This window comes from Lissotriton vulgaris, chromosome 1_2 (assembly GCF_964263255.1).
Source record: "Lissotriton vulgaris chromosome 1_2, aLisVul1.2, whole genome shotgun sequence".
In the NCBI taxonomy this organism is placed as follows: domain Eukaryota; kingdom Metazoa; phylum Chordata; class Amphibia; order Caudata; family Salamandridae; genus Lissotriton; species Lissotriton vulgaris.
Window position 1 is genome coordinate 330,902,907 of NC_141686.1, and position 144,179 is coordinate 331,047,085.

The window sequence follows — 144,179 nt, forward strand, 5'->3', positions numbered from 1 at the left end:
CCACGCCAAGGTGTCAGGTCTAACACACACCATTAGTACCAATTTAACACTGTTGGACCTGGGCCTCTTGGCAGGGTCATCCCTAAACTTTTTGCCTTCCTCCAATACTCTCTCTGACCTATTTTGTTTGGTTTAATGACTCTGGGCACTTTACCACTGCTGACCAGTGCTAAAGTGCATATGCTCTCCCTACTGAAAAGTATACATGTGATTGATGTCCATGATTGGTTCATTGGATTTACTGTTAGGCCCCAGTAAAGTGCACCAGGAGTGCCAGGGCTTGTAAATGCCAATACTGCTAGTGGGCCTGCAGCGCTGGTTGCGCCACCCACAGAAGCAGCCGTAAAATGTGTCTGGGGTCTGCCACCGCAGAACCCGCGTGCAGTCTGGTACTGTCATGCTAGCTGGGCAAGTGCACCCACTTGCCAGCCCTTAAACCTTCCCTTAACTTCATATTAGTCACCCCTATGGTAGGCCCGAGGGCAGGGTGCAGTGTAAGTGTAAGGTCGGACAAGCCTGATGTGTGTGGCATGTCCTAGTAGTGAATTACAACCCAATTCGGTTTTCACTATTGCAAGGCTACCTGCTCCCCTTAGGCCAGAATGGGCTGCTGGAATTATTACACTCTATAATCCCAGCAGACTCAGGGAACATGGTAGAGAGTCAAGTTTAGTATGCCTGAACTCAGAATAATAAAATATTTCTTTTAGTAAAGTTTATTTTAATATCCTGGGTTTGCAAATGCTACTTTTAGAAAGTTAGCATTTGCTTGTCTAACCATTTCAGCCCGCCTCTGCTCTTGTGTGTATCTGACTGTCTGAGCGTGTGAGTGACAGGGCTGGGTGTCGACAGGTGGTGAATGGCAGGATGACACCTTAGTGGGTGGTGGGAGTTTCCCCTGAACGATGCATCAGGCTGTGCTCTGCCTCCACAATGCTGGCTCCACCCTCCTGGGGAGCGACTGATGACTCAGCCTGCACCTGGACCAGGAAGGACCGAAGCTTGTCAACAAAGTGCTCAAGCTACCCCTGTCTTCACAATGCCGGCTCCACCCTCCTGGGGAGCGGCTGATGTGCCTGCCCTCACACTGAATGCAGAAGCAGAAGTACCCACCACAAGTGCTCAGGGACTGAGAACAGTTATGCAAAGGCCCCCCTGGCCTGTAAGAACAAAAGAAACTGGATATAAAAGTAGGAGCCCTGCTCCTTGTAAATTAGATCCTGTTTGTGCTACAGAAGAAACTCTGCCCGAAGAGAAGGACCTGGAAGGACAAGGAGGAGTGCTGTCTCCGGCCTGTGTCTGGTGCCTTGCTGCAGAAGGAGAGGAAAAGAAGAGACCACAAGAGACTTTTGCTTTTATTGAACTTTGTGCCAAACTCTGCTGAAAGATCTCCAAGGGCTTGCTGCTGAACTTGCCCCCTGACCAGCGCCCCAGGACCAGTGGGCGCTACACCCTGAAGAAAGCTACTGTGTGTGCTGCTTATTGCTGCAGCGCTGACTGAGGAGTCTGAGAGCGCTGGGCATCCCTGCCACGCTCCCCGTAATCCAGAGCATCGATATCCCCCCAAGCACCGTGACCGGGGTCCCAAAGCAACAGCAAGAGCAACGTGAGGCCCAGCCGCCGTTGGCCCGAGCACCGTGACTGCCTCTGCACCGGGAGCCCCGAGAGCAACGTGAAGGAGGACCCGTCCGGTCCAAGCGCCGTCAATTCACCTGCAAAGATGGACTACCGCCCTGTGATAACCCCCCTCTGGTCGGCATCCTGCCCGACAGCTCAGCTGTGAGCGCACAGCTGCAACCGGCACTTTGGCTGGGTACGTCCCGCACTTGGGGACCGTACTGCCACTTGCCGTCACCACACAGCCGCCGCCTTCAGGGTCGGAGTGAACGCCAAAGGAAGGACCCTGCCGCCGCCAAGCACCGCCGCCCCGGGTGACCCGTGACCTGCCCGGCTGAGAGCCGCAGAGCGCATCGACCCCGGAAACGCAACGCGACGTGGGACAGCTCCCCTGGAAAGCCGCCCGCTCCACAAGAATTTGAAAGGTACTGTGCTCTTGTCCTCACGGTGCGAGCGTCCTGCAACCCGAACTCGCACCGCGCTATCTGCTCCCAACGCGAGCCGCCTCTGAAACCGAGGCTCGCACTGCTCCTGGTCCTCGAGGCCCACGCGGGAAGCGTGACCTTTGGCCGGCCGGGCCCGATCTCCTCTCTGAAGCGAGCGGAGACAGCGGAACGCGCATTGAGGCGCTACAAGACACTGAACCGTGTTGAACCTGGGCAGAAGGCCCAAAAGATTGCTTATTGCTAAGAAAGAACTGTGGCAACTTAAACTGGAACCTCGATTGAAAGTTTGACAACTGTATTTACAAGCCTGCTTGAAATTTATATAAAGATATATATTTTTACAAAATACAGTTTGGTGTCATTGTGTGGTGGGTTGGTTGTGATGGTGTAATATTGCAAATGTTTAACCCTATGTGCCCCAGAGATTAGCCTGAGACTGCTTAAGCCACACTACCTAGAGGGTAAGCAGAGGTTGTCTTGGAGGTAACCCTCAGCCCTGACGAGGAAGAGAGAGTCCCTGCTTGTCGCTAGTGCTGCACTGCGCCAACTAGAGACTCCCCCTTCCTACATTGGATGCAGCGGTGAGGATCGCAAATTTACATTTGCAGTGTTTTACCTTAGCTACTGACCATTGCATAGTGATTACAGTCCAGTAACCTAAGCCACAGACTTTTTTTGATTTATGTTTTGCTAGAAGAGATCTCCATGTGTTTTTGAAGTCATGCCTGTGTCAGTGAAAATGGAAAAGGCACCATCCATTTCTTCTATTGACTGTGATTGGGAGAAACTAGAAAACTATACCGGGAAACAGCTCAAGAGCTTCTGCAAAAATTTGAACATTTCCATGACCGGACTCTCCAGAAGGGAGCAGTTCCAAAAGGCGCTGAGGGTCTGGGTCAAGGCAAGGAATGCCCCTGGAAAGGATTTTGAATTTGAGGATGCAGAACAGCAGCTGGAGGGACCCCTGACTCCAGAGTGGAGGGGTGCAACCTCCCCATTGGGTAGCAGTGTTTCTGGCCGAGGTCTGTCACCAGAGGAGCTGGCGGACAGACAGGCCACCCGAGAACATGAAATGAAGTTGGCGGAGCTGAAATTGAATTGCCAACTGGAGCTAGAATCTAGGAAGTTAGCCCTGGAAGAAATGAAAATGGAGCTTGCGCATGACTTAAGAATGAGGAAACTTGACTTGGAGCTCGAGGGGCTTGAGGCCAGGCGGGCTTCAGCCCAGCAACAAGAAATATGTGTAGCTCAGAGATTGAGCTTTGCTGAGTTGGAGGTGGAGTCCAGCTCAGATGGTGGCAGCAACATTAAGGTATCTGTGAGAAGTTGGCCTGATATATAATGCTCACTAATTCTTAGTGATCACTTTGTATCATGCCAAGCAACCCTTATGATGATGGTTGTAATTCAACCTTGTAGACCAGTTATCCTAGTGGTAACGTGGACAAAGCAGTCTTAGGCTAAACTCTGAAAGGCATGTGAAGCCAGCTGTTATACCATACACAACCCCCTTGAATACCAAATGAAAGGGACACCACACAGATATATATTGAAAATATATATTGATTTATTAACTATTAAAATCCCCTGGACTCTTTATGAGCACAGAAGCACAAGCGTTAAATCACAAGACAGTTTAAAATACACCAAAGTTGCACAATATGGATGAGCCCTAGGGGCCACCTAAACCATATACTAAGAAAGTGGTATAAGAGATACCAGGAGGAAAGTGAAGAGGCCTAGGGCCTTGGGAATCGCTGGAGCTATTCGAGACTGGCAATGACTAAGTCGGGAAAGGCCCACGGGACTCGGGTGCAGTGTTCAAAGTGCACGCACTTTTCAATACAAAGTCTATGGTGCGTAAAAAGCACAAAGTTAGAAAGTTAGGAACCTTCCGAGTGACCTACGGAGTTGAAACTTAAAACACAGGCCCTTGGGATGTGTACCAGTGCAGGAGCACTGGCGGAGCTGAGTTACCTCACCCACAGGAAGCGGGTGCACAGGGTCGAAGTCGTGTCGGGTTTCGTCACGCTGGTCGATGGTGCTTGGAGCTGAAGATGCTGCAGGCGGCTCGATGAGAAGAGTTCCGGTGGATCCAAGGGTGGATCTGAAGATGTGAAGACCTGAAAGCAGAGGGGACAATGTTCAAAGTCACTAGCCAGTGACTACCGTGGAACCAGATTGGAACCAGGCGATGTCGGGTGCAAACAGGCGTTGTCGGGTAGCTTCTTTCTGCAGCCACGTGGATACCCGGGGTCGAGGACGTCCAGGAGACGGTCACGAGCTGTCCCACGTAGGCTTCTCGCTGTTGGCGGTATCGGCGACCTGATCGGAGCAAACAGGCCTTGGCAAATGCAAGCCACGCAGAAGTTGAAAGATGCTGTTCACTCGGACCAGCAAGGTCAGAGCGGGTGCTCCTCTTTAGAGGAGCTTGGGTAGGTCTGGAGCAACCAGACCTGCTGTGTAAATCTTCGGGTTCGTCGCCAAGATGGCCGCTGGCTGCGTGGCTAGTGGCCGGGATGGCGCGTCGAGTGGCACAATGCAAAAGGGCCCCACGCAGATCGTGGAGATGCTGGAGGGCTGATCTTCGGTGCAAGGGCTGCTCGGTGGTGGGGGTTCTCAATCCCCAAAGCACAACGTCGAGGATGCCTCAGAAGCTGCGCAGTCAGCTTTTCGAGTGTCTTTCAAGAGGTCCGGTCCCACGTCACTCGGTGCCTCCACGGGTCCCTTCTTCGCAGGGACCGTGGATCGGGCTCTGAGAGGTCTGGGAGTCTGGTTCTTGTTGGGCTCTGGGCTCGGTCTCCGGCGGGAGGCGGCGGCAAAGCAGACGTCGAGTTGCTGGTTGGTACCTGTGTTCACAGGGTAGCCACTCCTAGGCCACAAGGGAGATTCTCTTCAGTCTTCTGTGCAGCAGAATGTCGAAGTCCAGTCTTCTTCTTGTTTAAAGTTGATTTCAGGATGATCTGCTGTGCAATGGCACTGCTCCCTCTCTTATTCCCAATCTGAGGGGTGGATCACCTACTAGGTCCCTCCTCTGGGAGGAACCAGGAAGGGGGGCGGTTACACCCCCTTTCCTTTGTCCAGCTCCGCCCCAGGACTGGGGCTGGAAGGCCCCAGAACCGGTTTGGACTGGCCTATGCACGGGGACACCTTGTGTGCCCCGGGCATGTCTGATTCTATTCAGCCCTGTCCTACCCAATACACAAAATCCTGTCTGGGGTGGTGCTCGCACCTCCCAAGGCAGGAAACCCTTTGTCCAGGCCACCATCTGCCGAGTTTCGGTCAGCAGCAGGAGGCCAGACTTGTGTCTGTGGTGGCAGCGTCCATTTTGTGACGCTGAGGCTCTGTTTAACTTTAACCGGGGTTAAGGCTACACACATGTTGTGTCCCTCTAGAAGGGTGGAATGCTATCCCCGTTGCCAGAATTGGCGAGGGGATAGTATTCCAATTCGTATGACACCTTACTCGACATGTTTTGATAAAGCCAAACCAAAGATAGCATTTAACCGCGAGGATTATAATGCACTTAAGAGTATATGGTATGGCAATATCCCGGAACAGCTTAGGGAGTTGTTCCCGACAGCTGCAGACAGGCTCAGCTCATGCTAGAGCACCATCTCACATATTTCCAAGCACTCTGCCTCCAGGATTGATGAGGCCTTCCATAGGAGTGGCTGATAGGAACATATGTGTCCAGTTTAGGGTTAGGCACAGGCATACTGTACCTAAGTAAGAGGTGATTACACCAACTTACCCCAGCTGAGTGATCAGCCAGTTGTGTCAAATATGGAGGCCAGGCCAGGGGTGGCACAATACATGCTGCAGCCCCTGGCAGGCCTTGGCTACACCTATGCCCTGGGTACCTATGGTACACTGTTACAGGGGCCTATAAGGTGAACCAATTCCAATTGTGTTATGCACCTAAGGTACATGGAGTCCATTTTAAGGAGAGAGCAATCAGCCTGGGGCCCTGAATAGCAGGATCCCAGGCCAACTAAGTCAAAAACCAGCTAAACACCAGGCAAAAAGTTTGGGGGTAACCATAGTCAGATATCCACCTTCCTACATAACCCCCCCCCCCCAAACGAAAGGAGATAAGGCTATCCTTGACCAGGTAAGCCTATATTGCCTAAGTGGCCATATAAGGAAGTACCAGCTCTGGCTTGGTAACCCCCTGTCTCATGGTCCACTAAGCAATCCCTCACCCTAAGGGTATCTGAGGGTCTCCACCATAGGGAATCTCTACCTGTGGTGTGTCTTTGCAAAGTCAAAGGCTGGTGTTGAGATGGAGTACTGAAGTGAGTTTCCTCTGTAGGGCTCAGCTTCCTCCAATCACTCTCCACCATGTGTGCCTTTCTTTCTCTGACTGAGTTGCACTGTGCTCTCAGGGTCAACCTCTGGCTACCTAAAGCTGGAGGCTGGGTCCCTCTGTTTGGCTTACTGGAGGGACAGGTCAGGTTTGGGCCCTTAGGGTCCCAGGTTTGGCTGTGCCCAACAATATCCATCTGGGGGAGGTCCCTAACTACTTTTAAGGGGGATCCCTCAGGAGTTTTTGAAGCTTGCACCTCACTAGGGCTACTAGTTTCGGTGCCCCTAATCTGCTGATGGGGGTGCTTTATTTGACAGGGGGCCCTTTGGGTCTCACTGTCCTTCTTGTCCTCTGCAGCCCTGGGCTGAGTAAGGCAAGGTAGAGAGGGGCAGGTTACCTGCTCCAGACTGGGTCCCTCCTGAGAAGGGTCCACTGCCATCAGAGGCTCTGTCAGGCCAGGCCTAACAACCTCTAGGACAGTTCCTTCATCAGGGGTAAGATCAGTTCCCTGAGGAGGCTGATCCTTTCCTAAAGTCTGGTGGGAGGGAGATTTCTCTTCCTCCTCAATGCTCTCTGTTTGGGTGGAGTGATCCATCATTTCAGGCTTCACTACCCAGGTATCGGTTTGAGTTTGGGCTGTGGCCATCACAGCCCCACCAACCTTTTCAGGAGGAGACTCGGTTTGGGTATGGGCTGTTACTAGTACAGCCCTGCTACTCTTTCCAGGAGGGAAGTTATCTAAAGATGGGGCTGAGGTTTGCTCAGCCCTCCCAACCTTTTCAGGAAGGACATCTTGAATTGGGGCTGTAGCCATTACAGCCCCACTAACCTTTCCATGGAGATTTACCATTCTAGAATGGGTTTGCTGTTCAACCTCAGCCCAGGCTGAGATTTCCAAATCATTACCCAGTAGGCAATCTACAGGCAAGTTTGCTGACACTGCCACTCTCTTTGGGCCAGTGACACCTCCCCAGCTAAGATTGACTACTGCCATGGGATGATTGGATTCTATGCCATCAATGTTTGTCACCTGATATTTGGCATCAGGTAAAAGTTGCCTTGAGGGGACTAGACATTCAGCCACCATGGTGATGCTAGCCCCTGTGTCTCTGAAGGCCTCAACTTTCAAGCCATTGATGAGGGGCTCCTGTCTATACTTGCTCAAAGTGTTTGGGCAAGCTGTGAAATTGGCAAACCCCATGCCAGTCTCATAGACAAGAGTATCTGAGTTAGGGGACCTGGATAGGCCAGAGTCCACCTGTCCTCCAAAAGTAAACCCACCCAAATTCTTGGGGGTGCTCCCACCACCTGGGGGACCACTGCTAACAGTGACAGGAGGTGTTGGAGCCTTACCTGGAGGTATATTCTCCTTATTGCCATTCTTGGGACAACAGCTATCTGTTTTGTAATGCCCCACCTGTTTACAGGTATGACAATAAGGCTTTTTCTGGGATGTAGAAGTGTCTTGGGACCCACCCCCATTCTTGGAGTTTTGGGGCCCTGGGGAAGTCTTTTCCTTACTTTTATCCCCACCCTTCTCTTGAGGCTTGGTAGTCTCTTTCTTTTGGTCACCACCCTGGTTCTTAGGCCTGATCCTGGTTCTGACCCATTTGTCTGCCCTCCTACCCAATTCTTGTGGGGAGGTCAGATCAGAGTCAACCAGGTGCTGATGTAGAAGCTGATTTTGACAATTACTTAAGATTTGCTCTCTCATAATTAAATTATACAATCCTGTATAGTCAGTAACCTTACTTCCCAGCAACCAGCCCTCCAGAGCCTTAGTGGCACACTCAACAAATTCAGACCAGTCCTGAGTCTGTGTCTTCTGGGTATCTCTGAACATTAACCTGTACTGTTCAGTGGTTAAGCCTAACCCATCAATCAGAGCACTCTTCAGGACCATGTAGTTTCTAGAATCCTCATCACTAACTGTGAGGAGTCTGTCTCTGCCTCTACCTTCAAAGGAGAGCTACAAGATTGCTGCCCACTGCTCCTGAGGGATCTGCTGTACCATGCAGGCTCTCTCAAGTGCAGTCATCCATTTGTGGATATCATCCCCAGCTTTGTAGGGGGGCACAATCTTACTCAGGTTTCTTGTATCAAAGGTCCTGTCTTTATCCTTCTGGATATTGCTGCCACCAGTGGATCCTAATCCACTCTCTCTAGGCTGTCTTGCTCTAGCAAGTTTCTCTTGGGCCAGGGCAATCTCTAACTCTTGTCTCTGGACTCTCAATTCAGCCTCTCTAATTTGAGATTCTCTCAATTTGGTCTCATGTTCCCTTCTCTGAGGGCTAGTCATCCTCCTTCTGGAGTGACCATGAGAACCTCTAGAAGCATGGGAGTTGTCAGAGTCACCTGAGTGAGTCCTTCTCCTCCTAGGCTCCTGGTTAAGTCCACCTGGGGGTCTGAATGGGTTGTTACCTGATTCATTCCCAAGTTGACTTAAGTTAGCCTGGTTCAGTCTACTGACCAGCACCTGACTATCTCTGTCATCATCTGACTCACTGCTTTCCACCTCCTCCTCTTCCTCCTCTTCTTCTACATCTACCTGAGGAGCTCCAGTGGTGGAGGCTTCCTCATCTACCAGGATGATAGGGGCAGGGGTGTCTACAGTGTCATCCTCTAAAGGATGGCCTCCTTCAGCATCCCCTGTGGGGTTTGCCTTAGAGGGCTTTAGAGTCTCAGACTGGTCTAAGAGCTCTCTTAGGTGGTCTGTAGTAGGGGAAGGCCCTGTCTTCAGACCCCTTAAGACACAAAGCTGTCTTAATTCCTTAAAGGAAAAAATAGCAAATTTGGATGGTGCCCTTAGAGGGTCACTCTCAACAGGAGTAAGTCCACTGGACCCCTCTGCTCCAGACATTGCTGTAGTGTGGGTGGATGTGTTGCAATCTACCTACACTGGTGTTTACCTACTAAACCTATCTAGTAGTTGTAGCTAGGGTGTGCTACTCCCTTTGCTCTACAACAACTAAGTTCAGTAGAACTTAAGTATACTAGTCTTGTTTTATATGTACCGAGCAGGTACCTGTATGATCTTTCAAATGATAATCTCAAAGATTGTAATGGTAAAACAACAGCAAGCTCAGATCCCAATCCGCTGCTCACCAATGTGAGAAGTTGGCCTGATATATAATGCTCACTAATTCTTAGTGATCACTTTGTATCATGCCAAGCAACCCTTATGATGATGGTTGTAATTCAACCTTGTAGACCAGTTATCCTAGTGGTAACGTGGACAAAGCAGTCTTAGGCTAAACTCTGAAAGGCATGTGAAGCCAGCTGTTATACCATACACAACCCCCTTGAATACCAAATGAAAGGGACACCACACAGATATATATTGAAAATATATATTGATTTATTAACTATTAAAATCCCTTGGACTCTTTATGAGCACAGAAGCACAAGCGTTAAATCACAAGACAGTTTAAAATACACCAAAGTTGCACAATATGGATGAGCCCTAGGGGCCACCTAAACCATATACTAAGAAAGTGGTATAAGAGATACCAGGAGGAAAGTGAAGAGGCCTAGGGCCTTGGGAATCGCTGGAGCTATTCGAGACTGGCAATGACTAAGTCGGGAAAGGCCCACGGGACTCGGGTGCAGTGTTCAAAGTGCACGCACTTTTCAATACAAAGTCTATGGTGCGTAAAAAGCACAAAGTTAGAAAGTTAGGAACCTTCCGAGTGACCTACGGAGTTGAAACTTAAAACACAGACCCTTGGGATGTGTACCAGTGCAGGAGCACCGGCGGAGCTGAGTTACCTCACCCACAGGAAGCGGGTGCACAGGGTCGAAGTCGTGTCGGGTTTCGTCACGCTGGTCGATGGTGCTTGGAGCTGAAGATGCTGCAGGCGGCTCGATGAGAAGAGTTCCGGTGGATCCAAGGGTGGATCTGAAGATGTGAAGACCTGAAAGCAGAGGGGACAATGTTCAAAGTCACTAGCCAGTGACTACCGTGGAACCAGATTGGAACCAGGCGATGTCGGGTGCAAACAGGCGTTGTCGGGTAGCTTCTTTCTGCAGCCACGTGGATACCCGGGGTCGAGGACGTCCAGGAGTCGGTCACGAGCTGTCCCACGTAGGCTTCTCGCTGTTGGCGGTATCGGCGACCTGATCGGAGCAAACAGGCCTTGGCAAATGCAAGCCACGCAGAAGTTGAAAGATGCTGTTCACTCGGACCAGCAAGGTCAGAGCGGGTGCTCCTCTTTACAGGAGCTTGGGTAGGTCTGGAGCAACCAGACCTGCTGTGTAAATCTTCGGGTTCGTCGCCAAGATGGCCGCTGGCCGCGTGGCTAGTGGCCAGGATGGCGCGTCGAGTGGCACAATGCAAAAGGGCCCCACGCAGATCGTGGAGATGCTGGAGGGCTGATCTTCGGTGCAAGGGCTGCTCGGTGGTGGGGGTTCTCAATCCCCAAAGCACAACGTCGAGGATGCCTCAGAAGCTGCGCAGTCAGCTTTTCGAGTGTCTTTCAAGAGGTCCGGTCCCACGTCACTCGGTGCCTCCACGGGTCCCTTCTTCGCAGGGACCGTGGATCGGGCTCTGAGAGGTCTGGGAGTCTGGTTCTTGTCGGGCTCTGGGCTCGGTCTCCGGCGGGAGGCGGTGGCAAAGCAGACGTCAAGTTGCTGGTTGGTACCTGTGTTCACAGGGTGGCCACTCCTAGGCCACAAGGGAGATTCTCTTCAGTCTTCTGTGCAGCAGAATGTCGAAGTCCAGTCTTCTTCTTGTTTAAAGTTGATTTCAGGATGATCTGCTGTGCAATGGCACTGCTCCCTCTCTTATTCCCAATCTGAGGGGTGGATCACCTACTAGGTCCCTCCTCTGGGAGGAACCAGGAAGGGGGGCGGTTACACCCCCTTTCCTTTGTCCAGCTCCGCGCCAGGACTGGGGCTGGAAGGCCCCAGAACCGGTTTGGACTGGCCTATGCACGGGGACACCTTGTGTGCCCCGGGCATGTCTGATTCTATTCAGCCCTGTCCTACCCAATACACAAAATCCTGTCTGGGGTGGTGCTCGCACCTCCCAAGGCAGGAAACCCTTTGTCCAGGCCACCATCTGCCGAGTTTCGGTCAGCAGCAGGAGGCCAGACTTGTGTCTGTGGTGGCAGCGTCCATTTTGTGACGCTGAGGCTCTGTTTAACTTTAACCGGGGTTAAGGCTACACACATGTCGTGTCCCTCTAGAAGGGTGGAATGCTATCCCCGTCGCCAGAATTGGCGAGGGGATAGTATTCCAATTCGTATGACACCTTACTCGACATGTTTTGATAAAGCCAAACCAAAGATAGCATTTAACCGCGAGGATTATAATGCACTTAAGAGTATATGGTATGGCAATATCCCGGAACAGCTTAGGGAGTTGTTCCCGACAGCTGCAGACAGGCTCAGCTCATGCTAGAGCACCATCTCACATATTTCCAAGCACTCTGCCTCCAGGATTGATGAGGCCTTCCATAGGAGTGGCTGATAGGAACATATGTGTCCAGTTTAGGGTTAGGCACAGGCATACTGTACCTAAGTAAGAGGTGATTACACCAACTTACCCCAGCTGAGTGATCAGCCAGTTGTGTCAAATATGGAGGCCAGGCCAGGGGTGGCACAATACATGCTGCAGCCCCTGGCAGGCCTTGGCTACACCTATGCCCTGGGTACCTATGGTACACTGTTACAGGGGCCTATAAGGTGAACCAATTCCAATTGTGTTATGCACCTAAGGTACATGGAGTCCATTTTAAGGAGAGAGCAATCAGCCTGGGGCCCTGAATAGCAGGATCCCAGGCCAACTAAGTCAAAAACCAGCTAAACACCAGGCAAAAAGTTTGGGGGTAACCATAGTCAGATATCCACCTTCCTACATAACCCCCCCCCCAAACGAAAGGAGATAAGGCTATCCTTGACCAGGTAAGCCTATATTGCCTAAGTGGCCATATAAGGAAGTACCAGCTCTGGCTTGGTAACCCCCTGTCTCATGGTCCACTAAGCAATCCCTCACCCTAAGGGTATCTGAGGGTCTCCACCATAGGGAATCTCTACCTGTGGTGTGTCTTTGCAAAGTCAAAGGCTGGTGTTGAGATGGAGTACTGAAGTGAGTTTCCTCTGTAGGGCTCAGCTTCCTCCAATCACTCTCCACCATGTGTGCCTTTCTTTCTCTGACTGAGTTGCACTGTGCTCTCAGGGTCAACCTCTGGCTACCTAAAGCTGGAGGCTGGGTCCCTCTGTTTGGCTTACTGGAGGGACAGGTCAGGTTTGGGCCCTTAGGGTCCCAGGTTTGGCTGTGCCCAACAATATCCATCTGGGGGAGGCCCCTAACTACTTTTAAGGGGGATCCCTCAGGAGTTTTTGAAGCTTGCACCTCACTAGGGCTACTAGTTTCGGTGCCCCTAATCTGCTGATGGGGGTGCTTTATTTGACAGGGGGCCCTTTGGGTCTCACTGTCCTTCTTGTCCTCTGCAGCCCTGGGCTGAGTAAGGCAAGGTAGAGAGGGGAAGGTTACCTGCTCCAGACTGGGTCCCTCCTGAGAAGGGTCCACTGCCATCAGAGGCTCTGTCAGGCCAGGCCTAACAACCTCTGGGACAGTTCCTTCATCAGGGGTAAGATCAGTTCCCTGAGGAGGCTGATCCTTTCCTAAAGTCTGGTGGGAGGGAGATTTCTCTTCCTCCTCAATGCTCTCTGTTTGGGTGGAGTGATCCATCATTTCAGGCTTCACTACCCAGGTATCGGTTTGAGTTTGGGCTGTGGCCATCACAGCCCCACCAACCTTTTCAGGAGGAGACTCGGTTTGGGTATGGGCTGTTACTAGTACAGCCCTGCTACTCTTTCCAGGAGGGAAGTTATCTAAAGATGGGGCTGAGGTTTGCTCAGCCCTCCCAACCTTTTCAGGAAGGACATCTTGAATTGGGGCTGTAGCCATTACAGCCCCACTAACCTTTCCATGGAGATTTACCATTCTAGAATGGGTTTGCTGTTCAACCTCAGCCCAGGCTGAGATTTCCAAATCATTACCCAGTAGGCAATCTACAGGCAAGTTTGCTGACACTGCCACTCTCTTTGGGCCAGTGACACCTCCCCAGCTAAGATTGACTACTGCCATGGGATGATTGGATTCTATGCCATCAATGTTTGTCACCTGATATTTGGCATCAGGTAAAAGTTGCCTTGAGGGGACTAGACATTCAGCCACCATGGTGATGCTAGCCCCTGTGTCTCTGAAGGCCTCAACTTTCAAGCCATTGATGAGGGGCTCCGGTCTATACTTGCTCAAAGTGTTTGGGCAAGCTGTGAAATTGGCAAACCCCATGCCAGTCTCATAGACAAGAGTATCTGAGTTAGGGGACCTGGATAGGCCAGAGTCCACCTGTCCTCCAAAAGTAAACCCACCCAAATTCTTGGGGGTGCTCCCACCACCTGAGGGACCACTGCTAACAGTGACAGGAGGTGTTGGGGCCTTACCTGGAGGTATATTCTCCTTATTGCCATTCTTGGGACAACAGCTATCTGTTTTGTAATGCCCCACCTGTTTACAGGTATGACAATAAGGCTTTTTCTGGGATGTAGAAGTGTCTTGGGACCCACCCCCATTCTTGGAGTTTTGGGGCCCTGGGGAAGTCTTTTCCTTACTTTTATCCCCACCGTTCTCTTGAGGCTTGGTAGTCTCTTTCTTTTGGTCACCACCCTGGTTCTTAGGCCTGATCCTGGTTCTGACCCATTTGTCTGCCCTCCTACCCAATTCTTGTGGGGAGGTCAGATCAGAGTCAACCAGGTGCTGATGTAGAAGCTGATTTTGACAATTACTTAAGATTTGCTCTCTCATAATTAAATTATACAATCCTGTATAGTCAGTAACCTTACTTCCCAGCAACCAGCCCTCCAGAGCCTTAGTGGCACACTCAACAAATTCAGACCAGTCCTGAGTCTGTGTCTTCTGGGTATCTCTGAACATTAACCTGTACTGTTCAGTGGTTAAGCCTAACCCATCAATCAGAGCACTCTTCAGGACCATGTAGTTTCTAGAATCCTCATCACTAACTGTGAGGAGTCTGTCTCTGCCTCTACCTTCAAAGGAGAGCTACAAGATTGCTGCCCACTGCTCCTGAGGGATCTGCTGTACCATGCAGGCTCTCTCAAGTGCAGTCATCCATTTGTGGATATCATCCCCAGCTTTGTAGGGGGGCACAATCTTACTCAGGTTTCTTGTATCAAAGGTCCTGTCTTTATCCTTCTGGATATTGCTGCCACCAGTGGATCCTAATCCACTCTCTCTAGGCTGTCTTGCTCTAGCAAGTTTCTCTTGGGCCAGGGCAATCTCTAACTCTTGTCTCTGGACTCTCAATTCAGCCTCTCTAATTTGAGATTCTCTCAATTTGGTCTCATGTTCCCTTCTCTGAGGGCTAGTCATCCTCCTTCTGGAGTGACCATGAGAACCTCTAGAAGCATGGGAGTTGTCAGAGTCACCTGAGTGAGTCCTTCTCCTCCTAGGCTCCTGGTTAAGTCCACCTGGGGGTCTGAATGGGTTGTTACCTGATTCATTCCCAAGTTGACTTAAGTTAGCCTGGTTCAGTCTACTGACCAGCACCTGACTATCTCTGTCATCATCTGACTCACTGCTTTCCACCTCCTCCTCTTCCTCCTCTTCCTCTACATCTACCTGAGGAGCTCCAGTGGTGGAGGCTTCCTCATCTACCAGGATGATAGGGGCAGGGGTGTCTACAGTGTCATCCTCTAAAGGATGGCCTCCTTCAGCATCCCCTGTGGGGTTTGCCTTAGAGGGCTTTAGAGTCTCAGACTGGTCTAAGAGCTCTCTTAGGTGGTCTGTAGTAGGGGAAGGCCCTGTCTTCAGACCCCTTAAGACACAAAGCTGTCTTAATTCCTTAAAGGAAAAAATAGCAAATTTGGATGGTGCCCTTAGAGGGTCACTCTCAACAGGAGTAAGTCCACTGGACCCCTCTGCTCCAGACATTGCTGTAGTGTGGGTGGATGTGTTGCAATCTACCTACACTGGTGTTTACCTACTAAACCTATCTAGTAGTTGTAGCTAGGGTGTGCTACTCCCTTTGCTCTACAACAACTAAGTTCAGTAGAACTTAAGTATACTAGTCTTGTTTTATATGTACCTAGCAGGTACCTGTATGCTCTTTCAAATGATAATCTCAAAGATTGTAATGGTAAAACAACAGCAAGCTCAGATCCCAATCCGCTGCTCACCAATGTGAGAAGTTGGCCTGATATATAATGCTCACTAATTCTTAGTGATCACTTTGTATCATGCCAAGCAACCCTTATGATGATGGTTGTAATTCAACCTTGTAGACCAGTTATCCTAGTGGTAACGTGGACAAAGCAGTCTTAGGCTAAACTCTGAAAGGCATGTGAAGCCAGCTGTTATACCATACACAACCCCCTTGAATACCAAATGAAAGGGACACCACACAGATATATATTGAAAATATATATTGATTTATTAACTATTAAAATCCCTTGGACTCTTTATGAGCACAGAAGCACAAGCGTTAAATCACAAGACAGTTTAAAATACACCAAAGTTGCACAATATGGATGAGCCCTAGGGGCCACCTAAACCATATACTAAGAAAGTGGTATAAGAGATACCAGGAGGAAAGTGAAGAGGCCTAGGGCCTTGGGAATCGCTGGAGCTATTCGAGACTGGCAATGACTAAGTCGGGAAAGGCCCACGGGACTCGGGTGCAGTGTTCAAAGTGCACGCACTTTTCAATACAAAGTCTATGGTGCGTAAAAAGCACAAAGTTAGAAAGTTAGGAACCTTCCGAGTGACCTACGGAGTTGAAACTTAAAACACAGGCCCTTGGGATGTGTACCAGTGCAGGAGCACCGGCGGAGCTGAGTTACCTCACCCACAGGAAGCGGGTGCACAGGGTCGAAGTCGTGTCGGGTTTCGTCACGCTGGTCGATGGTGCTTGGAGCTGAAGATGCTGCAGGCGGCTCGATGAGAAGAGTTCCGGTGGATCCAAGGGTGGATCTGAAGATGTGAAGACCTGAAAGCAGAGGGGACAATGTTCAAAGTCACTAGCCAGTGACTACCGTGGAACCAGATTGGAACCAGGCGATGTCGGGTGCAAACAGGCGTTGTCGGGTAGCTTCTTTCTGCAGCCACGTGGATACCCGGGGTCGAGGACGTCCAGGAGTCGGTCACGAGCTGTCCCACGTAGGCTTCTCGCTGTTGGCGGTATCGGCGACCTGATCGGAGCAAACAGGCCTTGGCAAATGCAAGCCACGCAGAAGTTGAAAGATGCTGTTCACTCGGACCAGCAAGGTCAGAGCGGGTGCTCCTCTTTACAGGAGCTTGGGTAGGTCTGGAGCAACCAGACCTGCTGTGTAAATCTTCGGGTTCGTCGCCAAGATGGCCGCTGGCCGCGTGGCTAGTGGCCGGGATGGCGCGTCGAGTGGCACAATGCAAAAGGGCCCCACGCAGATCGTGGAGATGCTGGAGGGCTGATCTTCGGTGCAAGGGCTGCTCGGTGGTGGGGGTTCTCAATCCCCAAAGCACAACGTCGAGGATGCCTCAGAAGCTGCGCAGTCAGCTTTTCGAGTGTCTTTCAAGAGGTCCGGTCCCACGTCACTCGGTGCCTCCACGGGTCCCTTCTTCGCAGGGACCGTGGATCGGGCTCTGAGAGGTCTGGGAGTCTGGTTCTTGTCGGGCTCTGGGCTCGGTCTCCGGCGGGAGGCGGTGGCAAAGCAGATGTCGAGTTGCTGGTTGGTACCTGTGTTCACAGGGTGGCCACTCCTAGGCCACAAGGGAGATTCTCTTCAGTCTTCTGTGCAGCAGAATGTCGAAGTCCAGTCTTCTTCTTGTTTAAAGTTGATTTCAGGATGATCTGCTGTGCAATGGCACTGCTCCCTCTCTTATTCCCAATCTGAGGGGTGGATCACCTACTAGGTCCCTCCTCTGGGAGGAACCAGGGAGGGGGGCGGTTACACCCCCTTTCCTTTGTCCAGCTCCGCGCCAGGACTGGGGCTGGAAGGCCCCAGAACCGGTTTGGACTGGCCTATGCACGGGGACACCTTGTGTGCCCCGGGCATGTCTGATTCTATTTAGCCCTGTCCTACCCAATACACAAAATCCTGTCTGGGGTGGTGCTCGCACCTCCCAAGGCAGGAAACCCTTTGTCCAGGCCACCATCTGCCGAGTTTCGGTCAGCAGCAGGAGGCCAGACTTGTGTCTGTGGTGGCAGCGTCCATTTTGTGACGCTGAGGCTCTGTTTAACTTTAACCGGGGTTAAGGCTACACACATGTCGTGTCCCTCTAGAAGGGTGGAATGCTATCCCCGTCGCCAGAATTGGCGAGGGGATAGTATTCCAATTCGTATGACACCTTACTCGACATGTTTTGATAAAGCCAAACCAAAGATAGCATTTAACCGCGAGGATTATAATGCACTTAAGAGTATATGGTATGGCAATATCCCGGAACAGCTTAGGGAGTTGTTCCCGACAGCTGCAGACAGGCTCAGCTCATGCTAGAGCACCATCTCACATATTTCCAAGCACTCTGCCTCCAGGATTGATGAGGCCTTCCATAGGAGTGGCTGATAGGAACATATGTGTCCAGTTTAGGGTTAGGCACAGGCATACTGTACCTAAGTAAGAGGTGATTACACCAACTTACCCCAGCTGAGTGATCAGCCAGTTGTGTCAAATATGGAGGCCAGGCCAGGGGTGGCACAATACATGCTGCAGCCCCTGGCAGGCCTTGGCTACACCTATGCCCTGGGTACCTATGGTACACTGTTACAGGGGCCTATAAGGTGAACCAATTCCAATTGTGTTATGCACCTAAGGTACATGGAGTCCATTTTAAGGAGAGAGCAATCAGCCTGGGGCCCTGAATAGCAGGATCCCAGGCCAACTAAGTCAAAAACCAGCTAAACACCAGGCAAAAAGTTTGGGGGTAACCATAGTCAGATATCCACCTTCCTACAGTATCTAGTGCTGACAGCATAGTGCGCGCACCTAGAGATATGGCACCTGACTTGGAGGGGGTTAACTTACACCAGGAGGTTCAAGGGCATGAGGTAGCTCCAGTAGTGCGCAGCGACCCTGAAGGGAATAGGGTGACTGGTGTAGGAGTTCATGGTCCTAGTGGTGGGAGGGATTCCCCCATGGTTGAGGTCCTGGTGGGTGAGGGTAAGGACCACCCAGAAGAGTGTGGGTTGTGTGACAGAGACAGTCTGCTACTGTCTGGCCAGTCTCAGAAGGATGGTGTGGAGTATGTGTGTGAGGCGCTGGATGGAGAGGTGGAGGATAGTTTGGTTAACCCTACTAGGGGGCTGTGTAATCCAATTGTGGGAGAGCATACTTTAAGTCCCAGTTTTCCAGAGCTATGCCAACACCTGTTTGAGAGTGAGTTCTCTGACCCCAGGGAGCTCACATTGGAGGCAGACCTTGTGGTGGATTCCAGTGGGTCTGGAAAGGCATTGGGGTGTGATCCTGTGGGGAGTGGCTCAGGTATCTTCCAGCCCAGAGTGGTGGAAGTGGCGCAGAGTAGCCCAGCTAGGTCCTGTAGTAGTGAGAGGGGTGTAGGGCCTCACGTCCTGTCCTTGAGGGGAAGGAGTGAGAATGGGTTTTGTCCCGGTAGTGCCCAACCTCAGTCTCAGAGCCTGGATGGTCCTTTAAGGGAACACCAGGTGGGGAGCCTAGGCTGTCCGGATCAGTCACCCGCTGAGGGTGATCCCCCAGTGCCTAGAGAACGTGGAGGCTCTGTAAACAGAGCTCCAGTAGTTCTGGTGTCTGGCAGTACCACTCCAGTTGGGAGGGTGCAGAAGTCCTGAAGGAGGGGCGAGAGGGGGAAAGAGTCCCCAGTGGAAGAACCAGTGGGTCAGGGGCCAGCCAGCAGGGCTGCGTCCCCAGTGAATGACCATGGGGACACCACTTCTGTCCTGGGGGATCTTCCCGCACTGTCAGATGGACAGGGGTTGGGAGATCTGCGCCAGGCAGACTGTCGCACGGCACATGAGCTATGTGCCACCCTCAGGGGGGGGGATGCGTGCTCCCCAGGAAGTCCTGGTGCGCCAGGCAAGTGTTCAACTGCAGGGTTGGGTCCCTGAGGTGGAGAGCCAGGTTCAGGTGTTGTCTGACCTGGCGGGTGGGGCCACTGTAATCAGTGTCCTGACCCATGTCACTTCTAGGGGTACCACTCCAGTTGGGAGTGGGCAGTACTCTGGAAGGGGGTGCAGAGGGAGGAAGCCCTCGCCTCTGACCCCGGTTCAACTAGAGGGTCTAGACCCTAGGTTTAAGGGCCAGGTGCAGGGTGTCCCCCCTGACCTGGTGCCCCAGTTGCAGGATAGCACCCCTGAACTGGTGGGCGAATTGTGCAGGTCACCTGCCACAGGTGCCCTGACAATTCTGGAAGGGGGTACCACTCCAGGTGGGAGGGTACAGAGCCCCAAGGAGGAGGACCGGGAGTGGGAGAGCCCACCCCAGTGTTTGGTCCAGCCGCCAGGTAGAGGCCTGGAGCTGGTGGGTCAGTGCCAGGATAACATACCTGACCTGACAGCAGGGAGAGTGGACAAAGGGTGCCAAGCACCTGGGGCTACTGCCCCCCACTCTCTGAGGCCACAGAGGTTTGGGAGCCCTGAGAGGCATGAGGTCTGGGTCTCAGCCCTGACTACTGTCAGTGGCCACTGTGATTTGATGACTTTCTGTTGGGACACACCTGTGAGCGAGTTAAGGTTAGAGGCTGCACAGGTGGTGTCCACAGAGGAAGAGAAGGGTGCCCCATGGAGTAGCTGGGTGGACCCTGAGAGTATGTACAGAGGATTTAAAATAGGTTCTGATTGGCGTAGAACTGGAATGTGCCCCTGCTGTTGCGGGCCAGGTCCATGTTCTATCGCCCCAAGCAGGGAAGCCCATCACAGTGGTTATTGGTCTACCCTGCGTTTTGGCTGGAAGGGGGTTGTGTTGGACCTGGGCCTCTTGGCAGGGTCATCCCTAAACTTTTTGCCTTCCTCCAATACTCTCTCTGACCTATTTTGTTTGGTTTAATGACTCTGGGCACTTTACCACTGCTGACCAGTGCTAAAGTGCATATGCTCTCCCTACTGAAAAGTGTACATGTGATTGATGTCCATGATTGGTTCATTGGATTTACTGTTAGGCCCCAGTAAAGTGCACCAGGAGTGCCAGGGCTTGTAAATGCCAATACTGCTAGTGGGCCTGCAGCGCTGGTTGCGCCACCCACAGAAGCAGCCGTAAAATGTGTCTGGGGTCTGCCACCGCAGAACACGCGTGCAGTCTGGTACTGTCATGCTAGCTGGGCAAGTGCACCCACTTGCCAGCCCTTAAACCTTCCCTTAACTTCATATTAGTCACCCCTATGGTAGGCCTGAGGGCAGGGTGCAGTGTAAGTGTAAGGTAGGACAAGCCTGATGTGTGTGGCATGTCCTAGTAGTGAATTACAACCCAATTCGGTTTTCACTATTGCAAGGCTACCTGCTCCCCTTAGGCCAGAATGGGCTGCTGGAATTATTACACTCTATAATCCCAGCAGACTCAGGGAACATGGTAGAGAGTCATGTTTAGTATGCCTGAACTTAGAATAATAAAATACTTCTTTAAGTAAAGTTTATTTTAATATCCTGGGTTTGCAAATGCTACTTTTAGAAAGTTAGCATTTGCTTGTCTAACCATTTCAGCCCGCCTCTGCTCTTGTGTGTATCTGACTGTCTGAGCGTGTGAGTGACAGGGCTGGGTGTCGACAGGTGGTGAATGGCAAGATGACACCTTAGTGGGTGGTGGGAGTTTCCCCTGAACGATGCATCAGGCTGTGCTCTGCCTCCACAATGCTGGCTCCACCCTCCTGGGGAGCGACTGATGACTCAGCCTGCACCTGGACCAGGAAGGACCGAAGCTTGTCAACAAAGTGCTCAAGCTACCCCTGTCTTCACAATGCCGGCTCCACCCCCCTGGGGAGCGGCTGATGTGCCTGCCCTCACACTGAATGCAGAAGCAGAAGTACCCACCACAAGTGCTCAGGGACTGAGAACAGTTATGCAAAGGCCCCCCTGGCCTGTAAGAACAAAAGAAACTGGGTATAAAAGTAGGAGCCCTGCTCCTTGTAAATTAGATCCTGTTTGTGCTACAGAAGAAACTCTGCCCGAAGAGAAGGACCTGGAAGGACAAGGAGGAGTGCTGTCTCCGGCCTGTGTCTGGTGCCTTGCTGCAGAAGGAGAGGAAAAGAAGAGACCACAAGAGACTTTTGCTTTTATTGAACTTTGTGCCAAACTCTGCTGAAAGATCTCCAAGGGCTTGCTGCTGAACTTGCCCCCTGACCAGCACCCCAGGACCAGTGGGCGCTACACCCTGAAGAAAGCTACTGTGTGTGCTGCTTATCGCTGCAGCGCTGACTGAGGAGTCTGAGAGCGCTGGGCATCCCTGCCACGCTCCCCGTAATCCAGAGCATCGATATCCCCCCAAGCACCGTGACCGGGGTCCCAAAGCAACAGCAAGAGCAACGTGAGGCCCAGCCGCTGCTGGCCCGAGCACCGTGACTACCTCTGCACCGGGGGCCCCGAGAGCAACGTGAAGGAGGACCCGTCCGGTCCAAGCGCCGTCAATCCACCTGCAAAGATGGACTACCGCCCTGTGATAACCCCCCTCTGGTCGGCATCCTGCCCGACAGCTCAGCTGTGAGCGCACAGCTGCAACCGGCACTTTGGCTGGGTACGTCCCGCACTTGGGGACCGTACTGCCACTTGCCGTCACCACACAGCCGCCGCCTTCAGGGTCGGAGTGAACGCCAAAGGAAGGACCCTGCCGCCGCCAAGCACCGCCGCCCCGGGTGACCCGTGACCTGCCCGGCTGAGAGCCACAGAGCGCATCGACCCCGGAAACGCAACGCGACGTGGGACAGCTCCCCTGGAAAGCCGCCCGCTCCTCAAGAATTTGAAAGGTACTGTGCTCTTGTCCTCACGGTGCGAGCATCCTGCAACCCGAGCTCGCACCGCGCTATCTGCTCCCAACGCGAGCCGCCTCTGAAACCGAGGCTCGCACTGCTCCTGGTCCTCGAGGCCCACGCGGGAAGCGTGACCTTTGGCCGGCCGGGCCCGATCTCCTCTCTGAAGCGAGCGGAGACAGCGGAACGCGCATTGAGGCGCTACAAGACACTGAACCGTGTTGAACCTGGGCAGAAGGCCCAAAAGATTGCTTATTGCTAAGAAAGAACTGTGGCAACTTGAAACTAAGTAAACTGGAACCTCGATTGAAAGTTTGACAACTGTATTTACAAGCCTGCTTTAAATTTATATAAAGATATATATTTTTACAAAATACAGTTTGGTGTCATTGTGTGGTGGGTTGGTTGTGATGGTGTAATATTGCAAATGTTTAACCCTATGTGCCCCAGAGATTAGCCTGAGACTGCTTAAGCCACACTACCTAGAGGGTAAGCAGAGGTTGTCTTGGAGGTAACCCTCAGCCCTGACGAGGAAGAGAGAGTCCCTGCTTGTCGCTAGTGCTGCACTGCGCCAACTAGAGACTCTCCCTTCCTACAAACACCCACATTTATCAATAAGTAACAGGTGACCATTCTAGGATTGCAAATTACCTTTCACCCCGCTGTAACACTTGTTGCTGCATTTTTGGTAACGTTTGAGCTAGAAACAAGGCTTATTTTGTTCAAATTTGCAGATTAGGCAGCAGATGATGGATTATGTGGCTAATGCAGATAATGTATGATTGTGCCAAAGTCGGTGCAGCCAAACAGTCACATAATTCCAGTGGCCCTGCTCATACCTCTTACGAGGTCCCGAAGTGCTCCTCAGTGATTCTTTCTCTTTTTTTGTCTCATTGAGTTCATAATGTAGCTTCTATGGAAATGAGGAAGACTAAACCTGAGGTTACCACTCCACAACACAAACTACCGAACCACATAATTACTCTCCATAACACATAATCCCACTCTACATAGTTCCTATACACTAAATACCACATACTTTCTATCCACATAATTTCACTGCACAACATACCACATAATTCCACTACACACCAAGTACATCCATTCCACTCCAAAAAAGCTCTAACTCTTGCAAATGCGAAATCTATTACATTAAAAATGACAGGAGGCACCAGGAGGGCTTCTTAGCCCCCAAAGTCCCTCAGGAGTAAAGTGGACTTCATCCCCCAACCAGTACTGTGCCAGGAGGTGCGTTTGCAGAGTGGTGGAGAAAGGGGGTGTGTGGCCTCCGAAGACCTCATAGCAATCCCACTGTGTGGGACTTAGTGGAGGTAACAGGAGCAGTAGTTGGCCCCCAAGGACAACCTTGGGGGCCAGATACCTCTCCTATTACCTCCAGTAAGTCCCAAACAGCAGGATTGCTAAGTTCTCATAGCAGGCCAAGCCCCCTTTGCCCACCACTCTGCAAACGCACTGTCCCTGCTGCTTTTCCAGATACTACTCCTAGCACTCTCCTGACACTACCCTGACACCCTCCATGATACTCCACCCAACACCGACCTGTACCATTCCCTTGTCACTTTCTCTGACACTCCCATTAATACTCCACCCAACACTGGCTTTGCTGCTTTTACAGATACTACTCCTAACACTCTAATGACACTATCCTTGACAGTCCCTAGGATTAAACGGTCACAGTCGGGAGGTCGACGGTTCCCATACAACGCGGCCAAGCTTTGGAACCAACTTCAAGACTACATTCGTCTTGAATCTGACTATTTTAGGTTCAGGAAGCAGTTGAAGACTTTTTTCTTTCCATGATCAGTGGTGAATGATAAGGTGTCACAGGAAGCGTTGGGATGCCCTTGGGTAGCCATGCGCTATACATGTGTGTATTCATTAATTTATTCATTCATTCACCCTCCATGATACTCCACCCAACACTGCCCTGACACATATCCCTGACACCCTCCCTTATACTCCACCCAACATTCACCTGTTCCATTCCCATGTCACTATCCCTGTAACCCCTCCAGATACTCCAAGCAACGCTCGCCTGTTTCATTCCCTAGCCATGTTCTCTGACACTCCCCCTAATACTACACCCAACAATACCCTGTACCATTCCCTTGATACTTTCCCTGACACCCTCATGATACTTCACCCAGCAATCCCCTCTACCATTCCTGTACACTATCCATGACACCTTTCCTCCTTACTTCCAACCCTCTCCTTACATTTGTTCTGAGCACTTCGCCCTAAGGCTCCACCAACACTCTTCCTAATACACCACCTGTAAGAAATGGCGTTGTTAGTTGACTGGGTTGGGAGCCCTGGTCAGGCAGCAACCACAATTCTTGTCAGGATAAGGCACAAGCAAACCCCAAATGAAACAGTGTTTATCCCGCTATTAGCTTGGCACAAATCAGTCAAGCATATTTTAGAGGCTATGGGGAAAGTATTTGTGCAATATTTCAAATCAAACAGTAACATAGTAAAAACACACCACAAAAGGATCCCACATCAGGTTAGAAACTCAGAGCAATGTTCAATAAATGAAAAAATACCAAAACAAAAGAATTCAAATTAGTAGAACTCGAGATATGCAATTTTTTCAGATTGCAGAAAAATACTAAAAAAAAGCATCTGGTTGGGGTGGACCAGGACAAAGTCACAAGTTTAGGCAGACCACGATGTAGTATGGGCCAGCCACAGGGACCCAGTTAGGCCCGCTTAACAATGTACCTTAAATCCTGGTTTGTAAAGTGTTGCAAAGATCCGTGTCAAAGATGCGTTACACAGCTGAAGCAGTGAATCAGTTCAAGACTGCAATGCGAGGTCCTACATCATTATCAAGGACCCAGTTTAAGAGGGATTGCAATGCAAAGTCCAGCATCGAGGACACATCACTTCTAAGGAGCTGTGAGGCTACGATTAGGAGTCCGGTGTCATTATCGAGGCTGTTCATGAGGGATGCTAGGGCCTATGCTGAGGATGTGTTGTGCAGCAGCGTTTCTGATGTGGTTGCAAATGCGATGCGGATCTGATCAATGCAGCAGCAGTGATGCGTCAGTTCTGCTCGGGATGGAGCCACGTAGCAGATGAGATGCATTGGTTCTGCTCGGTCCACAGAGGCTGAGAAAGCACCTTAAGCCCCCTTCGAAGGGTCCAGAACAGGGATGGCTCAACTTGACAGGGTAGACTCATAGACAGCAGAGCTCATGTGCAGTTGCAGGATTGTTGGAAGCCTGTCATGTCCCTAAGACTTCAGAGCAGGAATCCGGCCAACAATCCCTTAGATTTACTTTGAGGTTCTAGGATCAAGGGATGAAGGTCCAGTCTTTCTTATCCAGGCAAGAAAGCAGCCGGCAGCAGGTCAGCATAGCAGGGCAGTAGTTCCTTCATGTGAGCAGTTCAGCAGAGTGGCAGCCCTTTCAGAAGCACAGCCGTCCTTCTACTTTGCAGGGTATCCAATGATGTAGAAGTGTACTGAAGGGTGGTGTCTTAGGTCCAATATTTATACCCAGCTCTGCCTTTGAAGTGGAACAGAAGCTTCTAGAGGCTTCCCTTTGAATTACAAAGGTGCCCTGCCTCCGCTGCTCTGGCTCCAGACTAACTACAGTGGTATTCAGTCTTTTGTGCAGAGGCAGTACACAACCTAGTTAAGTGAAGGTTAGGTCTGTGCTCAGCTCTGTCCTCCCATCCTACCAGTGATGGCCCAGCCAGTCATACTCAATCTCCCCATTGCATGTGGCTGACTAGGAGGAATACACATAGTTCAACTGTTAGCTGCACCCAGCTAAGCCACCCAGGGACAGGCACCAAATGGATAAGGAAGGAAAATGGAAAATTTATAGCAGTGGCATTTTCAAAATTGTGATTTAAAATCCCACTCTACCATTAGTTTGAATTTTTCATTAGAATTCCAAAGACACTAAACAAGAACGGGTTATTTACTCCCTTTTGGATATTACAGCTCATTAAATGTAATAACGTAACTCCAATGTTATCCCATGGGAGAGGAAGATCTTGCAGTAGTGATAAAACAAAATTAAGAGTTAACATTTAACATTCTCCTGATACTCCTCCCTGTACATTCGGACACTCTCCCTCATACACTCCCATATATGCCATATGACACACCTCCAGTATAGATACTCCCCTTAATACTCTGCCTGACACTCCCTGCGGACATGCCCCCTGATGCCAGTTTCCATGGACTCAGTGCTCTTCTGTTGATGCCCTTCCAGGTACTTTGCTTGTGCCACTAAAATTGAACCTCTTTATGATACCCCTCCTCTAATACCTCTCCCTGACACTCCCTCTGTTACCCCCTCTAATTAACATCTCCCAGTTTCTATCCATGACATCCTTCCCAGGTGCTTTTCCCCAACACACTCCCGGACTTTCTCCATGAAATCCCCTTTGATACTTGCCTAATACTGCCCCTGATACTCTCGCTGGTGTCTTCCCTTTGATGCTCCCTTGAAAATCTTCCTGATTCACTCTTTGGACCGTCTTCTGATACTCTCCCAAATACTCCCTGATACTCCTCAAATACTCCACTGTTGTCCTCCATGACACTTTCCCTAGGGCCCCAAGCAACATTTCCTCCACTCTCTCTGATACCTACATTACACCCCCTGATACACTCCCTGAGGCTCCAGCCGATACTCCCCTAACACTCCCCCACACTCTCCCCTGTGTCCTGCCTCTGAAACGGCCAGCACCTCCTCTAGTACTTTCCTTTATACATCATGCTGTGACCACAGCCAGGACATTATCAGACTGAAGACTAAGAAGCGTCGAAAAGGAAAAAGAGCAAGACAGCAGGCCTTTTCCGTCTCTGCCATTCGGATCTAGAACAACATCCCCATATCAATCAGGATTTTGTCACTGCTGCTCCAATTTAGGAAAGAGTTGAAGACTCACCTCTTTAAAGAAAACAACATCCCAGAGTATGAAATGTACAACTCAACTTCCTCTTCTATTAATCACTAACTTTTAGTTTGCCTTTGACCATGTACAGTGCTCTGCAACCTTTTGGATAGGGTTGTGCTATAGAATGCACCCAGATGTTTAACATCTTTATCATTGCAGGAGGAACTCATTGAGTTCAAACTCATCAATGAAACCGTACATCAGGATATTTCAACTATAGGTAGTGGGTGAAGATTTCCTTCCTGCCGGGGAGAGTCACTGTGGGTTCAAAGTTAAAGTGCCCAAACAGGGTCTCACTGTCACGTCAATCTTAGACCTAACAATAGATTGTTCCAGAGCACGAGGCTAGAGTGGAAAAATGCCTTTCCTCAAACAGATGGTCTTTTACGTGGAGGTTCCTGCAAGAATTGCATCAAAGAAGATCGCAGAGGGCGAGGAGTGGGGTGTAAAACCAAACTTTATTTTGATAAACTCTGGGAAATCACCATGGATGCACTTGTGAATATTTGTCCTTGCATTGTACGCCTGTTGTCAAGGTTAACCCTAGGATGTTTAACCTAGACTAGGTGAGAGAGGGTAAAAGAGGATGTGACCATTGGGCGTGGGTTTTAACAACAAGTAGGATTTCGGTCTTGTCAGATTTACAATTTTGGCAATTCTGATCTGTTCAGATGCTAACCCTGATCGAATAATCTATGGGTGGTGTAAGTGATGGAGTATTACCAGACGCTATCCCTGATCACGCACTCTTTGGGTGATGTAAGTGATGGAGTATTACCAGATGCTGACCCTGATCACATACTCTTTGGGTGGTATAAGAGTTAGAATATTACCAGAGTACACATTCTCTGGGTAACATCAGCTGAAGTTTAACCTTTTTTAGACCTAAAAGACAAAATCCGTTTCACCGCGGGCAGCAAGTAAATTTGAAAGGATTGGTCATTGTGGGACTCCACGGAAAGGCTTGAGGGAATCACTTGCAGGGACCTGTTGTGGGACCCCAGGGATTCTGGGGGCTGGGGGATGCACATGGTTTCAATATTCAATGTTGCAGGCACCCCGCCGTGCCTGACACGTTGTGCATTGAAATGCATGACGTGCATTTTTAGCATTGCGGCGGGCGGTGCTTAAAACACTGCCCGCCGCAATGTTAAAAATGCGGAATGCGCCCGTCACTGTGGCGGGTGCATTCTAATGGCCCCCAGGGGACCCCCGCCCTTATGACGGGCGGTCCCTTTTTGCGTCAGGATGGTCCTAATGTGCCCCTTAGTTTGAGCGATGCCATGAATAACGCATGACCCAAGTCTTGATATCCCTGTGCTCGGACCAGCCGGGTTAAGACCTCATTTCTGAACTCCAGGTCATCTCAAGTTTCTTGCACAACTTTGCTTCCTCTAATCCTGGCTCTTCTTTTGATGGCGCCACATTTACCATTATCTGCCTGCTGCAGACCACTGTATGCGATCAGGAAATTAAACTCCACATTCTCTTCATCCTTGGCTAACATATTTACACAATTGTTCTACTACTCTCTCCTTTTGAGTAAGAGGAGAAGGTAGGCTGTCTCAGGCCCTCCTACTTGTTACTGCCAAACCATCAACCAGAGAACCCAACCACCTCCGCTGCATCCTCCTCAACACCCGCTCCCCTCGCAAGCACGCGATCAAACTCTGGGACCTCCTAGACAGAACCACCCCGACGTCGCCTTCCTGACAGAGACCTGGCTGAACGCCACTTCAGCACCAGACATCCCTATAGCCATCCTAGAAGTCTAGAAGATCACCCGCAAGGACCGTGCCAATGGAGTGGGAGGAGGAATCATCATCATCCACAAGGACACCCTCAGAGTCTCGACCAGCACCGACGACACACTCACCACCGCCGAGCACATGCACTTCCAGATCCACACCGACTCTAACACCACCCTCAGAGGAACACTCGTCTACAGACCACCCGGACCCCGGCCACAGTTCAGCGACTCGATCGCCAACCTCATCAGCACCCACGCCCTCGCCTCCACGGACTACATCCTCCTCGGGGATTTGAACTTCTACCTCGAGAACAACAACGATGCCAACTCCACCACCCTGATCGACAACCTTACAAACCTCGGACTCAAACAGCTTGTAATGACACTCACCCACACCGCTGGACACACACTGGACCCCATCTTCTTCGCAAGTCCCCATGTCTCCTTCAACCAGACCACTGAACACCACTGGACAGACCACAAATGCGTACACTTCACCTTCAAGAAACCCACCACACACCCCGCACCCAACAGATGCCACGCCGATGCTGGGGCAAGGTCACCGAGGACCAACTTACCGCCACCCTTGCCCTGGGACCACCCACCGACCCCACCGACCCCGACACCGCTGCCATCAACCTCAAACAGTGGATCAATGACTGCGCCGGAGCCCTCGCCCCTCTCAAGACCTCCACCAACAATCACACCAACAAGAAAGCCGGATGGTTCACCGAAGAACTCCGGACCTCCAAGCGCACCTGTCGGAAGCTGGAGAAGAGCTGGCTCCGCAACCAAACACCAGACAGCCACACAGCCCTCAAGAAAGCCACCCGCAGACACCACCAACTCATCAGGACCGCCTTCAAGGACCGCCTAGACAGCAACGCACACATCAGCAAAGAGCTCTTCAACATCGTGAGAGAACTCTCCAACCCCAGCTCCAACACCAACAACATTCTACCATCACAAGACCCACTGCGACTCACTGGCCACCTTTTTTCACCGTAAGATCACCGACATTCATGACAGCTTCAACACCGCCACCCCCACATCCACCGCCGAGACCAGCACCCCCGCAGCCACCACCCGCACCAGCCGCCTGATCGCCTGGTCCAACATCAGCGACAAAGACACCGTCAAGACCATGAACTCCATCCACTCCGGATCTCTAAATGACCCATGCCCTCACCACGTTTTCAACAAAGCCAGCACAGCCATCTCGCCCCATCTAAGGAAAACAATCAACATCTCCTTTGAGACAGCAACCTTCCCAAAGAGTTGGAAGCACGCCGAGATTAACGCCTTACTGAAGAAACCCAAGGCACACCCTAACGACCTCAAGAACTTCCGGCTCATCTCCATGCTCCCTTTCCCTGAGAAAGTCACGGAGAAGTTCGTCAACAAACAGCTGATCCGCTACCTCGAAGACAACAAAATCCTGGACCCATTCCAGTTCGGCTTCCGCAGCAACCACAGCACCGAGACCGCCCTCATCGCCGCCACCGACGACATCATGATCCTTAATGACAAAGGAGAAACAACCGCCCTAATCCTTCTGGCCCTATCAGCAGCCTTCAACACTGTCTTCCACCGCACCCTAACAGCACGCCTCCATGACGCCAGAATCCAAGAGAAGGCCACGGCTTGGACCACGTCCTTCCTCTCCGGCAGAACCCAGAGCATCCGCCTCCCTCCCTTCCGCTCCAAGACCACCAAGATCATCTGGGGCGTTCCACAGGGATCATCCCTCAGCCCGACGCTGTTCAATATCTACATGGCACCTCTCGCCCACGTCGCACGACAACATAACCTCAACATCATCTCCTACACCGACGACACCCAGCTGATCATATCTCTCACCGAAGACCCCCACATCGCCAAAGCCAAACTTCACAGAGGAATGAAGGCAGCCGCCGAATGGATAAAGGACAGCAGGCTGAAGCTGAACTCAGACAAGACGGAGGTCCTCATCCTTGGCCCCACCTCCTCAGCCTGGGACGACTCCTGGTGTCCAACAGCACTAGGAACAGCCCCAGAACCAACCGACCACGCACGCAACCTAGGGGTCATACTCGACTCCACCCTCTCCATGACCAGGCAGGTCAATGCCGTCTCCGCCACCTGCTTCAACACCCTCCGAATGCTCCGCAGGATCTTCAAATGGATCCCCCCTGACACAAGAAGAACCGTCACCCAGGCCCTGGTCATCAGCAGACTGGACTAATGGAACGCCCTCTACGCAGGAACAACAACCAAGCTCCTGAGACGGCTGCAACGCATCCAGAACGCCTCGGCACGACTGATCCTCGATGTCCCCCGACGCAGCAACATCACACCCCACCTGAGAGGCCTGCATTGGCTCACCGTCAACAACAGGTTCACCTTCAAACTCCTCATCCACGCACACAAAGCCCTACACAACGCCGGACCATAATACCTCAACAACCGACTCAGCTTCCACACACCCACCCGCAGCCTCCGCTCTGCCAACCTCGCCCTCGCGACTGTTCCACGCGTCTGGAAAACCACCGCCGGGGGCAGATCCTTCTCCTACCTCGCCGCCAAGACCTGGAACACCCTCCCTACCAACCTACGTCAGACCCAGGACCTGCTGACCTTCAGAAGACTTCTCAAGACCTGGCTTTTCGATCAGTAGCCCCCCCCCCTCCCCATCCCCCCCAGCACCTTGAGACCCTCACGGGTATGTAGCACGCTTTACAAATGGTTATGATTGATTGATTGATTGACCTTTTGCATTACATAGTATCCTATAAAGCCTGTATGCTGGACCTTTAAGAGCTCCTCGTTCCCCTCTATGTTCAGAACTCACCGATAAGCCTGAATCTTCGTGGGACAAATTCCCATGGCTGGGATTTCAGTTTCACAGGGCTCACAATCTATATGTAAACAGGAGGCCGTGGAAGAAGGAAGGAAAGCCAAGGTTGTGGTTTGGTCAGATGTGGAGACCCTGTCAGCAGGTAATGCACCCTTGGATCATCCTGGGCACCAGACACCCCAGATGTGAAGGGCTCACTCCATCCAAGTAAGGGTTGTGTCTTTCTGCCCAGTCTGTGGGAGGCACCATTTCTAGAGTTAGTAGGTGTACACTGAGCTTCAAAGGAACACTCACACCCCACCTGCCACAGTGTCACTCTTCCGCCTAGAGTGGCACCTCCAGATCTTCACAAGCACCATTTAGGATGGTAGAATTGAACAAATCCCAATTTTGCGGCCAGGCAAGATAAAGATTATATATTGTGCTTTGAGAGTCTATAACACACATCATGGGTGAATAAAATGCCTTTTTTATTTTTATGTATAGTGCCATTCAAGAGCAAACCCCTGAGAGTTCCTCCCTCCCTGTCCCTTGCGTCCATGCTTGTATCTCTTCAGAACGGATACCATTGGTTGCTCCACATTTTTACATCATTTCGTGCACAAGGGCTTGTCCTGAGGAGGGTTGGGAGCTTTACAGATGAAGGTGAGATCTCTGTCACACCTCATTTCCCCCCAAAGTCCTGCGCCTACGAGAGAAGAAGCAGAAACATTTAGCCTCTGTATTGTACTCATTCCAAATATGTAATGATCAGTTCAAGAGCAAATCAGGAGTAACTCACACCTACTTTCAGAAACTCTGGCACATAGAGAAAGAGAGAGGACCTGCAGTCATGCTTTTTAGAAGATGCTTATTCAAGATGGGTCAAGTTCAACTAATGTCCATGAATATTTTAAATAAACAAAGAAACATATTCACAAAATGGGTGTGAGGTACTTAACTGCTTTTGTGAAAACAAATAAAAGACTTACAGGAAAGAGGATTTGAATGTGGGAATCAAATATCTACCTTTATGGTTGGAGTTTACACAGTATTCACTTCCCCATGGGCTGTAGGGCTCTTCCTGGTGCCAGTTCGTGAAGTCCATGGGAGTTCCATCAGACCACACAAAGTGCTTATTCTGGAAGAAAGAGAGCCATTGCTGTCAAGGAGCTATACCTGCTGGCCCCACGGCACACCTCATTTGTGGGCTTTAAAGAAGATTAACATAATCCAGGACCTTGGCATCTGGATCCTCTACCAAGAGCCCACCTGATCATCTGACCCCTGAGAGGCCGGTTCGGCTTCTGAAAGAGTGTGTTTGGCCACCAGTGTTTACCCCAAGAGTGGAGATCAGAGATATGCAGCTCAATGGAGCTTTGGGGGTATTGTTATGTCAATGCTGGGGATAATTTTGGGATAATCAGTTACAGGTGGCATTTCACCATTTTAAATATAGACCTTAAAACAGTGCTAGAAATGGAAAAATTAAAGTGAAAGTTTCTTATACCAGAGTATGAACTTGATTTTTTAAAATTTCTAATTATTTTCAAATTTGACTTTTATTGACAAGTTACAATAGAATACAACCCTCCACCCCTTGCATCCTGCTGGGCCTTGGCTCACACCACTTGCATTGATGGGGTGCAACTCCTCCCCCACCTGTTGTTGGGTCTCAGCTCACCCAACTTGCACTAACTGATTGCAGCCTCCCACCCCTTGTAGGGCCACCCCTCACCCAACTTCCATTGATGAGGTGCAGCCCCTTGCCTAATGTTGGACCTCAGCTCACACTACTTGCATTGATGGGGTGTAGCCTCCCCTGCCTCTTGTCGGGTCTCAGTTCACCCCACTTCCATTGATGGGAAGCAGACCCCCACCTCTTGTGGGGCTTCAGCTCACCTCACTTGCATTGATGGGGTACAGCCTCCCCACCCCGTCTCTGGCTAGGGTTCCCTTACCACACTTGCACTACGGGTTTAGTCTCCTCCCCTCCCTCTTGTTGGGGCTCAGGGTTTTAGAGTCAGAATATCGAGTAGGAAATGTCGACTTGCACTAATATCGAGTTGAAAATATAGAGTTACAGAAATATCGACAGCAAGAATATCGTGGTTCAGAATATCTAGTTTAAGGTAAGAAATATCGCTTTTAAAAATATCGAAGTCATTAATATCATTGGAAAAAATATAATTTTTTTAGTTAGTGTTATGTATTTTAGTATGTATTTTAAATGTATGTGCTCTATTTTTTTGTGTAAGTATTGCTTTTGTTTTTTAATATATGTGATACATTTTTAGTACGAATTTAGTAGGAATTAATTTTATGTTAATTACAATTTGAGTTTTAGTTCTGTAGCGGGTTGTGGGTTTATAGGATAATAGGGTGGGAAGTAATTTAATTATAATAAATTAAATATTAATTAGTATTTATTTAATTTAGATTTTAGAGTGTTAAACGTAGAAATTAATTATATAATAATTAATGATTATTTGGCTGTTAATTTCTATTAATAAATTAATCAGTAAATATGTTAATTGAGTAATTTTTTAGGAACAGATTGTGGTTTTATAGGGGAATACGGTGGGAAGTAAGTTAGTTATAATTACATTATTATTATTTTGTATTAATTAATATGTATTTAATATTTTATACTGTTAATTGTGGTAATTAAGTAATTGTTAATCATTTAATAATTAGTTGTTATTTATTATTAATCAATTGGTAATTATGTTAATTGTATCATTTTTTTAAGGAGCACGTGGGTTGATAGGGGAGTAGGGTGGGAAGTGATTTAATTTTGATAAATGTATTAATATTTTTTATATAATATTTATTTAATTTTATAGTGTTAAATGTGTGAATCAATTTATTAATAAATATTTACAATTTGCATGTTAATTATGATTAATTAATTAATTTATTAATTGTTGATTAATTATGTTAATTGTATAATTTTTTTAGAAATAGGTTGTGGGGTTTATAGGGTAATGCGGTGGTAGGTAATTTATTTATAATTATTAATTATTTGTCACTTAATGCTAATTAATTATTTAAAATGTAAATATTGCAATTGTGTAATTAACTTGAAGTGTGAGTGTTCGGGTTTATAGTAGTAAATGGTGGGAAGTAATTGTTTTAAAATGAATTAATGATAATAATTCATCAATGTAAAATTAGTTATGGAAATTGTGTAAATATTTTTAGGTGTGTGTTGTGGTGTTTATTGGGGTTAGAGGGTGGAAAGTAATTTAGTCTAAATTAATTAATAATTACTTGATCATTAATATTCATTTATTATTTGATAAATATTTTTGGTAATTGTTTACTTTTATTTTGTTTGTGGATTTTGGTTCTATAGGGTAACGTTTGGTTCATAGAATTATTTTTATCTCTTTTAATGTGTTTTTGAAACAATATTCTTTGTGTAATTGATAATTAATTGTGTTAATTATGGAGGCACACTTTTTTTAAAATTTAGATGTGTGTCATAAATTGTGTGGTGTTATAGGGTAGGAAAAACAATATTAAATGTATGTAATAATTAATGTTTTTGATTGAAAATATTTTCTATCACAAAATAATAATTTTTTTGTAAAATAATTTTTATTTAAAAAAAGTAATCTTTGTATGTCATTTTTAGTTTTTTTAACATTATGATATGTTTGTATGTCTTATAATTTTTATATTTTTATATTTTTTTGTTTTTTTTAAAATCTTTTGTATTGTAGTTGATATATTGTTTGTTTTTAGATTTGGACAGTGGGAATAGTAATTTTTACCCCTCTGCTATCCAACACTTTTACTAATGTTGCACTCGCGGAATTTGGAACAGTACACTTTAACCTTTCGCTATCCAACACTTTCCCTACTGTTGCACTCGCTGGAGTGAAAATAGTAATTTTTACCTATCCACTATCCTACACTTTCCCTACTGTTGCATTTACTGCAGTGGGAATAGTATTTTTTATCTCTCTACTATCCAACACCTTCTCTACTGTTGCATTTGCGCTCGCTGGAGTGGGATTAGTAGTTTTTACCCCTCCGATCTCCAACACTTTCTCTACTGTTGCACTCAATGTAGCACAAAATATAGGTTTAAAAAATATTACATACTTTTATATTTTAATTTATGTTATAAAACATATTAAATTAATTTTTAAGTTACAGGTGTATTTATATATATATATATCTATAATTATTTATATATTTATAACAATAAAACATTTATTACAATTATTATTTATTAATTGTTTTTAAGTGAATATTACATTTTATATATGTATGTTTAATTTTTTTTAAATCAAATGTATTATTTATTGTTAACATTTACAAATAAGTCTGATTAATTTTTTTAAATTCATTTTATTGAATTTATTTTACATTATTTGTTATACATATGAAAAAACGATATTTTGTACATCGATAATTTTTACAACAATATTATTTAAAAATATTTTTGAACTTACCATATTAAATATAGAAGGTCGCTATTTTTGACAACGCTATTTATGTCCTGATATTTTGGCAACTCGACATTGTGGTCGGCCATATTCTGTCAGTGATCCGGGGCTCAGCTCACCGCACTTCCACTGATGGGGTGCCACCTCCTCCCCTCCCCCCTCTTGCTGGGGCTCAGCTCACCCCACTTCCACTGATGGGGTGCAGGCTGCTAGTGCTGTATAATCTCTTGCAAAATTCGAATGAAAATTGCTGGGCAGAGATTTTTACACCCACTTTTTGCAACAGGTTCAAAGGTGTGGCAGTTTATCTGCCGTGGGCTTTGTACAGGCAAGACAATTGGGACTGCCTGTCAATTTGTAGGGTGGTAAAACAGAATTATATTTGAGGTCTCATTGGCCCCTCAGGCCTCTAGACCACGGTGCCACTGCACCCGATGCACTACTCATAGCTAGTCCCCGTGACCTGACTCTCAGTGATCATGTCACAGTTGAATTTGTTTTGGAAGAAGGTGAGGATTGGTTGGGAAACTTTCCTTTTCCGGATTATGTTTCTACCTCAAACTCCCTAATCCCGGCCACATTTGAAGTTTTTTCCCCTGGCATCCATTTAAGACCATGTAATGGCGCACACTACCTTGTAATAAACTGCTAGCCCCAACCAGAAGCGACGAACATAGCGCATGTGCCTCAAGGCCAAGTTCTTCAGGTGCTCGATGTCCTCTTTACTGTGTACAGATGCCAGGTGTGATCCTGGGGCGAGGCGTTGGCAGTACACCTGAAATTCAAAGAGGACAGGGTGAGTGTTGACTGAGCATCGGAGTGCATGCGAAGGGCACATTCCAGGACTGGTCACCAGGGCTCCTGTGTGCTTTATTGAGTAATGTCTCAGAACTCCTCCCCCTGAACACTCCTAATGGGGCTAGTGCTGGTTACACACTCACGGTTTCATGGCACAAACACTGTTCGCCAGGGAAGAAGAAGAGCCCGTGTATCTGCACTAGGGTGACTAACTGACATAGAGGCAAATTCTGAACAGAACTGTAAAAAAAAAATCAGGACACAGGGTCAAAATTCACAACAAAAATTCAGAACGAAAGGTCAAAATTAAGGACAAAATCTCAAGACAAAAAGTCCATTTTGTAGACACATAGAAGGAGAGGTCCTACCTCACTAGTTTATCTGGGGATTATTTACTATTTTCTAGGTAATGCTATGTTTTTACTATGGTCTTTATGTGACTGGTTCTAGATATGCTACCTGCAGGTGGCACATTATGTCCTTGTTAAATAGTGAAAAAATGTAACCTTGAGGACATTGTCAAGTACATCAACCCTATTCAGAATTACCCAAACTTTCTTGGAGAAAAGCAACAGCAAAATTGCAAACTTTGATTATATTTCCAAACATTTTAAAACCAATGGCTAACAGTCTGGGAAAAATTAAGGTAAGTGACCATCTGTTAGTTTAGACAAGTTGAACAAAGACATCTGCCTCACCTCAACCTCCAGTCAAGGTTAAACCTAAAGAAAATCAATGAGGCTGAGCAGATGGTGTGGTCTATAGTCTCACACCTAATGTCAGGATGTGGGGCACCTACAACTTGTCTGTTTTCTCACAGCACTAGATGTATGCATCTAGGATTACACACTTAGCTCAGAACTGGGAGCCCAAAATACCAGACAAATAGAACTAAAGAGCAAGTTGGAATCAACTTTAGATGGAATATCCACAGCAACTGATTCAAAGGATTCTTGCTAAGAACTGGAGGCATAGGGAAGAGAAGAACAAGGTATGACAAATCCTAAATACAGATAAGAGGGACCCGCCATGAGTATCAGAAAGTATTGTGTACCTGGGGATTTGTCTCAGTAGAGAAAAGAGAAACAGAAGGGGCACTGTCAAGGGATGAGTAAGCAGCACCCACCCCGGAAAACTCTGTTAGGGCAACAAGCTGCTGATTGTGCTTGTGAAGAGTGATCAGGGGCCAAACCCCTTGGAAGGTTGTGCCGGGCATTCACCTCCTTTGTCCATGTCTTGAAATGGTTCTACAGTCGAGCAAAGTCCAAACCAGTGATCTGGCTCATCTGTACGTGCCACCGTACATGCAGAATCTTCAGAATATTTGGGAAGTAAATTACTCAAGCAAAATATAAGAACATGATAAAGATTGCACATTGTAGGAAGTGTTTCTTTAACATATAGTTGTGTTTTCCCCTTTCCTTACAATTAGACGCCAGATCGAACAGGTAATCAGTCACCTTCCAATACCTAGCCCAGTTTGCTTTTTGATCTTCTCTTCCACTCTCAGTAATGAGCCCCGCGGACTAGTGAAGATGGTGGTGCTATCCCAATTATTAAAACCATCACCTGTTCATCCCTTGTTCCTTCTTCAGACACTTCTACACATCTCACATCTGATTCTGGGACCAGAGAGCCTCTGGTTAGCTCTTTTCACTCTAAAGCTACCAGTGATTGCTGGTGGATTAGCCCTTCGGGTCTTCAAATGCTCTTATACAGCTGCACCGCTCCTTTGGTGGCTCGCTGGCTGTCTGGTCGCCCTCTGCATAGCACAGGGTTCACCCGTGTAGACGTTAAGGAGGGCTTACACACTAGACATTGTTTCCTACTGACCATTCTACCCAACATCACCAGGGGTTATCCCACAAAGCCTTCTCTTGCCTTATTAGAACCTGTAAACACACTAACATAAGGAAACTCAATGCTCGTCCGACACCTTTGCTAGGCCCCCCCTCTTTCACAGGATGGCTTCACTCAAGGCAACTCCGTCAGTGGCACGCTGAAGACCTCTCAAAGTTGGGGGGTTTGTTTGTTGACCGTGAGCTTCTGGATTTCTAAACCCTTATCACAGAGTAGAATCTTCACCCAGGTCAATTCCTTTCTTACGGCCACCTTAAGTAACCATCAAATGCCCTGTTTCATGTCCGCACCAGCCGTCCCCCACATGAAGTGTACCAGACGCTCTACACCATAGGAACTGGTGGTAAACTGATAAGATGGGTGAACAGAGCTTTCCTGCAACATGGGGATCACTACAGGTCTTCACTCTGTACTAACTGGAAGACTGACATGGCCAAACCTCTGCACGCTATGGACGGGGGTAAAATATTTAAAAATTCTCATTAAGTATCCTGCGGCTCCCGTGTTAAGTACATTCAATTTAAAAATCTGAACTGAGCCTAACTTACACCTGCCTGGATCAACAAAATATGCCCAGGACTTCCAGCTGCATGTCCTCGTTGTCTTTAATTTGATAACTTGCTTCACATTCTTTGGTCTTGTCCCATACTGCTTTCATACTAGAAGATAGGTCTGGAGGTGCTGTTGACCACAATGGGCAGAGCACTAACAAATTCCCAAGAAACAGTCCTATAGTGTGTATCCCTCCGCCTGAAGTCTGAGAAACCCTTGATCAAGTTTCTGACCATAGCTCTTCTGCTAGAAAAACACAACATTACTCTGCTCCTCTTAAGGCCTTGAGTGTAAGTTGTAGATTGTAAAAATCATATTTATTGTTGCATAACACAAAGAATTAGAAAGATAAACTGAGTGCTGTGAAAAGCTCCCACAACTAACTTTGGGTTATAAATGTTGGCGTTCTGACCATTAAGGATCACCACAGATTCAGACGTATGTAAGAGGGGCTATAGTCATAGACAATGAACAGGTGCAGAGATCTTCACAGAGATAGGAAAGGCAACATATGCAACATATCGCGCCATCTGAGCTGATACACTGATCCCTGGATGCATAACACTTTGTCAGTCTCAAAGGGGCCATCCATGAAGGATGTCCCAATAGATCTTAAATCCCAGCCAAGGTCATCAAATATTCTTGGAAGCCCATCTTGCTGGCTGTTGTTAGGGATGCAGGACTGCGCAAAGAGAGCAGTTTTTTCTCTACACTACTTGGTCCCTTTAGGAGAAGAGGATGGTGGGGTCCTGAGGTGATGGGTACATTGTGAGGGAGGCCTGCATCAGAAATGAATGTGATGAAAACTGACATTCCTCCATTGAAAGAGCAAAGCAGCTGTACTTTATTTCACCAACACCTGTAATAGACTCAGTGCTCTCGGATAGCCGGCCATTCGACCATCCCAGTAAATAAATGGAATGGTTGTTGTTAGAAATGTGGGTCTCTAGTTGGCAGAGGTAGGCACCTTTGTCCAAGTAGGGACCATTCTTCCTAGTCAGGATAAGGGGGATACACTTCTAAAATAACCCCTGCTCAACCCCTTGGTAGCTTGGCACGAGCAAACATGCTTATCTCAGAGGCGGTGTGCAGTAAGCATTTGTGCACTGATTGAAATGGGGGTCTATAGTTGGCAGAGGTAGGCACCTTTGTCCAAATAGGGTCCCTTCTTCCTAGTTAGGATAAGGGAGTTACACTCCCAAAATAACCCTTGCTCACCCCCTTGGTAGCTTGGCATGAGCAGTCAGGCTTATCTCAGACGCAGTGTGTAAAGCATTTGCACATAACCAACAGTGATACAGTGTAAGCACCACAAAAGGACACCAGTTTAGAAAAATATCCAATATTTTTATATACTTAAGACAAGACCAGAATTGATAAAAATCAACAATACAGTACTTAGAAATCTTCAGTTATGAAAATAACCTTGAAATACAGTTCCTTGAGGTCGATAGCTCCGGCCGGGTCTATCACGGCACCGTGAACATACAAATCCAAACAGTTCTGCTGACAATGGCGTTGCGGACCAGGTACGGTGTCGGGAAGGCCCGCAAAACAAAATTCACAGTAATTCACTATCAGGACATGCCACACACACCAGGGCATGTCCTACCTTTCACATACACTGCACCCTGCCCACAGGGGCACCTTGGGCCTACATTAGGGATGACTGATATGTAAGAAAAGGGAAGGTTAGGGCCCGGCAAGTGGGTGCACTTGCCAAGTCGACATGGCAGTTATGACTGCTCGCAGACTCTGCAGTGGTAGGTCTTAGTTACCTTTTCAGGGCTACTCATGTGGGTGGCACAATCAGTGCTGCAAGTCTACTAGTAGCATTTGATTTATAGGTCCTGGAACATTCAGTGCACTTTACTAGGGACTGACAAGTAAATCAAATAAGCCAATCATAGCAACACTAATACATAACACAATTAACAACAGGAGCACTTGAACTTTAACACTGATCAGCAGTGAGAAAGTGCACAGAGACACTATGCCAGCAAAAACAGAGTCAAAACCGGGAGGTCTCAGGGGAAACACTCCAAAAGATGCCAAGTCTAATATGCACACATACAGTAATACAGTGAAAACACTACAAATGGACACCACACCAGTTTAGAAAAATAAGTAAAACTTAATCTAAACCAACAACACCAAAAACAACAAAAATCCAACATACAATACTGTAAAAAATAGCTACTGTGCAAAAAAACCTTGAAATTGCAGGACTAACGTTAAAAAACAGTTCCTCTGACTCAGTAGCTCTCTCCGGGGCTACCGCGATACTGAATACAACTGAGTCTAACAATTCCAGCCAACTGCGTTGATATGCATCAGCTAAAGTGTCAGCAGACTTGGAGACAGTACCTTTCTTGTTGCGGCCAACACACTGATGCAAATCGGTCGGGGCAACCGTCATGGTTGTGATGTGAGATGGAAGCATTGTAGGGTGCAGTGTCCTCACGGCTCGGTGAGACCAAGGCTTGTGTTGCAGGGTGTGACGGAGCTCAATGCAGTGCTAGCAGGTCACGTTGCGGCGACGGAGCCGGTTGATGGTTAAGTCGAGCAGTAACCGAGTCGGTGATGTCTGTGCATCATGTAGCCCACAGGACGCAGTGCAAGCAGCGGCTCGTTGACGGAGTCGGTGAGACCAGGGTTGCATTGAGAAGCAAGACAGTGACCGCTTCATTTGATCTGATGTGAGAGGGGTGCGGATTTCGATGGAGGTAGGATCCATGGTTGCCTTGAGGCTGTATTTCAGTGGTTCCAACATAACAGCCTCAAGTGCAACTCGGATAAATCCGAGGTCCTCTTCTTCGGGTGCAGTTCGGATCCGGACTGGAAAGTGTGGTGGCCAGAGAACATGTTCCCACCAGCAAGTTCGTCCCAGGTGGCAAAAAACCTCAGGATTAAGATTGACAACGGCCTCACACTGCGCTCACAGATAATTGGTCTCACTGGCACCTGCTTTGGTCTGCTCCGGATGCTGCGTAAGTTTCTCCCTCTGTTATCGGAGGAACACAGGAAGATCACAGTGCAGGCGATCATTGGCTCGAGAATTGACTACTCTAACATTCTTTATCTCGGCCTGCCAGAATATCTGCTTCAACGGTTACAGGTGGTCCAGAATTCGGCAGCACGGGCCATCTTTGGACTATCTCGCCTCGCCAGAGCCTCGGGCCTCCTGGAGGCACTGCACTGGCTTCCTGTCCGGAAGCGGATAATTTTTAAGACCCTGACTCTGGCACATAAAGCTTTGCACGCCTCCGGAGCGAAATACCTCCAAAAAAGGCTGACCTTCTACCATTCAGCCAGGTCGCTGAGGTCAGAATCCTTGTTTCTTGCTGCAGTGCCTCGTGTTAAGAGGGCACGCATTGGAGGCCGCTCTTTTAGATTATTGGCGCCCCAGTTGTGGAATAAGCTGCCAGTGGCCCTGCGTAGCACCCCAAACTTGTTGGCTTTTAGGAAGGGGCTCAAAACCTGGCTTTTTACTTCTTAGTTTTTTCCTGGGCTTTTCTGGTTTTTTTCTCTCTGTCCTTTATTTGTTTTTTCTTGTTATGTTATGAGATTGGTGTGCAATTCAAAGCGTCGGGACACTCTTTGAGTAGCCGTACGCTATATAAAAATCCAGTATAACCACATAACATAACATAACAGTGCCTTCCGGACATGGAGTCTGCAACGGACTCGGTGACGGAGTCGGCTGCTCTTTTCTTCTGTGGGGACCGGAACCACAGGAACCAGAGACGGTGCCCATAATCTTGGTGAGGTCCTTGCTGTTAATGGGACCTCTTGAACAGGGTGCAAGCTCCACTTCAAGCCCTTGGAGATCTTCTTCAATCAGGGGACGCAGCACACAGCAAGTCCTTATCCTTTCCTTGGCAGAAACAGACACCTCAGGCCAACCCCAGATAGCAAACAGCATAGGGGAAGTATTCCTTCTCAGTTTCTCCAGATCTTCTCCTTGGCAAAGGTTCCTCTTGATTCCCAGAAGTTATCTATGAAGTTTTCTCTATCCCTGAGACTTCCATGAGGAGTCAAGCTCTAATGGGGGTAGATTTGTTATTTTTATAGTAACAAAGATTGCAATGTGGGCAGGGTCACTGAGCGTGGGGGAGGGGTCAAAGGTGTGGCTACAAAAACAAAATATTGTATACATTTTTTCGGTCTTTAACCATCAGGTAGCTACCTCGTTCCCTACCTCCTCTGTGCCACTTCCATCTGTCTCACTCTCCCTCTGTGTCGGCTCATTCCCTCCCTCCCTCCCTCCCTCTGTGTTGCCACTTTCCCTCCCTCCCTCTGTGTGACCTCACTCCGCCTCTCCCATCCTATAACCTTCATCTGTGTTCCCTTCCTCCCTCCCTCTGTGTTGCCACGTTCTCTTCCTCCCTCCATCTTTGTTCCCTCGTTTCCTCCCTCCCTCTGTTTTGCCTCGTTCCCTCCCTCACTCTCTCTGTGTTGCCTTGTTCCCTCTGTGTAGCTTCCCTCTGTGTAGTCTGGGGGAGGGCGGTTTAAAAGGAGGATCTACGCTGCTGTACATCACAGGCTGCAAAATATTTAAAAATCTAATAGCAGTCGTAGGTTAGACACACTGACTTTGTAAATCTTAGAAAAAAGCATCCGGAAAGGTTCTGTAGGTAGTGAGTTCCCTCCAGCTCACTTGACATGAAGCTGTGGGTCTGGCTGCAGGGCAGATCAGTGGGTAGAATTATCAAGGTTTTGTGTCGCCCTTGCCCCAGGAAATGGGGGGGCAAGGGCAACGCAAAACCTAAGTGAGAGTTACCAAAGCACGCAAAGCCACCCTGCGTGGCCCTGCATGGCTTGATAAAACTGGAGTAATGCAAGGTAGCGCTAATCACTGCTTTGCGTTATTCTGCCCGATGGAGGCGTCCCATGGGTGGTGAGGGGGTGTTCCCACAGTTCCACCCATGGATTTTGCACATTTTCACATTTACCATTAGTGGTAGACCTGGGAATACATCAAAATGCTCCAGATCTCCAGGTGAGGACAACAAGGAAAAATATCTTTATTTTTAAGTATGGGTGGATTTTGAGAATTCGCGGTACGCAAATTCGTACAAAAGCATACTTGCGGTCCGCAAAATCCGCAAACTTTCGTGACATTGCGGATTTTTTTATTTTTGCGTGTTCGCAGGATTTTTTTTCAGTGCGGCTACCGCAAAGTTAGCCATGCGGTCGTACATGGGCGCGGCCATCTTGTTTTCACTGTTCGCTTTGCGCATTTCCGTTTCAGGGCGCTAGTTGCATGCTCGTGTTGTGCATTTCCAACTTCCTGGTCGCAATTGCGTGTTCGCGTCCGTTATTGAGTGCTCGCGGGGAAAATATCGCGAAAAGTTACCCATGTGGTTGTAATGGGCGGGGCCATCTTGTTTTTCATTCATTGCTATGGTTCTGGGCATGCCTTTTATATCCTGTTTCAATCTTTGTAATCCTTTGTTTAATTTAACTTTTTTTTAATCTTTTTTACTCAGTATCTATCTCTCTATTTTTGTACATCTATATTTTGTGTTTTTTTCAACTTTTTGTTACTTTAATAACTACTTTTTTTAGCTCTTTCTTTTCTTTACTTTTTTTCCCTATTCTTTCCTATTTTTCCTTTCTTCTTTGACCCAGGACCATGGCAAAGAGAGCCGACAAGTCGAAGGGGTAGAGTCCCTCACCCCGTAGCCGGCTCCCTTACGGGCGATTAAGGGGGGAGTCAGTAAGTCCCAGGTAGATTTTCAGCGCGGTGGAGGTGGCCGCACTGGTCTTCTTTGTGCAGTGCCACCTCCCCAAGACCATCGCGGCAGGCGGCAGGCCCGGTACCGGGTACGGCCTCCGGCAGCATTGCCAGCTATGGGGTAAGGTGTGCCGGGCCATGTATAAGGAGTCCGGGGTCCGGCGCACCTACAACCAGGTGAGGCACCGGTGGTCCTACATCCTGGACCGGGAACAAGACCTGCTCGACCTGCTTGGCATCGAGATCCCTGGGCTTGGTGAGTACTAGTAGCTATTTAATAACTACTTTGTTTTCTTCTGCTCTGTGTTATATTGCAAATATATGTTTTTTCCGAAGAGCAAGAATGCTGCCGATTGCATTGCAGGTAAATTATGTTTCAAAAGCTTCTGTGATTGCGGGTGCGCACCTGCTCAGTCAGTGGCGGTGCCACTATGCTTACTTGTTTTCAATTTTGTGCTCATTTGGCCTGAGTGATTATGTATGAGTGTACTTTACAGAACTGGGTAATAGTAGAGAGACTAGAGACTCAAGTCTAGTCCTTCCTTTGTACTCCTGGCACTAAGAAGAGATAGTGGATTGATAGGTTGAGTATATTATGACTTATTATGTAGTAGGACATTTTTTAGTGGTCTACAATCATGACGGACTGTGTTTGTCACTTCGCGTGCTGCTGAGTGCTGCCAGTCCTAGTAGAACCTTTTTGTAGTTGGTTTAGTGAGTTACATAACTTTCCAAGTAGACGGTCTGCGTATCCAGCAATACTAATATCCGTGTAGACCACATCAGATAGGTCAATAAATTTAGTGCAATTGTTGTTTATTTCCCCAAAATAATTTGTTATTGTTTTTTTTAAATGTTTGATTTCGTTGACAACAATAATCCATGTGTGTGTCTTTCTTTCATATACATCAGCTCCTCCCAGGGGCAAGAGGACAGAGGTGGTGGCGGTGGCGGTGCCGGCAGAGCAGGAAGGCCAGGATCGGTCCGCCAGGGGCTCTTCTGCTGGCCCCAGTAAATTTTCCTGTTAATATTAATAATTATACTTCCCTAACTTTTACAGCACCTATTTATTCCAAACTGCATCATAATTCTATTTTTTCCTAAATCGTCTTTGATCTTCTTGTAGACTGTTTCTAAATTCTTATCCTGCCTCTACTATGACTCTCTGTTTATTGTTGTTAGTCTGTCTGTGTAGCTAGCTAAGCTTGCACAGTTGGCAAAAGGTGTTAAACAAAACTCCTATTCAGTAATAGCTCAAGGCACTGTGTGCAGTACTCTGGGTTGTCCATAATGTCTATTGAAGTCTTCTTAATGTTTATGCTGTGACAATTCCCAACAATAAAATGTCAATGGCCACCAAGAATAAGATCCTAGTTTACTTTTTGGTTGGATAGGAGAACATAGTACTACTGTTGCAGGGACTATTCTGCACATACAGAACTATGGACAAGAAATAGGGCATTGGTGTTGATAATAGGCGCAGTTAGACTTTCCACATACCTCAGTCATAACAGAAGTTGACCCCCAATCTCCTTACTGACTAGCTAGTGTGTCAGAGTCATTATTTAGATCCCAAATGCAGCGATGATCCCCAATGATTATACAACCCAGAACATAAGACTACGGAGTCGGAGTCCCGACCTCTCAGAGTCACAGAACCATGCTTGCAAATTGCAAACCCTTTCGCTCACTCACTCATGGCCAAAAACTATAGAGTCTATGTAAGTTTTAAAGCTTTATTAAAAGTAAAACAACTAGATCTGCGTGTACTTTATATGTTAATTTTCAATTGTGCATTATATAAAAACATTTATTAAAATCAACTTCATAGAAGAGAAACGGTGAACTTATGAAAACTGAACAGTGGCTGATTTACACATTCATTTTCGGAGACCCCTCACCTGGTTGGAACTTAAAGTGCTGGTGCTGATGATGATGAGTAACATATTGCTCTTGTTCGTAGAAGGGAATCTCCTTCATTGCCAGAGTAGCAAAGCCGAGGAAAGTAGAAGTTGTAATTTTTCAGAATACTTCCTTGACTAACAGTAGTTTGCAAGCACAGCATATATTGTGTATCTATATTGTATAGTTCACATTATCAAGTCAAGTCATAAGTGCCTTCCTCCGGCGATTACGGGGACCACTCACTACCTGTGTTAATAATTGTTTTTCAAATCTGTCATTCATGTGTGGCCTATCGGTGTTGACTCAATCAATCAAAACAAAGCACCTAAAAGTCATCCCTGATATAAGCAAATACGATGTGAAGGGATAGATGATCATATTATCTTCTTCATTTTTCTTTTGTAGTAGTCAGGGGCAGGGCAGGGTGAAAGTTAAGTTAATTGAGCAGTAGCCCTTGTTGGAACTTGTAACAGAGTATGGCCAGTGCCACCCGTAACAGAAAAGTAAGAGCTTCCAAACCTGCATGTACTGGTAACAGTAAAGCGAGTCTACGTCATCATGGCTTGCGTCTGTTTTTCTTGGGTGCAAGCTGACTGCGCTGGCAATATGCCGGCTTCCTCAAGTTTACGTACTAATTTCGCTCAACAACAGAGAAAACTCAGACTGTTGTACTGTCTTAGTCTAATGTAGTGAGTCCATAGTCCTAGTAGAATTCCTAAAACTCCCACTAATGTTAGGGCAGAGGCCGATGAAGTGGAAGGTTAGATAGATACATGCCACAACTGTTATGTACTGTGCTTGCAAGTTGATAGTGCTACTGTGACACAACTTTCTGTTGAATTATTTTGTGTTAATCTTAAAGAGTATTGATTACAGTATTTTTGTCTTTCTTCATATAGATACTCCTTCTAAACTATCAAGGAAGGAGTTGGCTATTCGGGCCAGGCAACGGAAGCTCTAAGCAATTGTCTAAGCATGGGCGAATTTTGCGAATTCGCGAATTTGCGGATTTGCGAATTCGCAATACGCAAAATTCGCAAATTCGTGCGAATTTGCGGATTTTTTTATTTTCGCGTGTTCACGGGTGTTCGCTGGGCAATTTGCGTGTTCGCCGGTGTTCGCGGGGCGCTTTGCGTGTTCGCAGGTTTTTTTTTTTGGCTGGTTAATCACTGCCACCCTCTCGTTTTTTTATGCCCTTCTGCCCTCTGTACCACTCGTTTCTGTGCCCTTCTGCCCTCTTCCCCACTCATTTTTTATCCCATTCTGCCCTCTGTCCCACTTTTGTGCCCTTCTGCCCTCAGCCCCACTTAGATTGGCGCCGGCAAGCTGCCAGCTCCATTCTAAAATAGCTACCAAGAGCTTCAACAGGAAGCTCTAATAGATAAAGTAAAGCAGGTGCTCGAGTTGAAGGTCAAATTAAGTTACACAATCATTAATAACCCCAAGTTTTGTGTGATTAATGATTGTGTAACTGAATTTGACCTTCAACTCGAGCACCTGCTTTACTTAATCTATTTGAGCTTCCTTTTGAAGCTGACTTTTGTAACTAGAGTTACAAAAAGTCAGCATGAACCTTTGACCCAATCCGTTCCGCTCGCGGATTTTGCGGGAAATTCGAGAATCTTGCGGATTGCCAATTTACCGAAAATCCGCAAAATCCGCGAGCGGAACGGATTTTCCGCCCATGCTTACAATTGTCGCCGAATATCGGCGGCTGGTGGCTCAGGAGGAGGAGGATGACCAGTCAACAACAACATCTGCATCCTCCTCCACGGTCCCTGGTTCATACAGCCAGCGCAATCCTCCAGCGGTACGGCGCCGTGGTCCGGCAGCCACCCGCCGCCGCCGCCGAGCAGCGAAAACAACAGCTGCCCCCCACAGGACATGCAAGGCGCATGTGCACCGCCTAACCCTGCGAGTGGCCTACCTTGAGCAGGAGGTGGAGAGGCAGAAAGTCCTGCTCAAGACCCTCAAGAGAGAGCTGCGTGACCTCCTGGCCACAGGACACAGCCGGCCAAAGGAGAGAGAGACTGCCCCTTGCCCCTTTTCTAAAGACTTTTGAGGGATGGGAATTGGGCGTTGGGGTTTTTGGACTTTTGGGATATTTCATGGACATTGGTTGGGGTTAGGGAGGGGGCGAGTCGGGTCTTGTGGGATAGTTTATGTTTGTTAGGGTCGAAATAATTATTTATTTTCAACTTAACCATAGCATACGCGTTTTTACTGTTTTGTGGGGAAGGCAGGGGGGGTTAACTGTACGTTTGTTTTCCTGAAACTTGTTGATTCAAATTGTCTAATCACCCAAATTTGTTCAAAAGTGGCACTGACAGAGTTAGTGAATTCAATTGTCCTACTACTTTACTAGTACTACAGTCAGTCTCTTCTCTGCTCCAACTCCATTATTCTTCCTCTCTCAAAATGCTTATCTTATCTGTGATTCGTGTTTGAGAGTAGGGCTAGGCACAGGGCAGGCTGCATGGCAAATGGCAACTAAGGTTGGCTATGGAATCCTGGACGGATGAAATGTCATTGTTGTTGTGGTAGTAGTAGTGGTACACACTGGCAGTAGCAGCATATGAAAAATAAGGAAATGCAACATTGAGTGGCCTGAGAGGAGCATTAGAACAGTACAATAGATAGTAAAGTACACAAGAACAGTGCGATAAAATGTAGCCTAAGCAATGCTAAAGTATTCAATCAAAAGTTAACTACTAGTTGCGTGTATTATGGCTACTTCAAGAACTAGCACTGAAGGACACAGCAGCGTAAGCATTCGTCACGTTTAGGAGGATGTTGTTGATGATGAATTCACTCGATGGCAGACATGAAATTCTGAATTGATTTGCAAATGCTCATGGGTGTGTGTCAAGCAGAAGAAGAACATATCCTCTGATTCCTTGACCTGCCTTGAAATTGATATTCTGTTGCGTTTGACCTTATCCTCCCCAGCAAATGTGTGGTATTATTGCTGTCATTTAGTCACACCTCAATGTAAACCACACAGCCCGGGGGAAGAGGGTTAGGGTTTGAAAATGGATGGGAATGGGGTTTTTTAGGAAAGTTTTTGGGAGAAAGAAAAAAAAACACAGCATGGACAAACAACAAATGAAGAAAAACAAATCTTTGGATACGAAGATATCCATAAATCTTTTAAGGGACAGAAAGGAGGGGCATGCATTAAGTTGTTTGCTAAATGGATGGTTAGGTTACTGAACAGTAGTACTTACTACAACACTTACTAACTAGTACTAAACAATTTGACAGTACAGGGCTGCAGTAATTACGCAATTTCACTTGCTTATCTGCCCTCAGAGAATAAACACTTAGTAGTACATTACAATAGTTTTAAAAATAGCAAAGAAACTTATCAAATAGCTGTAGGGATGAATTTGAAGCAAAGAGCAAACTCACAGAGTCGCACTCATAGAAGTTCACAACAATAACATTATTTAAAAGATAAAGACAAGTGAAGTGGATACTGTAACTATATGTTGTAGTTGTTCTGGTCAAATTGGGAAGTTGCATGCATCCAGCCATTAACTCTTATTCGCGGTACTCCTCCATTCCATCGGACGCTCCGTCGATCAATCTTGGTGACCATACTGTCCACTGCCTGCCTGGTGGATGCGGAATTGTGGATTGCTGTGGTAAGCCCGAGTTAATGTTTTTCCCATCGCAGAGGGTGAGTATTTCAGGCCTAGGTGTCAGGGAAGTAGAGCTCGTCCTCAAACTCTGTGAATTGAAATGGGAGTAGGTCAGCTAACAGAGAAGAACTAAGTTGGTGTCCTCTTCTTCCTGCGTGGATTCACAGATTTTGTAATCTGGTGGTATGAAGTGCTGATTCATCTTGATCATTGTTAACCTCTCCACATTTTTGGGTGAGAGGCGGGTCGTTTTTGAAGTTACAATGGTACCAGCAGCACTGAAAACACGTTCAGAAGACACACTTTCGAGTGGGCAAGCCAAATAATTTATAGCCAGCTTGGTGATAAGTGGCCATTGAGCCCTTTTCCCATACCAATACAGCAATGGGTTCTGATCACAGAAGACCTCTGTTAGGTCATCCAGATAGGCCTGCACCATCCACTCAAGGTCCTCCAGGGGTGCTCCCATTGCATACCATCTGTTGCATTTGCATCAACACTGGAATGAGCAAACCCTTCCCCAAATAAACTGTCCGTCTGACTGTTCTTCCGGTTTACCGTTAACAGAGTAATTTCCAGCGCCAGGAAGCCTGCAAGGTGTCAGTTCGCGCTCTATAAATTCTCAAAATAAAAAAAAAAATAAAAAAATAAAAATTAGTTATCCAATCCGTTTCCGACAATAATATGGCTGGGCCTGGTGCAGGTGATGATGATAATACTGTTGCTGGTGTCTGTAACAGCTCTGAGGTAAAGTGACTGCCTTCGGCCACAGAAGTGGACCATGACGCCGGATGACCTGCTGCTTCAGTAGTACTTGTGGTGGTTCCTTCAATTTCCTGCCGCTCTTTTTCGAACCGAGTGGCTGACAGAGCTAGCCAATGTTTTTACTTGGAAACATCTGCTTCAGAAAAAAGGAATGAATGTATTTCTGGCCAGTGCCTTTTTGTACCGTGGATCCAGAATAGTGGCACAAATGTAATGTTGTTCTGAATGTATTGCTTTCAGCCTCGCATTGTCAACTAGGCGGCTTTATAAGCTCTCTGCCAACTGATATGCGTCTTGCTTTTCAGCATCAACTCAGAACGTTGAAGATACCGCCTTCAGTTGGTGCTGTAGCATGCGCAACAATGGGATAGCTTTGCCCAGAGTACAGTCCTCCCTGCTGACTTCACGCGTGAACACCTCAAAATGAAGAAGCATGTCTTTCAGGCTTTTAACTAGGTCCCATTATTCAACTTGTAGCCTTGTGTCTTTCATAGAAGCACCTCGTGCGTGAAAGACATACTGATTGATTACCAAGTACTGCTCAAACAGACGCTCAAGCATGTAAAAGGTTGAGTTCCAATGTGTTGCCACCTCCTGGATGAGTCCTCTGACTAGCACTCTACGTTCACGTTGAATGATCCTCAGCAGCTTCCGGGCCTTAAACAAATGGCTGAAATGTGTGCAGATTCTTCGGCAGGTGGTCAGTAACTTGCTGACTGTGTTTTCTTTTTTCAAGAAATCTTGAACAATAATGTTAATGCTGTGCGCCAAACATGGCACTCTGAAGTAGCCACCATCAGAAATGGCCTTAACTATATTACTCTCATTATCCGTGGAAACATAACCAATCATGCACTTTCTTGGCAGCAGCCATTGAAAGACTTTACTATTAACCTCCTCCAAAATGTTTACTGCAGTATGAGATTTCTCCATGGCAAACATGGCTACTGTAGAATGTTTTTGAGTAGCTTGAAAAACTGTGACACTGTCAACACCTGCAGCAATCTTCTCTTTAACCCCCGCAAAAGAGACCCAGTGTGCAGTGATGCACAAGTAATGAACGACTTGGCAACTGGTCCACATGTCTGTTGTCAGGTGGATAGTGTGAACAGCACTCTTCTGCAAAGCTGCCCCAATCACATGCAGCACATCTTGATGTAGTGCTGGAACCACAACTCTGGCAAAATAAGACCGGCTAGGAGCCTTCCATTTAGGGCAGACTGTTAACACAAATTCTAGAAAACCCATCCCTTCCATGAAAGAAAAAGGGAGAAGGTCCAGCGCTAACATTTTAGCCAGCATTGTATCATACAGACGTGCCGTTGGGTGGTTGCGTTCGAATGGCGCCTCCGACCAAAACATGCTTTTAATGGTGGTCTGGACCGTTTTCATATGTGATGATAATCCAGACTTCTTCAACCCAGTTAGGCTCATAGATGTACTTTTTCGCATTGATGTCTCTACCAGACTCTTACTGTGCCCCCTAGATGTTTCTGGGGTAGAGGGTGTGGGCGCTACCACTGCAGTGCTTTTGTCAGTGGTACTGTGTGCACCAGAAAAAATGTCTCTCGCTTCTTCACCTCCCCCTGCTCGATCAGCTACTCGTCATCATCACGTGCAATATCAATGGCTACATTTGGATTTCTACTTTTGGCTTTCCGGATGTTACTTAGGTGCCCCTCCCACTGGATGCCGTGTTGTTTTTGGAGATGACCTCTCTGGCCTCTGGTACCATAGTTGGTACCAAGCTTACCCCGACTAACTATTTGTTTACAAATCGAACAAATAACTTGGTTTTCCGCCTTTTTGCTAATACTAAAGAAGTCCCAAATTGGGGAGTTGAGATTTCTGGTGGTGGTGGTGGAGGTGCCACTTTCAATGCCAGATGAAGTGGAGGATGGGCGTGGTGGAATTTGACTCTGTTGTGCACTTACAGCACCACTACTTGAGGTAATGGAGGTCGAGCTGGATGGAGATCCCTGCCGGCCCTTCAGAAGGGAAAATATGGAAGCTGTAGGTCGTGTTGATGTAGTAGTTACCTGTGTTGGTGGTGGTATCAGTGCCACGCCGCCCACATCCTGCACAGCAGCATTTCGGGATAGGGTAAAAATGTCTGTCTGCTGCATGCCCACTGGGGCTGGAGTGATGACTGTGATGACTGGGTCATCACCGTCAGACTGTTCATCAGCAGCAGAATACACCACTTCTACTTCTTGTTCGTCATCACCCATAACTGATAACCACTGGAGCAACTAGAAACCAGCCAAGATAGGGACACAGAAGGCCCACGGGGGACGCGTGCAGTGTCTAAACACAGCCGTGGATCACTATTGACTTTCTATGGAGAACGAAAAAGGTACAATTTTAAAGAATAAGGGCACTTAGAGGTGAACTGCGATGAAACCCTTCCTTTTACCTAGCTTTGTCGGCTCATGGCGTGCCTCCCTCTCAGACTGAATTGGTGGGTGCCAATCAAGATCTAGATCATCAGAAGGAAGGGGGCTGGAAGAAGAAGTTGTACTAGCCCTCCTTGACCTTTTCCTTGCTGGGGATCTATAAGACAATGGATCATCAGGAGTGGCTTGCTCGGCTGATACCTCCGCATGAATCTCGATTTCCTGATGTGCCCCTACTTCTGGAGGAACAAGTATTGTGGGCAGTTTTGCCTCTCTTTGTGCCTCTCCTTGTGCCTCTCCATGTGCCTCTCCATGCACCTCTACTTGCGCCTCTACTTGCGCCTCTACTGCACCTCTCCTTGCGCCTCTCCTTGCGCTTCTCCTTGTTGCACCTGTAGTTGTCATTGCAGCTGTGGTTGAACACTCGTCAGATGAGTTACACCCTGCTTTGATTGGATGCTTCTTTGCGATGAGTCAAGGCCAACATCACTGGTCGATGGTGAAAGAACAATTAAAGTGGCTGCCTCTGCGGCACTCATGGGCTTGGGCCTAACTTGGCGTGGTGGCACTGAGACCAATGAAGCAGTGGTGCTGCTCCCAGCTTGGTACCCGGCGGACAACGCTGCTGCAGGTGTAGTTTTTTTTCCCCAAAATAGTGTTGGTCGGCACACCAGTCTCCTTGGTATGTGGTGCCGTTTGCTTCTTCTGCTCCTTCTTACTGGCATTGGCACAGGCAACTTTCTTTGTAGAGGAACTATGGCCACCTTTCTTTGGGGCCATCTTCTTCAGATGTCAGAACAGCAGGACGCAGTTACACGAGTTGCAGAGTTGTCTGTGGCCACCACACGTGACGTCACATGACGTTGTGCACCCACCGCAGCAGGACTTATTACTGGCACTACAACAAGTGATGATGATGAGGATGATTTCTGGTTCTCAATCTTTGTGCACCTAAAAGCAAAGAAGCCAGAGAAACATCAGTTAAATAAATGTTGCATATGTCGTGCTTGAAATTAATACTATTGCAACTAGGCATTTATTATTATTAACACAATACACCAGAAAACGGAAAGACCCAAAATAAAAATTGCAATTCTAATAAAAAATGGATGTTTAAATCTTAAATTAATAGAAATGAGACCACACAGAGAGAGTTGTTTCATGCACCCATCCATAACCCTAGGCCTACTGGCCCGCAAGCTTGCCGGCCTATGGTAAAAACTGCCTTGCCTCAATATGGCCCCCCCACCCACATGGCCAGGCCCTTGACCAGGCCCCAACAACACCCAAAACATCGAAATACACAAAAAAATCACCCCCATCCAATGCCATACATGCCCTAAATGATGTTTTAATTCAAGAGACCCCACATAAAGACTTGGTCCATGCACCACTGAGTACCCCTGGGCTCCCCGTTGGATCCCTGCCCTGCTTATATTTTGAAGCAGATCTACTCTCACTGCCCCTCACCGCCCCTAATGCTTCTTGATAGCTCGCTGTCTCAGGGTATTGTTACCCCAGCACTTAAGTCGGCAGTGATCGTTCCGATCTTAAAAAAACCTGGGGCGGACCTTTCGGATCCAGCCAATTACCGCCCCATCTCTCTTCTGCCTTTCTTGGCAAAGGTACTGGAACGTCATGTAGTCAAAACCCTGAGTGAGTTTGTGGAAAGACATGGTGTTTTGGCCCGAGACAGGCCGGTTTCCGCCCAGCTCATTCAACTGAGTCCGTAATAATATCTGTACTGGATAACCTACGACAAGGAATGGACACTAATCAACCTCAGGCCCTGATCCTTTTGGATCTTTCCGCCGCATTCGACACGGTGGACCATACCATCTTACTTTCAAGTGTCGAGGTGGCGGGAATCGGAGGGTTAGCCCTGTTATGGCTATCCTCCTTCTTGAGCGGTCGGACTCAGGCGGTTCGCCTGGGTGAGTACTCAGCTGACTTTTGGCTTATCCAGTGCGGGGTCCCCCAAGGATCCTCCCTGTCCCCCCTTTTATTTAACCTTTACATTGCCCCCCTTATTTTTGCTTTACAGCAGCTGGAGGTCTCTGTGTACAACTACGCAGACGATCTCCAGCTTATCTTTTCCCTCTCTTCCTCCCCCGAGTCAATATCTAATTTTCAGTCCATCATGACTTTCATCCAGGACTGGATGAACTTCAACCACCTGAAACTCAATCCCGATAAAACGGAATTGGTGTTGACAGGTGGTTGCTCCAGTCCCTGGTCCTCTTCTTTTTGGCCCCCTTCCTTAGGCTCCCCACCCATTCCTGTCCCTTCCGTCATAACTCTTGGGTTTAAAATTAACAATCAACTTTCCCTACACTCTCAAGTCTCTGCCGTTGTATCCTCAGCCTTCCTCTCCCTCAGGACAATACGTAGAGTCCCACGATTCTTCTCCTCCGATGCGCTCAAACTAATACTTCTGGCCATGGTAACATCTCGCCTGGATTACGGCAATGCCCTCTATCACGGCATGCCTGACTACCTCATGAGGCGTCTTCAATTGGTCCAAAACCAAGCCGCTCGGCTGGTCTTTAACTTACCAAAATCACACCATGTAACACCTCTCCTCGTCTCCCTGCACTGGCTCCCTGTCCGGCAGCGTGCCTTATTCAAGCTTGGCTGTACCATCTTTAAAGCCCGGACAGGCTCTGCCCCTTCCTTCATTAACACAGCCATTCAAAACTACACTCCATCGAGAGATCTCCAATCTTCTTCCCACCACCTCCTCGTGGTCCCTCGCTTCAAACGGAAGAAGTGGGGGGGCTCCAAATTCTCGACCACAGCCCCAGATTTTTGGAACTCCCTCCCAACCTACCTGAGAACCTGCTCCCAGTACCCTCTGTTCCGTAAAGGCCTCAAGACGTTCCTCTTTACCCAAGCCTTCCCATCTTGAATGGTCACATCCCCTAACCTCCCTGCCCCCTGAGTAGCAGTTGCCAGTTAGCGCCAAGAAACCGCTAGGTGTACGAGCGCTCTACAAAACTTTTAAACTCAAACTCAAACTCATAATGGATGAAAGCAAGGCAGACTGGGTGCAGGCCTATGGCCCAAAGCACACTGCCTATCTTCAAACTGGCCCCTAGACCCCCACCCACATGGCCAGGCCATGAACCAGGCCCCAACAACAACCCAAAAATCAAAATACACACAAAAATCACCCCAATCCAATGCCATCCATGCCCTAAATGATGTTTTAATTCAAGAGACCCCACAGAAAGACTTGGTCCATGCACCACTGAGTACCCCTGGGCATAATGGATGAAAGCAAGGCAGACTGGGTGCAGGCCTATGGCCCAAAGCACACTGCCTATCTTCAAACTGGCCCCTAGACCCCCACCCATATGGCCAGGCCCTGGACCAGGCCTCAAAATGGCCCCCACCCACATGGCCAGACCTTGGACAGGCCCCAACAACACCCAAAAAATCAAAATACACACAAAAATCATCCAATCCAATGCCATCCATGCCCTCAATGATGTTTTAATTCAAGAGACCCCACAGAAAGACTTGGTCCATGCACCACTGAGTACCCCTGGGCCTAATGGATGAAAGCAAGGCAGACTGGGTGCATGCCTATGGCACAAAGCACACTGCCTGGCTTAAAAATGGCCCCTAGACCCCCACCCACATGGCAAGGCCCTGGACTAGGCATCAACATGGCTCCCACCGACATGGCCAGGCCCTGGACCAGGCCCCAACATCACCCAAATAATAGAAATACACACAAAAATCATCTCAATCCAATGCCATCCATGCCCTAAATGATGTTTTAATTCAAGAGACCCCACAGAAAGACTTGGTCCATGCACCACTGAGTACCCCTGGGCATAATGGATGAAAGCAAGGCAGACTGGGTGCATGCCTATGGCACAAAGCACACTGCCTGGCTTCAAAATGGCCCCTAGACCCCCACCCACATGGCAAGGCCCTGGACTAGGCATCAACATGGCTCCCACACACATGGCCAGGCCCTGGACCAGGCCCCAACATCACCCAAAAAATAGAAATACACACAAAAATCATCTCAATCCAATGCCATCCATGCCCTAAATGATGTTTAAATTCAAGACACTCACAGAAAGATTTGGTCCATGCACCACTGACTACCCCTGGGCCTACTGGCTAGTGTGGCTTTAACACGCACCCCAAAATTTAAAAAAAACTTCCACATATAACAGTGAGCTATTCAATTCCATGCCATCCATGCCGTAAATGATATTTAAGTTCAAAGTTCAACAAATCTCACAGAAACAGTTGTATCATGCACCCATGACTAACCATGGGCCTACTGGATACTGTGGCTACACACAATATATATTTTTTAAAGTTGTGAAAAAGTTTATAAATTGTAGTTGCAGCAACTCAAAAGTGATCCAAACAAAACGTCCTCAAATACAAATATCCAGCAGCAGCCACAAAGAGTATTCCTTCCAGCTCCAGATCCAAATGAAAAGTGACCAGGACATGGACAAAGCACTGGGAGGAGCCTATTGGACAGGAACAGGAAGTTGGAGACTCTGGGGTACTTCCTTCCTCCCACCCCCCCAAAAATTGACTCATTGCACAAAAAAGTGCAGCCAAATGTCAATCTGGGGAGTTATTCTGATCCAAATCATCATTTTCAGAAGGTTTATGCTGCCTGCAATAGATTTCTTGTGCAAAATTGCAATTTTTGCTACTTCGGGAAAGCGAGCTGTTCAAATCTCCCGCCCGATGTCAGCTGCCCGTCGCATCTTCGTATTCGCTATTGTTTACTCTCGCGAAGCGTGATAGCGGGCCCTTATGACGTATTCGCGTTCTGAAAGTCTCGCAGTGCAAGATGGCGGGACTCCATGACGTACTCGTGGTCGAAAAGTCTCGCGAGGTCACACAGCCAGATCCAAAATGGCGCAGTGCACGCAAACCGGGAGTGTTAGACGGAGACCCGGAGGGTCGGCCGAGGACAGGGGGAGAGGCCTCCGGTGAGGGCCGTCTCCTGCGATCATACAGACAAGTAACTTCCCCCGCACAGATGGACACCACACAAGGATGAGTTCAAGGCTCTTTATATATGATTCTTGAAGCAAGGTTATCAGCGATACAGTGAGGTCAGGACACGAGGGTCCTCTTTATTCTAGTCTCTGAAGGGGAAAGGGTAGCGGGACAGTCTTGGTACCGGTCTGGTACGGGGTGGCAAGATGGGTAGCTCACAATCCTCGAGCTCGGAGTTCTGGAAGGTCGGGCCGCGGCAGCGCCAGCAGGCTAGGATGATAAGTCTCACTTGAGAAGGGCCGCGGCAGCGCCAGCAGGCAGGGACGATTGTTCACAAGGATGGGCCGCGGCAGCGCCAGCAGGTCCCGACGAAGGTGTAGGTTGCAGAGGGCCGCGGTAGCGCCAGCAGGCAGGAGCGATGGTTCACAAGGATGGGCCGCGGCAGCGCCAGCGGGTCCCGACGAGGATGTAGGTTGCAGAGGGCCGCGGCAGCGCCAGCAGGCAGGAACGATGGTTCACAAGGATGGGCTGCGGCAGCGCCAGCAGGTCCCGACGAGGATGTAGGTTGCAGAGGGCCGCGGCAGCGCCAGCAGGCAGGAACGATGATTCACAAGGCAGGGCTGCGGCAGCGCCAGCAGTCCGTCAAGGATGAGTTCTTCAAGGTGTCTCTCGACTCCAGGATACAACTGCCTTCCAGCTCTGGAGCTGCCCCAGTTATAGGTCTGGCCTCCTTTGATGTCCGGACCCTCGCACTTGGAGGTCGGGAGGTCCGGGATGAGGGAGTCTAGACACCCAGCGGGGGGTGGAGCCAGCGCCCGGGGAGGGTGGGGGCGATCGGCACCTGGCGGGGGAGAGCCCTCGACACTCCCTTCTCCCATTGACCTGCCAAGTGGTCTCTTCACCTCCTGGGTGGATGGTGGTGCCTCGATGTCGGGGCCCGGCCAGGCCCAGGGTTGGGGTCGATCTGAGGCCACGAGGCCTCATTGTGCAGTGTCCAAGATGGCGGCTGGGCCGGGGCAATGCTGCTGATGACGGCCCGGGCCGGCCGATGTCGGGGTTTTCGGGAGCAGACGTCCCGTTGGGGACGGTTTGCGGGTTGCTTCCGTGGGTTGCTGGGGTGGTTCTTCTGGTGACACCGGGAGAGCCGGTGTTCGGGCCTTATTATGCGGGGAGGGAGCGGCCCCTTCACGAGGCCTGTCCAACAGGGAGGAAAACAACTCAGCGAACTCAGAATCACGTTAAGTCAGCGCCGTGCATGCAAGATTGTATTTTTGAAGCGCGACCAAGCAAAAAAAAAAATCCGTCGCGGACCACGAAATTGCCAAAAATTCACAAATTCCGCGAGTGGAACAAATTTTCAGCCCATCCTTATTTATTTCTTATTGTTTTTCCTCTTTCTACATTGACTGCATTCTGCAGCACATGTAAAAAGAGGAACATGGCTGCGTTGGCGGTAGTGTGCCAGAACAAGTAAAGGACAGGAATCTGTGTATAATGGTAAATATGGCGTATTCCGGCTCTTTCTCTTTCACGGAGGACAGCACAGCAAGGTGGATCCTGCCAGAGTGCGCTTTTCAGTGCGCTTTATGTGGAGCGCTGATGCTGGCTGACCCCAGGACCACATCCCAAATCACTGCAAGCCCCATGGCTCGCTGAGGTGACACTCTGGGTCTGGCCAGAACATGGGTTGAGGTCCCAGGCAGTGAGTGCTGCACCAACTCCGTGCTGTGAAGTTCTGGGCTACGCCCCGCCCACCATGCCCTTAGGTACAGTGCGGACCTTGCCTTGCCTCATGTGCAGTGCCAGGACCTTTATTGTTAATAATTTCTTATTCATTGTGGTGCAATGCTCCGTTCGCTGAATGAAGTTGAGTTAAAGGAATGGGACTGGACAAAGATGGTCAATTGCTTTTTGAAACATAACACACCACACAACAGTAAAAGCAGCCTGTTGTAGAGGCATGGCCTCTGTGGAATATGAGGTGCAATAAAACGCCATAACCCCCACACCACAAAACAACTTTGATGGTGAGGGGGCCATTAGTTTATTCGTTTTTGCTTTTTTTAAACAAAATCTGCTTTCAAAAAAGGAAAACATATTAAAAGTTTGTCAGGTGCTGGCATTTTCCTTTGTAAACGCTACACTGTATTTGTTAGTTGCCTCTGTGAGAAGTTGGCCTGGTATATGATGTCCACTATTCTAGTGGGCACCTTGCACCAGACCAAACAACCCTTATTGATGGTAGGTTTAAAGTCAACCTTTATAGAAACCTACCCTAGTGGTAGCTGAGGAGAAGGGCCTTCAGGCGAAGACTTAGAGGCGAGTTAAGCAAGTTATAATCTCTTGAATGATCAAATGAAAGCACATCACACAAGGTATATATCAAATATATATGTATTTAATTTAAACACAACCCCTCTGGACTCTTTATGAGGTCAGAGATAAAAGTACAATACAAGGAACTTAATTAGCATACAATAAGTTGCACAGTATATGTTATGCCCTAGGGGCCTCACAAACCATGTACAAAAATAGTGGTATAAGAACCACAAGAGGGTTAGAAAGCAGGCCTAGGGCCTGCAGAACCACTGGAGCAACCAGGATCCAGCCAAGATAGGGACGCACAAGGTCCACGAGGGACGCGTGCAGTGTCTAAACACAGCTGCGGATCACTATTGACTTTCTATGGAGAACGAAAAAGGTACAATTTTAAAGAATAAGGGCACTTAGAGGTGAACTGTGATGAAACCCTTTTAGACTAGGACACTTCCAGAGTCAAGACCCACAGGAGTACCGGAGTACTCGTGTTACCTCACCCAGGGAAGCCAGGTGCATTGGTGTCTTTTGGTGTTGGGTTTTGACGTCAATTCCAATGGAGAGCTGCGAAGAAATGCTGCAGGCGACCAGAGGAAAAGTATCCCGGTGCATCCAAAGGTGGATTGGAGATACTTAGATAAACTATATCTAAGTAAGGGGTGCTTACACCACCTTTCCCAGGCAAGGGCAGGCCTGTAGTGCCATTTTGGAAGGCCAACCAGGGGTGGCATAATACATGCTTCAGCCCCTGGTAGGCCTCTGGGGGTCCCTATGCCCTGGGTACCTAAGGTACCATATACAGGGACTCACAAGGGTGACCCAGTCACCAATCTTGTATGTACCTAAAGAACATGGTATCAATTTAGAGAGAGAATAGCTAGGCTGTGGTCCTGATTAGCAGGGCCACAGCAGACTAAAGTCGAAAAACCAGTGAAACACAGCAAAAAGTGAGGGTAACCATAGGAAGCAGACCCTACTCTCCTACACAACCCCCCCTAAACGCAGGGACATTACAATAACCTTGACCAGTTGAGTCTTCATGTTCTAAGTGGAAATATCTGGAGAGTCCATCTGCATTTGCATGGTCAGTCCCAGGTCTATGTTCCACTGCATAGTCCATCCCGTGTAGTGAAATGGACCACCTGAGCAGTTTGGGATTTTCACCCTTCATCTGTTTTAGCCATAAGAGGGGCTTATGGTCTGTCTGAACTGTGAGGTGAGTACCAAACAAGTATGGCCTTAGCTTCTTCAGAGCCCAAACCACGGCAAAGGCTTCCCTCTCAATAGCTGACTAACATTTCTCTCTAGGGTTCAGCCTTCTGCTAATAAAAGCTACTGGCTGGTCCTGACCTTCAGCATTCAATTGTGATAGCACAGCCCCCAGTCCCAACTCAGAAGCATCTATTTGTACAATGAATTCTCTGGAGTAGTCTGGACTTTGCAGAATTGCTGCAGTGCACACGGCCTGCTTCAGGTAACTGTCCACTGAACTTTCTTAGGCATTCTTTTAGAAGTTAAGTCATTCAGGGGTGTCACTATGGAACCATACCCCTTGACAAATCTTCTGTAATACCCAGTCAGGCCCAAGAAAGCTCTGACATGAGTCTGGGTGGTTGGAGTAGCCCAGTCCATGATGGTCTGGATGTTGCTCTGTAGTGGTTGAACCTGGCCCTAATCTACAAGGTGGCCTAGGTACACAACCTGACTCTGCCCTATCTGCACTTAGTAGCCTTGATAGTTAGGCCTGCCTTTTGCAGGGCCTCCAAAACAGTTTTCAGGTGGATCAGGTGATCCTCCCAGGTGGAGCTAAAGACAGCAATATCATCAAGATAAGCTGCACAGTAGTCTTCCAGGCCAGTTAGAGCTGTATTCACCAAGCTTTGAAATGTGGCAGATGCATTTTTAAGACCATATTTGTAAATAATAATCCTCATTTGTAAAGCGCAAACAATCACCCTTAAGTGTCTCCAGGCGCTGGGGGCTGTCCGGAAGATTAAGCAAGCTATTGCCCAGAGTCACATGGTGCTGGGCTAATCTGCGGGGATCGAACCGTGATCCCCAGATTCCGGAGTCAGTCGCCCTGGCCGGGGCGCCACACCTCTTGCTTACCAAAGGGCATTACAACAAATTGATAATGTCCACCAGGGGTTGAAAATGCTGTTTTTGGCTTAGCATCATCAGCTAGTCTGATCTGCCAGTGGCCAGCTGTTAGACCAAATGTGCTCAGAAATTTGGCAGAGGCCAACTTATCTATGAGCTCATCTGCTCTGGGTATTTGATGCGGTACAAAAGGGGGTGGTGATGGACGGAGCATCTGAATCAATCAAACACTCACACCCAGTCAAAAGATCTGGGTTTAATCCATCACCGTTCTTTAGCCCACTCTGCCACCCCAGTTCAGACATGGCTATATGCAAATCAGTCTGAACCTGTGCCTCATTTATTTATTTATTTTGAAAGTTTTATAGAGCGCGAGCAAGACCCTTGCGGGTATCAGAGCACTTTACAACAAGCGTGTATAGTCAAGACATAAATAGAAATACAAGGGCCGTCAGAATAACATCAAAAAGCTTAATAAAAGAAATGTGCAATAGAGCAAGGTGGCAAGGAAAATCCTAAATAAAAAGGCAAAAACAGATAAGGTGCAGAAACTGGCTCGGTGTTGAGGGATGATGGGAATACATTGAACATGAGAACATTAAAATATATGGACCAAAGTTCTGCATATAACAGGCAGGCATTAGATTGGTAGTTAAAGAGGGTGGAATAGGGGTTTCATCAACAGTCATGTGAGACAATGTTTATGGGAACAGTCCAGCCCGAACTGCCAAGCCATGTCTTCCCTGGACCGGAAACAAGCTTCTGAGGACCGGTTTCTGGCATTCCAGCCGTCTTCAGCCCGGCTTCCTTGAATCAAGTGGCAAAGTGAGCAAGGGACTCACGTCTGAGCATACCCTGCCACACTGATGGCGGCCAAAAGCGGTACAAAAGGGGGTGGTGATGGACGGAGCATCTGAATCAATCAAACACTCACACCTAGTCAAAAGATCTGGGTTTAATCCATCACCGTTCTTTAGCCCACTCTGCCACCCCAGTTCAGACATGGCTATATGCAAATCAGTCTGAACCTGTGCCTCATGGGAACAGTCCAGCCCGAACTGCCAAGCCATGTCTTCCCTGGACCGGAAACAAGCTTCCGAGGACCGGTTTCTGGCATTCCAGCCGTTTTCAGCCCGGCTTGCTTGAATCCAGTGGCAAAGTGAGCAAGGGACTCACGTCTGAGCATACCCTGCCACACTGATGGCGGCAAAAGCGGTACAAAAGGGGGTGGTGATGGACGGAGCATCTGAATCAATCAAACACTCACACCCAGTCAAAAGATCTGGGTGTAATCCATCACCGTTCTTTAGCCCTCTCTGCCACCCCAGTTCAGACATGGCTATATGCAAATCAGTCTGAACCTGTGCCTCATGGGAACAGTACAGCCCGAACTACCAAGCCATGTCTTCCCTGGACCGGAAACAAGCTTCCGAGGACCGGTTTCTGGCATTCCAGCCGTCTTCAGCCCAGCTTGCTTGAATCCAGTGGCAAAGTGAGCAAGGGACTCACGTCTGAGCATACCCTGCCACCCTGATGGCGGCCAAAAGCAGTACAAAAGGGGATGGTGATGGACGGAGAATCTGAATCAATTAAACACTCACACCCAGTCAAAAGATCTGGGTTTAATCATCACCATTCTTTAGCCCACTCTGCCACCCCAGTTCAGACATGGCTATATGCAAATCAGTCTGAACCTGTGCCTCATGGGAACAGTCTAGCCCGAACTGCCAAGACATGTCTTCCCTGGACCGGAAACAAGCTTCCGAGGACCGGTTTCTGGCATTCCAGCCGTCTTCAGCCTGGCTTGCTTGAATCCAGTGGCAAAGTGAGCAAGGGACTCACGTCTGAGCATACCCTGCCACACTGATGGCGGCCAAAAGCGGTACAAAAGGGGGTGGGAATGGACGGAGCATCTGAATCAATCAAACACTCACACCCTGTCAAAAGATCTGGGTTTAATCCATCACCGTTCTTTAGCCCACTCTGCCACCCCAGTTCAGACATGGCTATATGCAAATCAGTCTGAACCTGTGCCTCATGGGAACAGTCCAGCCCGAACTGCCAAGCCATGTCTTCCCTGGACCGGAAACAAGCTTCCAAGGACCGGTTTCTGGCATTCCAGCCGTTTTCAGCCCAGCTTGCTTGAATCCAGTGGCAAAGTGAGCAAGGGACTCACGTCTGAGCATACCCTGCCACACTGATGGCGGCCAAAAGCGGTACAAAAGGGGGTGGTGATGGACGGAGCATATGAATCAATCAAACACTCACACCCAGTCAAAAGATCTGGGTGTAATCCATCACCGTTCTTTAGCCCACTCTGCCACCCCAGTTCAGACATGGCTATATGCAAATCAGTCTGAACCTGTGCCTCATGGGAACAGTACAGCCCGAACTACCAAGCCATGTCTTCCCTGGACCGGAAACAAGCTTCCGAGGACCGGTTTCTGGCATTCCAGCCGTCTTCAGCCCGGCTTGCTTGAATCCAGTGGCAAAGTGAGCAAGGGACTCACGTCTGAGCATACCCTGCCACCCTGATGGCGGCCAAAAGCGGTACAAAAGGGGATGGTGATGGACGGAGCATCTGAATCAATTAAACACTCACACCCAGTCATACGATCTGGGTTTAATCCATCACCGTTCTTTAGCCCACTCTGCCACCCCAGTTCAGACATGGCTATATGCAAATCAGTCTGAACCTGTGCCTCATGGGAACAGTCCAGCCCGAACTGCCAAGCCATGTCTTCCCTGGACCGGAAACAAGCTTCCGAGGACCAGTTTCTGGCATTCCAGCTGTCTTCAGCCCGGCTTGCTTGAATTTCAGTGGCAAAGTGAGCAAGGGACTCACGTCTGAGCATACCCTGCCACCCTGATGGCAGCCAAAAGTGGTACAAAAGGGGGTGGTGATGGACGGAGCATCTGAATCAATCAAACACTCACACCCAGTCAAAAGATCTGGGTTTAATCCATCACCGTTCTTTAGCCCACTCTGCCACCCCAGTTCAGACATGGCTATATGCAAATCAGTCTGAACCTGTGCCTCATGGGAACAGTCTAGCCCGAACTGACAAGCCATGTCTTCCCTGGACCGGAAACAAGCTTCCGAGGACCGGTTTCTGGTATTCCAGCCGTCTTCAGCCTGGCTTGCTTGAATCCAGTGGCAAAGTGAGCAAGGGACTCACGTCTGAGCATACCCTGCCACACTGATGGCGGCCAAAAGCGGTACAAAAGGGGTTGGGAATGGACGGAGCATCTGAATCAATCAAACACTCATACCCAGTCAAAAGATCTGGGTTTAATCCATCACCGTTCTTTAGCCCACTCTGCCACCCCAGTTCAGACATGGCTATATGCAAATCAGTCTGAACCTGTGCCTAATGGGAACAGTCCAGCCCGAACTGCCAAGCCATGTCTTCCCTGGACCGGAAACAAGCTTCCGAGGACCGGTTTCTGGCATTCCAGCCGTCTTCAGCCCGGCGTGCTTGAATCCAGTGGCAAAGTAAGCAAGGGACTCACGTCTGAGCATACCCTGCCACACTGATGGCGGCCAAAAGCGGTACAAAAGGGGGTGGGAATGGACGGAGCATCTGAATCAATCAAACAATCACACCCAGTCAAAAGATCTGAGTTTAATCCATCACCGTTCTTTAGCCCACTCTGCCACCCCAGTTCAGACATGGCTATATGCAAATCAGTCAGAACCCTTGCCTCATGGGAACAGTCCAGCCCGAACTGCCAAGCCATGTCTTATCTGGACCGGAAACAAGCTTCTGAGGACCGGTTTCTGGCATTCCAGCCGTTTTCAGCCCGGCTTGCTTGAATCCAGTGGCAAAGTGAGCAAGGGACTCACGTCTGAGCATACCCTGCCACACTGATGGCGGCCAAAAGCGGTACAAAAGGGTGTGGTGATGGACGGAGCAGCTGAATCAATCAGACACTCACACCCAGTCAAAAGATCTGGGTTTAATCCATCATCGTTCTTTAGCCCACTCTGCCACCCCAGTTCAGACATGTCTATATGCAAATCAGTCTGAACCTGTGCCTCATGGGAACAGTCCTACCCGAACTGCCAAGCCATGTCTTCCCTGGACCGGAAACAAGCTTCCGAAGACCGGTTTCTGGCATTCCAGCCGTCTTCAGCCCCACTTGCTTGAATCCAGTGGCAAAGTGAGCAAGGGACTCACGTCTGAGCATACCCTGCCACATTGATGGCGGCCAAAAGCGGTACAAAAGGGGGTGGTGATGGACGGAGCATCTGAATCAATCAAACACTCACACCCAGTCAAAAGATCTGGGTTTAATCCATCACCGTTCTTTAGCCCACTCTGCCACCCCAGTTCAGACATGGCTATATGCAAATCAGTCTGAACCTGTTCCTCATGGGAACAGTTCAGCCCGAACTGCCAAGCCATGTCTTCCCTGGACCGGAAACAAGCTTCCGAGGACCGGTTTCTGGCATTCTAGCCGTCTTCAGCCCGGCTTGCTTGAATCCAGTGGCAAAGTGAGCAAGGGACTCACGTCTGAGTATTTGATGGGCATCAGTCTTCGTGACTGCATTGAGACCTCTGTATTCTACACAAAACCTCATCTCTCTCTTACTGCCATCGGTGTAAGGTGTAGGTACCAGGACCACTGGACTAGCCCAAGAGCTATCTGTAGGTTCAATTACTCCCAATTCTAACATTTTCTGGACTTCTGTCCTGATACAGTCCCTGACATGATCAGGTTGCCTGAAAATCGTACTTTTAACAGGCAGACTGTGCACCCGGAAGTCCGACTTGGAGTCAGTGAAAACATATGTCTGTACTGCTGTGGAACTTGTCTGCAGTCAGTCTGTTGCTCACCAGTGAGGCTGCCTGCCAAGCCTACTCCATCAACTGATCAATCATAAGGGTTCTGAGAGAGCAGGTCTGGGAGAGGCTTACTTTCTTCCTCCTGTCCTTCATCAGTAGCCATTAGCAAGCCCATGTCTGCCCTGTCAACATATGGTTTCAGACTGTTGACATGAAGCACCCTATGGGGGCTCCTGGGATGTCCAGTATCTACGAAATAGGTGACCTCTCTCTGCTGTTAAACAATAGTGTGGGGTCCACTCCACTTGTCTTGGAGAGCTGCTGGGGCCACAGGCTCCAACACCCACACTTTCTGTCCTGGCTGGTAAACAGTTAGTACAACCTTTTGGTCATGCCAGGCTTTTTGCAATTCCTGGCTAGCCTCAAGGTTTTTGGATGCCTTTTTCATGTACTCAGCCATCCGGGAGCGGAGACCAAGTACACAGTCCACAATATCCTGTTTAGGGGGTTTGAGAGGTAACTCCCATCCCTCCTTCACCAGCCAAAGTGTTCCTCTAACAGGGTGTCCAAACAAAAGTTCAAATGGGCTGTAGCCAACCCCCTTCTGTGGAACCTCCCTGTTTGCATACAAAGGCAGGGTAGCAGGATATCCCATCTCTGCTTGAGCTTTTCTGGGAAACCCTTCATCATACCCTTCAAGGTCTTGTTAAATCTTTCAACTAGACCATTGCACTGTGGATGATAGGGTGTGGTGAACTTGTAGTTCACTCCACACTCCTTCCACATTGCAGTTAAGTATCAATTCAATTTAAATCTTTATTCGGCACTTAAAAAGACACCATAAAAGTACATAAGCAATACATACACATTTTTTTTAATATATAAAAACGAGTTAAAAGAGTGAGTTTAAAAAAGATAAGCTAAAATTCATTTCATTTACAAAGAAGAGGGAGAAATTTCCATACTTGGGTCTATGTCTTAAGGAGCATTTCAGTCAGTTATTTTATCTGGTGTTCCTTAACCGCATTGCCACCCTGATAAAACTTACTGTACAAAACAACGTATGAGCATCAGAGGCTTCCTGAAGAAACCTCAAGGCCATTTTTGCTTCTCTAAGTTTAGTTTCTTTCAGGATCCCTACTAAGAACTTACGTCTGGGAACAGAATAAAAGGGACATAGCAGAACAAAGTGAAGGGTATCCTGCGGAGACCTAGCGTCGCAGCCGCAGGTACCCTTCGCCTCCAGTGTTAGAGTAAATCCAGAGGGGACAGCAAGTAAATGGTGTAGCATATTTAGTCTAAACCGGGTCATATAGAATCGGTCCTGGGCGTTATGCATCACAGTGAGGTATGGTTCCATTCCTTGTTTCTTTGTCAGTAAGCAGTAGGCTAAAACAGTAGGCTTACACCTTTCCACCTCGGCCCTAGTCGTAACTGTCCATTCTGTGAAAAGTTTTTTAACCATTGTTTTATTCTGACCGTTTAGAGATTCTGGTGCAGTGAAAAAGTTTTTGCAGCCGATTGCCTCAAGAAAATCCTTTACATACTTCAGCCATGGAATATGGCCCCCTCGTTCACGTTTCAAACGGTCTTTTAGGATTTGTCTTGTGAGGTCCGCTTCTGGGTTAATCCAGATTTTAATCCATGCGAGAAGGGGTCTAATTTTGATGCGATCTTCAATGTAGGCCTCCCATACTTCCTCATGAGTGATATAGGCCGGGGTAATCTGGGGCAATTTCAAGATTATTTTAAAGAACTTATTTTCTTCCACCTGAATCTGCTGCAATTGTTTATCTATAAAACCCCATACTTCTGCTCCGTAGGTGACCTTGGCACAACATACCGATCTATACAGGTTTAGTATTTGCTCTGGAGACCATCTGCCAAGTCTTTTCCCGTAACCCATTGTTATATCCTGATCATCTCCTTCCCTGCTGCTCAGCCTGTGTGTGTGTGATGTCATTGGAATGTTCCTGTGTGCATGGTTTGAATGTGTGGTCAGTTTGATTGAGTGGGCTGAGCAGCTGGATGCTGCTCCCGGTGGGGCCTCCTTCCTTCCTCCTTCTTACCTTCCTTTTTACCAATTTTAACCAATAAATACCTACTTAAGAATACCAACGTCTACTGGATCTACTTACCTAAAGAAGTACTTTTTTGAATGCCACAATGGCGACGAGGATGGGATTTTATGATGCATATGTTGCGGAGCCACATACGTGCTCATGGTTTGAGGTGCTCCATTTCTTTGTGATCAAATTATATGAGGCTGCAGAGTCCTCAGTTCTGTTTATTCATGTTTATTTTCCTGAACCACGCAAGTGCTCTTTTCAGTTAGAGGTGTTCAGTTACAGAGAGTCGTTAGGTAGCCATGTACCCATGCATTAGGTGTTATGCGCTTTGTTCTTTATACTTTATTTAAGTGTGTTTTGGATAGCGTGGTAACTCCTACGTCCTAAATTGGTTATTCTATTGGGACGCCATTTTGTTTAGTTTGTTTCCCTTTTATTGCTTTTCGTGACAGTCTGGCCAACTGCCATGATTGGTGATATTTTGGGTTTTTCTTTGAGATGGGGGATGGTTGTATGTGATTTCTCTCTGGTTTTGTGCGAGAAGATATTATTCCTGGTTTTGTGCGAGAAGATATTATTCCTCTCTTCATCTTTCATGATGATATATTGCTATTTCATGATATTACTTACAGTTATTCATTTTCTATGTTGACTGCTCATTTCATGATATTATTTACAGTTATTCATTTTCTATGTTGACTGCTTATTCGTAATCCTGATTTTGTCACCATCAGGACATACTGTATTTAGTTTCACTTTCTCTCTTTTGTTTTCATTGTTCTAAAAGAGGGAGATGTGTTAAATCCTGATCATCTCCTTCCCTGCTGCTCAGCCTGTGTGTGTGTGATGTCATTGGAATGTTCCTGTGTGCATGGTTTGAATGTGTGGTCAGTTTGATTGAGTGGGCTGAGCAGCTGGATGCTGCTCCCGGTGGGGCCTCCTTCCTTCCTCCTTCTTACCTTCCTTTTTACCAATTTTAACCAATAAATACCTACTTAAGAATACCAACGTCTACTGGATCTACTTACCTAAAGAAGTACTTTTTTGAATGCCACACCCATGATGGCCCCCGGTGACGCCACCAGTTTCGCTGCGGTTTGTCCGTCAAGGGTTTAAAGTTTAACTGTTCATCGAACAGTACACCAAGGTACGAGAAAGTCTTAACCTGTCCAATCTTGTGTGACCCAATATTATAGGTAAACTTCCCTTTTTCTTTGACTCCTGCTGACATGACATAAGATTTTTCCAGATTTGCCAATAAGTCAAGTTTAGCCATGAAATCGACAAAGCCATCGATCAGCTTCTGAAGCCCCAGGGGTGTTCTGGCTAACAACACCGCGTCGTCCGCGTAGAGTAATACAGGCACCGCTCGGTGTCCTATTTGGGGTGAGTCCACACGCAATTTGAGTAGTTATTTGTCCAGCAGATTAATGTATATAGAGAACAGAAAAGGCGCCAAGATGCAGCCCTGCCTCACTCCACTTGTACATAAAAAGGGCTCAGTCCTGCTTCCCTCTTGGTTGTATCGAACTGTTGCGGAAGTGTTCCAGTGTAGGGCTTTTAGGAGGTCTACCAATGTTTGTTCCACTCCTAAGTTTTACAATATGGTCCAAAGTTTTTCTCTATTTACACGGTCAAAGGCCGCGGAGTGGTCCATGAACCCCATGTATATAGCCCCCTTGCCAGCGATGGTATATTTGGCTGTCTGGAGGTAGAGATTCAAACATTGATAGGTGATAGATCTGCCCTCCCCGAACTCATATTGTATGTCTGTCAGGACCTGGTTCTCCTCCGCCCATTCCTGCAAACGATTTAGAATAACACGGCCCAGTACCTTGGCCGTCACGTCTATGAGGGATATAGGACGGTAACATTGTGGGTCATCACGATTCCTTTTTTTATAAATCGGGACTGTGGTTGCCGTTGACCAGGAACAAGGCAGCCCTGCCACCACTGCCTCGTTCAGAACCCTCGTGAGTAGTGGAGCCCACAGATCTATGTTGCTCAGGTAGAGGTCGGGGGTATACCATTAGGGCCTGGTGCCTTGTTCTTGCTCAGTCCTGCTATTGCCAGTTCCACTTCTGCCAGGGAAAAGTCCAATCGTGTAGTTGGATTTAACCTTGGTCCTTCACCCTGGGTTAGTTGTCCTGTGTGGTTATAGAGGCTCTGGAAATGGGTCTGCCATTGTTCTGGTAAAATGGTATTTATTATTTTGGATACTCCTGGGTCCTGGAAACATGGGGTATTAATGACTTCCCAGAATCCCGAAATATCTCCCCTTTCTGCCGCCTCCCTTAAGTCCTCCCACGCTTGTATTTGTAAGCTCTTTTTACGGGATTTAAGGGCTTTTTTGTATTCTAATCTGTACTGAGCAATTTTAAGGTTATCCCTAGGGAGAGCCTTGAGACTAAGTTTAAGGTTTTTATGCACCTTGGTGCAGTCTAGGTCAAACCAACACGGGGTAAGAGCTACTTTACTGCCTTTGGAGGTCTTTAGTAGATTATCTACATGACATGAAATTTCTTCAAATGCACTGACCACCGTTGCTCCCCCCATGCTGGGATCAAGGCATATATTTATAGCGTTTTGCCCTTCTGTTATTAATCTTCTGTAGAATTTATCTCCATCTATCTTGGCCCACTTGATTCTCCTCCCCTGGTCCACTGCCTTTTCTATAATATCTGTTCTGTGTGAAGGTTTTTTAAAGTTAAAGCCTTTTAGTGCTAAGATCAGAGGGTTGTGGTCGCTAAAAATGCTTATGTCAATAGCCATGCTGCTGATACTTCTTTTTATGAAAGGTGAAACCAAAATAAAGTCAATGTACGAATGGCAGCCTCTGCCTTTGAATGTTGGATTAAGGTCTCCATTTCTGCCTAGCTCTATCAGGTCCATAGTATGGAGCAGGATGTGCCTTTTTGTTAGCTTCTCTAAGTCCCATCCCTCTACAGTGTGTGTAAAATGTGGGCCTTTAGATACGGTGCATCGCGACCAATCCTTATTCAGTGGTCTTAGATTCTCGCAAAGGTGGCAATTAAAATCCCCCATAAGTAATATACTAGGGGGGTTTGGTGTCCTAATTAATACATCCTGCTTATCTAGACGGGAATCCAGTTCTTTTGTAACGGACCCCTTTCCCATCGTGCCTACAGCATTGTACCAATTTAGTAAAAGGAGGTTGAGCCTTTTAAAGCGATACCCTACCGCTTGAATGTTTCGTGAATCCCAGTTATAATTAAACCAGGTCCCTTGAATAAGGAGGTCTACATACATTATTAATCCCCCAATCGCTCTCCCCCGATGGTGATTTTGTGGCCGGGACAGAAAAGCATTTATAACCCTCTATGCTATACAAATTTGGGGCAGCCGCCCATGTCTCTTGCAGGCATATGATTTGGAAGTTGTTTATGTATTTCCGCCATTCCTGGGATTCATATTTGGCTGCCAGTCCTGCAATATTCCAAGATATGATTCGGAGGCTATCCTGGTTATCCCCCAAGGGAAACCCTTTTGATTCCCTTAGTGAATGCGCTTCCTTGACTTCCCCTATTGTTACTATATTGGTACGGGGTTCAGGTATAATTTCGCTGTTCCGCCTAATTCGAACGAGTTTTATCTTTTGGTCTAGTTGCTCTGTCGTTTTTATTCCCCCTTTTTTTGTTTTCAGATTCCTTATACTAGCCCAACTGCCATCGCTATGTCCTAGGGTACTCGGTGTACGAATTCCTATCCTAGTAATCTCTTCCTCCTCTAATCTCTTCATGGGATGTAGAATACTGGTTTCCTCCAATACAAGTCAGTCCACCTCTTCAAGGGCGCTGAAACTGTTCCAGTGCACATGCTGAGATAGAAAAGGGTCATAGGCTGGGATGCCTTTGCAAGGCATTTGCCATTGGGGAAATCTATGCCGTGGTTCTAGCTGCTGAACCCAACTCTTGGGTGTTCTATTTGCCTGCATTGGTCTTTGGGGTATATTCGGGTAAAAATATGATAAATGTAAAGGGTGGATTTGTGTGTGAGATCTACTGGGGGGTGCGTTGCATATATAATTCACTGCAGCAATGTCTCTGAAATTAATTGTTATTATGTCCCCTGCTATTGTTTTTATTCCTCTCCCGATCCACTCCCCTCTTCTTACTGTAAGGATTTCGCCGCAGATATTTGGAGGTAGGGGTCTATTTACCTGTAACCATTGCACACATTTATTTTTTAGTTCGAAGTGTGTTTCCCTTTTTCCCTCTTTCAGGGGTGGGACTCCAGTCAAAACAACCACAAAGGGCAAGGCTTCAGGTGGGAGGTTGATTGTCTGGAATCAAGTCGATCTAAGGTACATTTTTTACTGGAGGGGGGTTTGTGATGGTCCTTTCTTTTAGGGTTTGACCTGTTTTGTCATTTGAGTCTTGGAGGGTTCCTTTGCCTTGATTTATTTGGGCCTGTGGGGTGGCACTAGCGGTACAGGGGTTAGGGGGTGTAGGGGCTTTTTCTACTATTGGGGTGTTCATTTGCCTGACTTTCTTTGGTCTATTTGCAGTAGGTTTATTGACTAATACTGCCTTGTCTTTTGGTGTCTTGTTGACCATTCCCCCTTCTTGTCCCGCTTTGGATAGTGTGCCGTCATGTCCCAATTGCAAAGTGGGGCCCACCCCCTTGTTGTTTATTAGGGATGTTAATCTGTCAATTTTTGACATTAGAGGTTTTATCAGGGCAGTGATTGTATCTTCTAGGTCTGCCTTAAGATCGGCTACCATGTTTGCCACCGAACAGGGTATTCCTGGTGTAGAGGTAGTTATAGGTGCCACTAAATTGTGATTTATTGTGTTATTTTGTCCCTTTTTCTTTCCCTGTGCTTTGCCTTCTCTAAATCTTTTTGCCTCAGTATTACTCAAGATCGCCTTTTCTGTCACAAACATGGTGCTTGCATTAGTCTGGGCGTTCACTGTATCCCTATTGCTCTCGGTAGGGGCCTGAGCACACGGGAGCTCGGCGAAGGAGGAGGTAACGCCAAGGCTTATGTCTGGGTCACCTGTAGCGTCTCTTTGACTACTGAAAGATCAGTTGCTGCTTCTTGTGTATCTTGGATGATTGTCATCGGTGGTACGGACATCCTCCTTTCTGTATTTGCTAAGGCGGTGGCTACAACCCCTATTGTCTGCTGTAGCATTTTGTCAATCACTGTGAGTGTAGGTACTGATTGTGGGGTGTCCCCCTTCTGTTTGGTACTGGATCTTAGGGTGGGCATCCTGGAGCTTTTAGTTATCTTCCTCATGCTAAGAAACTAGTCAATCACAACGTTGGAAGCTCGAGTAGCCGTTTACTTGTCAGGTTGTATAAATACCTTGTGTGATGCAGGAAGGAAAAGTTAGGGGGGGTGGCCCAGCCCGGCCTCTTCTGGCCTCTGAGGGCCGTAGAGGGCCCGCCCTTTGCCCGGGCTTCACCCAGCGTCCCGCTCGCGTCCCGCAAGGAATTGCCTCTGGGTACCTGGTAGCATGATCCACTATCACCAGGATAAACTTGTGCCCAGACGCAGTTTGGGGATCCATTGGTCCAACAATGTCAATCCCTACACATTCAAAGGAAACCCCCACCACAGGTAGTGGTAAAAGGGGGGACTTTGTGGTGCCACCTGATTTGCCACTGGCTTGGCAGGTGACACAGGAGGAACCCTGGTCATAATATTACGCTATGCTGACGGCTTAGCAGCTAAATAAACAATATTCTCAGATGCTTTGAAGAATCAATTTTACATGCTTAAAAGCATATAACCAATTCACAACAGTGAACTTTAACAATGAAAACATTAGGCAATGAGAGAACTGATGATTTTGGGGTTCCCCCTAACCTAGGGGGAGGACCAAGATGATACCTTGAACACAAGAGGCATAAACAAAAATCACATTTTGTTGAACTTCAGTGGTGGTCCCATCCTCTTAGGACCACCCCAAGCACAGTTATTGGCAAAAAAACAATCCCAATCAAAGGCCCTGCAAAGCATTATGGGTCGAGATTAGCAGTAGGCAGTGAATAATATAGTATCCAATATCAAAATAATTCTACAAAGAGCTGCAGTTCACCTAGTCGTTACTAGATGTCCCTCACATGTCAAATGCAAAACCTTTCAATCCCTTCCATCAAGCGTTTGCATGTGACTTGTGAGGGACATCTAGTAACCACCAGTTGAACTGCAGCTGTTTGTAGAATTAGTTTGATATTGGATACTATATAATATTCACTGCCCACTGCTTATCTCATCCCATAATGCTTAGCAGGGCCTTTGGTTGGGAATGTTTTTTTGCCAATAACTGTGCTTGGGGTGGTCCTAAGAGGATGGGACCACCACCAAATCGTTCAATAAGATGTGCTTTTTTTGTTTTCAAGGCATCTGTTTGGTACTCCCCCTAGGTTAGGGAGGATTCCAAAATCATAACCTCTCTCACTGCGTGCTAATTTTTCAGTTTCACTTTTGTGGCATTTATTTATGCATTTTAGCATATAAAGATAGGGATACTTATTTTATCAAAACTGACATTGTGCAGGATGCCATTTGCAATTATTTTGCAATTTTTGCACAGTGCAGACAAGTACACAGTTTCATCAGCTAGGCTACGCAGTCTACGTGTACGACGTGAAGTTCGAAGTATACTATATGCAGCTACGTGTAGTGCTGCTACGCAAACTACGCCCAGGCCTACACAGGAGCAACAAAACTCTTGGTGTCTTCAGACATGTGTGGCCAGTGGAAGTGAGGGACAATTCTGTCCGAAGTCTTGTTCTGGCCTAGCTGTCTTGCTAAGGGAATATCATGGGCTAGTGACAAAACGAAGCCCCTGAATGCCAAAGGTATGACCAACCTCCTGGAAGTACCAGGTTTGGGGTCTCTACTCTCTGAATACAGGAGCCCTTCATCCGAATAGATTCTATGGGTGCCACTAGCATTCCCAGCAGCATCAGCAGCAGCTTGCTGTCTGAGGGGTTCAAGAGAAGGGCAGTTCAACTGTGCCTGACCCAGATCTGCCCTGGAAGGGCCCCTGTCCCTACGAACTCCACCTGATCAGGTTCAAGCTCCTCTGGGACAGTTCCTTCTTCAGTCTCACAATCAGCTTCCTCGGAAGGCTGATCCTCACTCTGAGTCGGGGGGGGGGGACTGCCTTAACCCTACTGCTCATTTTCTTGGTAGTCAACTTGTCCATTATTTCAGAATCCAGGGCCTGTCCAGTGTTAGACTTCATGACCTGTGACCTAGTCACTGCAAGAACATGTGCTGAGATTCCTAACATTTCTGCATGTGTCCTAAACTCCACTTCAGACCAAGCTGAAATCTCTAGGACATTGCGAAGCAAACATTCTACAGGGAGGTCTGAACTAATCATAACCTTCTTAAGGCCAGTTACCCCTCCCCAGGAGAAATTATCAACTGCCATACTATGGGTAGTACTGACATTGCTGGCATTGATCACTTGGTACGTTTTACCAAGTATGACTTGTCCAGGCTCCACAAAGTCTGGTATCATCATTGTGACACTGGCACCTTTGTCCCTGTAGGCCTGAGCCTTTTCTCTCATTGATTAAAGGTGTTTGTCTGTACTTGCCCAGATTACTGGGGAGAGGAGGTCATATCCAGGCCTCCATCACAGATCAAAACAGCTTGAGTTGGCACTCTGACCAGGCCAGAGTCTATCTCAGTTCCCAGGGTTAACCCTACTCCACCCTTCTGTTGAGAACCACCACTTGGAGCTGAATTAGGGAGAACAGTTGCCTTAGCGGCAATGGTGGCTGGAGCTGTCTCCTATTTGGTGTAATCACTAGTCCATTGACTATTAACCTCACAAACTTGGCACATGGTTTTCTTTGGCCTTCTTTCTTTTTAGATTGGGGATCCCCACCATTAGAAGCTTTTTGGGGACCTTGTGAAGACTTCTGGTCTTCACCTTTCTCCCCACCCTTTTGGTCTTGCTTCTTTTGGTCATTACCTTGGTTCTGTACCTTCTGTTTCACCCTGGTTCTGAATCATTTGTCTGACTTTTTCCCAATTCTTGGGGAGAGGTCAGATCAGAGTCAAGCAAGTGCTGTTGCAACAACTGGTTCTGATAGTTATTAGGAATCTGTTCTCTCATGATTAGATTATACAGTCCTGTATAGTTACACACTTTACTGCCCAGCAACCAGCCCTCCAGAGCCTTAGTAGCACAATCTACAAAGTCAATCCAGTCCTGAGTCTGTGTCTTCTGAGTATCTCTGAATTGTATTCTATACTGGTCAGTGGAAAGGCCAAACCCATCTATTAGAGCACTCTTCAGGACTTTGTAATTATCAGCATCCTCTTCTATGACAGTGAGGAGCTTGTCTCTACATCTGTCTGCAAAGGAGAGCCACAAGATTGCTGCCCACTGCTCGTAGGGTACCTTCTATACTTTGCAGGCCCTCTCCAGTGCTGTTATCTATTTGTGGATCTCTTTGCTACTCTTCTAGGGAGGGACAATCTTGATAATTTTCTATGCTCGTAAGACCTATCCCTACTTCTAGGGACATTGCTGCCACCATGGGACTCTAGTCCCATCTTTTTTCTTGCTCTTTCAAGCTCTAGGGACTCTCTTTCTAAGGCTTCTCTTTGTTTCCTTATATCCAGTTGGGCTTCTCCAAACCTCAGCTGGCTCTCTCTCTTCTCCTGGGAGGTGTCCCTCCTATGAAAAGAGACAGAGGTCCCTACAGATGTATCAGAATGGTCAGATTCCACTGAAGGTGATCTGGGCCTTCTAGGCACACCCCCAACCTTTCCTGGTGGGACAAAGACAGGGCCACTTTGGCCTTCTTCATCTGCCTTTGGAACTGGCTATCCCAGGTCTAGGTCCTTATAACCTGCCTGGTCAACATCAAAGCCTCTTCCACTTCTGTTGCTTCCACCCACCCCCTACCCTTTCAGGCTCTAGAGCCTTCTTCTGGTCACCCAGCATTAACACCTCTCTGAGATGTTGGGAGGTAGCTTTCTTTTGTGTCTTCAGTTTCCTCATAGTATACAGAGCCCTAAAAAAGGGAATGTGGCATACATAAATGTTTGTAGCATACTGACATCTGGCAGGGAAACACTGGTTCCTGCCCCTGAAGACATAACTAGTGAGGTGTGGTGTATGCACTACCTACTCTAGTTGTTTACCTACTAAACTCTCTTGGGGAAGGGTGTTCTTAAGCCCTTAACACACAACTCCAAGTTCAGTAGAACTTACTGTATGTAAGCTTGTATTATATTTACCTCTGGTACCTTTAGTTTTTTTCAAATGATCAATCACTTGGTGCATCTTTACATTCGACATCCACTATTGACATCAAATTTTCCTCAGAGAAATTGATTAGTTGGTATACTCAAGGATGGAGTCACTCCCTCATTGTTTACAAATCTACATGCCATGTTTGGTACTTCACAAAATACTATTATTACTTTCTCTACTTCATACTTCATCCTCCCCTTGTCTTCCTTCTTTCTCTCTTTCCCACACTGTTCCATCAGCTACATGAACAGCATTTGTAAACACTGCCACCGCCTGAAAATGCCTCTACATCATTACTAACCAATGGCATACATCTATTCTCTCAATTTATTTGTCAAACTCTCACATTTATCTATTCTAAAATATTGGCATGTGGGCATTTCCATGAGCATAAGGAAAACTACTTAGCTGTTTATTAGGGTGGGTGACGCATGAAGGGGATACCCTGCAGAAGGCTGGCACCACTGAGACTAGACATGCACCGAAACATTGCCGCATACCTCAGCATCTGCCCAGGTGAGATAGACATCGATATATCGATAACAGGCATTATTACGCGCCTCCCAGTCAGTATCCCTCTTCCAGCGCTGTCCTCCATCAGGCTGATTTCTCTTGTAGGTGGTCTTTCTCAAGGTCCCGGGGGTCACTTCAGAGTCCGCTAGGGAGAAAAGCAACACAAGCACATTTAAAGCAGATTTTAATTTTACGTGCATCTTGTGGCCACAATATAAGAAGGACGTAGAACAATTCAATGGACTTTGACACCTTGATAATATAAATCGCAAAAATAAGTTTTATGAATGTTGCTAAGAGAAGCAGCATTTATTATTTTATTTGCCGGGGGGGGGCAGCAGTGCTGATTTTATTTAAAAAAAATACAGTTTACAGTGCTGTAAGCGTATTAAAACACTCCTGTGCATGACTAGGTAGAAGAGGCGAGTCTTTTTACTATGTCTACACTGATGATGACTTAGTAAAAAGACTTGTTTGGATCCATTTAGCAGATGATAGACTTTTAAGGCACATATTACACTGCGGGTGAAAGGTAAATAAAATCTGTTTTTGGATATTATTTCCAAAGCATCATTGCATTCAGAGCTCCTGTACTGCTGAGCCTACAGTGCCAAAGGATTATATGCAGGCTTCCGGGCACTCTTGTTCGGCCTCTGAATGCTTTTCACAAGCCAGTTGAGGGCTCCTATTCAGCCTGCAACCCTGAAGGCACCAGTCAGGCTGCTGTAGTGAGGACTCCTGTCCATTTTTTACAGATGGGGTCTCTTGTCTAATCTGCAGTGCAGGGGGCTCTTGTCTACCCTGCATCACCTAGGGCTCTTGTCTACCCTGCATCACCTAGGGCTCTTGTCTACCCTGGAGCACTGAGGGCTCTTGTCTACCCTGCACCACCTAGGGCTCTTGACTACCCTGCAGTGCAGAGGGCTCTTAACTACCCTGGAGCGACAAGGGCTCTTGGCTAACCTTCAGAGCCAATGTCTCTTTTCCACCCTGCAGTACAGAAGGCTCCTTTCCATCTTGCAGAACCAATGGCTCTTGCCAACCCTGCAGTGCCAAGGGTTGACGAACTCAAGAGCTCCAAGAAGAACTGCCGAGCCCTCGAGAAAGTCTGGAGAAGGGAACCGACACCGGACAACAGGACCTCCTTCAAACTTGCCACCCGGAAACACCACCAGCTGATCCGCGCCGCCAAGAAAACAGCATTCAAGGACCGGTTGGACAACAACGCACACAACTGCAAGGAACTCTTCAACATCGTGAAAGAGCTTTCCAACCCCAGCGCAGGAAACAACGACATCACCCCATCGCAAGACCTCTGCAACTCCCTCGCTTCATACTTCCACAACAAGATCGCGGACATACACAACAGCTTCAACAACCAACCAACGCACACCATGACCGAGCAACCATCCCCCACCACCACCCTCCACGCCTGGACCCCGATCAGCACCGAAGACACCATCCGCACGATGAACTCCATCCACTCCGGATCACCGACCGACCCCTGCCCTCACCACGTCTTCAACAAGGCCGACGCTGTCATCGCACCCCACCTGCGAGACATCATCAACACATCCTTCGACACCACCATCTTCCCTGAGAGCTGGAAACACGCCGAACTCAGCGCTCTACTCAAGAAACCAACAGCGGACCCCACCGACCTCAAGAATTACTGCCCCATCTTGCTCCTCCCGTTTCCAGCCAAAGTCATCGAGAAGACCGTCAACAAGCAGATGGCCGCCTTCCTCGAGACGAACGGATCCCTCGACCCCTCACAGTCCGGCTTCCGAGCCAACCATAGCACCGAGACCGCCCTCATCGCCGCCACCGATGACATCCGAGCCCTGATGGACAATGGAGAAACAGCGGCCCTCATCCTCCTAGACCTCTCCGCGGCATTCAACACGGTCTGCCACCGCACCCTAGTACGGCGCCTCAGCAACATCGGAATCCAGGACAAGGCGCTGGAATGGATCATCTCCTTCCTCGACGGAAGAACACAGAGAGTCCGCCTACCACCGTACAAGTCAGAGGCCTCCGAAGTCATCTGCGGCGTCCCCCAAGGATCATCTCTGAGCCCCACCCTCTTCAACGTCTACATGAGCCCCCTCGCGGCCATCGTACGCAAACACAACCTCAGCATAATCTCCTACGCCGACGACACCCAGCTGATCCTCTCCCTGACCAACGACCCCGCCGCCGCCAGAGCCAACCTGCACGAAGGGATGAAAGAGGTAGCCGAGTGGATGACGACCAGCCGCCTGAAACTGAACTCGGACAAGACGGAGGTCCTCATCCTGGGCTCCTCACCCTCCGCCTGGGACGACTCCTGGTGGCCTCCCACCCTGGGCACCGCACCCAAACCGACAGACCATGCACGCAACCTGGGCTTCATCCTGGACCCCTCCCTCTCCATGACCAGGCAAGTCAGCAACGTCTCCGCGGCGTGCTTCAACATCCTACGCATGCTACGGAAGATCTTCTGGTGGATCCCCACCGAGACCAGGAAGACCGTCACCCAGGCCCTCGTCACCAGCCGACTGGACTACGGCAACGCCCTCTACGCCGGTACCACCGCCAAGCTCCAGAAGAGACTCCAGCAGATCCAGAACGCCTCAGCCAGACTCATCCTCGACATCCCACGAACCAGCCACATCTCCGGACATCTGAGAGACCTTCACTGGCTCCCCGTCAACAAAAGAATCACCTTCCGCCTCCTCACCCACGCACACAAAGCCCTACACGACCAAGGCCCGAGCTACCTCAACAGCCGAGTCAACTTCTACGCTCCCAAACGCCACCTCCGATCAGCCAACCACGCCCTCGCCGCCGTCCCCCGCATCCGAAGAGCGACTACAGGAGGAAGGTCCTTCTCCTACCTGGCCGCCAAGACCTGGAACTCCCTCCCTCCCGACCTGCGCCTGACCCAAGACCACCTCTCCTTCAGGAAGAAGCTGAAGACCTGGCTGTTCGAGCAGTAGCGCCCCCCCCCCCCCCCCCCCCCCCAGCGCCTTGAGACCCTACGGGTATGTAGCGCGCTTTATAAGTGTCACTGATTGATTGATTGATTGACTCTTGGCTAACCTGTATTGCCAAAGACTATTCTATACCCTGCACCATGGAGAGCTCTTGTCCACACTGCAGCACTGAGGGCTCTCTCCTACCTTGCAGCACCGATGATTCTTGTCTACCCAAAAATGCTGTAGGCTCTTGTCTAACCTGCAGCTTTGAGGGCTCTTGTCTACTCTAGAATACCAAGGTCTCTTGTCTCCCCTGCAGTGACAAGGGCTCTTGTATTCCCGGCAGCACAGAGGGCTATTGCCTACCCTGCAACGCATAGGGCTCTTGTCTAACCTGCAGCACCAAAGGGTCTTGTCTATCCTGCAGCACCGAAGGCGCTTGTCTACCCTAGAATTAGGAGGGGCAAAGAATTTTGCTACACCGACGGAGTTTGCTGAGTTTTACCCACTCAACGCAGAGCGTGCAGCTCGAAAAGCTCTGAAAAGTGACTCGGAGCAGAGTGTTTTCTATCCCGTGGCCAATGTTAAGTTGGAAAGCGTGAGGGAGAAAAATTGCATGCTAGACATCCTCCCAGCAAGATTTCTTAACACGGGTGGTGACAGAAGGTCTCAACCACTTGCGTTGAGAAATCTGCTGCTCAGGTTGAATACCTCTAGTAGAATATCTACTCATGCCGCAGAAAGAAACAGCACCCTCTGGCACAACGCGCAGTGCAGTTCGCTATGGTTTTACAGCATGGGACAAACTCCCAGTGTTAAAAATCATTGTGAGCAGCGCAACTTACCACACTCCATCGCTCGCTGTACTCCGTGGAGCACGGGGAGTTTTTTTGGGACTTTGCGGAGTTTCGCGGAGCAGAACTTGTAAAATTCCACCCAGGCCTACCTATAATACTGATGGCTCTTGTCTAACTTACAGTGCTTTGGGTTCTTAGCTCTCCTAGAATGTTGAGGGCTCTTCCCTGTCCTGCAGTGTTGAGGGCTCTTGTGTTAGAATGCAGAGGGCTCTTGCCTACCAGGAAATGTTTAAGGCTCTTGTCTAACCTAAAGCTCTGAGGGTTCTTGTCTACTCAGCAGCGTTAAGGTCTCTAGTCTTCTCAAGAATGCTTAGGGCTTTTGTTTACTCTAGAATGCCGAGGGCTCTTGTATAACTGGCAGCGCTGATGATTCCCTACCCTGCTGTGTGTGTCTCCTGTCTACTCTAGAATGCTTAGAACTCTTGTCTACCCTGCAGCACTGAGGGCTCTTGCCTACCCTGCAGTGCTTTGGGTTCTTATCTCTCCTGGAATGTTGAGGGTTCTTCCCTGCCCTGCAGTGCTAAGGGCTCTTTTTTACCATGCAGTGCTTTGGGTTCTTTCTTATCTCTCCTAGAATGTTGAGGGCTCTTCATTCTCCTCCAGTGCTGAGGGTTCTTGACTAACCTTCAACTCTGAGGGCTCTTGTATACTCAGCAGCATTGAGGTCTCTAGTCTTCTCAAGAATGCTTAGGACTCTTGTTTACTCTAGAATGCCGAGGGCTCTTGTCTAACTGGCAGCGCTGAGGGCCCTTCCGTACCCTACAGTCCAGAGGTCTCCTGTCTACTCTAGAATGCTTAGAACTCTTCTCTACCCTGCAGCACTGAGAGCTCTTGTCTACCCTGGAGCATTGAGGGCTCTTGTCTACCCTGTAGCACTGAGGGCTCTTGTCTACCCTGTAGCACTGAGTGCTATTGTTTACCCTGGAGCACTGAGGGCTCTTGTCTACCCTGGAGTACTGAGGGCTCTTGTCTACCCTGGAGCACTGAGGGCTCTTGTCTACCCTGGAGCACTGAAGGCACTTGTCTACCCTAGAATTAGGAGGGGCAAAGAATTTTGCTACACCGACGGAGTTTGCTGAGTTTTACCCACTCAACGCAGAGCGTGCAGCTCAAAAAGCTCTGAAAAGTGACTCGGAGCAGAGTGTTTTCTATCCCGTGGCCAATGTTAAGTTGGAAAGCGTGAGGGAGAAAAATTGCATGCTAGACATCCTCCCAGCAAGATTTCTTAACACGGGTGGTGACAGAAGGTCTCAACCACTTGCGTTGAGAAATCTGCTGCTCAGGTTGAATACCTCTAGTAGAATATCTACTCATGCCGCAGAAAGAAACAGCACCCTCTGGCACAATGCGCAGTGCAGTTCGCTATGGTTTTACAGCATGGGACAAACTCCCAGTGTTAAAAATCATTGTGAGCAGCGCAACTTACCACACTCCATCGCTCGCTGTACTCCGTGGAGCACGGGGAGTTTTTTTGGGACTTTGCGGAGTTTCGCGGAGCAGAACTTGTAAAATTCCACCCAGGCCTACCTATAATACTGATGGCTCTTGTCTAACCTACAGTGCTTTGGGTTCTTAGCTCTCCTAGAATGTTGAGGGCTCTTCCCTGTCCTTCAGTGTTGAGGGCTCTTGTGTTAGAATGCAGAGGGCTCTTGTCTACCAGGAAATGTTTAAGGCTCTTGTCTAACCTAAAGCTCTGAGGGTTCTTGTCTACTCAGCAGCGTTAAGGTCTCTAGTCTTCTCAAGAATGCTTAGGGCTTTTGTTTACTCTAGAATGCCGAGGGCTCTTGTCTAACTGGCAGCGCTGATGATTCCCTACCCTGCTGTGTGTGTCTCCTGTCTACTCTAGAATGCTTAGAACTCTTGTCTACCCTGCAGCACTGAGGGCTCTTGCCTACCCTGCAGTGCTTTGGGTTCTTATCTCTCCTGGAATGTTGAGGGTTCTTCCCTGCCCTGCAGTGCTAAGGGCTCTTTTCTACCATGCAGTGCTTTGGGTTCTTTCTTATCTCTCCTAGAATGTTGAGGGCTCTTCGTTGTCCTCCAGTGCTGAGGGCTCTTGACTAACCTTCAACTCTGAGGGCTCTTGTATACTCAGCAGCATTGAGGTCTCTAGTCTTCTCAAGAATGCTTAGGACTCTTGTTTACTCTAGAATGCCGAGGGCTCTTGTCTAACTGGCAGCGCTGAGGGCCCTTCCGTACCCTACAGTCCAGAGGTCTCCTGTCTACTCTAGAATGCTTAGAACTCTTCTCTACCCTGCAGCACTGAGAGCTCTTGTCTACCCTGAAGTGCTGAGGGCTCTTGTCTACCCTGAAGTGCTGAGCGCTCTTGTCTACCCTGAAGTGCTGAGCGCTCTTGTCTACCCTGAAGTGCTGAGCGCTCTTGTCTACCCTGAAGTGCTGAGCGCTCTTGTCTACCCTGAAGTGCTGAGCGCTCTTGTCTACCCTGAAGTGTTGAGGGCTCTTGTCTATCCTGTAGTGTTAAGAGCTCAGGTCTACGTTAGCATACAGAGATCTCTTGTCTACTTTGACGCACCAAGGGCTTTTGATCACAGTCTTCTTTACCAGTGAACCGTTGCAAAGTTATGAATTTTTGCCCTTTTTGAAATTTTTTCACCTTTACATGTTAGTTTTTGGTGGACATTTTCTATGCACAGAGGCTTTAGGCAAAATATGTAGGAAAAGATAGAATTTATAGAGCGCACTAAAACACGGATGTGCCAAATAGCTAGACATAGCACATGCAGAACCCTTTGTTGGTCTCAAACATTGGTCCATGAAACATAGATTGTCACAGGAGTAGCTGCAGTGCAGAGGGTTCTTGTCTACCCTGCAGTACTGAAGGCCCCTGGCTACCCTGTAGCTCCAAAGGGTCTTAACCCCCCTGCAGTTCCATGGGTTCTTATCAACCCTGTAGCTGCATCAGTGAGATTATAATATTATGTCCTTTTTAGGTCGAGGACCGTAGCTTGCGCTTGCGCAGTCTCGGCTCCGAGACTTAATGTTTCTTAGTACAGCGCTTGAATCCGCCCCTCTTCTCCATTGGCTGGCTTCCTAAACGGAGGCCAGCCATTGGAGGAGAGGGGCGGCACTCCGTTCAAGCCCCGTCTTTTTCCGATTTCGGGCGTCTTTTTCGCTTCTTTCTTGTTTTCTTTCTCTCCTCTTCCCATTGGCTGGAATTTTACCTTCCAGCCAATGGAAAGAGGAGAGAAAGAAAACCACGCCCCCGAATCGGAACATTTCGCCGCTTTGCTGAAGCCATTTCTGCCCGACTGGCGCCGGGAGAAGTATGCTTGTTCTCCTGCGCCCTCGTTGTTTGTCTCCTGCCCCCTCGTTGTTTGGTTTTGCTCTCCTGCCCCACCTCGTTGGTTGTGCTTGTTTCTCTAGCGCCCGTAAAATATGGCCAAATCCCATATTCTTAATCATGCTGCAACTATTTAATTGTAAAAGGTCTTGAAGGCATTTTTATCCCGGACATTCTCGCAGTGATGGCCGCCATTTTTTGATCGGCAGCGGCGCCCAGCTCTAACGGCGCTTATCGATGCAGCTGATACAGTGGGACCGGGCCTTGCGCGGCAGCGAATCCCTACCTTCTGGGTCACCCGCAACGAAGAGAAGACGGAGCACTCCACAACCTCCCTCGGAACTTGGGAAGCCTGCAAGACATGGCTGCCTGCCCGGGAGATAAAGGATCAGTGCACCGAGCTGCAGCGTGAAGTAGACTGGGCAGAAGCCTTGCAGGGGGCACCATGCGAACAGAGAAGGACCCGGTGAGTCGCCCTGGCCCATGTTTATGGAATAGCGAGAGATCTGACTGCCCTAGAAGACTAGCTGATGGTTGCCTGACTCCAAGAGGGTGCCCGAGAACTGAGTTAGGGGCCCGTGTTGTGTGCAATAGAGACGGCCTGAGATCGGCGTCTGCAGCTCACATGGTGTGCGGGCGATGTATGTCATAGGGTGTGACCTTCAGGATTCTGGGGGGGTCGTGGGAGTGTAGGTCAGAGAGGGAGGGCTCATATATGTCACAGGGTGGGGTGAACTCTTCAGGACCCTTCTGGGAGTGTGTGTGTTGCCTTATGTCATATGGTGGAGTGACATCTGCTGTATTCTGGGTGTGTTTGAGATGGGGGCTGTATGTCATAGGGCAAGGGTGTCATTTTCAGCATCCTGTGGGGGTGATGGGAGGGGGCTGTATGTCATAGGGTGGGTGACCACTTCAATATCCTTCTCGGTGTGTGTGTGGTGGGGGCTGTATGTCATCGCGTGGAGTGACCATCTTCAGCATCCTTCGGGGGTCGGAGTCTTCATGGTATGGGGGTTGTAATTCTAGACTGCAACTGGTATCTTCAGTACCATTTGCAATAATGGGGAGGGGCTTAAGTGAGAGCCACTATATAAATGCAGAGAGTGAACCTGTAGGTATGTGGGTTTTGGTGGTCTTAGTAAAATATCTTTGACATGGGTAGACGTATCTGAATGTGATAAGTGGCTAGGGTGGTACCTGTTAAAAACTTGCTGGGCCCCTAAGGCGACTCATCACGGTAGGAGCAAACCCTTAGGAACTTTGCATTCTTCAGGTTGTCTGTCTAACGTACTATTGATAAGGGTAGACATCACTGAAGTTTCTGTTCGGTTATATGACTGATAATCCCCGGTGCAGCATGGCTGTGCTTTGCAGGTGAAGTGTGACTGAGAGGAGGATAAAAGCCTGTGGTGGCGTGCATTCTTGGAGTTTTATGTGTAAATAGTCGATAGGATCGGCAGAGATGACTTCCCTGCGTGGTATGTGTCACAGGTCTTCGGGTGATACCTCAATCAATCAATCAATCACAGCATTTATATATAGCGCACTACTCACCCAGAGGCTCTCAAGGCGCTAGGGGAGGGGGGTCTGCTACTGCTCGAACAGCCAGGTCTTGAGTTGCTTCCTGAAGGTGAGGTGGTCCTGGGTCAGGCGGAGGTGGGTCGGGAGGGAGTTCCAAGTCTTGGCGGCGAGGTAGGAGAAGGACCGTCCCCCTGTGGTGGCTCTTCGGATGCGGGGGACGGCGGCGAGGGCGTGGCCGGTCGATCGAAGCTGGCGTTTGGGAGCGTAGAAGTTGAGGCGGCTGTTGAGGTATCCTGGGCCTTGGTTGTGTAGGGCTTTGTGTACGTGGGTGAGGAGACGGAAAGTGATTCTCTTGTTGACCGGGAGCCAGTGCAGGTCTCTCAGGTGTCCGGAGATGTGGCTGCGACGGGGGATGTCCAGGATGAGTCGTGCTGAGGCGTTCTGGATCTGCTGGAGTCTCTTCTGGAGGTTGGCAGTGGTTCCAGCGTAGAGGGAGTTGCCGTAGTCCAGATGGCTGGTGACGAGGGCCTGGGTGACCGTCTTCCTGGTCTCGGTGGGGATCCACCGGAAGATCTTACGTAGCATGCGCAGGATGTTAAAGCACGACGAGGAGACGGCGTTGACCTGTCTGATCATGGAGAGGGAGGAGTCCAGGATGAAGCCCAGGTTGCGTGCGTGGTCTGTTGGTTTGGGTGCGTTGCCTAGGGCGGGGGGCCACCAGGAGTCGTCCCAGGTGGAGGGTGAAGATCCCAGGATGAGGACTTCCGTCTTGTCCGAGTTCAGTTTCAGGTGGCTGTTCTTCATCCATTCGGCTACCTCTTTCATCCCTTCGTGAAGGTTGGCTCTGGCGGTGGCCGGGTCGTTGGTGAGGGAGAGGATCAACTGGGTGTCGTCGGCGTAGGAGAGGATGTTGAGGTTGTGCTGGCATGCGATGTCTGCGAGGGGGCTCATGTAGATGTTGAAGAGGGTTGGACTGAACGTGGAGCCTTGAGGAACGCCGCTGATGACTTTGGTGGCTTCTGATCTGAACGGGGGAGGCGGACTCTCTGTGTCCTTCCGGCGAGGAAGGAGATGATCCACTCCAGTGCCTTCTCTTGGATTCCAACGTTGCTGAGGCGCTGCACTAGTGTACGGTGGCAGACAGTGTTGAAGGCCGCAGAGAGGTCTAGGAGGATGAGGGCTGCTGTTTCTCCGTTGTCAAGCATGGCTCGGATGTCATCGGTGGCTGCGATCAGGGCGGTCTCGGTGCTGTGGTTGGCCCGAAAGCCAGACTGCGAGAGGTCGAGGGATCCATTTGTCTCGAGGTAGGCGGCCAGCTGCTTGTTGACAGTCTTCTCAATGACTTTTGCAGGGAACGGGAGCAGCGAGATGGGGCGGTAGTTCTTGAGGTCGGTGGGGTCGGTGATGGCTTCTTTAGTAGAGCCCTGAGTTTGGCGTGCTTCCAGCTCTCCGGGAAGGTGGCGGTGTTGAAAGAGGTGTTGATGATGTCCCGCAGGTGGGGTGCGATGACAGCGTCGGCCTTGTTGAAGATGTGGTGAGGGCAGGGGTCGGTCGGAGATCCGGAGTGGATGGAGTTCATCGTGCGGACGGTGTCTTCGGTGCTGATCGGGGTCCAGGCGCGGAGGGTGGTGGTGGGGGGCGGTGGTTTGGTCGTGGCGTGCGTCGGTTGAGTGCTGAAGCTGTTGTGTATGTCCGCGATCTTGTTGTGGAAGTAGGAGGCGAGGGAGTTGCAGAGGTCTTGCGACGGGGTGATGTCGTTGTTTCCGGCGTTGGGGTTGGAGAGCTCTTTAACGATGTTGAAGAGTTCCTTGCTGTTGTGTGCGTTGTTGTCCAGTCGTTCCTTGAATGCAGTTTTCTTGGTGGCGTGGATTAGTTGGTGGTGTTTTCGGGTGGCGAGCTTGAGGGCAGTCATGTTGTCCGGTGTTGGGTCTCTGCGCCAGGCTCTCTCGAGGGCTCGGCAGTTCTTCTTGGAGCTCTTGAGTTCGTCGGTGAACCATGGGGCCTTCTTGCTGCCGGGTCTGCTTGGCGGGGTCCTCAGAGGGGCGAGGTCGTCTGCGCCGTCGCTGATCCACTTCGTGAGGTTGGTGGCCGCTTGGCTGGGGTTTGCTGCGCTGGTGGGTGGGTTCTTGCTTAGGGAGGTCACGAGCTGGTTGGCTGTGATCTTGTTCCAGCTTCTGCGTGCAACCTGTTGCTGGTGGTGGTGGATCATGGTCCTTTTGAAGCTGAAGTGGACGCAGCTGTGGTCCGTCCAGTGGAGTCCGGTGGCGTGGCTGAAGGTGATGTCCTTGCTGGATGAGAAGACGGGGTCGAGTGTGTGTCCGGCGTAGTGGGTGGGGGTGGTCACCAGCTGCTTGAGTCCGAGGTTTGCGAGGTTGTCCAGCAGGGTGGTGGTGTTTCGGTCATTGTTGTTCTCCAGGTGGAGGTGGTATTCCTGGGCAGACCAAACCTCCTCAGAGTCGGTCTGTTCGACTTTTGGGTAATTTGCGGTTCGACAGACGCAGGCTTATTCTGTTTGAGGTCAGGTTATTACTTGCAGACCTCTGCCTTTATTTCATTGTATCTGCTGAGGTAGAGAGGTGACAGCTCCCTGTGTTAACCCTGTGGGTTTCGGGTGGCTGTCAATAGAGAGAGTGTACGTAGTGACTGCACATAGAGGTTGTGATGGCCACGCATCGAGTGGGTTTGTGGGGCATTTGTTTGTAGTCTAACTGAGCTCCAGTAAACACGTGTTGAGTATCTGGTAGGGTTCAGGTTCTTTTTTAAATTTACTGCCTTGCATTGTTTATGTTTCCCACTTTGCTGTGCTATAATAGACTTGTCATGAATCTCAAGTTGTGACGTCATGTAGATCATCTGAACCTTTTTTCTTTGCATTATGGGGTTGTAGTTCTTTTTTCGTACTTTGAAAAGCTTTTCTGCAAGTACTAGAGTGCAAAGAAGCAAACAACTGTAAAAACTCCTCACACGAACAGCTGTTTTGTAAGCCAACATCGCTTTATATGCTGACATTTTCAAGTTCAAACTTCTAATAAGATGCGCAAAGCAAGTCATGGAATGCAAAATTGTGCTCCAAATAGATGCCAGGAGTTAGTTATGGTGTCAGGCGCAATCCTGTGTGTGGTTAATAAGCCAGTATCTACAATTTGTAGTACAGTTGACAGTTGTTACCATGGTTCACATGCCTTTCAACCTTTTCATTTTTGGATACTTTTCTACCATTTTCCACACTCTGCATAGATGTCCAGTACCATAAACTGAAACTGTTTTCAAATATGACTTTTCAGTAAAGTTAAAGTGTAAATTGACTCCAATTCTAAGCCGATTGTAAAAGTTCTACCCCCTTAGTACTGAAGTTACGCCAAACAGCAAATGCTAACTCGGAATTTTCAAATGAACAGAATGGCTGTTGTCTTTCAGGGTTATGTACACATCATTCCTTCTTCATGGGGGACAGTGGTTAAGGCAAGAAGGGAAGCCTGTTGAATGCTTCGTACCATGGGACGGGGAACGTGACTGTTGTAAGCACGATACATCCTACGCAGACCCACCTTGAAATATCCACAAGATTATAAAAGCCAGCAAGCAGCTGGGACCTTTTTAGTCTGAAACCTAACTTTAATACTAACTTCCTCTTTTGATTTGAATATTGTCTGATGGTTACTGCTCCATATAATGTCGGCATTTTTCTTTTGCTTTGGTCATTTTTTTGTATCCTGTATGAATTTATTTTACCGCGGAGCAGTTGCTCTTTGGCAAGCCTTAGTGCTCAGTTTCACTCTCCATATGTAGGTCTCGCCTACAGACAGCTTTTAGCCGTTGTGTTTAGACTTTGTGACAATAGAACTAATTACAGCAGCTTTGGTTCAGCCAGTTAATTGACTTTCTTGTCGGTGTCCTCGTATTTCATGGTTTTCCTTTCCGTCCTTGTGCTTGCTCCTCCAGTTGACGCATAGGGTCTATACCATCATTTTGATTGGATGGCTTCTACTTTTTCACAGGTCCACACCAGGAAATGGAGGCCATGTGTGGCTCTGTGTGTGTGTGGCTCTGTCTGTGTCTGTGTGAGTGTGGCTCTGTGTGTGTATAGGTGGCTCTTTGTGGGTGGCTCTGTGTGGGTGGCTTTGTGTGTGTGGCTCTGTGTGTGGGTACAAATGCAATAGGTCTCGCATTTGCGAGAGATTAAGCTATTGGCATTGTAAATGGCAATGCCATGTATTTATATGTTCTAAAAACAAAAACATAAATAAAAATAATGTCATGAGCAATGCCAATAGCTCAAACTTTAACAATGCCGAGACCATTGCATTGTAAATGCTTGTTTCTACATTGACAGTGTAAGACCTCCTGTGATGTCAAGAGGGGTAACATCTCATGAAACACTATTTCCTATAATCTCAGTGATGTTAACTTTTACATGATGTCACTTTCCTAGAAATAATGTCAGGTTTTGGAGGGTGAGTGATGTCAGTTCCACTACCTGCATGTATTTCTGAATATTTCTTACACATTTGATAAATATTTGCCATTTTTTGTTGTGAGCAAAATCCCTATTAATCAGGTCAATATGAATATGCCTGAGGTATCAGAGTCTTCTATACCCATGAATCTTTGCGATGTTACTCATTTTTGCCCTTGCGAAGGTTGTCAGTTTCCTTCATCTTTACATGTCGTCAGTTTTTGGTGGATATTTTGGTAGAACAAACTCTCAATGGGAGCTCAGAGGGAAAAGTAGGACTGGGTCGCCCTCCACTCATACATAGACCAACAGCAAAAGACCCAGTACAACGGACGTTAATTTGTGTCAGTCTGTGAAGGAGACGAAGCGCTCAGCACGAGATATCACACATTTTCTTTCTCTATTTTCTTTGAGAATCAAGTGACTACCGATGATGAGACAGGGGCTTGTCTGGAAATTACATACCAGTTACCCCGCTGGTGGTGTTTCCGTGAGGTGTCATTTGTTTCTCGCACATTTTTTCTAAGCAGAAGTAGGTCCAACACTGAGGGTGTGGATCCCTGTTATTGACCTCGATGGCCCAGATAACTTATACTTTTTGTTCTGTGTGTCTGTCAAGGAAAATGGGCCTTTTTAACTTGAATTTGGGCACAGTGCAGTGAATGGTCTCCTCATAAATTGCAGGGCACTGGAATAGGTAGCAGTACACATAGACTGCTCTATTTCTTTAGTAACTGACACAAATTGACGTTCATTGAACTGAGTCTTTTGTTGTTGGCCCGGATATTTTGCTAGACCTGACGAATAGCTGGTCAAAGAGGCTGCAGTTCTGGCATCCTCCAGGTGCAGACAGGCACTGACGGGCTTGCCTTTGGTGCTCCTACTGCACGCATCTGCTGTGATTTTTTAGGCGACTCCAGAGGAGATACGCCTGGATCGCCAGCCTGCCTAAAACAGCATCAGTGCTGTGGCAAACCAGGAAATTACTTCTCTGACTCTCTCTGCACAAACAGCCGAGTACCATTGCGGACAGGAAAGCCATGGAGCCTTTAACAAGAAGAAACTGGACCTCCCTTTATTAAAATGCGGCACAGATTAGAAATGACAAATCAATTATCTAACATATAAAGAATTCAGAGCACATGCCCTGCAGTAGCTGTGTGTTCTGTTGTGATTTTTCCACTGCACAGGAGTCCAGATTTTCAAACCAAAACGCCAGGTAAAGCTGTTGATTTTGTTTCTTTGTCAAGATGCCTGGATTGAGTAAGATTTGGAATTTGTGCTGTCGTAGTTCTGGAGATGCTCGATTGGAAGAGGCTCAGCCTGCTCCTCCTGAAGGCACCCCTTATTTTGATATATATGTGAAACACGGTCTTGGCCCTATTTTGTTTAGTACACTATGGCACAAATATACAAAGGACAATTACGAGTTGCAGTGGGCTTTGACGGGCACCTTTAATAAACAAAAAATGTGTTTTTTACTGGAACAGTTATTTATGAAAAGAAGTAGACAATCCATGTTTGACTCCCTCAGGACTTGGCAGAAGGAGGCCAGACAGAGACGGTTAAAGATGGAGAGGGATGCACATAAAGGGAAAATGCAAACATTTAAACAGAAAGCTGTGGCATATGATGAAGAAAAACAAGAGTCAGGAATTGAATGTGAAGATAGGAGATTTTGATTGCACATTGATAAGTAGGGGTGGGCGTAGTTCGCGAAGTAGAGCTACGCATAACTACGTGAAGTGCACTTCACAATACGCAAGCTATGCGTAGCACTTCGCGAAGTGCGTAGTAGCATGTTCGCACTGTGCAAGATATTGTTTTCAAAGATTGCACAGTGCGGACAAGCATCCGGCACTGTGCAATCATTGAAAACGGCATCTTGCACAGTGCGAGCTGTACTTTTCTGCTGCTCGAGTTGATTTGTACTCGAGCTGCAGCTTTCTCAACGCGGACTGGTAGTTTCTCATCGCGAGCGGTCACGAGCATGCATGGCCACTCGCAATAAGACACCTGACCTCCCCACGTTGAGAATCTCGCTGGGAGGGTTTTTTTCCGTGCTCGCGATCGCGAACAAGGAAAAAGTCTCGCGAGGATGTCATTTTGCTTGCTCGCTGTCGCCAACTTTACATTGAGGACCGCGAGCAAGCAAAAAATTACCGCTGCACTACGCTACGCATGTTTGCACTGTGTTACGTGCGGTTCGCGTAGTGCGAAGTTGCGCAAACTTCGCAAACTTCGCGAGCGTAGCGTAGTGCTTTGACCAGTGTTATTGGTAAGTCATATTTAGCCAAGGAGTAAGACAATACTTTTGTAGAAGAGTTGTTAGATAGTTGACCCCCGCCCCATATGCTCCATAGAGAACATACCCTACTGTTCCTTTGCAGTTGCACCAGTCTGTCTCATCTGTTTTGGTTGCTCCTGTATTTACCGCTATTACTCTTACAGATTCGGTTACGGCACCTTCCCCTGCTTCTTTGTCCTCGTCTTCTTTGATGACTGTGACTTCTAGTACTTCTACTGTTTCAACACATGTGCCCGCTGCTCTTTCTCCTCCGGTGCAAACCCTGGCTACCATTGTACCTACTGGTTCTGTTGTTTCTTCTCCTCTGGTTATTCATTCTCCATTACCTCAGGATGTTGGCACGCTAGTACGAGGGTTTGAGGACAGAGATTGGGTGAAATTTAGGGAGCGTATGGGCCCATTTGTGTGATCTGAGGTACTGGATAAAGAGAAACAAGGAGTAGCTGAACAGGCTGCATGGTGGGCTCGAAATAAGCTTTACAGTGTTAAGGATATTTGGAAAGTCACGTGAGATTTTTAACCCTTTATACCTCAACATGCCCTTAAATACGTCTGCTGCATTGATTAATCTCCGACAAACACCTATCAGATCAAAAGCGCCTCAAATTCTATTCAATATTAAAGATCATGTATATGTCACTGATTTAGAGCCAGTCCAAGTGTTTGGGAATACTACAACTTTAGTTGCCTATAGGGGTAAATTACTCAAGAAGAGCCCTACCCTGGAAGCTCAGTTCCTGATGTGAGAGGTTCATCCTATTTATCATCTGGAGATACCTGAATTAACTGATCAGCATGGAGCAGTTACTAGAGCAGTTGGAGCAGCTAATTTCCAGGAACAATGGGTTTATACTCGGTGGAAAAGAGGTGATGTTTTAGCCCTTAAGGCTCGTCTGCCTGACCCAAGGAAAAATCCTACAGCTTATTATAAAGAATTAACAGAGGTTGCTTCTTCTACCGTGATGACTCTTGCTGATAATGAAATGGTTTTTGGTCTTCTCTTTCTGGTGGATGATTGGAGACAGGTTCATACTGAGGTAATTGAAATTTTTATGGTCAATTGTGTCCCCTAACGTGTACCCCAACGGCTCCATGTACGAGTTTCAAGTACATGTAATTTCCCTCCACGACCGAATCTGATGACGCAAATACATTTGCGTCCACCGTTAACATGTCCTCTATCAGATCCACCATGAATGGATTGATAATTCAGTTCCTAAGTATGCCGTGCCACCGTCTTTATATGGTGTACTTTCACGTTTTTCCTGGCTCTGCCTAGCTAGGCCCTGATTTTCTGTCTTCAAGCCATGTCTGCCTCTGCCTCTGAAAGCTGCAACATGAAGATGCATCCCTGACCTCTGCCTTACCTCCTGACAAGCGAGCGGTGCCCGGCTCGGCCTGGCCTGCCTGCCAAAAACAGTATTTTACCTTCAAGTTATCAGCGTAGCCAGCTCAGCTCCTCGAAAACACATTCCTGTCTAGTGATTTAGGTAAACATATCCCCGGCTGCAGAGCACAGAGCAAGTCTCCCTGTCTCCGTGCAAGTAATTTACAGTTCCCGTTACCAGAATAGGCCCATGGCCCAGCACGTAGACACGCAGACACCTATGCACGCACTACCATTCAGTATAGAGTGGTCTCTGCCCAAGAGACCTTTTACTCCAGATTAAACATCCTCCAAACACAAGATATCAGATATGTTATAGGGACAGGTCGATCTGACATGCCAGACTTCTGTCTCTTCTACTAGTGTTAAAAGTCAGACTCTTAGCTTCCTCCCGTTGCACGTCAATCACACGTCATATTAGCTGCGCGCGCATCCAGGCCCAGGTTTCAGCTGACTCTGCAAGAATTCTCTAAGCATCCACCCACTTATGACACTTTCCTGTGACGTTTCTAGTACACGCCTATGTGCACACCCTTGTTCACGCCTTTTTGCTACGCACATGTGTTCTTATCATATACATTTCACTTGTCACGCCTACTGTATTCAATGCTATTGTGTCATTTTGCTATATATGTCATGTACTGTGAATAATTCGTTGACATCTTTCCTGACATCTTCCCTGCCATCTTTGCATACCCGAACCCTTGTATTGATGGAATAGATCTCCATGACTCGAGTCATCATTTATGATTAAAGCCCTTATGACTCAGACACCACGGACTCTGCCTCTCATTTGATTGAGCTATTTTCTTTAATTTTCCGAAATTATCTGTCAAACTCGTATACCGTAAAATATTTACCACATAATTTGGCGCCCGAATAGGGACCCCTCCCCCACCCCACGCGCCGGCGATGCGTCGCAGGCTTTGGCCCTGACTACAGCTGTGACGGACCCCATGCGCATCTGCAGGTTTTCTTGTATCTCCCTCAGGCCTACGGAGGTGACGGAGACTGCGGTCGACATCCAGACGAGGCGGTGAGGAGTGCGGAGGATCCCGACCAGAGCCCAGCCGAGAGAGCAGTGTCCGAGGTATCGAGAGGCCCACCAGTAGTGTCGAGGCGCATGCGTAGTGCGCGGCAGCAGCAGTGACGTCGTAGCGGTCCAGTCCAGTCGAGTTTCCGAGGCCTTCTGTTCTGTGCTTCCCGGTGAGTACCGTTGCTGGGGACGCATCACGACGGTGCATTGATTTGTGTCCGGTCAAGACGGGTTTGGGTATACAAATCCGGTCTGCACTGTTTTAGCAGTGTATCTGTACTGTTTAGCAGTGCATCTAGTATCCAGATATCCAGTTATTTTTGTTCGTTTTGAAATGTTTCAATGTGGTTTAAATGTCGTGGTATGAGTGATTGTTTGCATTTTCTTACTGTGTTTATAGTGTCTAGACCGAGGTAGTTATGCCTTTGTTTTCAAAATTGCGACAGATAGGAACTAGGAAAGGGATACTCGAAGAAGCAGTTCCCATCCCACCCAGGGACACTCCCGGACATTTTATGTACCACAAGCACGGCTTAGATGCCATATTATATCTAGACTTATGGGTGGATTATACGAAAGACTTAGCAGAGAATCAGAGATGGCCCATTACAGGGACATGGGATGCCGAGTGCATTATGAGAGTAGAGGAAGCGTTATGGAAAAAGAAAGCCAGACAATCAAGGAAAGATGCCATTGAATTATGGCGTAAAGAATCACATAGACGGACAGAGAAGGCGCTCAGGAAAACAGAGAAAAGCAGAGAAGATTCCGAAAAAGCTAAAGAAAAAGAACTACTAGAAGAAGGACAACGAGTCAGAATAGAACAACACGAAAGACAGAGTAATGCCATTATGACAGGATTGTATCCAGTCCTGGCCGAGGGCCTGCCCAAGGCGAACCCGGAAATACCGAAAGATCTGCCCCCTCCATTGGTTCCGACTAAATTATGTCACAAAACCGCAGCAGATATTTTCCTTTCTTCCTATTTAGACGACGTAGCTCCCGCATATACCAATGTAACCGTACCACCTGTACCTGTACCCCCTGTTGATCGTCTGCCCCCAGGTCCGCAACAGCAGACCCCTCCTGCACCACTTCCCACACCTATTGCCACTTCCCCTATTGTTCCCCCTGGTATTCATCCGCTTAATCCCTTTGGGGCTGGCGCTGCTCAGGTTCCAACTCCGTTACAGATACCGACCCTACAGCCAGGTTATGTTCAAGCCTCCGCCTCAGGAGGTGCTACAGGAGGTTACCGCACCCCGCCACAGGTACAACGAATGACAATGAGAGAATTAGCAATGCAGCGTATGCCTAAAGCAGCCCCAGCCGAAAAGCTTAAAGAACAGCTTACAGATTGCAGATATGACACAGTGCCTGGTAAAATAGGACCCATGATGTTAGCATCCCTACGTTTAAGACGTGTTACAGATTACTTGGTGTTATTACCAGAAATGCCAGAACATCTAGACAATATATATCATTTTATTAGAACAGGAGAAAGACCCGAGTGTGTTGGTGAAGCCATGTCACGTCAGAAAGTTGAAACACAAGGTTTAATAATGCGATTTTTGGTTAATTGTCTGATAAGGGAACAAGATCAGCCTAGCTTTTCACAAGAAGAGATGGGGCGATTGTCAAGATGGAGTCAGAATATTGCCGAGGGTAAACATGATAGAGAGAGAAGTATACATGCAATGGTTAGAAAGATCCGTAAAGAAATAATAGAAATACATGCCAGTCGAGAATCTGAAAGGCATTCTGGGTCAGACGATAAAGAGACCTCAGATGAGGAAGTACCAGAGAACGCAGCAGAAACCTCGCAACAAGCGGGGGAGACATGATGGCATATGTAGGTAGAGAGAAACTACATAGACAGTACCCTCTTGATAGGCCCTTCGACAGACCCATTCGTTTGGAAAACAAGAAACGTTACCTTTGTCCGATACCAGAGCGATGTTCCCTTGAACATATATTCCAGATTACTGATAAAGTACTGAAAGAAAGAGTAGGTTATCACGAACTCAATACCTTACGTGATCAGGAACTAGCCCGGTCTGCGGTACAGTGGGCCGGGGATGACAGCATATATAAAGATGATTCAGTAGTGCAAACATTTTTAAGTCTTACTCCAGAAGAACAGCGACTAGCTGGTATATACATGACCCAACACCTCATCATACAGTATGAAAATCAAGCATCCGACCCAGGTCCATTATATAATTTATTGCAGGACTTACTCATGAGAAGATGGCAAGGTCTAGGTACCGATCTCATTGTAATAATTCTAGAACAACGTCACAAGTATAGAACGTTCTTAACTCCACATCTTGTTTCCGTTCCACCCCCAGTCAGGCAACCATATCACCTAGACAAACAAAATCCTTTACGAGAAGTACATCCAGTAAGGAAAGCCGATGATACCCTTGAACGCGTGTTTGTATACACGCCTATAACTAAAATGGAATTGTTAGAAATGAAGAAAATAGTGCTCAGTCATGATAAAGACCCTGCAGGTTTCCACCGTGAAATAAAAGACATGTTACTAATGGGAGACTATACCTATCCCGACATTATGAAGATACTGAAAGTGTTATTGCCTGCCGGTATTTACGAGAAACTCAAGGAAAAAGAATGGGAGGTGGGAGACAAAAAGATTAATTGGGCTGAATTAGAAACCGAAGAAACTGGTCGAACCCCAGGTTTAGGTCTTGGGGAGAAAACTAAAGCATTGCCAGGATTGTTAGTACAGGTCTTGCCAAGATTATTGGCAACTAAAAAGGAGGATTGGGATGCGATCTCAGCCTGCAAACAGAAACACGACGAAGACACTAGTGATTTTTATTCCCGATTCGAGAAATGTTTTATTATTAACAGTGGCCTGAAAACAAGTAGCGAGTCATACCCACATCTTTTTGTATCAAAGTTAGTCGAGAACTCACTGCCCCAGGTTAAGAACCGTGTACTGAAAGTCGAGAGCACATGGCAAGCTAATACACCTTCCCAAATGTTACAAATGTTACAGTAACACCAGAACAGAATCAGAGAAGAACATGATCACGAACAGAGACGTATGAAAGACACGAAAATAAAAGTACTAGTTGCTCAGTCAGTTCCAGCTGATGGTCATAAAAGGGGTACGACACCATCCAATAATTCAAATTCAGCGGCTCCTGTTAAAGGGATATGCAACTATTGTAAACAGCCAGGTCACTATGTAAACGATTGTGCAGTTCTGAAACACAACATAGCCTCAGGTAAAACTAAAGAGAGACCGCGTCCTCCTAGACAGGACCAGGTCCAACAACACGTCCCACAGAATGTTCAGCCTATGCAGGTTCCACAACAGACTGTAGTGGTACCACAGCCACAACCCATAGCCGCAACACAGCATGTTACACAGCAGATGTACCAGTATGCACAATCTGACTATCCCGATTATCAGCAATACACATGAAACAGCCTAGAGAGGGAGGTTGGCTTGCCCCTTATTGAGGTTCCTGTAGATCAAGAAGGCCCTTATGTACACAGTCAGGCATTAGGGAAGGATAGAAAATTTTTGATTGACACAGGGGCAAGCAGAACGACCATCAGTCATGAAGAGGTTCCAGGGGCACCCCTCTCAGGCTCACAGAATGTTTCCCTTGGATTTTCAGGAAAGCCTATAGTCAATGAAGTATCGAAACCTGTTCCCCTAGCAGTTGGTCCATTATCTCGTACTACAGACTTATTACTCACGAAATCATGTCCAGAAAACTTGCTTGGTATAAAGACCCTGAAAGCTCTAGGAGCTGTAATTTGTTGTTCTCCGGAAGGAGTAAGGTTATTTCTTCGTGATTTCAAAGGCCATTATGTATTGAGAGATTTTGACCCCAGGTTACAGAATGTTCCTGCACATTTATGGGCACAAGGCCCCACTGATGTAGGTTGTATGCACATTACTCCATATCGGGTTACACTCAAGCCAGGAGTAGTACTACCACGTATTCGACAATACAAGTTACCACCAGATGCTGTAGTGGCTTTACTGAAAATCATTGACGAGCTTATTGCACAAGGAGTGGTTGTAGAAACCGACTCCAATGTTTGTAATTCCCCGATCATTCCAATTCTTAAACGTACAGATCCTAATGCTCCTCCTGTTTATCGATTAGTCATCGATTTACGAGAATTGAATAAATGTATTATACCACAGTATCCTGTGGTCCCAGACATTTCATCCCTATTGACTGCTATTGATTCTGAGGCGACGTTCTTTACTGTAATTGACCTCAAGAACGCCTTCTTTAGTGTCCCCATTGATCCGGAAACCCAATATCTTTTCGGATTCTGTTTAAATGTCCGAAGCTTCAAATTTGCACGCGCACCTCAAGGATTTACAGAAAGCCCCAGCATCTACAGCCAAGCATTAAAACGACAACTTGACAGTATTCACATGCCTGCCAACACTGCCCTACTTCAATACGTCGATGATCTATTGAACACAGCCCGTAGTGAACCAGTATGTGAACAAGCATCACTGTCAGTTTGCATTTCCTGGCGGACAAGGAACACAAGGTGTCTCCTTCGAAGCTACAATTCTGTGCCCAGCAAGTGGTGTACCTTGGGCACTTGCTGTCCAAGTGGGGTAGGCAACTGACACCTGAACGAATTCAGTTCATTGCACATCTTCCGCAACCCAAGACACAGAAAGAAGTACAAGCTTTTATTGGACTCACTTCCTATTGCAGACAATGGATTCCACAATATGCATTTCTAGCTAAACCACTCATACAATTGACAACACAGGAGGCAGCGTCTTCGACTGTCCTCCCCTGGACTCAGGAACATACACAAGCTTTTGACGAATTAAAGAAAGCCTTATGTCAAGCACCTGTTTTAGCGACACCATGTTACAGCAAACCTTTTACACTTTTTGTCACAGAACGCGACGGCACAGCGTTATCGGTTCTCACACAGGTACAAGCAGACAAACACAAACCGTGTGCTTATTTTTCGAGTACATTGGATCCAGTAGCACAGGCCCTGCCTGCATGCTTAAAGTCAGTTGCAGCAACAGCTCTAGCAATCCGACAAAGTGATTCCATTGTATTAGGACATCAATTGACAGTACAAGTTCCACATTCTGTAGAGGTTCTCCTGAACAGAACCCAGACTCAACACTTGACTGTAGCACGACTGACAGGTTATGAATTGACATTATTCCAACCACACATAGAAATCAGACGCTGTAATACACTGAATCCTGCTACACTTTTACCTTCGAACACAACAGATCCTACTCCACATGATTGCGTGGATGTAGTTGACACAGTTACGAAACCCAGACAAGACTTGACAGATGTCGCATTATCTGATCCAGACCTGACACTTTATGTGGATGGTTCATGTTTAAGAACAAGCACAGGAGAGTTAGTGGCCGCATATGCAGTGACCACTGAAACTGAAGTCATAGAAACACATCGCATTGACACCCTGTCAGCCCAAGCAGCAGAGCTCATCGCTCTGACCCAAGCCTGTACACGAGCCAAGGACTTGAAAGTAAATATATACACAGATTCACGTTATGCATTTGGAGTCGTTCACGACTTCGGTGTCCTCTGGCAAGAAAGAGGTTTCTTGACCTCTCACGGGGCCAAGATACAGCATGGCCCCCTCATTCAAGCTCTGTTAGAAGCAATACATCTTCCTACAGCTATAGCTATCATGAAGTGCAAGGCACATACGAAAGTCACAGACAAGATTTCTCAGGGCAACGATTTTGCAGATCGAATAGCGAAGCATACAGCACGGACTCATACTCAAACAACGGACATGACAAAGACTGATGTAACCTCACTGACACATAGTATGACAGTCAGGGACCCCACACAAGATGTCATCGACATACAGACACATGCTACTCCAGATGAAATAAAGAAATGGGCTGAACAAGGAGGGGTCCAGACAGATCAAGGGTGGATGACGAAGGGAAAGACCACATGGTTTCTTCCCGACTCTATGGTTCAGGTTATCATCAACACAGCACTTAGTCCAGCACATTTAGGAGAAAAAGCCATGTTAGACAGTTTACAGAATATCTGGTTCAACAAGCATTTACGAGCAGCAGCCAAACAGAAAGTACGTACCTGCATGATCTGTTGTCAGTTCAACCCAGGAAAAGGTGTTCCCGTAGAGCAAGGTGGATTTCATCCTCCCGACTACCCTTTTGAAGTCCTCCAGATGGATTATATTCAGATGGAAAGATGCCGAGGATTCAAATATGTCCTCGTAGTTGTCTGTGCCCTATCCCGATGGACAGAAGCATATCCCGTCCCAGATTACACTGCCCCGACCACTGCCAAGCAGTTGGTTCGTGAGTTTTTCCCTCGATACGGTTTGCCCCGTGTTGTGTATTCAGATAACGGTCAGCCATTCTCGTCTGAACTTATGAAGCAGGTTTCGCTTCTATTGGGATACCAGTGGAAGTTTCACTGTGTCCGGCATCCTGAGGCAGCAGGTCTCGTGGAGCGGCACAATCAGACTCTGAAAACTCGCCTTGCAAAAGTGTGTAAAGAGAAGGGAGTAGATTGGATAGTAGCTTTGCCAGTTGCTCTTTTTTATATGAGAATGGTAGCCCACTCTAGGACAGGGCTATCCCCGTATGAGGTGGTCTTCGGTAGACCTCCTAATATGTGGGGGACGCCTCTGCCTCGAAAAATCACCAATGTTGATAGTACTATGTTGGCAGATTACCTTGCTTCCTTGATGTCTGCACTACAATCATGTCGTTCACAGGTCGCAGCAGCCTTCCCAGACAACACCGAGGTGAAGCCCCATGACTTGGTTCCGGGAGACGTCGTCGTCGTTCGGAATTTTGACCGGTCAAGCCCGTTGGAGCCCCGCTGGAAGGAGCCGAAGATCATTTTGTTAACAACAAGGACAGCAGTGAAACTGGAGGGGCGCAAAGGTTGGGTGCACTCCAGTCAGGTTAAACGATTTCATGGACTTCCGCCAAAATCTGAATCCCAGAACTCCCACGTACCAGTGACTGATACCAAACTCCCCCTTCTAGAGAAAACTCCCCAAGAGGAGTATCGCCAGAAATTGAGGTCTAGTAAGTCAGACAGTTTAATTGTTTAAGTCCCCCCCTGGGTGAAGCGGTTAGGCAGTTCTGACAATGTACAAGTTAGACCCAAATAGAGAGAGAGATAGACAGGAGACCAAGAAACGAAATTATTGTAAAAGTCTCCGGAGCAGATGCGTCTGCCCATTACTTATTATGTTTTTTCTGAGTCTTACGATTATTGCAATAAGTTGGATGTTATACATGTATTTTCCTCTTGCACATTCTTTTTCTAATGACACTGTCGGGCACACGTTTAGTGCTCTTCCTCCACACGAATTGTCTTATCGACTTGCGCTGCGCAACAATACATTTATTCGTATGTTACACCATTCTCACCAGACCAACAATGCTACTAATTGTTGGATATGTGGCCGACTCCCTCTCTATCAGAACTACAAGGGAGCTCTGCCCCTCTTTCCTTACCCGTTTACACATAATGGTTCCTGTGGTGCATGGTTTAGTTTAATATCCTCTATAAACACTGAGTCTAGAGTTTCCCAAAGCAATTGGATATGGGGTAATCTGAACACAGTCATGAACAAGGCATGTTTCCCAGATAAGGAGGGTTTTCCGCAAATGACAGGGACAGATCTAGAAAATGAAGTGTATGGATTAGGCAATTTTACACTTAACCTCATGATTCTAAATGTTCAGTCAGAAACCAGTCCAGACTTGCCATCCATATCAGTTTTACCAGCGAAAGGTGTATTATGTGTCAGAAAGTATGGTTCAGTACATCTAGGTCACAGTGACTTCACTACTGTGGTTGAATTCAGTGATAAAGGCAAGTCTACATTTAAAGCTTCCCGACATTCCTATTTCATTTGTGGTCAGACCGCCTATGTTCGTTTACCTCCAGACTGGGATGGTACCTGTTTCATTGCATTCTTATTGCCACCAGTATTCCTAGCCCCATCTGACTATCACAGGAATTCCCGCCTTAATATTGTTAGACACAAGAGAGACCTCCCCATAGTTGATCAGACTGAAACTACATGGGAACAATATACAGATTTTAATAAAGGATTCTTTCCCTATCTAGGTACTGTCTCCAATAGTAAACTGATACGCAAATTAACCAGAATACTTGAAGCCGTAGTGAATGAGACTACTTCTGCCTTGGGCAACTTAACAGAGGAACAGTCTGCTATGAGACTTGTCGTTCTTCAGAACCGCCTTGTCCTTGACGTCATCCTGGCCGATAGGGGCGGGGCTTGTAGAGTCATCGGATCCAGTTGCTGCGTGTTTATTCCAAATAACGCGCCATCAGTCTATAAGGCCATTACCAGACTTCATGAAATTGCCCATCTGATACACCAGAATCCAGGCTCCTGGACTTGGTCCGGTTGGCTCTGGAGTGTAATCACAGCCTGGGGATGGAAGCTACTGTCATTCCTAGGAATCATATTGGCCATAGTGTTCAGTTGTTGTTTATGTCTGCAATGTGGGCCAGCGATTTGCGGCTTGTGCGCCACAGCTTGTGTTCCCCATCCAAGTTCACGTTCCCATTCTCGAAGAAAGAAAGAAGAGCAAATGAAGTTATATGAACAGATTGACGGTCTCATGAACATCGACATATCATGAAGGGTCCGTAGGGGACAAGGAGGGAATGAGGTAATTGAAATTTTTATGGTCAATTGTGTCCCCTAACGTGTACCCCAACGGCTCCATGTATGAGTTTCAAGTACATGTAATTTCCCTCCACGACCGAATCTGATGACGCAAATACATTTGCGTCCACCGTTAACATGTCCTCTATCAGATCCACCATGAATGGATTGATAATTCAGTTCCTAAGTATGCCGTGCCACTGTCTTTATATGGTGTACTTTCACGTTTTTCCTGGCTCTGCCGAGCTAGGCCCTGATTTTCTGTCTTCAAGCCATGTCTGCCTCTGCCTCTGAAAGCTGCAACATGAAGATGCATCCCTGACCTCTGCCTTACTTCCTGACAAGCGAGCGGTGCCCGGCTCGGCCTGGCCTGCCTGCCAAAAACAGTATTTTACCTTCAAGTTATCAGCGTAGCCAGCTCAGCTCCTCGAAAACACATTCCTGTCTAGTGATTTAGGTAAACATATACCCGGCTGCAGAGCACAGAGCAAGTCTCCCTGTCTCCGTGCAAGTAATTTACAGTTCCCGTTACCAGAATAGGCCCATGGCCCAGCACGTAGACACGCAGACACCTATGCACGCACTACCATTCAGTATAGAGTGGCCTCTGCCCAAGAGACCTTTTACTCCAGATTAAACATCCTCCAAACACAAGATATCAGATATGTTATAGGGACAGGTCGCTCTGACATGCCAGACTTCTGTCTCTTCTACTAGTGTTAAAAGTCAGACTCTTAGCTTCCTCCCGTTGCACGTCAATCACACGTCATATTAGCTGCGCGCGCATCCAGGCCACAGGTTTCAGCTGACTCTGCAAGAATTCTCTAAGCATCCACCCACTTATGACACTTTCCTGTGACGTTTCTAGTACACGCCTATGTGCACACCCTTGTTCACGCCTTTTTGCTACGCACATGTGTTCTTATCATATACATTTCACTTGTCACGCCTACTGTATTCAATGCTATTGTGTCATTTTGCTATATATGTCATGTACTGTGAATAATTCGTTGACATCTTTCCTGACATCTTCCCTGCCATCTTTGCATACCCGAACCCTTGTATTGATGGAATAGATCTCCATGACTCGAGTCATCATTTATGATTAAAGCCCTTATGACTCAGACACCACGGACTCTGCCTCTCATTTGATTGAGCTATTTTCTTTAATTTTCCAAAATTATCTGGCAAACTGGTATACGGTAAAATATTTACCACAATACTCAAGATCATGTAGCGGAATTGGGTGGTACATGGGATGTAATTGGAGGGTGGAATCAGGAAAGAAGCCAGGTGATAAACCCCCATGCCAAGATACTTGCTATGCCAGGTCGTATTATTACGTATATGCGTTCACTTATTCCACCTAAGAAGGTAAGTTGGGACAAATTGATAGCTTGTAAACAGAAGGATGAGAGTTTGTCTGAATTCTTTACTCGGTGTGAAGATACGTTTTTGGACTATAGAGGGTAAGATATGTCTTTTGAGGGAGGAGTTTGGTTGTTTGTTGACAAGTTTGTTTCAAACCTCCTTCCTGAAATTACGAATCATTTGCAGGCATCTGAGAGTAATTGTCCACCTCTTCTCCTTTTGTTATTTTAAATATGGCTCAGTATCATGAACACCAGGATCAGGAGGAAAAAGATAGGAGAGTCAAGCAGCATTAGTATCTCAAAAGGAAGGCGTTGTTACAGCAAGCATTTAGGGGAATTGATAGGGGATGAGGTGGTCCTTCAAGGCATCTTAGGAGTACTAATAGGCAGCTTTCAACAACACCTTTAGGGCCAAATCAGTGTGCGTATTGTAAAGAGGTAAGTCATTGGCATAGCGAGTGCCCTGTGCTTTTGTAAATGGTTTCATTCCCACAGGGATGGGGTTTTGATGGTATAGGGTGTGGAGCTGACAGGCAGCATGACACTGCAGCTACCGCAGGCCGTTCTGACAATTATTTTGACAATACTAAGGATGGTCAGTATTATAATGATGATTATGATTTCGATGATGCGACTGGGATGTCTTATGTATGGACAGCCAGTAGTAGGGTGAGGGACCAGTACAAATACCTGTGGATTAGCATGGTCCTTATGTTATGGCGGATATGAATGGCTTGCTAAAGAATTTCTGGTGGATACTGGCGCTACAAAGAGTGCTGTTGCCCGTAATACGGTCATTGGGGCGGCTCTGTCTGGCCAGAATTATTTTTCAGTAGGCCTTTTAAGACCCATTTCACACCCCCTTGCCCTTACTATTGGTCCATTTACTGTGGACTCTCCGTTTCTCCTTACTTCTGATTGTGGTGAAAATTTGATGGGTTTTGATTTGTTGAAGACATTGCATGTTACTATTTATTGCTCCCCTGCAGGTGTTTATATTGCTATGGGTCCTAAATGTAAGCGCGAGACAATGTTTGTCTAAGGACGCTCCCCTTCCAGTTGAATTTGCTCTGGTGCCACCTACATTGTGGGCAACAGGTGGTACAGATGTGGGTCTGTTGCACATATATCTGGGGTCTCTCCAGGGTAAGGAGAATGCTATGCCACCTCGCATTCCTCAGTATAAAATACCACAGGCACGTGAACGGGCTATACTTTAGATTATTCAGGATTTGATACGAAAGGGAATAGTTGAGGAGACATCTGCTAATATTTATAATAGTCCCATTCTTCTGATTCTTAAAAGGACACCTACTGGCTCCTCTACTGATCATGAGGATGTTTATCGCTATTTGCTTTGTGATTGATTTGTGCGAGGTTAACAAAATAGTGATCCACAGTTCTACGTTTTTAACCATGATCCTTTTTACTTTTAAATACTGTCTGTCATTGATTTGAAAATGCTTTCTTTAGCAACCCCCTTCATTCAGATAGTAGGAATTTGTTTGGTTTTACTCTGGCTGGTAGGAGCTTTAGATTTTGTTTTGCTCCTCAAGGCCATACCGAGAGTCCTAATATTTATAGCCAAGCATTGAAGAATTAGTTGGATTCCCTCTTGCTTCACGCAGACAATGTTTTAGTGCAATATGTCGATGACTTGCTTATCGCTTCTGGTACAGAACAAGGTTGTAGGGATAGTACAGTATGATTGCTGTTGCATTTAGCTCAACATGGACATAAAGTATCTCCTTCCAAATTTCTGTATTGTCGACACGAGGTTACCTATTTAGGTCACCTACTGTCAAACGATGGTAGCCGAATGACCACTGAGCGCATTAGTACTTTTGTATAATGCCCGTTCCACAAACTCCAAAAGTTGTACATGCTTTTATAGGTATTACTTCCTACTGTCGACAGTGGATCCTGAATTATTAGTTACTAATTAAACCCTTGCTTGCACTAACATCAAAAGAAGTGCATGAGCCTTTGCGATGGACGACTGAATGTCAGCAGTCATTCGAGCAATTGAAAACTTCGCTTTGTTCGGCTCCAGTGTTGGGTACAACTAATACGGGTTCCCTATCAATTGGCTCAAGCTGCTGAGCTTGTAGCTCTTATTCGTGCCTGTGAATTGAGTGAGGGACTGGTTGTCAATAATTTTGGGCGGCTATGGGCACCTCCCATGGCTCCAAGATTCAGCATGGACACTTTATATCGTGACTTTTGTCTACTTTAACACTTCCTAAGAAATTGGCAATTAAGTGCAGTGCCCATGGGAAGATTACAGATGATGTGGGTAGAGGAAATGCTTTTGCAGACCAGGTAGCTAAGGAAATGGCTAGAACCAAAATGAAACACATGTTCATAGCAGGTCCAGCTAGGTGAGTTCATGAGGTTGTTATAATCGAAAACATCCTTGAGAGAATAAAGGAAATACAAAGTGAAGCCACAAAAGAGGAATTTGCGGAATGGCAAGAGAGTACAGCAGAGTTGGATGAGGAATGGTATTAGATTGACAAATCAGGAAAACAGAAGTAGATGTTGCCCGATGCATGTTCTTCTTGTGGTTACCATGGCATATGGTCCAGCTCATAAGCTGGACCATATGCATAAGGTATTTGTTAGCCTCTGTGTGGCATAATAATAACATCTTGAAAACTGCCACACATTTAGTGAAATATTGCATGGTCTGTATGATGCAAAATCCAGGGAAAAGTCCCCCTACACCACCCGGTAATTTTGCACCACCAACTTTTCCCTTTGGAGTCCTTCAAATGGATTATGTAGAACTGGACAGATATAATCACGTGAATTTTGTACTGGTGGCTGTATGTGCATTTAGTAAATGGGTTGAGGCATATCCCACAAAAGACAATACAGCCATTACGACTGGAAAGGTACTCCTAAAGGAGTTCTCTCCTCGTTTCGGTTTGCCTCTAGTCATCTGGAGTGGCAACAGAAGTAATTTTAATTCAAAAGAGAATACATTGATTGGTGAAGGGTTGCAGGTCCAATAGATATTTGATGCTGCTAATAATCCAAAGCCAGCAGGTTTGATTGAGAATTACAATGGTACTCTCCAACTGAAGTTAGAAAAAATATTAGAGAAATTACAGGGTTGAAGTGGCCAGATGCGTTATCATTAGCTCTTTTGTCAACAAGAACAACAGCTCATTCTAGAACAGTGTTGTCACCCAACGTGGCTGTGGTTGGGTGCCCGGCTAATGTCTGGGGTGTCCCGCAGCCTTGCAGTTTTTCTGATATTGAGTACCCTGTGCGGCTTGATTATCTTAGCCAGTTAACCGAAAGTTTACATTCTATTCACCAACAGGTACAGGAGCCCTACCTCCTATTAAAGGGGGACCCGGCCACGATATTCGGCCAGGTGATTATGTCTTACTGCGGAATGTTCAGTGCAAGAAAAGTTTGGAGCCGCTCTGGAAGGGTCCTGAACAGGTGTTCTTGGTGACACGGATGGCTGTGAAGGTTGCTTGTCGGAAGAACTGGGTTCATGCTACTCATTGTCGGCAGGTTCCCGTACCACTGCCATACAACAAGTGGGTCAAAGACAGAATAGGGGACACGGAGGACTAATTAGTGCCCAGATTTGTGCCTTTTAGCGGCACCCAGTTAACGTGGACACAAAAGGATAAAGAGAATGAGAATGCTAATGTTGTTCCTCCTGAAATATGACCTATCCAGCAACCCTTGTTTACAGGTGTCTAGAGCTTCCCGGTACAATTTGCACCCTAGGCTGAGGAATATTGAGTCAAAGGAGAAAAGAGTTTAGGGATGGACTGCGCAAGATAGGTAGTACTGAGTTCGGTACCAACAGAATATACAGAAAGTAGTGACGAATTGTGCTTTTATCCTGCCCATATTGTTAGGACCTTGGTTAGGAGGCTAGAAGTATACTTTGTGAGTATTTCACTGATATCACCATGGGACAGATTAAAAGAGCTTAGGACAGAGCAAGCTCCACCGCCAGTGCTCAAGAGTGCCGATAGTTGATGAACAATAGGAGCCTGTACCAGTGAGGTTCTGACGGACACTCGGAACTCTTATATTCTTTTTGCATTCCTACCACTTTGTGATTTAGTATTCATCTATTTGGAAGAAAGGTTGCTGAGGAGGAGCAACCAGTGATTCTCATTTCACAGCATGATATGATGTGGACACGGAAAAGAAAAAAGGATTTGTGTTGCTCTTTGTGGTTCTGTTGATAATATTACTATGCAGGGTATCATGGGTTTTGGAAAATTATCCGAATGTACCTTTGAGTAGTATGAGTTAGGTTATCTCCAGAAAAAGAACAAAATGAGCAGCAACAAAAAATATATTCTTGGAGACACATAAGAAATTTTTTGGAGAACGGACCACTTGTTACCCCCCCAATCTGTCACTAGTCTGTGGACTGCCTATCCATTGTCACATGTGTATTATATACACATCCAACCACCCGACTTTGTAGAAGTAAATGGAGTATTTTGTTCTGGGTATTCAGGGCCATGCTTATACCAAAGAAAACCAGCAGGAGAGGGTTATACTGGTTGCGATAATAATAAATAATTTCCACATGAATGAACAAAATATAACATTGGTGGGTTGGCATTATAAGGAATTAACAGTTCCCCAGGAAGCTGGGTATTATCCTGATTGTTGTCTTATTATCAATAGTACTGACACTTCAATATATATAAATTGTTCAGGATTAGTGATGTACTAATGAAACAATCCCTTTGGAGAAACCAGACCGTCCAAGCACTTTCAGGAATCAATACTTGATATTCTGCAGTGGATTATGATAGGCCAATTTATGCACAGCCTTGTTTTTTTCTTTTATCTAATCGGACTTATTCCACTGTTTATAATGGTATGAAAGATGTGGCTCTGGGAATGGTACTGCCTTTGGGTGTACCCTGTAAACGCATGCAGCCTAAATTTATAAGGGTCGAATGAACGCTCACCAAGAAATTCTGTGAGGGGGTGACAGACATAGAAGTTACAAATTACTGCAATGGCATTAATTTTGGGTACCTCCTTTTTTCCATTTTCACTTCCATGGCTGGAGGAGAAAAGTACAGAGAATAATTTGGATGTAAGTTAAACATTTTATCCAATACTACAGTGGCAGCCTTTCGTGACCTCACCACTCAGTTAGAGAGTATTCGGATATATTCAGAACAGACTAGATATGCAGTGGATTTTATTCTAGCTAAGAGTGGTGGTATATTCGCGGTAGTCGCGACCAGTGTGTAGTCGGGATAACAAATATGGAAAAGAATATTACCCAGAATATTTTAGATATTCTTGACAATGTCAATGGAATGGAAAGTGGAAATGTGATTTGGTCTCTTTTTGGAAGCTGGGGCTGGATTCTTGAAAAATTTATTTATTTTGTGGCAATATTGGTACATCTCTATTGCTCCTATTGTACCACTGTTCTATCCCCGAAAGGAAAAATATCTATTCATGATACCAATGCCGCCATCATGGTTCAGAAATAAATAAATGGCATGATGAACATTGATTAGGGGATTTAAGAAACTTCCTTCCTCCTCACTGTTTCACTTCCTGATGTTGAGAATATGGAATGCTCATAATCGTTTTTCATTGCATATAATTTCTATTATTGTTTATGATTTTTCTTGCCATCAGAAAATGTTTAGCTTATGCTAAAAGGATGGTCTGTAAGAATGGAATTGTTTATGCCTATGCAGTGTTTTGTATAAGTTAGTATGCACAGCACCATTTTATTTATCAGCCCCCATTTTAGGCTGCTCAAAGCAAAACTTGTTGTTTTCCAACAAATGGCCAATGGCCCTCGTTAGGTTTCAATTCTCCCCTTAGGGTTTGTTTTTGTAATGAGTACACTGTTCATATAAGCTCATAGCTTTCTCAGAAGATTGAGGCCCTCTCCCCCTTGTTTGGTGGCAGTCTCCGGAAGGAGCAACCTTGGAGTTCGCTACTTTATGCAAGATATGAGCTCTGATCTGTTTTTTCTATGTTTCGCTGTGTGATTGCACCTGCTTGGAAAATTCCACTGAGGGCGTGTTCCTGCTCGGTTATGAAACCTATGTAATGTATCTTTATTCCTGTTCATTTCATTTCCTTTTGTAGCACTCCTTGTGACTGGACAGATAGGGCTCCACTCTTAGTTTCTCTGAATAAATATTTATTGGTTTGTAGTCTCAACTGTCTGACCAACTCTTCATTTAGTACAGAATGCAGGGAAGTGGTCCTAGGGACACAAGTGACTCGAACTGAGTCATTTCCTTCAGGTTTGAAGATACATTTTTGGATTATAGTGGACTGGATATGTGTATTGAGGGAGGAGTTCAATTGCTTGTTGACAGGTTTGTTACTAACCTCGTTCTTGAAATCACAAGTCATTTGCAGGCATCAGAGAGCTCTCGGTCCACATCTTCTCCTTCTGTTATTTTGAATATGGCCCAGTATTATGAACACCGAGATCAAGAGGAAATGGATAGGACTGTTAAGAAACATAAGGATTTAAAAACAAATTACAGCAATGGCATTAATTTTGGGTACCTCCTTTTTTCCATTTTCTCTTCCGTGGCTGGAGGAGAAAAGTACAGAGAATATTTTGGATGTAAGTTAAACATTTTATCCAATACCACAGTGGTAGCCTTTCGTGACCTCACCACTCAGTTAGAGAGTATTCGGATATATTCAGAACAGACTAGATATGCAGTGGATTTTATTCTAGCTAAGAGTGGTGGTATATTCGCGGTAGTCGCGACCAGTGTGTAGTCGGGATAACAAATATGGAAAAGAATATTACCCAGAATATTTTAGATATTCTTGACAATGTCAATGGAATGGAAAGTGGAAATTTGATTTGGTCTCTTTTTGGAAGCTGGGGCTGGATTCTTGAAAAATGTATTTATTTTGTGGCAATATTGGTACATCTCTGTTGCTCCTATTGTACCACTGATCTATCCCCGAAAGGAAAAATATCTATTCATGATACCAATGCCGCCATCATGGTTCAGAAATAAATAAATGGCATGATGAACATTGATTAGGGGATTTAAGAAACTTCCTTCCTCCTCACTGTTTCACTTCCTGATGTTGAGAATATGGAATGCTCATAATCATTTTTCATTGCATATAATTTCTATTATTGTTTATGATTTTTCTTGCCATCAGAAAAGGTTTAGCTTATGCTAAAAGGATGGTCTGTAAGAATGGAATTGTTTATGCCTATGCAGTGTTTTGTATAAGTTAGTATGCACAGCACCATTTTATTTATCAGCCCCCATTTTAGGCTGCTCAAAGCAAAACTTGTTGTTTTCCAACAAATGGCCAATGGCCCTCGTTAGGTTTCAATTCTCCCCTTAGGGTTTGTTTTTGTAATGAGTACACTGTTCATATAAGCTCATAGATTTCTCATAAGATTGAGGCCCTCTCCCCCTTGTTTGGTGGCAGTCTCCGGAAGGAGCAACCTTGGAGTTCGCTACTTTATGCAAGATATGAGCTCTGATCTGTTTTTTCTATGTTTCGCTGTGTGATTGCACCTGCTTGGAAAATTCCACTGAGGGCGTGTTCCTGCCCGGTTATGAAACCTATGTAATGTATCTTTATTCCTGTTCATTTCATTTCCTTTTGTAGCACTCCTTGTGACTGGACAGAAAGGGCTCCACTCTTAGTTTCTCTGAATAAATATTTATTGGTTTGTAGTCTCAACTGTCTGACCAACTCTTCATTTAGTACAGAATGCAGGGAAGTGGTCCTAGGGACACAAGTGACTCGAACTGGGTCATTTCCTTCAGGTTTGAAGATACATTTTTGGATTATAGTGGACTGGATATGTGTATTGAGGGAGGAGTTCAATTGCTTGTTGACAGGTTTGTTACTAACCTCGTTCTTGAAATCACAAGTCATTTGCAGGCATCAGAGAGCTCTCGGTCCACATCTTCTCCTTCTGTTATTTTGAATATGGCCCAGTATTATGAACACCGAGATCAAGAGGAAATGGATAGGACTGTTAAGAAACATAAGGATTTAAAAACAAATTACAGCAATGGCATTAATTTTGGGTACCTCCTTTTTTCCATTTTCACTTCCGTGGCTGGAGGAGAAAAGTACAGGGAATATTTTGGATGTAAGTTAAACATTTTATCCAATACTACAGTGGCAGCCTTTCGTGACCTCACCACTCAGTTAGAGAGTATTGGGATATATTCAGAACAGACTAGATATGCAGTGGATTTTATTCTAGCTAAGAGTGGTGGTATATTCGAGGTAGTCGCGACCAGTGTGTAGTCGGGATAACAAATATGGAAAAGAATATTACCCAGAATATTTTAGATATTCTTGACAATGTCAATGGAATGGAAAGTGGGAATTTGATTTGGTCTCTTTTTGGAAGCTGGGACTGGATTCTTGAAAAATGTATTTATTTTTTGGCAATATTGGTACATCTCTTTTGCTCCTATTGTACCACTGTTCTATCCCCGAAAGGAAAAATATCTATTCATGATACCAATGCCGCCATCATGGTTCAGAAATAAAAAAATGGCATGATGAACATTGATTAGGGGATTTAAGAAACTTCGTCCCTCCTCACTGTTTCACTTCCTGATGTTGAGCATATGGAATGCTAATAATCGTTTTTCATTGCATATAATTTCTATTATTGTTTATGATTTTTCTTGCCATCAGAAAATGTTTAGCTTACGCTAAAAGGATGGTCTGTAAGAATGGAATTGTTTATGCCTATGCAGTGTTTTGTATAAGTTAGTATGCACAGCACCATTTTATTTATCAGCCCCCATTTTAGGCTGCTCAAATCAAAACTTGTTGTTTTCCAACAAATGGCCAATGGCCCTCGTTAGGTTTCAATTCTCCCCTAAGGGTTTGTTTTTGTAATGAGTACACTGTTCATATAAGCTCATAGCTTTCTCATAAGATTGAGGCCCTCTCCCCCTTGTTTGGTGGCAGTCTCCGGAAGGAGCAACCTTGGAGTTCGCTACTTTATGCAAGACATGAGCTCTGATCTGTTTTTTCTATGTTTCGCTGTGTGATTGCACCTGCTAGGAAAATTCCACTGAGGGCGTGTTCCTGCCCGGTTATGAAACCTACATAATGTATCTTTATTCCTGTTGATTTCAGTTCCTTTTGTAGCACTCCTTGTGACTGGACAGATAGGGCTCCACTCTGAGTTTCTCTGAATACATATTTATTGGTTTGTAGTCTCAACTGTCTGACCAACTCTTCATTTAGTACAGAAGGCAGAGAGGTTGTCCTAGGGACACAAGTGACTTGAACCGGGTCATTTCCTTCAGGTTTGAAGATACATTTTTTGATTATAGTGGACTGGATATGTGTATTGAGGAGCGGAGTTCAATTGCTTGTTGACAGGTTTGTTACTAACCTCGTTCTTGAAATCACGAGTCATTTGCAGGCATCAGAGAGCTCTCGTTCCACATCTTCTCCTTCAGTTATTTTCAATATGGCCCAGTATTATGAACACCGAGATCAAGAGGAAATGGATAGGACTGTTAAGAAACATAAGGATTTAAAAACAAAGGTGATTTTGCAGCAGGCATTTAGGGGAAGTAAGAGGAGACAAGGAGGTCCTTCTTGACAGCTGCCACATACTTGGCAGCCTTCTGCCATACTGTTGAGACCAACTCAGTGTGCTTATTGCCAGGAGGAGGGCCATTGGCATAGTGAGGGCCCTGTACTTTTGCAGAAGTTTGCATCCCCACGAGATGCGGTTCCAGCACCAGGGACTTGGTACAGGTAGACAGACAGCTTCTGAGGGCCGTTCTGATAATTATTTTGCAAGATGGTCAGTATAATAATGATGATTGTGATTTTGATGATGCAACTGGGATGTCTTACAGTTAGGACAGCCAGGGACAGGGTAAAGGACCAGTGCATATACCTGTAGATCAGTGTGGCCCATATGTCAAGGCAGAATTTGCAAAGATCAACTAAAGAATTTTTGGTGGATACAGGCACTACAAAAAAAGTTCTATGTCCCTTCACATGGTCCCTGGGGTGGCCCTGTCTGGCCAAAATAAAGTTTCAGAGGGTTTTTCAGAAGTACTGGTTGTAAGCCCCATTTCACGGCACCTTGCCCTTACTATTGGTCAGTTTACTGTGGATTCTCTGTTTCTTCTCACTTCTGATTGAGGTGAAAATCTGATGGGTTTGGAATTTTTGAAGAAATTGCATGCTACTATTTATTGCTGCCCTGAAGGTGTTTATATTACTATGGGTGAGGACGTGAGTGCTAAGCAGTGTTAGTTTCAAGATACACCCATTCCAGCTGAATTTACTCAGGTCCATCCTACATTGTGGGCCACAGGGGTACTGATGAGGGTCTGTTACATATACCACCAGTTTCTGTACGGGTTAGGTATAATGCTAATCTACCCCGCATTCCTCAGTATAAGATACCACAGGCAGGTGAACGGGCTCTTCTTCAGGTTGCTCAGGATTTGATAAGAAACAGAGTAGTTGAGGAGACGTCTGCTAATATTTGCAATAGTCCTATTCTTCCAGTTCTTAAGAGGACACCTTCGGGTTCCCCTGATGTTATTGATGATGTTTACCGTTTTGTGATTGATTTAGGAGCGGTTAATATAATTGTGGTTATGCAGTTCCAGATGTACCCGATATTACTACTCTCTTAAAGATGATTCCATCTACTGCTAAGTTATTTTCTGTCATTGATTCGAAGAATGCATTTTTTAGTATTCCTATTCATCCGGATAGCAGGTATTTGTTTGGTTTTACACTACCTGGCCGAAGCTTTAGATTCTGTCATGCTCCTCAGGGCTATACGGAGAGTCCTAGTATTTGTAGTCAAGCATTAAAAAGTCAATTGGATTCACTATTGCTTCCTCCTGGTAATGTATTGCTGCAATATGTTGATAACCTGTTAATAGCTTCTGAAACGGAACAAGGTTATAAGGATAGTACTGTGAAATTGTTGTTGCATTTGGCACATCCGAGACATAAGATCTCTCTCTCTAAGTTCCAGTATTGTCCACAGGAGGTTACCTACTTAGATCACCTACTGTCGAAGGAGGGTAGAACACTGACCCCTGAGCATATTGGTTTCATTGTTAAAATGCACATTCCATAAACTCACAAAGATGTACTCTCTTTTATAGGTATTACTTCCTACTGTTGCCAGTAGATCCCCAATTTTCATTACTAATCACACCTTTGCTTGTATTACCAACGAAAGCAGTGCATGAGCCTTTGCTCTGGACGCCTGAATGTCAGCACTCTATTGAGCAATTGAAAACTGCGCTTTTTTCGGTTCGGATACTTGGCACACCTAAATATGGCAAATTGTTTGTGCTCTATGTTCATGAGATAGCTAGCTGTGCATTTTCTGTCTTAACACAAACATTTGGATATAAACAGAGGCCTTGTGCTTATTTTTCTGCTGTGCTTGATCTTGTTGTAAAGGCTCTACGGAGCTGTTGGAGAGTGGTCGTGGCTGTGGCCATTTCGATCCGACAATCGGCTGGGCTCATACTTGATACTGACTTTACAGTTATAGTACCCCATGCTGTGGACACACTTTTGAATAAGACAAAGACACAGCACCTCAGCAGTGCATGTGTTACTGGAATTGAATTGACATTGTTTGCGAAACATATTATTAAGACATGTGCCACTCTGAATCCAGCCACGTTGCTTCTCTTCCCTTATGAGAATGATGCAGTCAACAAACATAAATGTATTTTCCGGATGGAAGAGGAGACAAAAGGATGGGTAGGTTTGACTGATGTTCCCTTATGTAACCCTCAGGGAGAACTAAGTTGATAGGTCTTGTTTTCAAATTACCAGATGGCACCACTAATGCAGCCTATGCTATTACCACATTGCAGACAGCTGTAGAGACATCACAGGATCCACGAGTTTGTGGGAATTTGCGTTTTTTATTTTTGCGTGTTCGCAGGGCGCTTTGCTTGTTCGCAGGTTTTCTTTTCAGCGCAGCGACCACGACCTTACCCATGCGGTCGTACATGGGCGCGGCCATCTTCTTTTCAGTGCTCGCGTTGCGTATTTCCATTTCCGGGTGCCAGTTGCATGCTCGCGTTGTGCATTTCCTGCGTGCGGGCCGAAATCACGTGTTCGCGTCCATTTTTTGCGTGCTCACGGGGAAAATATCGCGCAAACTTACCCACTTGGTCGCAATGGGCGCGGCCATCTTGTTTTTCATTCATTGCTATGGTTCTGTGCATGTTTTTTCTATCCTGCTTTCATCTTTGCAATCCTTTGTTTGCTTGAACTTTTTTTTAATCTTTTTTACTCATCTATCCCTCTATCTTTCTACATCTATATTTTGTGTTTTTTTCAACTTTTTGCTACTTTAATAACTACTTTTTTTGTTTAGCTCCCTTCTTTTATTTACTTTTTTTTCCTTATTCTTTTCTTCTTTCACCCAAGACCATGGCAATGGGAGCCGGCAAGTCTGAGGGGAAAGGTCGCGCACCCCGTAGCCGGATCCCTTGCGGGCGCTTAAGGGGGGAGGAAGTAACGGCCCAGGAGATCTTTAGCGCGGTGGAGGTGGTTGCACTGGTTTTCTTTGTCCAGCGCCACCTCCCCAAGACCGTCGCGGCAGGCCCCGTACTGGGTACGGGCTCCGGGAGCGTCGCCAGCTATGGGGGAAGGTGTGCCGGGCCATGTATCGGGAGTCTGGGGTCCTGCCCACCTACAACCAGGTGATGCACTGGTGGTCCGACATCCTGGACAGGGAACACGACCTGCTCGATCTGCTTGGCGTGGAAATCCCTGGGCTTGGTGAGTAGTAGTAGCTATTTAATCAGTACTTTGTTTTCTCCTGCTCTGTGTTATTATGATATTGCAAATATTTGTTTTTTCTATAGAGCAAGAATGCTGCCGATTACATTGCAGGTAAATTATGTTTCAAAAGCTTCTGTGATTGCAGGTGCTCGCCTACTCACTGACGGTGCTACTATGCTTACTTGCTTTCAATTTTGTGCTCATTTGGCCTGGGTGATTATGTATGAGTGTACTTTACCGAACTGCGTAATGCTACACTAGAGAGTAGACTCAAGTCCAGTCCTTTCTTTGTACTGCTGACACTAAGAAGAGATAGTGGTGGTGGATTGATAGTTTGAGTATATTATGACTGGTTATTCAGTAGGAAACGTTAGTGGTCTGCAATCACGAGGGACTGTGTCTGTCACTTCGCGTGCTGCGGAGTGCTGCCTGCCAGTCCTAGTACAACCTTTTTCTAGTTGGTTTAGTAAGTTACATAACTTTCCAAGTAGACGGTCTGTGAATCCAGCAATACTAACATCCTAGTAGACCACATCAGATAGGTCAATAAATGTAGTGCAATTGTTGTCTATTTCCCCGGAAATAATTTATTATTGTTTCTTTGAAATGTTTGATTTGGTTGACAACAATCATCCATGTTTGTGTCTTTCTTTCATGTTGTACATCAGCTCCCCCCAGGGGCAAGAGGACAGAGGAGGAGGTAGCAGCACCGGCGGAGCCGGAAAAACAACTGGAAGGCCAGGATAGATCTGCCGAGGCCTCCTCTGCTGATCCCAGTAAGTTATCCTGTTAATATTATTAATTATACTTCTCTATCTTTTACAGCACCTATTTATTCCAAACGTTCCTCATAATTCTATTTTTTCCTAAATCTTCTTTGGTCTTCTTGTAGACAGTTTCTAAATTCTTATTCTGCCTCTACTATGACTCTCTGTGCTACTACTAGATTATTATTAGTCTGTCTGTGTAGCTAGCTAAGCTTGCACAGTTGGCAAAAGATGTACTGTTAAACAAAACTCCTATTCAGCAAACTCTAGGCACTGAGTGCAGTCGTCTGGGTTGTCCATAATGTCTATTGAAGTCTTCTAAATGTTTATGCTTTGACAATTCCCAACAATAAAATGTCAATGGCCACCAAGCAAAAGATACTACTTTTTGATTGGGTAGGAGGAGATACTACTACTGTTGCAGGGACTATTCTGCACATACAGAACTATGGACAAGAAATAGAGCATTGGTTATAAATTATAATAGGCGCAGTTAGACTTTCCACATACCTCAGTCATAACAGAAGTTGAACCCCCAATCTCCTTACTGACTAGCTACTGTGTCAGAGAGTCATTATTTAGCTCCCGAATGCAGCGATGATCCTCAATGATTATACAACCCAGAAGACTATGGAGTCAGAGTCCCGACCTCTCAGAGTCACGTACTCATGTTTGCAAATTGCAAAACCCTTTCGCTCACTCACTCATGTCCAAAAACCAGTCTATGTAAATTTTAAAGCTTCATTTAAAGTAAAACAACTAGCTCTGTGTGTACTCTGTAAAAATTAAAATTGTGCATTATATAAAAACATTTATTAAAATCAATGTCATATAACAAACGGTGAACTACTGAAAAGTGGCTGATTTCACACATTAATTGTGGGACAGCCCTCACCTGGTTGGACTTGGAATTTAAAGTCTTGGTGGGGATGAATCATTGACAACTCCGCCTAAGATATAATGAGTATCTTGCTCTTGTTTGTAGAGGGAAGCTTCTGTCTGTTATGAGAAAATGGTGTGTGTTAAAAAGCAAGCATTCATCAGTTGTGCCAAAAAGTGTAGCATCACATGTTATGGCGAAGCATAAATAAAAAACACCCTTCCCTGAAGAAAGGGAAATTTTTAGTTTAGACTAGAGAGTCACAAGTTATTAAACTTGTTTATGTAGTACTAGTAAAAAAAATGTATTCCTAGAAAAAATAGGGAGTGGTGTGTATGGCATCTAAAAATATTAAATGTATTTTCTAGGTGTAACACGATCGGCACAGCCATCCACCAGTGCTACGGCCAGCGCGGAGGTGGGCATTCCAGGGTCGGATGCCGTGCCACAGCCAGCAGGAACTGCTGTGGGGGATGCCATGGTAGTGGCGGGCAGTGGTAAGCTATTATATTCCTTACTTATTGAGATTGCAGAGTGGGCTCTCTCCAGGGGTGTATATGTTGTACAGTTCAAGTACACTTTACTGGTAAGAAGACCTACAAATTTAGAACTACGTTTTTGTCACCCAGTTAGAAGACAATCACCCTTGACTTCTCATTAGCAATAGCATTAGCGGCGGGAGTTGACCAGTAATTGCCTCCTCTAAATTTGACTTCAGCTGTGAAAGTTTTATCGAGAAGCCAAGTCAGATAAGAGATGAACTTGATGGATGGGATGAACGAAAAGGGAAAGAAGCGTGTAAGGAAGGACAAGCAAATTAAAATTAATGACTGGCAAAGAATGATACGTGTTTTTGAATGCTGCCCGAGGTGGCAGTGAATCTGATGAATGGCCGGTTGAAGGCTGAAGCAAAGATGGGTGGAAGGAGAAAGAAAAGAGGACTGTCAGGGTGGGTGAAACAGAAACTATACGTTTGCGCAATATATCCTTTGGTTCAAATTCAAATGCAAGTCAAGCACGGATGCATGGCTGGCGGTTTACAAAATAAAATAAAAAGATTGTTTTCGGTGAGAAAAAGGAAGGGTTGTCCAGTTGAGACATTATGAAGAGTGATTGACATTTTTTTTTTAATGGATGGATGCCGGGATGGTATCTTCCTCATAGATAGCATAGGTGTATGTAGACCGAGTAGACGGTCACTAGATGAAGAGTGTTACTTTGAAGAGCATGTCACTCTGCACCTCCGTGCCAGAGTAGCAAAGCCGAGGAAAGAAGTTGTAATTTTTCAGACTACTATCATGACTAGTAACAGTAGTTTGCAAGCACAGCATATATCTGGCAATTACGGGGAGTCGGGGACCACTCACTACCTCTGTTAATCATTTTTTTACAACTCTTGACATTGATGTGTGGCCTATCGGTGTTCAGTCAATCAAAAACAAAGCACCTAAAGTCATCCCATATGTAAGCAAATATCCTGTGAACGGATTGATGATCATATTATCTTCTTCATTTTCCTTTTGTAGTCGTCAGGGGCAGGCCAGGGTGAAAGTTAAATTAATTGAGCATTAGCCCTTGTAACAGAGTATGGCCAGTGCCATCCATAATAAAAAAGTACGATCTTCGCCACCTGCATGTACTGGACTCGTAACAGTAACGCAAGTCTGTGTCATCGTGGCTTGCATCTGTTTTTCTCTGGTGCAAGTTGACTGCGCTGGAATTATGCCGCCTTCCACAGGTTTACGTACCAATTTCGCTAAAAAATAGAGAAGAAGAAATCAGGTGTACTTTCTGAGTGTAATGTAGTGAGTCCATATAGTGCTAGTAGAATTCCTGAAACTCCCACTAATGTTAGAGCAGAGGCTGATGAAGTGGGAGGTTAGATAGATACATGCCACAAATGTTATGTACTGTACTTGCAAGTTGCTAGTGCTACTGTGACACAACTTTCTGCTGAATTATTGTGTGTTAATCTTAAAGAGCATTGGTTACAGTATGTTTTTCTTTCTTCATATAGATGCTCCTTCCAAACTAACAAGGAAGGAGTTGGCTAGACGGGCCCAGCAATGGAAGCTGGAGGCAATTGTCGCTGAATATTGGCAGCTGGTGGCCCAGGAGGAGGAGGACACGCAGTCGCAGTCGACAACATCCACGACAACTGCATCCTCCTCCGCTGCCCCTGGGTCATACGGTCAGCACAAGCCTTCAGCGGTACGGAGCCGTGGTCCGGCAGCCACCCGCCACCACCAAGCAGCAAAAAAATCAGCTGCCCCCCACAGTACCTGCAGGTGCAAGGCGCATGTGCACCGTTTGACCCTCAGAGTGTCCAACCTTGAGCAGGAGGTGGCGAGGCAGAAAGCCCTGCTCAAGGACCTCCGGAGAGAGCTGCGTGACCACCTGGCCACAGGACATCGCCGGTGCAAGTAGAGGAGAGCCTGTCCCTTGCCCCTTTTTTAAAGACTTTTGGGGGATGGGAATTGGGCGTTGGGGTTTTTGGACTTTGGGTACTTTGATTTCATGGACATTCGTTGGGGTTAGGTAAGGAGGTGCGTCTGGTCTTCTTGTGGGATAGTTTATTTTTGTTACGGTTCCAATAATTATGTATTTCTACTTAAACATAGCATATGCTTTTTTTTTACTGTTTTGTGGGGGTGGCGGGGGGGGGGGGGTTAACTGTATGTTCGTTTTCCTGAAACTTAACTGGCTGGTTGATTCAAATTGTCTAATTGCCCAAATTTCTACAAAAGTGCCACTGACATAGTTAGTGAATTCAATTGTCCTACTACTTTACTAGTATTACCGTCAGTCTCTCCTCTCCTCCTACTCCATTATTCTACTTACCTAAAATGCTTATCTTACCTGTGATTCATGTTTGAGAATAGGGCTAGGCACAGGGCTGGCTACATGGCAAATGGAGGTTAAGGTTGGCTATGGAATCCATCATGAAATGTCATCGTTGTGGTGGTAGTAGTAGTAGTGGTACACACTGGCAGTAGCAGCATATACAAAAAAAAGGAAATTAAACTTTGAGTGGCCTGAGCATAGCGTTAGAACAGTACAATAGATAGTACAGTACACAAGAACAGTGCCATAAATTGTAGCCTAAGCAATGCTAAAGTATTCAAAATATAAGTACTAGTTGCATGGAGTATGGCTACTATAAGAAATAGTACTGAAGGTGAAGGACAAAGCATAGTTACTCATGGGTGTGTGTCAAGCAGAATAAGAATATATCCTTGGATTCCTTCACCAGCCTTGAAATTGATTTTCTGTTGCTTTGACCTTATCCTCCCCAGCAAGTGTGTGGAATTATTGTTGGCATTTAGTCACACCTCAATGAAAACCACACCGCCCAGGGGAAGAGGGTTGGGGTTTGAAAATTGGATGGGAAGGGGGTTTTTGGAAAAGTTTTGTGGAGAGAGGGAAAAAAACACAGCATGTACAAACAACAAATGAAGAAAAGCAAATCTTTGGATATGAAGATATCCATAAATCTTTTAAGGGACATAAAGGAAGTGCACTGCACTACTGCATGCATGAAGTTGTTTGCTAAATGGATGGTTAGGTTACTGAAAAGTAGTACTTACTACAACTTACTGGCAAAATGTACAAATTACCTCTTTAGGACCTATATTGCTTTAACATTGAATGAATCTTGGCTATTTTTATAAAAAGATGCCAAAGAGGAAAGCTGAAGCTTCAAGGCATTATCAAAACATGTTTTTTATTTTTTATTTTATTTTTTCAGATAAATGTATTTGAAAACATTTATGCATCTATACATATCATTTTATCATACATTATACTCAACAGAAATTCATCATTATTGACAATACATTTTTTGAAAATCCAAAAGTGCAAAACAATAGAGCATAAGAAGAGATGTGCCCCCTAGCAATATATAATCCTGACATTCATACATACATCCTCACATATCAATCATACCATTACAATTCTTAAAAAACATATCTAACACCATAAATACATAGACTAAGTACCACAAGACAAAGAAAAAAACAACCCAAAGGTGTACTTGATGAAATACAGTAAGAACTCAGATGTAATAGTTCTGCCAATTAAGTTTTTGGTCTAGATGGAATTGACCAATTTATATCCAAATGGTGGATGTTGTTGCCTTACTACAACTTACTAACTATGAAGAAACAATTTGACAGTACAGGGCTGCAGTAAGTACGCAATTTCACTTGCCTATCTGCCCTCAGAGAGAATAAACACTTATTAGTACATTAAATTAGTTTTAAAAATAGCAAAGAAACTTAACAAATAGCTGGAGGGATGAATTTGAAACAGAGAGCAAACAAACGCACAGAGCCACACTCATAGAATTTCACAATAATAACATTATTTAAAAGATAAGGAGAAGTGAAGAGGATACTGTAACTGTATGTTGTAGTTGTCCTGTTCAATTTGGGAAGTTGCATGCATCCAGCCATTCTTCTTATTCGCGGTACTCCTCCATTTCATCTGACGCTCCGTCGATCAATCTTGGTGACCAGACAGACACACTGTCCACTGCCTGCTGGCAGATGCTGAATTGAGGATCGCTAATGGTAAGCCTGAGTTAATCGTTTTTCCCACCCCACAGGGTAAAAGCCGACCTGTAATTGTTGATGGAAAAACAGGAAGTGATATTATTAAAACACCACAGGGAAAAAAATATAAGGTACGGTGTGTAGTGCAAAAATAACACTTTCAATTTCAGAGGCGGCAGTATGACATACAAGCATCATTTCTAAAGTGCGTACACTGAGTCTCCTTTTAAAGGATATTAATTAGCACACAGCAGGCCAGGGCCGTGCAGACGGTCAAGGCAGGCATCACTGAGTGAACCAACTTGATATAGCATACCTCTTTGACACAGACAGACAAAGCATATCTAATTGTATGCAGCAAGCAACATAGCCGCAATTTTACATGAACTGCTGTCTGGACTCTGGCATAAAACACTACACTGGCTCGACCATTCCATACCACAACTAGACAGACATGTAGTTCTGCTGTAGTTGTTGTTGACTGGCTTACCTCTGTGCCACTCACAAAATGGCCATAGTTCTTCCGTAAACCGATGATGATGATCCATCCATCCCAGTGAGTGACTGTAAAGAAAAAAGATATTATGTAAGTTTGATCATCAAGACTCATCATCATCATGGTATATTTGCAAACTCAATGTTGTTCATGCAGTCGCAGTCTACAAACACAGTGAGTCCAAGGACATTTTGCATAATAAAAAATGCAATGTAGTGGCCACTGCAGTAGAAGTACAATTTGAATTAAACAAGGTAAAAAAAACAGAGTGGACTTGAGTTACATTTAGTGTGTAAAAGATTAAAGAATAACAGAAGACATGATTCATTTCATGCACAACAAACAAACAGCAATTGCTTTCATCGGAGCTAGACAGCCAGTGCTGTCCACTGCATGCTATCTCATTATTCATTACCTGTTCCACTTTTTGTCCGCATCTTGTTCTTAAAGTGAAGGCCCACAGGGCAGCCTCTCGTGTCAATTTCAGAAGTAACTGTCAGCAATCAGCATATAGTCAGTAATTCCAGTCCCACTTCTTTTGAGGGAACTCGTCTACGTAGCGACAGTTTCTTCATTCTGCGTAATCCAGCCATCTGCCTTGAGGGAAATGGATAGGGGGACTCTGGAGGAAGAGGATAGAGGAGCATGACTGAGTTGTGAACTTGTGAACAGCGGCACCTTCAATAAGGAAATAAGACGAAGACAGTGCTGCTGATGGATTTGTTGTGATTAGAGTTTTGTTGTGGTAAAAGTTGGAAAACAAAGAAAGACACACAGGAGTAAAAGTGAATAAGGAGTCAGGACGAAAAAAAAAGGAAGTCAGTTTCAGAACTAGGTGTCAGAGAAGTAGAGCGCGTCCTCAAACTCTGTGACTTGCAATGGAAGTAGGTCAGCTAACAGAGAAGAACTTCTGTCACCTAAGTCAGTGTCTTCCTCTTCTTCCTGCGTGGATTCACGTATTTTGTAAACTGGTGGTATGAAGTGCTGATTCATTTTGATAATTGTTAACCTCTCCACATTTTTGGGTGAGAGGCGGGTCCTTTTTGAAGTTACAATGGCACCAGCAGCCCTGAAAACAAGTTCAGAAGACACGCTTGCAAGTGGGCAAGACAAATACTTTAGAGCCAGCTTGGTGATCAGTGGCCATTGACCCCTTTTTTCCCATACCAATACAGCAATGGGTTGTGATCAATGTAGACCTCTGTTGGGTCATCCAGATAGGCCTACACCATCCACTCAAGGTCATCCAGGGGCGCTGAACTTTTCGTACCATCTGAGGCCTTTGCATCAACACTGGAACAAGCAAACCCTTGATGAATTCTCCACTCCGCTTCCGACAATATTATGGCTGGGCCTGGTGCAGGTGAGGATGATGACATGGTTGCTGGTGTCGGTAATGGCTGTGAGGGAAAGTGACTGCCTTGGGCCACAGAAGTGGACCTTGAGGCCGGATGGCCTGCTGATTCAGTTGTACTTTTGCCGGTTCCTTCAATTTCCTGCCACTCTTTTTCGAACTGAGTGGCTGACAGAGCTAGCCATTGTTTGTACTTTAAAGCATCTGCTTCATTAAAAGAAATGAATGCTTTGCTGGCTAGTGCCTTTTTGTGCCATGGATCCAGAATAGTGGCACAAATGTAATGTTGTTCTGTATGTATTTTTTTGTTTAAGCCTTTCATTGTCAAGTAGGTGGGTTAATAAGCTCTCCGCCAACTGATAAGCGTCTTTCTAGTCAGTATCACCTTTGAACGTTGAAGACACCGCCTTCAGTTGGTGCTCTAGCATGAGCAACAATGGGATAGCTTTGCCCAAAGTATAGTCCTCCCTGCTGACTTCACGCGTGAAGACCTCAAAAGGACGAAGCATGTCTGTCAGGCTTTTAACTAGGTGCCATTCCTCCAACTCTAGCCTCATGTCTTTCATAGTAGAGCCCCGTGCAATGACATACTCATTGATTACCAAGAACTACTCAGACAGAAGCTCAAGTATGTAGAAGGTTGAGTTCCAATGTGTTACGACCTCCTGGATGAGTCCTCTGATTGGCACTCTACGGTCACGTTGAATGTTCCTCAGCTGCTTCCGAGCCTTAAAAGAATGGCTGAAATGTGTGCTGATTCTTCGGCAGGTGGTCAGTAACTTGCTGACTTTGTTTTCTTTTTCAAGAAATCTTGAGCAACAATGGTAATGCTGTGCGCCAAACACGGCACTCTGAAATAGCCACCATCATAACTATATTACTGCCATTATCCGTGGAAACATAACCAATCATGCGCTTTCTTGGATGCAGCCATTCAAAGACCTTACTGTTAAACTCCTCCAAAATGTTTACTGCAGTATGAGATTTCTCCATGTCAAACATGGCTACTGTTGCATGTTTCCGACAAGCTTGAAAAACTGTGTCACTGTCAACACCTGCATATAACTTGTCTCTAACCCCTGTAAAAGAGACCCAGTGTGCAGTGATGCACATGTAATCAAGGGCTTGGCAACTGGTCCACATGTCTGTTGTCAGGTGGATAGTGTGAACAGCACTCTTCTGCAAAGCTTCTCCAATTCCCTCCAACATATCTTGATGTAGTGCTGGAACCGCAACAAAATAGGACCGGCTAGGAACCTTTCATTTAGGGCAGACTGTTGCCACAAATTCTCGAAAACGTACCCCTTCCACAAAAGAAAAAAGGGAGAAGTTCCAGCGTTAACATTTTAGCCAGCATTGCATTATAAAGACGTGCCGTTGGTTGGTTGCGTTCAAATGGCGCCTTCGACCAAAACATGCTTTTAATGGTGGCCTGGACCATTGTCATACGTGATGATGATGATCCAGACTTCTTCAACCCAGTTAGGCTCATTGATGTACTTTTTCGCATTGGTGTCTCTCCCATACTCTTAGTGTTCCTCATAGATGTTGCTGTGGTAGAGGGTGTGGGCACTACCACTGCAGTGCTGCTGCCAGGGGTACTGTGTGTACCAGAAAAAATGTCTATCGCTTCTTCACCTCCCCCCTGCATGATCATCAGCCCCTCGTCATCATCAGATACAATATCAATGGATATATTTGGATTTGTTGTACTTTTGGCTTCTCGGATCTTACTTAGGTGCGCCTCCTACTGGATAGTGTGGTGTTTTTGGAGATGACCTCTCTAGCCTCCAGTACCATAGTTGGTACCAAGCTTACCCCGACTAACTACAGTTTTACAAATCGAACAAATAACATGGTTTTCTGCCTTTATGCTAACACTAAAGAGGTCCCAAACTGGTGAGTTGAGATTTCTGGTGGTGGTGGTGGAGGTGCTACTTTCAATGCTAGACGAAGTGGAGGATGGGCGTGGCCGAATTTTACTGTGTTGTGCACTTACAGTTACAGCTCCACTACTTGAGGTAAGGGAGGTCGAGCTGGATGGAGGTCCCTGTCGGCCCTTCTGTAGAGAAAATATGGCAGCTATAGGTCGTGTTGGTGTAGTAGTTACCTTTGTTGGTGGTGGTACCAGTGCCACGCCGCCCACATACCGCTCCGCAGCAATTCGGGATAGGGTCAAAATGCCTGTCTGCTGCATGCCTGCTGGGGCTGGAGTGACGACTCTGATGACTGGGTGGTCATCGTCAGACTGTTCATCAGCAGCAGAATACACCAATTCTACTTCTTGTTCATCGTCATCACCCATAAGTGAAAGCCTTGCGGGAACCTTCCTTTTAGGCTTAGCTACCTTTGTCGGCTCATGGCGTGCCTCCCTCTCAGACTGCATTGGTGGGTTCCAATCGAGATCAATATCATCAGAAGGAAGGGGGCTTGAAGAAGATTTTGTACTAGCCCTCCTTGACCTTTTCTTGCTGGGGATCTGGAAGACAATGGATCACCAGGAGTAGTGGCTTGCTCGAATGATATCTCCGCTTGAATCTCGTTTTCCTGATGTGCCCCTACTTCTGGAGGAACAAGCATTGTAGGCAGTTGTGCCTCTCCATGCACCTCTACTTGCGCCTCTCCTTGCTCCACTCCTTGCGCCACTCCTTGCGCCCCTTCTTGCGCCTCTCCTTGCGCCTCTCCATGCGCCTCTCCTTGCACCTCTCCTTGTGCCTCTCCTTGTTGCACCTGTGGTTGTCGTTGCAGCTGTGGTTGAACACTCGTCAGATGAGTTACACCCTGCGTTGATTGGATGCTACTTTCTTGCGATGAGTCAAGGCCAACATCACTGGTCGATGGTGAGTGAGCAAATAAAGTGTCTGCCTCTACGGCACTCATGGCCTTGGGCCTAACTTGGCGTGGTGGCACTGAGACCAATGAAGCTGAGGTGCTGCTCCCAGCTTGGTCCCCGGCGGACAACGCTGCTGCAGGCGTAGTTTTGTTTTCTCCCAAAAAAAGTGGGCACCCCAGTCTCCTTGGTAAGTGGCGTCACTTGCTTCTTATGCTCCTTCTTACTGGCAGTGGCACTGGCACTGGCAACTTTCTTGGTAGAGGAGCTACGGCCACCTTTCTTTGGGTCCATCATCTTCAGATGTCAGCAGGCCGCAGTTGCACGAGTTGCAGAGTTTTCTGTGGCCACACGTGACGTCACGTACTTCTTCCTGGCACTGATGATGAACGATGAGGATGATTCGTGGTTCTCTTTGTGCACCTAAAAGCAAAGGAAGCCAGAGGAACATCAGTTAAATACATGTTGCATATGTCGTGCTTCAATTAATATATGCAACTAGGCATTTATTATTATTACAACACAACCAATAATAGGAAGACCAAAAATAAAAATTGCATTTTTTCTAATCAAAAATGGATGTTTACATTAATAGAAGAGAGACCACACAGAGAGAGTTGCTTGTTTCATGCACCACTGAGTACCCCTGGGCATACTGGGTGAACGCAAGGCAGAATGGGTGCAGGCCTATGGCACAAAGCATACAACCTGGCTTCAAAATGGCCCCTAGACCCCCACCCACTTGTCCAGGACCTGCCAGGACCAGGCCTCAAAATGGCCCCCACCTACATGGCCAGGCCCCAACAACACCCCAAAAAATCGAAAAACACACAAACATCCCACAATACAATGCCATCCATGCCCTAAATGATGTTTAAATTCAAGACACCCCACAGAAAGACTTGGTCCATGCACCACTGAGTACCCCTGGGCATAATGGGTGAAAGCAAGGCAGACTAGGTGCAGGCCTATGGCACAAAGCACACTGCCTGGATTCAAAATGGCCCCTTGACCCCCACCCACATTGCCAGGCCCTGCCTGGACCAGGCCTAAAAATGCCCCCACCCACATGGCCAGGCCCCAACAACACCCCAAAAAAATGAAAAACACACAAAAATCACCACAATCTAATGCCATCCATGCCCTAAATGATGTTTAAATTCAAGACACCCCACAGAAAGCCCTGGTCCATGCACCAATGAGTACCCCTGGGCATAGTGGGTGAAAGCAAGGCAGACTGGGTGCAGGCCTATGGCACACAGCACACTGCCTGGCTTCAAAATGCCCCCTAGACCCCCACCCACATGGCCAGGATCTGCCTGGACCAGGCCTCAAAATGGCCCGACCCACATGGCCAGGCCCCAACAACACCCCAAAAAATCGTAAAATACTTGGTCCATGCACCACTGAGTACCCCTGGGCCTACTGGCTAGTGTGGCTTTACACGCACACCAAAATTTTTATAAAATCCACATATAACAGTGAGCTATTCAATTCCATGACATAAATGATATTTAGGTTCAACAAAACTCACAGAAACAGTTGTATCATGTACCCATGACTAACACTGGGCCTTCTGGATACTGTGCCTACATACAATATATATGGTTTTTAAAAGATGTGAAAAAGTTTAAAATATTGTAGTTGCAGCAACTGCAATGCCCCAAACAAACAACACCAACTTACTAGTAAAATCTCAAATCCAATATAATCCAAAAGTGATCCAAACAAAAAGTCCTCAAAATCAAATATCCAGAAGCCGCTACAAAATGTAATCGTTTAGGCTCCAGATTCAAATGAAAAGTGACCAGGAATTGGACAAATCATGGGGAGGAGCCTGCTGGACAGAAACAGGAAGTCGGAGACTCTGGGGCACTTCCTCCCCCCCCCCCAAAAAAATGGACTCCTTGCACAAAAAAGTGCAGTCAAATGTCAATCTGAGGAGTTATTCTGATCCAAATCATCATTTTCAGAAGGTGTATGCTGCCTGCGGTAGATTTCTTGTGCAGAGTTGCAATTTTTGCAAGTTCGGGAAAGCGAGCTGTTCAAATCTCCTGCCGGAAGTCAGCTGCGCGTCTTATCTACGTGTTTACGATTGTTTACTCCCGCGATGCGTGATCGCTGGCCCTTATGACGTAGTCGCGTTCTGAAACTCTTGCAGGGCAAGATGGCGGGTCGCTATGACGTACTCGTGGTAGAAAAGTCTCACGTGATCACGCAGCCAGATCCAAAATGGCGCAGCGCACGTAAACCGGGAGGAAAAACAACTCGGCAAACTCAGAATCACGGTAAGTCAACGCAGCGCGTGTATTTTTGAAGCGCGAGCAAGCAAGAAAACCCGCTAGCTTGTGAATTGTGAATTTTTTGACAATTTTCTGCGATTTGCGGACCGCGAAATTGCCAAAATTCGCAAATTCCGCCAGCGGAACGAATTTTCAGCCCACACTTATTTATCAGTCTGCTTAAGCTGCAGAGATTGTTGCCATTCTTCAAGCTTCCCAATTAAGTAAAGGACCGGTTGTCAATATTTAAACTGACAGCCAGTATGCATTTGGGGTCGGCCTTATTTTTGGGCAGCTCTGGCCAGAAAGAGGGTTCCATAATTCTGCATGGACACCTGATATTGCGACTTTTGTCTGTTTTAACCCCTTCCACGCTGATGACGAGCTGGGCTCGTCATGGCGTAGCCTCCTCGCACGCTGATGACGAGCCCAGCTCGTCACGTAGCATGCGCTTTTAAAAATCTCAGCGTACGAGCGGAATTCCGCTAGCGCGCATGAGGTTAAGGTTTCCGAAGAAATTGGCGATAAAAAAGTGCAGTGCCCATAATAAGGTTACAGATGATGTGGGTAGGGGGAATACCTTTTCAGATGAGGTAGATCAGGTAGCTAAGGAAACAGTTAAAAGTAAAATGAAAATATGTTTGTTGCAGGTCCAGCTAGGTGGGTTCCTGAAGTTGGTATGTTTGAAAATACTCTTGAAAGTGTAAAGGAAATGCAGATTGGAGCCACAATTGAGGAATTCGCGAAATGACAAGGGAGTACAGCACAATTGAATGAGGAAGGGTGTTGGATTGATAAATCGGGGAGCAGAAATGGATGCTGCCAGATGCATATGTTCTTCCCGCGGCTACTATGGCACATGGTCCAGCCCACATTAGTGCAAAAGGCATTTGTAAATTGTAAGCCCTTGTATGGCATAATGACAATATGTTTAAGACAGCCACACATTTGGTGAAATACTGCATGGTCTGTATGATGCACAATCCAGAAAAAGTTACCCCTACAGCACCTGGTAATTTTGCACCACCCACTTTTCCTTTTGAGGTCCTTCAAATGGACTACATAGAATTAGAGAGATGCAACAACCTTAAGTATGCTTTGGTGGTTGTCTGTGTGTTTCTATTCACCAACAGGTGCGGGAGTCCCTACCACCTATACCAGAAGGACACGGCCACGACATCCAGCCTGGAGACTTTGTTCCCCTTAAGATTTTTCAGTGAGAGAGAAGTTTGGAGCCATGCTGAAAGGGACCTGAACCAATTTTGGAAAGGGACCTGAACAGCTTCTGTTGGTGACTCGGACGGCTGTAAAAGTTGCTGGTCAGAAAATCTGGGTGCATGCCACCCTCTGTCGACGTATTCCTTTATCTATGTCATATAATCAATGGGTCGAGGATGGCATTGGAGTGTGAGCGGGTGCCCAGGTTTGTTCCCTTCAGGGATGCTCAACTGACCTGGACGCAGACCGACAAAGAGAATGATGCTGTTTTAAATGAGGCTGTTCCCCCAGAGATTTAAGATATTTAGGAGTCTTTGTTTATTGATCACGAAGTGCCTGTGGCAGCCAGGTACAATTTGCACCCTTGACTGAAAGATACTGAGTCCAAAGAGAAGAAAGATTAGGGATAGACTGCGTACGATATATAGTACTGAGTTCAGTACCAATGGAATAAACAGAAACATGTGGAGAAGTTGGTAGTTACCTGCCTTTCTTGCTTGAACATTAGATAGGGAGACCAGAAGTATACCTTGAGGGTATACCACCTTTTTCGACGTGGGATAAATTAAAAGAGCTAAGGACAGAGCAAGCTCCACCACCGGTGCTCAAGAGCGCCAACGTTTTGATGAACAATAGTAGCCTGTACCAGTGAGGCTCAGAAGGACACTGTGAACTTGTATACTTTCTTGGTATTCTTTTACCTCTTTTCCACTCATTATGCATCCTTTTGGAAGACGAGTTGCTGAGGAGGAGCAGCCCTTAGTTCTTGTTGCACAACATAATATGATGTGGACCCGGAAAAGTAAAATTATTTGTGTAGTTCTTGTAATTCTGCTGATGATAATATTGTGTGGGGTATTGAGGGTTCTGGAGAATAATCAAAGTGTACCTTTCAGCAGCAAGGATAAGGTTATCTTTCTGAAAAGAAACAAAATAGTAGTCCAGAGTAATTTATTTCTGGAGACACATAAGAGGTATTTTGGAGAAGGGACAGCTTGTTACCCCACTCAATCTGTCACTGGTCTGTGGACTGCGTACCCATTATCACTTGTGAATTATTCACACTCTCGGCCACCTGATTCTGCAGAAGTAAAAGGGGTATTTGGGTTTGGTTATCCAGGACCATGTCTATACCATAGAAAGCCACGTGGAATGGGTTATCCAGGACCGTGTCTATACCATGGAAAGCCACGTGGAATGGGTTATCCAGGTTGTGATAACATTACACATTGTGATGATTTCTATATGGAGGAACAAAATGTGACATTGGTGGGTTGGCATTAATTGGTAGTTACCCAAGAGGCCGGCGATTATCCTGCTGGTTATCCCATTGTGAATAGCACCGATACTTCACAGTGTATAAATTGTTCAGGAACAGTGATGTACAAAAATACGATTCCCCTGGTGACTAATGAGGATCTGAGTACTTTTGGAATTAATTCCAGGTATGCTGCAGTTGATTATGAGTTTAATAAAAAAATGCACCTTGAGGAATCATTTCATATCATTACTCATTTTATATCAAGTCATATATATGTACATTGTTTGAAAGGAACATAAGAAACGTGGTATCTTTTGTTCAGCTTTATATCACATTCGAAACAAATATATGTCAAGAATTATTACAGTAGTAGTATCTAATGTACTAAATGTGTATATATTGTATATTTTTGTAGATATCTTGTGCAACATATAGTCCTGAGGATGGTCTTGGTGTGAATTGTACGATAAAGACCGAAACGTCGACGCCCCTATACCGTTTGGTTTACAATCACCAACAACAGGATTTGTAAAAAGAATTGATTGATTAGCTGCCTGATGTTTCAGGAGCACTTTATGTATATATATGTTTGATACATATTGTACCAACGGTATAATGCACTACTAAAAGATGTATTGAATATGGTAGTGTTTTCTGTTGCCTAGTTTTTGTATTAATTTTCGTAATAATTCTTGACATATATTTGTTTCGAATGTGATATAAAGCTGAACAAAAGATACCACGTTTCTTATGTTCCTTTCAAACAATGTACATATATATGACTTGATATAAAATAAGTAATGATATGAAATAGTTCCTCAAGGTGCATTTTTCTATTAAAGTTATATTACCCAGTTCCTTGGGGATTATTGAGTTGCCCTCCTCTAGTGAAAGCAGTTGATTATGAGGGACCGATTTATGTGCACCCTGGGTTTTTCTTTTTGTCTAATGGCACGCATTCTAACGTCTATAATGGCACAGATGATATAACCCGTGGAATGGTGTTACCTTTGGGAGTGCCTTGCAAACATGCCAAACCTAAAACGAGATGATAGGTTAAACAAACTCTGACGAAAGAGTTCTGTGAGGGTTTGATGGACACAGGGGTCAATAATCACAACAATGGTATTATTTTTGGATCCATCCTTTCTCCTATGTTTACCTTGGGCGGTACTTCCAAGGCTAGAGGTGAAAAGGCCAGAGAATATTTTGGATGTAAATTTCAAATCTTATCCAATACTACCGTTGCAGCTTTACTCGACATCACCACTCAGTTGGAGAGAATGCAAAAATATTCAGAGCAGAACAGATATGCAGTGGATTTTATTTTAGCTAAGTGTGGTGGTCCAATCCCCGCACCGCTCTGCAGCAGGGGGTGCGGGGCTGGTGTTCCTCTGTCCTAAGGCGGAAGCTGACTGAAGGGGCCAATGCCAGTGGCCAATGGATGAAGTGGGGTGAACCAGCGACCCATGTTCCATACTGTTGTGCGTGGAGGTAAGATGAAATTGGCGCTAAAATAGATGACTGAAGAGAACTGACTCAGGACCACTCTATGTATGTACGAATTTCTTTGTTTTTTTTTAAATATTTTTTTTGGGGGGGAAAAAGAAAAACGTCTTCGCTGATGCCAGATCTAAAAAAAATAGCAAGTAACTAATACAAATCTTGTCCTCGACCAGTAAAAATACAGGAGAACAGTTTTTGTAAATAAGTATGTAAATGCATCGCAGCGCTGGGAAGCCCGTACCTGGGCAGCCACGCGCTTTACAAGAATCGGTATAATAAAAAAATATTGTGCTTCGGTGTTGGTGATAGGAGTGTAAAAATGAGCAAATGAAGAATTATAAACAACACTAAACACACATCAGAAATAAAAAGATGCAAACCTCAGGACTCTATTTTATTTTAAATGTGCATCAATCACTGTGGAGTGCAGTCAGTGTCACAAACCGCCTAGAAGGAGAGCGGTGCGGTCAGGGCGCTGTCTTTTACTTACCCCAAACTACAGTGATGAAGAGGGTGAGACAGAGCAGCAGAACCCTGGACCTGGCACCGCCCCTCGTCCCGGACTCTTCCATCCTCTGGGCCTGTAAGAATGAGTGTCCGGCACACTTCATGAGAAGAACACTCTGCAAACCAATATCACGTTCTTCAAATACACGCCTTTTCTAAATCATTCTGACGTGTTCTTCAAAACTCACAACCTGCCAAGTCCAAATCTTAAAAAACACAGAAACAAACGCGTGAACGGAAAATTGAGGAAAACCGAAGGAATCAACACACACAACAGTAAATCTGTGCATTAAAGTTTCTAAAACATAAATAAAAATAAACTGCATTCACTCTCCTATTTACTTTTAGTGTTCCAGACCGGCTAAAAACAAGTTAATTCAAACTTGTAAAACGTATGTTTTCCTCCCACATATCTCCCCAGCCCCCTGTGAGTGTCCATATGGTAATGTCTGTTCTTCTCTCACACCTCTCTTCAGCCCCCTGTGAGTGTCCTTATGGTAATGTCTGTTCTTCTCTCACACCTCTCTTCAGCCCCCTGTGAGTGTCCTTATGGTAATGTCTGTTCTTCGCTCACACCTCTCTTCAGCCCCCTGTGAGTGTCCTTATGGTAATGTCTGTTCTTCTCTCACACCTCTCTTCAGCCCCCTGTGAGTGTCCTTATGGTAATGTCTGTTCTCCTCTCACATCTCTCTTCAGCCCCCTGTGAGTGTCCTTATGGTAATGTCTGTTCTTCTCTCACTCCTCTCTTCAGCCCCCTGTGAGTGTCCTTATGGTAATGTCTGTTCTTCTCTCACACCTCTCTTCAGCCCCCTGTGAGTGTCCTTATGTTAGTGTCTGTTCTTCTCTCACACCTCTCACACCTCTCTTCAGCCCCCGTGAGTGTCCTTATGTTAGTGTCTGTTCTTCTCTCACACCTCTCTTCAGCCCCTGTGAGTGTCCTTATGTTAGTGTCTGTTCTTCTCCCACACCTCTCCTCAGCCCCCTTTGAGTGTCCTTATGGTAGTGTCTGTTCTCCTCTCACACCTCTCCTCAGCCCCCTGTGAGTGTCCTTATGTTAGTGTCTGTTCTTCTCTCACACCTCTCCTCAGCCCCTTGTGAGTGTCCTTATGTTAGTGTCTGTTCTTCTCTCACCTCTCTCCACAGCCCCCTGTGAGTGTCCTTATGTTAGTGTCTGTTCTCCTCTCACACCTCTCCACAGCCCCCTGTAAGTGTCCTTATGTTAGTGTCTGTTCTTCTCTCACACCTCTCCTCAGCCCCTTGTGAGTGTCCTTATGTTAGTGTCTGTTCTTCTCTCACCTCTCTCCACAGCCCCCTGTGAGTGTCCTTATGTTAGTGTCTGTTCTTCTCTCACACCTCTCCACAGCCCCCTGTGAGTGTCCTTATGTTAGTGTCTGTTCTCCTCTCACACCTCTCCACAGCCCCCTGTGAGTGTCCTTATGTTAGTCTCTGTTCTTCTCTCACACCTCTCCACAGCCCCCTGTGAGTGTCCTTATGTTAGTGTCTGTTCTTCTCTCACACCTCTCCACAGCCCCCTGTGAGTGTCCTTATGTTAGTGTCTGTTCTTCTCTCACACCTCTCCACAGCCCCCTGTGAGTGTCCTTATGTTAATGTCTGTTCTCCTATCACACCTCTGCACAGCCCCATGTGAGTGTCCTTATGTTAGTGTTTGTTCTTCCTTCACACCTCTCCACAGCCCCCTGTGAGTGTCCTTATGTTAGTGTTAGTTCGTCTCTCACACCTCTCCACAGCCCCCTGTGAGTGTCCTTATGTTAATGTCTGTTCACCTCTCACACCTCTCCACAGCCCCCTGTGAGTGTCCTTATGTTAATGTCTGTTCTCCTCTCACACCTCTCCTCAGCCCCCTGAGAGTGTCCTTATGTTAATGTCTGTTCTTCTCTCACACCTCTCCTCAGCCCCCTGTGAGTGTCCTTATTTTAGTGTCTGTTCTTCTCTCACACCTCTCCTCAGCCCCCTGTGAGTGTCCTAATGTTAGTGTATGTTCTTCTCTCACACCTCTCCTCAGCCCGCTGTGAGTGTCTTTATGTTAGTGTCTGTTCTTCTCTCACACCTCTCACACCTCTCCACAGCCCCCTGTGAGTGTCCTTATGTTAATGTCTGTTCTCCTCTCACACCTCTCCACAGCTCCCTGTGATTGTCCTTATGTTAGTGTCTCTTCTCCTCTCACACCTCTCCACAGCCCCCTGTGAGTGTCCTTATGTTAATGTCTGTTCACCTCTCACACCTCTCCACAGCCCCCTGTGAGTGTCCTTATGTTAATGTCTGTTCTCCTCTCACACCTCTCCTCAGCCCCCTGAGAGTGTCCTTATGTTAATGTCTGTTCTTCTCTCACACCTCTCCTCAGCCCGCAGTGAGTGTCCTTATTTTAGTGTCTGTTCTTCTCTCACACCTCTCCTCAGCCCCCTGTGAGTGTCCTAATGTTAGTGTATGTTCTTCTCTCACACCTCTCCTCAGCCCGCTGTGAGTGTCTTTATGTTAGTGTCTGTTCTTCTCTCACACCTCTCACACCTCTCCACAGCCCCCTGTGAGTGTCCTTATGCTAATGTCTGTTCTCCTCTCACACCTCTCCACAGCCCCCTGTGAGTGTCCATATGTTAGTGTCTGTTCTTCTCTCACACCTCTCCTCAGCCCCCTGTGATTGTCCTTATGGTAATGTCTCTTCTTCTGTCACATGTCTCTTCCACCCTATGAGTGTCCTTATGTTAATGTCTGTTCTATTCTCACACCTCTCCTCAGCCCCCTGTGAGTGTCCTTATGTTAGTGTCTGTTCTTCTCTCACACCTCTCCTCAGCCCCCTGTGAGTGTCCTAATGTTAGTGTATGTTCTTCTCTCAGACCTCTCCACAGCCCCCTGTGAGTGTCTTTATGTTAATGTCTGTTTTCCTCTCACACCTCTCCACGGCCCCCTGTGAGTGTCCTAATGTTAGTGTATGTTCTTCTCTCACACCTCTCCTCAGCCCCCTGTGAGTGTCCTTATGTTAATGTCTGTTTTCCTCTCACACCTCTCCACGGCCCCCTGTGAGTGTCCTTATGTTAGTGTCTGTTTTCCTCTCACACCTCTCCACAGCCCCCTGTGAGTGTCCTTATGTTAGTGTCTGTTCTTCTCTCTCACACCTCTCCACAGCCCCTTGTGAGTGTCCTTATGTTAATGTCTGTTCTCCTCTCACACCTCTCCACAACCCCCTGTGAGTGTCCTTATGTTAGTGTCTGTTCTTCTCTCACACCTCTCCTCAGCCCCTTGTGAGTGTCCTTATGTTAGTTTCTGTTCTTCTGTCACACCTCTCCTCAGCCCCCTGTGAGTGTCCTTATGTTAGTGTATGTTCTTCTCTCCCACCTCTCCTCCGTCCCCTGTGAGTGTCTTTATGTTAGTGTCTGTTCTTCTCTCACACCTCCCACACCTCTCCACAGCCCCCTGTGAGTGTCCTTATGTTAATGTCTGTTCTCCTCTCACACCTCTTCACCGCCCCCTGTGAGTGTCCTTATGTTAATGTCTGTTCTCCTCTCACACCTCTCCACAGCCCCCTGTGAGTGTCCTTTTGTTAGTGTCAGTTCTTCTCTCACACCTCTCCACAGCCCCCTGTGAGTGTCTTTATGTTTATGTCTGTTCTCCTCTCACATCTCTCTTCAGCCCTCTGTGAGTGTCCCTATGTTAGTGTCTGTTCTCTCACACCTCTCCTCAGCCCCCTGTGAGTGTCCTTATGTTAATGTCAGTTCTCCTCTCACACCTCTCCACAGCCCCCTGTGAGTGTCTTTATGTTTATGTCTGTTCTCCTCTCACATTTCTCTTCAGCCCTCTGTGAGTGTCCCTATGTTAGTGTCTGTTCTCTCACACCTCTCCTCAGCCCCCTGTGAGTGTCCTTATGTTCATGTCTATTCTCCTCTGACACCTCTCCACAGCCCCCTGTGAATGTCCTTATGTTAATGTCTGTTCTCCTCTCACACCTCTCCACAGCCCCCTGTGAGTGTCTTTATGTTTATGTCTGTTCTCCTCTCACATCTCTCTTCAGCCCTCTGTGAGTGTCCCTATGTTAGTGTCTGTTCTCTCACACCTCTCCTCAGCCCCCTGTGAGTGTCCTTATGTTCATGTCTATTCTCCTCTGACACCTCTCCTCAGCCCCCTGTGCGTGTCCTTTTGTTAATGTCTGTTCTCTCTTTGCATCTCTCTTCAGCTCCCTGTGATGGGTTATAAAATTACTCTGCTCGAAGGAATAAAACCCCACTTCACCTAGATGGAAAGGAAAGGCCCAAACATATGCGGACAGATGCTATTAACAAATCAAGAAGCACCTTGCCTAGGATCTGGGTTATTAGATTAGTTTACGATTTGTGTTTCCTCATCGTGGGCTCCAAACACTCCGCTTAGGACGACTTCTGGTGGCCTTCAAATCTTGGATAACCACCAGACACGCAGACCACGTTCGAAATGTTAGCATCATCGTGGACTCCTCGCTCAACATGAACCGCCTGATCGACACCGTCCACCATCCTGCTTCGACACGCTACGAGTGCTCCGAAAGAACTTCAAGTGGATCTCCACCGAGTCCAGAAAGACGGTCACCCATGCACTCATCAATCGTAGACTCGACTACGGCAATGCACTCTATGCCGGCATCATCCAGAAACTCCTCAAAGGCTCAGGCTGGCACTTCAGGTACAGTTTGGTATGTGGGAGAGTGGGTCGGCCTGGGCATCAATACAAACAAGCATTGGTGAATGCATTAGGTTTCTTACACTCGGAGGGTCCGTACTGCAGTGTCAGCATTGGCTCCGGCTGGCACTTCAGGTACAGTCTGGCATGAGGGAGAGGGAGGTTGGCCTGGGCAACAATGAAAACTAACATTGGTAAATGCATTATGTTTCTTAGTCTTGGAGGGTCCGCAATGCAGTGTCAGCGATTGCTCAGGCTGGCACCTCAGGTACAAACGGGCCTGAGGAGAGCGGAGTCGGCCTGGGCAACAATGTTATGTTATGTTATGTTAAAAGCACTTATAAAAAGAAGTCCAGTGTTAGTGTCAGTTCTTCTCTCACACCTCTCCACAGCCCCCTGTGAATGTCCTTATGTTAATGTCTGTTCTCCTCTCACACCTCTCCACAGCCCCCTGTGAGTGTCTTTATGTTTATGTCTGTTCTCCTCTCTTCTTCCCTGCTCAGAAATCTTCTGATCTTCTTTATTTTCCACAACTGAAAGAAGCCAGCAGAGACTACTGAGCTGATTTGGGCTTTCATAGACAGATCATTACAAATATTAATCCCCAGACTCTTTGAGGAAACAGCTGGCGTAGGGGGATTACCAAGTTTAGGGGGCCAAAAATTGGAGTGCCACGGGTTAGCCAACCCACCGGTGAGGATAAGCTCAGTTTTCTCCTGATTCAGCTTCAGCTGGTTGTTATTCATCCAGTCACTTATAAAAACCATTGTGTCTTGGATGTTGGACCCAGATGATGGAGATGAATCAACATTAAACACCAGTTGAAGGTCGTCAGCATAGTTAAACATTCCTTTCCCTCAAAGAGTGAATTAGGGGGAGAAGATAAAGATTGAAAAGAAGAGGAGAAAGAGAGGAACCCCGGGGAACCCCACAACTAATGTCTCTTTTGTTAGAAGAGAAATTTGCAAGGCGCACCGCTTGTGTCCGATTGCTCAAGAAGAAGGAAAGCCACTTAAGGGCCAGACCCTGGAAACCAGCGTTCCTGACATGGTCGATCAAAATGCCATGGTCGACCTTGTCAAAAGCCGCCGATAGATCCAGAAGAATCAGGGCCTTGGTAGTGCCCTAATCTTCCCCTCCCCTGAGTACGTCCATAAAAGCAAGGATGACAGACTCGGTCGAGTGTGCA

General features: G+C 46.7%; 1 protein-coding gene across 1 annotated transcript; it reads right to left on the reverse strand.

The window, feature by feature from the left end:
- Positions 1 to 32,373: 32,373 nt before the first annotated feature.
- LOC147736666 (lectin-like) lies at positions 32,374 to 119,937 on the reverse strand. The gene is made up of 5 exons (XM_086952650.1): positions 119,877 to 119,937; positions 79,944 to 80,101; positions 36,900 to 37,040; positions 32,835 to 32,946; positions 32,374 to 32,514 (listed from the first exon to the last, which is right to left on the reverse strand). The coding sequence occupies exons 1-5, from the start codon at positions 119,935 to 119,937 to the stop codon at positions 32,417 to 32,419; spliced, it is 570 nt and encodes a 189-aa protein (XP_086808776.1). The 3' UTR covers positions 32,374 to 32,416.
- Between the last annotated feature and the right edge of the window lie 24,242 nt (positions 119,938 to 144,179).

Bases quoted from the DNA above. Each gene is read 5' to 3' on its own strand.
- LOC147736666 (XM_086952650.1), bottom strand. From the start codon at position 119,937: ATGGAAATACGCAACGCGAGCACTGAAAAGAAGATGGCCGCGCCCATG. The intron at 80,102-119,876 runs GTAAGGTCGTGG...TTTTCTCCCTAG, and splicing joins GCCCATGTACGACCGCATGG to CGGACTCTGAAGTGACCCCC. The intron at 32,515-32,834 runs GTAGATATTTGA...CTTCTCTCGTAG, and splicing joins TGTAAACTCCAACCATAAAG to GCGCAGGACTTTGGGGGGAA.